At 40.0% G+C, this 114,047-nt stretch overlaps 1 protein-coding gene across 4 annotated transcripts; it reads right to left on the minus strand.

Annotated features, from left to right (window-relative positions):
• Positions 1-19,194: 19,194 nt before the first annotated feature.
• On the minus strand, positions 19,195-89,606 carry plppr2a (phospholipid phosphatase related 2a). 4 transcript variants are annotated; one of them, XM_087839567.1, is made up of 9 exons: positions 89,521-89,591; positions 89,154-89,346; positions 82,324-82,451; positions 54,340-54,528; positions 30,079-30,199; positions 28,312-28,562; positions 26,770-26,946; positions 22,170-22,297; positions 19,195-21,124 (listed from the first exon to the last, which is right to left on the minus strand). In XM_087839567.1, exons 3-9 carry the CDS (start codon positions 82,414-82,416, stop codon positions 21,016-21,018), a joined length of 1,068 nt encoding a protein of 355 aa, XP_087695693.1. In that variant the 5' UTR covers positions 82,417-82,451; positions 89,154-89,346; positions 89,521-89,591; the 3' UTR covers positions 19,195-21,015. The 4 variants fall into 4 exon arrangements, with proteins under 4 accessions (XP_087695693.1, XP_006805102.1, XP_006805104.1 ...); XM_006805039.2 differs by having other exon boundaries at positions 89,154-89,606; XM_006805041.3 differs by having other exon boundaries at positions 22,154-22,297; positions 89,154-89,606.
• Positions 89,607-114,047: the final 24,441 nt, after the last annotated feature.

The raw sequence follows: 114,047 nt of genomic DNA on the forward strand, positions 1-114,047 counted from the left end.
AGGCACATGCATTCCACGCTACTGTACATGTAAGGACACATGGGGAGCCCACGGAGCCGGGCTGGCGGAGAGGTGTGATAAACCCCGCTGCTTTCCCTTCGCTTCCACTGCCTGGTCTCATCTGGTCCTGCAGCAGGCTGTGGGTGACAGGCTGAAATGGCACCGTGCTACATCGAGAGATACAGTCACTCTGACCAGAGGCTCTGAACACAACACATCCCACATACCAACACAAAGCCTGCCTCAGCTAGACTCTTTTCTAGGTCCTTGCCCTTATTAGTTGCTGTTGCCTTGCGTGACGTGCTTTCCATTCTCGCACTGGCAATACAGTGACAAAGGTGGCAGATTTAATATCGAAACCATTAATAGCTTTCAGACAGAACCAGGGAAAAGCAGCTACTCATATCTTGCCAGTAACAGTCAGTTTTCCTGAATGAAATGAGAACTTTCCCTGGCAACTTATATTAGCTGTAGAGAGCTAGTAAACTGGCATTAGATTTTAAACTATAAGGCCTATACTATAAGGTTCATTAATACATATTGGATGGTAATCTATAGAATAGTCCCGCTAGTGAATAGCTCATTTACACATTGCACATAGGAATATCTCAGTAAATAATGCTGCAACACAACATCATTGTTGTGCTGCTGCATGACTGCTGTGCACTTCAGTGTTGTTGCATTATCAAACAGATTGTTCGACGTTTACTGTTAGAAGACAGAAGGCTTTCAGGATGAGGACTAATCACTGCATTTGGCAAATGTAACATCCGGGAAAACAAGTTAGAGCGGGGTTGCTTGAGGGTAAACTTCCCTAAATCCAATAAAATAAAAAAAGAAACACAGGACAGAGACACTGAGCTGACACTCTGAAAAGCATCAGGAAAATACACAAAGGATGAGCTAGTTGTGAGCAAAAACACCACTAAACCATTAAAAAAAAAAAGTAGTGTAAAATGCTTATTGGCATTGGAAGCCATGCTTTGTTAGTAGTTTAGACGATTGCATTTAAGGTCAGAGCTTCATGTTTACTTTTGTGTATATGTGAAATTTGGTTTAAGAGTAAAAGGGGAAGACAGAAACTTCTTTTCATCCATCACTTTCCGAGCACATTCACACATAAAGGGATGTCTTTCTGTGCAACCTTTAAAAGTCTTTTCACTTTTCATGTTTCAGCCCGCTGAGCACTGGGCTCACTTCAACATTATGACTGTGTTGTTGCTTTTGTACAGCTGTACGCTCTCTGGCTAGATAAAGATCACTTTTGAGTCTGAGCACTTTTAATTATTTATTGCACTGTAAATATGATCACACAAACAACTGCGAACGTGTAACAGGGCTAAAATAATTTGAAATGCATTGTGTGAAGGGTTAATATGATCCCATTTTATCCAAAGCACTATTCCATTCCCTATTTGTGTCACTAAAAGTATCTATTCAGTAGCAGGGACCACACCTCAAATGTGATTAGACAATGTTTATTGGAAGAGAGTGGAGGATGGAGTGAGTGAAGGTCTGGCCCTGAGACTGCGGTTTGGGGAAGGCCTCAGTGAGGATTGGTGACTACTCCAGACAGATGGAGGAGAAAGTATGGAGCCCAGAAATGGGAATGAATAAACTTGTAGGGCAGAAAGGCTTTTATTAATGCTTGTAAGAGCTGTGTCCCTTTTCTTGGAATTTAGATAAATTATCAAAAATAAACAATCAGGGTGTGCAATAAAAAAAAAAATCCTTTACTGATTTGAGTAAAAATACACTTCTTGTCCTCAGGCTAAGAAGACAGAGACAGTCCAGCTTACTGTAAGACTAATAAGATTAATATATGGCAAGTGGGGAAAAGGGCCATATTCAGTAAATGGCCCAGGGTGGGCTAAACATCAGGCCTCTGCTCAATCCAGTGAGTAATATTGGCACTCTGTGTTGATGTAGACTGATCAGGCATAACATTATGATCACCTGTCTAATACTGTGTTGGTCCCCCTTTTGCTGACAAAAGACCCGGACCCATCCAGCCATGGACTCCTCTAAACCCCTGAAAGTGTGATGTGGTATCTGCATCAAGATATTAGCAAAAGACTCTCTAAGTCCTGTAAGTTGCGAGGTGGGGCCTCCATGGATTGGACTTGTTAGTCCAGCACATTCCACGGATGCTGATTGTGCTCCTCAAACCATTCCTGAACCATTTTTGCTTTGTAGCAGGGTCCATTATCCTACTGAAAGAGGCCACAGCCATCAGTTAATACTGTTTCCATGAAAGGGTGTTCATGTTCTGTAACAATGCTCAGTTTGGTGGTGTTGACCCAAGGTTTTCCAGCAGAACATTAACCATCGCACTGCCTCCACCAGCTTGCCTTTTCCCCATAGTGCATCGTTGTACACATACACAACAAACTGTGAAGCACTGTGTATTCTGAGAAATTTCTATTAATTTTGTTAGCAATTTTAGCTTGTATGTTGGATCGGACCACACGGGCAAGCCTTCGTTACCCACTTGCATGCATGAGTCTTGGTTTTCCATGACTCTGTCACTGGTTCATGATTGTTCCTTACTTGGACCGTTTTTGATAGATACTAATGCACATGCAAACCAGCAACACCCCACAGGAGCTGCAGTGTTGGAGATGCTCTGACTCCGTCATCTAACCATCACAGTTTGGTCCATGTCAGACTCACTCAAACTCTTATGCTTCCCATTTTCCTGCTTCTAACACAACTTTAAGGATAGAATGTTCACATGCTTCCTAATATATCCCACCTACTAACAGGTGCCATGATGAAGAGATGATCAGTGTTATTAAGGGCATCTGCCAGTGGTCAGAATGTTTTGGCTGACTGGTGTGTTTCTAAATGCTAAAATGAAATTTGATAATTTCTGCAATCCAATCGTCAGATTGCAATTCAATTCAATTCAATTCAATTCAATTCAATTCAATTCAATTCAATTCAATTCAATTCAATTCAGTTCAATTCAATTCAATTCAATTCAAGGCACTTTATACTATAAGGTAAAGACCCTACAATAATACAAAGAAAAACCCAACAATCACATAACACCCCGTGAGCAATAATTTGGCAACAGTGGGAAGGAAAAACTCCCTTTTTACAGGAAGAAACCTCCAGCACAACCAGGCTATGGCCATTTGGGGGAGACACAACGCACTCCACTCCACTCCACTCCTCGTGTAAGGACTTCCATCCATTCCTATACTGTGTGTCACACGGTGAGCTTGCAGTACACCCTTTTAACAGTTTATCAGCAAACAGATTCAGGTAGCATCTTTAAGATGCATAACCGTGTATGTCCTACTGCTCCTCTTGAATGTCTGCATGTGTTTTTCTTCAAACTCATAACTGTTCAAATGAAAACTTTTGAATGATATTTCTTCAGGCAAAGCGTGGTCCAAAACAGATGTCCATCTTGGTCTGAATCCGGACCAAATCAGATGGACTAAACAATTTTTGATGACTCATTTTGGGCTAAATAAAGACGATGACTGACCAAACACACAGCCTCCACGGACGTCTGGTGTTTGGTGGGGAAGGATGAGAATGACTAGTCTCCCTTAACAGGACATATGTTTATACCACGGCTAAGACACCATGACAGACAAACATTCATGTTCACACTCGGGGTTTCCAAATCAACCAAATCAGCAGGGCAAAAGAGCCTCAAATGAGACGTAAACCGACACCTTGCCTGTCACATCACATCACTGCGAAGAAAAAAAAAAAAAACGCTCTGGCGCTGCTAAATCCCAGAAGGAAAGTTTCTTGATTCTTGTATCTGCCATAAAAAACTCAAATAGTATGATTTGCATATCCTTTAGGAGTTGTAAGAAAGATTCATTCGAGCTTGAATTTTGCCCAAATGCATTATGATCAAAGTGTGAGGTTTATGACCATGTGGTCGGTAAATATTTTGAATGCAAACAGTGACAGTTGGTGTCCAGTCTGCTCAGTCGGTTACTGACACAGCCAAACAATATCAACAAACATGACCAATGATTGCGTGATTCAAAAGGGGACTTATCCAATCAAATCCAAAAAGGAGGGAAAAAAAAAACAATCTTCACAGAACAGTTTCTGAATTGTCCATTACATCCAAGTGGCACCTCGACTCAGACAAGTGAAAATGTGGTTTGAAAAATAGGCCAGGCGCACACATGTAATGAATACATTTCCTGGTTGGCAGAAACATATTTGAATATAATTTCAAATGAGCTGTGGAACACTTTATATTTTGCTCACTGAAAATAGCTTTGAAAATGAATGAATTGCCGGTCAAATAAGATTTTTTTCCCCCTCCCCTTCTTCCTTGCTTGTTTCCACAAACACTTTATGACGATTTGTTTAAGGAATGGAAATAAATCACAAGCTATTTTTAAATTACTGTACTCTAACTTGGCTGTGATTACATGACGGTCGTATTAATGCCGAAGCATATTGCAAAGAGATAAGTTACGGCATCGTATTTCTTTGGAAAATTACATCGTAAAAGGTTATTAAAAATAAATATATTTTTTGTAATAGAGTGGGGACCAACGCATGAGGCTAAGCTTGGAGAGAAAAGAAGGAAGTCTCTCTCTCTCGCTCTCTGTAGATGTAGTTACAACATAGTTAAATACTACATCAAATAAAAACATATGAAAAGGAATAAATTCAAATGTGCTGTTTTTTAATGCAGGACATACTTTTGCAAAGGGATTTCTTTGCTATGAATGCACGGACACATGTAATATTTATGTGTGTGCATGGAGACAGTTTCCTCTGTTTTCTTACATGTGTTTTATTGTTTGTGCAGTTGACACTGCAGACCTGTGTTTTGGGGCTTTCTCCTATACGTGCATACATCCACGTGTATGCACGTATGTTTGTTTTGTCCGTAGACACCGTGTACACGTGTGTTGTTTCTCAGTGAGTATGTGCAGCTTTGTTAGGTGCACTAATGTATGAACTACATTGAGGATAAAATAAATAATAACTGCTATTTTAAGATTAGACTTAAAAGTTTCCTTTTTGATGGAGCTTATAGTTAGGGCTTGATCAGGTGATCCTGAAACCTGCCCTTAGTTTTGTTGCAATAGGACTAGGTTGCTGGGATGCACTGAGTGTTTTTTTCTTCACTCTCTATGTATTTATACACCACTTTGCATGTGCATTAGTTGTTATTAATCCCCCCACAGCGTGTCTTTTGTCCTGTCTCCCTCCCTTGATCCTCAACAGATGGCTGCTCCTCCCTGAGCCTGGTTATGTGGAAGGTGTCTTCCTGTTAAAAGGGAGTTTTTCCTTCCCACTGCCCCCAAGAGGTCATCTGATTGTTGGGGTTTTCTTTCTATTATTGTAGTGTCTTTGCCTTACAACCTAAAGTGCCTTGAGGTGACTGCTATGTAAATAAAATTGAGTTTTTTCCTCATATTTATAACATAGTTTTTGTATAAACAAATACAGACCTGTCTGTACCTTGTAATTATTTCAATAGATGTCAGATAGTCGGGTGTATTTTAGGTGAAATTGTGTGTCGGAGCTGAAGTGTTGCCCTCGTTCTCTTCCTGGCGTTCTTTCGATATAAGTGGCACCTCGCGTGTCCAAATTATTTTACACTGTCATTTGCTATGTCATTTAAAGCTGTGTCACTTTAAATATTTTTATAGGCGTCTGGGATGTCAGACTAGATTGTTCCAAGACTGAAGCTCTTATCCTTCAGATGGATGACAAGCCAAGCTTCCACACAACTTACAACGCCAGAGGCAACCTACAGTCCACACAAATGACCCGATCTTTGGAACATTTTACAGATGTTTCTACTTTGCTAGAAGAAAAAAAGCAGTTGCTGGCTATCTCTGCCTAGCCCTCTCTATTTCCTTGTCTATCCGTGTCAGTCTGTCTGTCCAAAAGCTGACATGCACTGCCAAGCCCCGCACCCATAAACTCTGACCGATTTTCCCATTTGCAGCTGTCTTACGGAGACTGGGAGGTGTTTTCAGTTTTATGGATATTGACTCCTCCTCTGCTCTTTGATCCTGGTTGTCCACCTTCAGAATGGAATCTATCAGCTGCTTGTAAAACCCAGTGACAGCTCCAGACAAGTAGGCCCGATGTAAAAATGCATGTACTTTTATTGTTCACGTCTAGTCTTACAATAACCAGGTCTGCCAATCAATCACTCTTCCAGTCAGTCAGGGCTCAAGATGAAAGGGTTTTTGCTACTGGACCGCACACAGTTGGGCTTATGATATGCTTCTTTTTCATTTACCCTGATTAATAGGGTGAAAAAGTGCACGCGTGACAGCTGCAGTCTCAGAGCGCTTTGTCTTGTCTGTGCTCACACTCGTCAGCCTCGCCTACTCTCAACAGCTCACTCAAGGGGAATGTCCTTATTGTCTATTAGCTTGCTGTGTGTCCATGTGTTTACGTGTGTGTGAAAAAGGTCCTGGGCCTGTCATCAGTCAGATTTACTACAGCAGTAGCAACAGAGGCAGAGGCAGTGTAGCGATGGCAGGCAGGGAGGGGCTATATGGGCTGGGATATAAGGAAGCTGAGCATGGCTCGGTCCCTCGGGCCTGCTCTATGTGTGAGGATGTGTGTAATGTGTGTGCGCTCAGGTCAGCACCTCGCCCACAGCCCGCTGATGATGTCCATGCCTGATGATGTCATGGTATCGATCAGCAAGGCGTCTGTTGTGGGATTTGGTGTCAGTATCTGGAGAGAAGAGAAGGGAAGGGAAGGGAAGGGAAGAGAAGAGAAGAGAAGAGAAGAGAAGAGAAGAGAAGAGAAGAGAAGAGAAGAGAAGAGAAGAGAAGAGAAGAGAAGAGAAGATACTGGTGAAGAAAGAGCAACAGATAAAAGCGGGGAAAGGGAAGCTTGTGGATAGATAGAATGGATAAAATATGATTTAAAGTAAAACTTTATCAGGCATTTTAAAGAAAATATTTGAAAATTGAAAGTGACTCAGCTAGCCTGAGGCAGTTCACTCCATGGCCTGAGGGCCACTGACTACACAGGCTCCATCCCTTCTTGTTTTACAGAGAAGGGCAGAACGAAGACTCCTGAGGATGTCTTTGTATTGTTGTATTGTACTGTTGAATATATAGTTAGAGATCCGAGATCTATCTATCTATCTATCTATCTATCTATCTATCTATCTATCTATCTATCTATCTATCTATCTATCTATCTATCTATCTATCTATCTATCTATCTATCTATCTATCTATCTATCTATCTATCTATCTATCTATCTATCTATCTATCTATCTATCTATCCCTGTCTGTAACAATGGGTTCACTGTAGTCAAATGGCCTCCGGATTCCAAAGAAATACAACAGAATGGCTGCTTGTCTGTGGTGTCTCAAGCTGTCCGTGTTTATTTCAGAAACTGAGTATAGCTTAGCATGAAACCTGGGCGATTTGATTGCTCTGTCTGAAGGTAGCCCACTTATGTGCTCTATTGTGTAACTTCCAACAGCAATTCAGAGGGCTACCCGTGTCTAGGAAATTTCAACTGTCTCTGGGAGCCACCCAAGATGTGTTTTGTCCTTGTTTGTAAGCATAGACTGTGCTATATACATTAGATGGTTTCCTAGGCAACTAGAACCTGCAATGTCTGCTACCAACAACCAACCCTTCAGCTAAAAAGTGATGTGCGACAAGCGAATCACCTCCTGTGCGGACATCCCTTGAGAAGCCAGAGACGTTATGCTCTCGTTTTAAAAACAACTTGTTAATCACAAAGTGGCGACGCCCTAAAGCATGCCCAGCAACATGATATACTTTACTCTAAATGGGATCATAATTTACAGCATGAACATCATACTGGATTGAAAAAAATTGACCCCCCTCCAAACCCCCCCCCAATTAATAGATATACATAATATATGTTTCCTTATGTGATAAATTACAAAAAAAATCTGACTGCATATTTGAAGCATGTCCACATAGGCTTAACCTTTGGGACCACGGGGCGACATCAGTCTTTTAAAACCCGCACTGACAGGTGCTACTGAAAAAGTCTTCTCTCTAATGTCGGAAGGATCAGTGTTGCTACTACTTGTTATTAAATTCTCTCCAGGGAGTCGGTGGTGTTGCATTCGGCTGTACACGTGTCACAATAGGTTGAGTCTGAAGTAAAGGACATCCAACATGAAAAGGTGAAAGGGGAGGTGGTGGCCAGAGTGCTGTCTGAACATACAAAACATCCTTTTAGCTCAGTTTTTGGTGTCCATTGAGTCCCGAGGGAACATTAGCAGGCAGATTTTCCACTGACATGTATGTATGGTGTGGTTATAAATGATTAAGATTCAGAAAGAATTGATAGATAGATAGATGATAGATAGATAGATAGATAGATAGATAGATAGATAAAGCATGAGCATGAAGTAATGAAGTAGGCTTCCATCTCTGACTTACAGTGGTGAAGTGTATCAAGCCCTTTAACCATCCAGTGGGCCCAGGGGACTTGTGTGTAGGAGGATTACAAACCTTACTGCCAGCTCCGGCCATCATTTAAACCTTCTTCAGCATCTCATGCACTTCTAATCGATGCGTTGCCAAGCATTAGCATCACATTAACAGTGTGAATATATAGACTTCTGCATTATTATAAACATTCGCTGCAGTCACCTCGTACCATCAGCCCGCGTAGCGCCGCCATCCTGCCAATAATGACTTTAATGAGCATCCTCCTGCGTGATAGTGGGCTTTTATGAAGTGGGCAGAAAGCATGAAATATACAGTAGCTTGTTTTATGGATTTGTGTCCTCTGGGTTTCCCTCCGATGCCTCGGCATAGCACGGCACCTCCATCACATTGACAGTCAGTCGGTGGGCTGAGCCGTGCTGCTGAAGCTGTATTGTGTAGGCTTGTACAGTACAGTTAAGCTACAAGCTGCTGCATTAGAGCTTGCAGACTCTGATGTGTGCTGCACAGAAAAAGAAGAAGAAGAAGAGGGGGAGGAAAAAAGAGTTTTTCCTTCATCTCCTCCTCCTCCTTTTCCTCCCCTATCTTTCACTATCCGCTTCCTGGAACCTGCCCATGCAATTGGATTTAGTGTCTGTCTGTGTGCCTGGCTTGTCTCAGCCCCCTCTCTCTCCACTGCTCCATAGCACTCCACTCTCCCACTTTACTGCCCCCCTTGGCTCGTCTCTGCATTCTAATAGGACGATAATGCAGCCAGTGTGGTCCACAACTACAACACTACATGACAGTGCAACAACAATAGAGCTCCTCCAACAGGCTCACTGCTGACTGTGTATTGAGCCGCTGCTGCTGCTGCTACTGGTGCTGCTGTGTGTGTGTGTGGATTATTCCACGTCTGTTTACATTCGTGCACGCGCAGTGTGATACCCAGGTCTGTCCGTACAGTGACTATTTGTATTTAGATAAGGGGGGCTGAAAGAGGGAGCAGAGACGAGGGACGGCGAGACAGTCCGCTGTTTACCCTCATCGATTGAACTCCAACCACCACGCCTCTCATTCACATTCCTAGCTGGTTTTTTGCCTCTACGGCATGTGTTCATTTTATGTGTTTCCCCATCCATCCATCCATCCATCCATCCATCCATCCATCCATCCATCCATCCGCTCTCAACAAAACCCTCCTGACCCTCTGCACACTTATCACTGCTCCCATTGCCCTGTGCTGCTCCCTCCGCATCTGCTCCACGTTCAGCTGGGGAGTGGGGAGCTGGCCGGGTAATGGCTGTAGAAACGGCCTAATAACATTACAAGCTGCCATAAGGGTGGGGAGGGGTCAGGAAGGGTGAAACGAGGGAGGGGTGGGTGGGTTAGCGGGTGTACTTATGAATTGCAAGGGGTTGGTGGGGTCTAGAGGGGTGGCTGGTTGTGAGTGAGGGATGCGGGTGTGTGTGTGGGGTGGGGGGGTGGAAGGGGGGAGGGGCAGGTGCATCACTAATGGCTTTTTAAAAAGGTTACAGCATGTCGCTCCCTCTTCATAATGGGGCCCTGGCTGTGCTGGAAATGCAATTTCCGGGAAAGATAATGCAAGGAGTGAAGGGGCTGCGTGTGTGTGTGTGTGTGTCGGGCAAGAGGTGGGTGGAGGGTTGAAGATGGGGTGAATGGGTCTGGGGGGAGGCTTAGTGTGTACCTTGCGCTTATATTCAAGTCAAAGAAACAGAAAGGGAGTGAATGAGACGGGGGGATGAGGGGGAGAGAGGAGGTGCAGGTGTGAAAAAGCACGGGGCTTATGGAGGTGTGTGCATGCATGTGTGGGTGTGCATGTGTGTGTGTGTTTTGGGGGATGTGTGTTGGGGGGGTGGTTACACATTTTCTCGGATGTTCAGATAAAGCAGGAGAGACGGCGGGAGACGGGCATGAGAGGAGGAGGCGTCGAGGTGGAGGAAATGCCGCATGTACGCTGGAGGAGATACGGGGTTTATCTGTGTGCTGTGTGCAGCAGCATCAATACTTAATGAAGACATTATCTGCGGACACTGTGCCCGTGTATCTAAACAAACATAATCCTTCAACCCCTTCCCCCTCCACCTCTCCAACATCCTGCATGGTTGGTTAAAGCCAAGTATACTAATTAACCCCACTCCACCGCTGGATATGAGTCTCAACTTTGCTTGATTGAATCTTCCTGCTTTTCACCGGGCATCTGTAATTGCTAGTCATGTTAGAGGGAGGATTTAAGTGTATACATTATGTTCCTGTCGGCGCTGCACACTTTGCTCGATGCTGTAGTAATACTTTCAATTTATTTCACACCCTCTGCACATAACACAAAATCAATACCTCACAGTTATGTGTAATTTCATTGTGTCAGCCTGTAGTTCTGCCTGAACAATTATAATTTAACTAAATTAATATTGAGCTGACATCTGGTATCAGTGTGTGTGTGTGTGTGTGTGTTCAGCACGAGTGTGCCCGCCTCTGTGCATTATTTTTCATACATAAATAAAAGAAAGGAGAGACTGAGGATTGAGAAGCAGGAACTTAATAAGTTTCTCTACACCTGCTCTGTGGCTTATTTTCTATAGAAATTCAATACAGCACCAAACACACACACACACATATACCCACACTCTCACTTTCTCTCCCCTCCCTCCCTTCCACGTCTCCCTCTGTTCCATCATGAGTCATCCAGCTTGTCTCTCCTCCTCTCCTCCACTTAACCACGATGATGACATGTGCAACTTCCTCAGTGGAGCAGCTCAGCTGACTGTGCCTCACCTCCAAACTGTCAAGGGGAAACTGATGCCCCGAACCTACAGCACCCGCTTTTAGAAACAGGTCCCATATCCCGGCAGATGGGAGACAACGTGGAGTGGGACGGAATTTGAGATTCGAGTGGGAATGCCCCCATCGTCTGCTTGTTATAGATTTTGTGTGGTGCCTCTCCTCTGCCTGCTCGCTTGCTCGCCCTGTTGTAATCAAAACTACAGGAGTGAGAATTCAAATGAGGTTCCACGGCAACACTTTAAACACACTCAAACACACAACGAAATAAAAAGCAAAAGACCGAAATAATTATTGTGAAGATATTATTTTATTTACTGAGTTGTAAAATTATTCTGTTTATAGTTTTGGAAATAAAATAAATAAATAAAATAAAACCTGCGTGAAATGCGTTTGCTGCATAAACCTGAATAATAGAAAGTTTATTCAAGAAAAAACAAACAAATATTGTTTAGTGCATGGAACATTTAAATTCTAAGTGGAAAGATGTCAAAAGAACTTGTGGTATCGTACAGAAGACACACAGCTTGATTTGAAGTCCCTCCCATAAAGAGTCATGCTGAAATGTTTGCAACAATGTAAAATTCATTCATAACGTAACTTTATTAAAATCAGAACCGGATTTCCTGGCTAGTAGCAACTCATTACATGAAGGCAGCCATTTTAGAAGGCTTGTTACTTCCTGTAGTGACAGATAATCCAGCAGTGAGCTGAAGATGCGGTTGGACTGTATACAACTCGTATATCATGATGTGAATGGCTGTGTAAGGTCCAGCACAGTATTGGAGAACAACCTCTCAACAGTAACATGTTGTCCAATACTCTGAGGTTTGTGCACTTTTTTCATTTAAATATTTAAGAAAATATAAAAGCAGATGGAATTTGTGAGTCTTCTGACTCACAGCGGTTGTATACATGTGTCTGTGGTCTTTAAACAATGTAGTAGTTTAGCAGTAGAAGCAGCCTGAACCAGTTTTTGGTGATAGTTTTTGTAGCCTCAGTTTTCTCTTCTTAGGTGGTGGGAGAAGTACCTGCTGTGGTCTTCTGCTGTTGTAGCCCACCTGCTTTGACTTCAGTGCATTGTGAGATCATCTTCTGCATACTTAGGTAGTAATGAGTGGTTATCGAGTTGAGGCCATTCTCCTCTGGCATCGGAGAACTGTTGCTCACTGGATATTTTCTCTATTTCAGACTGTTGTCTGTAAACCCAAGAGATGGTCGTGTGGAGAAGCAGATGTGCAGTTTCTGACATACTCAGACCAGCCCATCTAGCACCAAGTCCAAAGTCACTTAAATCACCTTTCTTATCCATTCTGATGCTCAGTTTGAACTTCAGGAGGCCAAGTTGACCATATCTTCATGCCTAAAAGTGCTGGGCTTCTTCATGTGATTGCTTTGTGTTAAGAAGCAATTGATCTATCAAAAATGACTGGTGCCTGTATTCTTGTCATTGAATGCGAGCTAATAAGTGGCTAAATGGGCAGCAAATATTTAAACAAATATTTATGTTTGCAAATATTTAACCCTGCAAGACCCAACCCATCAAAAAATAACCAGGAAATTCAGATTTTTTTGAACTGAGATGTTTATTAACCCTTATAACAAAATCCACATTTTTCTTTTGCTATATCATATTGTGAATTATATATTTTTATTATATATTTATTATATTTTTTGTATCGCATTTCGATACATTGGGTGTTTTGTGCAACTTTTTGTAACAACAATGTTAACTTTAGACAAAAAAAAGTTTTGTCCATAACATTTTGAAATTATGGCAAGTACTGATCATGTTGATGAGATAGAGGTCTCAGAAACTCATGTATCAAATATGATAAAAAGGGGATTATAGGGTTAAAGATCTACACTTTTTCCCATTATGTAGAAGATGTGATGCATAGTGGGGTTGTGTTTTTTTTGCTGTTTGTTGGTTTGAAAAGAGAAAAACTTGAAGATCTCTCAGCCTTGTGCACACTGCTCACACATGTGCATAAATCTGAAGACCGACAAGCTAAAAATAGAGATAATTTAAGGTTTAGTGATGGGTCACCTAAATTCGCTAAATTACTCAATAAATATTGATTAACCTTCACTTGATATCATCTCCTGAGCAAATGGTCCACATTTGCCCATATGGAACTTGACTGTCCAGTTTTACTGACTCGGGAAGGAGATAAAGACATCAGTTGTGTTTTCACCTTTGCCTCTCCACGGCATGCATATTTGCGAAGCATAAATCAGTTAGACGGCTTCAGCTTTGAATTTTTAATATATTTTCTCTCTGTTGAATTGAAAGATATTGATTGTATCTATCAGGATCATAAGCATAAATCACCAGACTCCTGGAAACAATAACAAGGACAGTCACTGCTCCAGTGTATTTCTTTTCCACTTATGCAAAAGAAGAAGAAGACAAAAATGACATGATTTCTCTCTAAGAAATCTCTTAGTGCACATTCTGCAGTCGTATTTTTTGCACACTCATCCCCAGCATGCAAAACCCACTCTGCTCTGAGTTGGTATTAAAGCGTTTGGTCACCCTGATCACGTTTTACCTTCAAACCCAAAAGAGCTTTCTGGTTGAAAATAAAATTACCAAAAATTACAAGAAAACCTTTGCGATAGGAATACAGAGGAGAAGACAGTGGAATTAAAATCCCCAGCAAACTAACAGAAGGAGTTGTGCTGCCCACACTAATGAGGCCTGTATGGGCAAGAAAAAAAAGAGACAGAAAGATGCTGCAGGTGGGATTTCACCAGGAAACTGCACTATCCTTTGAACCTCTCTTACTGGGATGTTTGGTAGTCATTTACATTCAGTCAGGCAGTTAAAAATATATTTATTTTTTTATTTTTTTTAGGAATTGCAGGTGCATCTCTCTAAAAGTCTGGAGAATTGAGCTGGTTGCAATTAGCGTCAGCTGTACTGTAAGGTTTCTTTGATCAGCTTTCCGTGGATAGTGTTCCATGTTTCATGGGCCCGAATTTCCCTCCAAAAAAAAAAAGAAAAAGAAAAAGAAAAAAAAATCTGTCAAAAAAGAGCCACTCGCTGTGCAAATCACACGTGCAGAGTGGCAGAGCGCGCAGGCGCTTATGTATAAGCAGTTCTTATCATTATCTGTGACATTAAGGAAATGGATGCCATTATAACTCATTAGCGTGCACAGGTGCAGATCTTCTCATTAGAAACTTTGATTGTTCCTTTCATTTCATGACACAGCTTGAGATGTCTCTTCACGTCTGGAGGATGAATGCTTTGTTGGAGCCGACTTTGTGCTCCCTCCCTTAATATTTACATGTCTGTGATGTACAACGCCATCGTGTGGATTTAACCCGCAAATGCATGCACGCCTTGAGAGTGGCCAGTCAAGTGTTGTTAAAAAGAAAATGAGAAAAAGCATACTTTTTAATTTTTTTGAATTTAAAGTTTCATATGGTTTTCTTTCATGTGATCATTCCCAGCACGCGTGACACCGTAGTTTAACTTCCTTTAATTCATATTTAATTTATTCATTTGAACATATTTTAAATAAAACTCTGAAAATAACTGGGCTAAAAGATTATAATTCCCCTTCACAATCATTGAGCTCCATCTCAGGTGTGTGTTGGAAAGGATTGCTTTACCCCACATGATGGCAGTACTGAGCCTGCCCTGTCATACAGCTTTAAACAGACTGGGAATTTATGCCGGATGAGACTATGTATGTATTTGTTTTCAGTTTCTTTTTTTTTCTTTTTTTCGAATATTTTAAAAGTTGTGCTGTAGGTTTAAAAGAACACTTTGCAGACTTAACAGTTCAGCAGTCATGCGGAGCAGCCTGTGAGAACAGTTGGAACAGCATGTCCCCTGATGATGTCATTATTAAGTGGAAGACTGTGAATAGTTTCTGGAGCTTGATGCGTAAAAACAAGTCTGAACATCACAGCTTCAGAATTACTCATATATGCCAGTGATTCTCTTAATATCTTTCTTAAATGCAATATATCTGATATCCTTGTGTTGGAGTTCCTGCATCATAATAATGTTGCAATTGGCCAGTCACATTGTTGTGATGTCATAGCCTTGCAAAGTGGGGATAGAAAGGAAAAAACAAAAGGATAAAAAAGGCTTTGTTAATCTAAAACTCCTTTCTGCAACAAATGATCAGCATTTCAAGTGTTTTATTTGTTTATTTATACAACATAATGATGTTATGTTAGTCAGTCACATTATTCGTGTTGGTTTGCTTGTGAAAGTTTTAACAGCATTATCTAATGTCTTGGCTCCTGCTAACCTAAAGCATTGATCAGTTGCATTGTTGATGATCCTGGATCAATGATGATGTAGGAACAACACCAACGTGGGGATATCTCATCAGATCGTGCCATATATATTCTGTTACGGTGCTGGTTCATAAGAAAGATGGCCAAGGGTTCAATGAGGTCAGTGTATGTGCGAGTAATCCCTATGAGCCGTACTTTAAGGCTTTTTCTCTACTTCTGGCTTTATAAATGTCAATGAAAGTGGATAGCCTAACCCTGTTGGGAGGGGTGGAAGAGAAGCTAAAACAGCATGTTTCAGACAGTGGATGAGGTGTGTGGCTGCATCAGCTCAAGATAAATAAGGGTTATTTTGAGCTGTGAAGTATGCAAAGCTACTCTAGTAGAGGCCACGAATAAAGCAGGATGAGTTCCCTATGAGTGATGGAACAGATGGAGGTGGAAATTAGCCAACTACCGCAGGTCTGCTTTGTGACACTTTAATGTTACTTTAACTTACAACTCAGCAGCTAGACATTTTAGAGAGACATAGGGCACCCTGTCTGCAACTGATTTCATACATTTATTCAAAAGTAACTTTAAGTAGTAAGATTTTATATTTAAAAAAATTAAAGTTGAGAAAAATTACCTTAAAACTTCTCTCATTTTGATTACATTTAAATAACTACTTCACTTTAAAACTTTAAAAGCATAAAAGAACATTTTTTTTCTGTTCTAATGTTTAAACTTCTGACACCCTCTCAGGCTTATCAAAAGAGAAAGGGCCTAGGTTATGTAGAGTTAACGATCCAGTAACATGATTTTTAATGATAATGAACATAGAGACATGCTGCTGGTAATACTGCTAAGTACTTTCTGTCAAGTAGGATGTTGGATGTGGGACTTTTTTCATTGCTGTACCGACACATTTGTAAAGAATTTGTCATCTGGAGATATACACCATGTGTATTTGGGAAAGGAATGGGAATAATAATGTAGTAAGTCGTGACTAATCATTTTAAATGAATCTGTACCTTTTGTTACTAGCTTTTTCTTTTAATCAGTGATACTTTGGCTCCATGTCAGGAGATCAGAAGATACTTTAGGAGTTGAGCTGCATTTATAAAATACAAAGAAGGGGACAGAAGGCTTTCTAAAAAGCCCTGACGTGATCACTTTTTCCAAGATTTTCCCAACAAAATGAAATGAAATGCAGTCTCAAACCATGACAGAGCCTCCACTGTGTTTTACATGGCTGCTCACTGTTCTAACTTTCTCCTGACCTCCTCTTTATATATTGATAACCTTTTTAACCAAAAATGTAAAATTTGGAGCTATCACTCCATAAGACCTGCTGATGCTGATTTTTTTGTCCAGTTTTTGTGTGACTTGGCAGCCTTTTCTCCCCGATTCCTTTCCTCAAGTCAACAAAAGCATCCTGTTCACATGCAAAACAAATGCAGCAGCTCTGACACACAAAATCACCGCCAATCACTCTGAGAACACAACAGCAAAACAAGCAGTGCAGACTGACACAGACAGCTTTTCTTATTTCAATATCCATTTATTGTTCTCATCACACAAATCTTTACAAAAACAGAAGGTTTGCTGCATCAGGATCAAAGGAAACACGGTCCTGCCTCTGAGTAGCAGATCTGAAGGAGACTGGTGCTTTTTATTCACATGTCAGTCAACTGCAGCGTGTTTGTTGTTTGATTTTTAAACATGTGTTACTGAAGACTTTACAGGAAAGTAAAGCTGCGGCGACGGCAGTCGAGCCGGTGGAGAATCCGAGTCTTCGTGGCGGGCGTGTTTACCTTTCATGTTTGTTTGTGTCTCATTTGTGCATTTGGGATCACAGAGGATTCACAGAGAATTTGGACAAATGACAAACTCGCACTTGCAAATGAAATTACAGCCAGTCACTGCTTAGAAAACACTTTCGTTACATTTCGTCATCAAGATTATCTTAAGGCATTTCTGCTTCACTGGGACATTGAAGACTGGAAAGAAATGAGGAAACACATGAAACAAAGGGCCATCATGCAGCAAAGGTCACATGTCTGACTCAGCTTCACAAAGTTGCAGGTACAGTATGTGGTATAAGTAGCCCTGGCTCTCTGAGCCATCAAAAATGTCACAGTTTTGATTATTTATTTATTTGTTTTTTCAGTGAAATCAAACCTCTCACAAGTACAAGATGCTGATGATAATGAAGCTTAGCATCCACCAGGGAACTATATAAGGGTAGTTTAGCACATATTCTCGATGGTCAAACACATGCTTTTGGTTAAGTAGAAGCTATAATGAAAAATAAAATCTACTGGGTGCTAGATTTGGATCTCTAAAAGAGGAGAGAAGTTATGTTCTTTTTGTTTTAATTTCGAAAATGATACCTATGACAGCCACATAGAGTGTGAGTGGAGCGTTCGTAAGGAATGTTAACAAAAAACTTAAAGATATGTAGGCTGATGGAGGATTTAGTTGTTGTCATGCAGTCTGATGACGTTTTATCACTAATGTTATAATGCTAATGATTAGCCAGAGAGGCACATATTTACAACACAGGCCTATCATCAGAAAATTGGGCCATCTTTAACTTACATCCACATGAATGGGGAATCAAAAGCGATACATGCCTGGAGAATTATCACCCAGCTCTGCTTCTCAGCGATATGAAGCCTTTTAAGCATGTTATAGGTTTTTATTCTGGTTTTGTGACCTGCAGCTTTACATTACTTCAAAACATTGCTATAGTCAGATAATAATAATGTATACTTTATTGATCCCTGTGGGGAAAATCCTCTCTGCATTTAACCCACTCACTCAGTGAAGCAGTGGGCAGCCATTGGGCACCCAGGGAGCAGTGTGTAGGGATGGTACCTTGCTCAGGGGTACCTCAGGGTTGCCATTCAGTGGATTTGAGCCCTCGACCTTCCGATCATGGTGAAACCACTCTACCTACTGAGCTATCCCTGCCCTTATGAAGATTCTCATTTCCATCTGCAACAATTATTCTTTTCAGGGACCTTGCTGCTTTATTACACAATAGACATGACATTGATGAAGTCAGATAGAGCATTCGAGAAGGGGTGGTGATCAAGGTGGGTTGCAAAGCAGCTTGCAGAAGTGCATTAACTGCAGACAGGCTACACCAACTCAAATAGCATAAGTCGGATCAGCTAATGTGGAATAGCATGAGGATCAGCTGATCTGCTGGTATCATGAATGAGCCTCACTTTATGCTAGATAATTAAGACTTAAAAGCAGGAAGCTCCCTTCAGTGGGAAAACCTCTGGTAACTGTAAAACTGGTCCAAGTAGACAGCAGACAGACAAAGTTAGCAGCTGGCTGGTGATCATAGTAGAGCATAGTAGAACAACTAAAATAGAAAATATGCCCATTCATCATTAACATTACACCATTCATCAAATTAAAGCTCTTAATCTGTTAAGTTGGATGTGAAAGATGTTAGATAAAGTATTAGTGCTAACTAGAATGCAATAATTTGTGTTCACAGCTTGACCTATTGCCTTGAAAAAGGAAAAATAGATCTCTATGCTTTAGATTTATGGCCCCACTATAAACTGTTGACCTGTCTGGGATGTAACCTCACTCTTGCCCCATCACAACTGAAAAGTAGAGGATGGATGGATGGATGATCAAAGCATCAAAGTATGGATGAAAAAAGAAAAGTGAAAATGGCCTCATAAAACTCAGAAAGTCAGGATCACATAGTGTCTGATGTCAGAGTAAAATGACTTTTCCAATCCAGCTTTATTCAGTCCAACAGGCAGACGCAGCACATTGAAACAAAAAGTGAGTCATCTGAGTACTTTCCAACTGATGGGTCAGAGTGGTTCAGCACGTCTGCACGAATTCTCCATCATTGTAACAAAAACAAGATTTTCCTTCAATCGCCACACAGAGTCTTGGTGATGCTCGTGTAAAAATCACACTCTCAATAGAAAAAAGAGCTTTGTACAATATCTTACAGGTTCCGTGTTAGAAAGTGGGGAAGAGGAGAAAGAAAGTACAGTAACAAGTAGGGGGTATAAGTGTGCTTGTGCATGTGCGTGCTTTCAAATATGTTAGAGTTTACGTCTGTAAAACGAGGTCTTCTGTGCTTTGTGTGTGTGTGTGTGTGTGTGTGTGTGTGTTTGTTTGTCCAGCAGAGGGAAACATTTCACAGCACAGTGATGGCATATTAGCCTAGATACAGACACCACAGAGAAGAGAGATAAATGGAGAATGTAAAAAACAAAATGTATTTGTAAAGAAAGGAAAAGCAAACAAAGGCAAATGAAGAGAACAAAAGACAAAAGTGGATCGTGAGGGAGTGTGCAAATCAAAATCAGCAAAACTGTCATGCCACACGGAGCGCTTATGGCAACCACGCCGTATATATACAAACGTCAGTAAATCAATATATCAATAAAATCTCAGAAATAAATCACAGTAATTACACGACGCAGCCAGTCCGCAGCAAAGACGATGCCACTTCAGGATGAGCGATGCTGTTCCACAATTAAATGAAAGAGACATTTTTTTAAAAAGTCAGTTGGCATCACAGAGAAGTGTCCTGTATGAAGGCTCCTTTTCACAAAAGAATACAAAAAAAAAACCAAGCAAAAAACAAATATTTGCTCCTGAATGTGATGCACTTAATTTGGCTCACTGTTGTGCCACCTGCATTCGGGAGCTTGGATTTGTCTCATCCAATGTGTGTTTCTGTTTCACATTAGGTTTTGGCAAAATTGCAACCATCTGAGAGCGAAGGAAAACACAAAGTTGATAGCCAAGTGAAGATGTCTGTACCTTCATCCTGTTTGCTTTTGTCTGGTGCTTCTGCTGAAGGATAAGAAACGGATCCATTGATCCTGGGAAACCTCATGCGAAGCTGACTAGGGAACTGCTACTCAACCCTGGTGGGTGCTTATGCATGTGTCTGTGTGCACATGCATGGGATGAAATAAGGAGAGCAAGTGTGTTTGTTTGTGTGTTCATATGGCTTGCTAAAAGGATGTTTTGTACGGGTAAATCTCAGCAGCACACATTTCCTCAGGTGGGTTTCTTTGGTCCAACACGGCGCACGTCAAAGCCGCGTCCTGAGAGCTCACCATCACCTTTCGGGTTCTTTCCTCAAACAGGTGTGCGCTCGTACGGTTGGAGAAAAAGAAGCAGCGGACATTCTCAGTGGTCACCTTATATTTAGTTTTCGTAACAGAGCAAACCACTGCTGATGAAAGTGAGCTTCATGTGATTGAGTTTATATACATATAAAAAAATTAGTTACATTTTTCAACATGAAAAAAAAAGGAAAGAAAAAAAAGATGTACCTGACTCTGTACTTATTGTTCAGAGCTTTACTTTACTGGTATTCCAACAAAGAGAAAGTCTTTGAAGAGTTTGCCTATCGGTTCCCCGGGGGTTGAGAGGGCAACGGGGGATGTGTGTACTGTGTATCATGTATTAGGAGGGGTGGGGGGTCTAGACCTGCGTGGAATAGGAGCGGTGCAATGTTGCGTACCGCCCAGCCGGATGGGCGGCGCATTGTGGTGAGTGCTGCTCCGACTGGTCTAGACTTCGCTGGAAATGGAGCGAGACGGTATGAGGACATCGGGGGTGGCGGGGAACCGATAGGGCTGATGGTCATGTGATCTCGGTGAACGGAGATCCCCGCGGAGTCTGCAGGGGAAAGAGAGGAGTGAGAAAGAGAGAGGAGGACGGGGCAGAGAGGAGGCGGAGGAAGAGAGAGAAAAGTGAAGAAAAGAATAATCAAGAGCAATGTACAGGGATGAGGGGAGGACAGAACAGATGTTCAACAGAGCAAAAAACAGAAATAAGGCAACAGATGGCGGAGATAGTGTTGGGGTGGGGGTGGGGGGGGTGACAACGTTGGGTAAAAAATATTCAAAGCTGGTTAAAATGGTTGGACGTAGGTGTTGTAAGGTGGGGAGGAGGAGGAGAGTGCAAGATGCTGAAGGAGAGTGAGGGACAAGGGAGCAGATTGAAAGGAGAGAGGCAAGGTGGGAGACAGAGGAAAAGAAGGCAGTCAGGTGAGGGTTAGTGACAGTGAGAGACCACAGAGGACGCACGATATTTTTCTAAATGCTTCACCCCTGAGAGAATCGCTTTAGAAAATGCAGCGCTTTCGGAGAGAAGATATAACTTGAGGGGATCGCTTCCACAGCTAAGACTATTTTCTTTTAGTCTCTGCTGACTTCACAGTTTCCCTTCAGCCAAGTGCTCTGCATTATATCCAAATGGTAAATAACACTTGGAGTGTGTCAGCCAAACTGCTGATTCACCTCAAAGACACAAGTGGCTCTCTCTGTAAACCAGATAACGTGAAAATTTGTAACACTGTGGGATTTTTAGGAGTAAGCAGCACCTCTTTCCAAAGCAAACATTCACACTAGAATTTGTTCCATCCTCTGACTGAAACATAACTGTGGCTCATTTCACACCACTAGAACAAATCTCACATGCGTTCTTATCAGGGTACAACAAGCCTCGCGTGTGCAGAGATTTAAAGGATTCACTTGGGTGTTTTGCTAGGACTGGGCGTGCAGGTGGGCTTGGAGCATGCGTGTTTGAATTTGTTCTTTTTTGAGGAACAAAAGGAAGGTCACGGATTCAGTTAAGAGACAAGGGGTGTGTATCTCAGCGCTTCTGTGAGCACAGTTGTGCCTCACACCCACCCCCGCCCCTTACCTGAGGGCCACTTAACTTTTCGAGTGGACTCTCCACAGAGGGCAGTGTCACCATCGGCATGCCCAGCATTGACTCGGGACGTTGGGGTCGCGGTGGAGGAAGACCGGGCTGCAGCTGTTGGAAGTTGTTAATCACACAAGTCACCTGATGATAGAAACCAACATAAAGAGTTAACTGGGACCAGAATGAGACACATGAGAGAAATTGACCATTTGCCAAATTCAATGCCTAATCAGACTGTTCAGTAACAGCTTAGTGGATTTTCCTGTGTGGCAAAATGGTTTACAAGGGCTTTGGGGGAAAAAAGGACCGAATTATCAAAGAGCATGAATGTTATAGTTATTTTGGGCTTTGGATAATTTCTTTGAACTGTTCTTTTTCCAGTGTACATCTTTAATGCACAAGTTTAAATATTGTTCTCCAATCCACACGGGGTAAAAAGTACTCAAACATACTTAGATATCGACATACATTCACTTAAATCTTCTAATATGTGGTACTAAAGGTTCTTGTCTTTTAACTCGACAAGGGTAAGGCATATTAACCTCTCATTAGTGATCATGATTGACTACAACTGGTTCTACAACTTTTCAACTCAACATAAAAAGAATTTGACAGTACTCTCTGGATTACTCGATACTCAGAATGGGAAAGTCCAAGTGAAAATCTAAGAATGAGAATTATAGATTTACACAAGTTGCGAAGGTCTCAACAACTGCACCATCAGTTCAAACATTTCTATGTAAATGCAAATTATTTGGATTTTTCCCCACCAGAAAACCCAACTGTCACCCTCAGCTGAGAAGAAATGTGTTAGGATATTCAGGAACAACCAAGGAACCACTAAGGTTCCAAGGCATGACCTGGAAACTGCTGGAACACCAGTGTCACTGTCCAAAGTGATGTGGGTTTTTACACAGCCATGGACTAAGACAGTGCTAACCAAGAAAGAAGCCCCTGCTCCAAAGGTGGCAAGGTCAAGCTCAACTGAGACTTGCTGCTGCCCACATGGCAAAACCTAACACTCCTGAAGAAAGGTTTTACGTTCAGATGAGACAAAGATTGATGTAGTTGACCACAGTGAGATTAAGTATGTTTGGAAGAGAATAAGTTCAGGTTTTCAAACCTAAGAACTAGGGCTATATGGCCTAAAATTCATATTGCGATATAATTTGAAGCATGTGCGGTAACGATATATATCACAATATATTCTTTTCTTCTGTACAACGTATATTCCGCACTATAAGGCGCACTTAAAATCCTTTAATTTTCTCAAAAATTGAGAGTGTGCCTTATGTATGAATTCTGGTTGTGCTTACTGACCTCGAACCGATTTTGGCGTGCAGAAATCTGTTAAAAAATGTTTTAATACAACTTTGGTAAGCCGCACTGCTTGATGGATTGTCAGAGCATTACGGCTGCCGTAGTGAGAAGCTTTGAGGAGTAATCTGGGTCCAAAACTCCGTCCTCTTCAGGTCCCAAAGTCAAACGAACACTAAGAGTTAAAAACGGTCTAAATTCTTTCATCTTTAATTAAATCATCAGCATTGCTGCTTTATTGGGTGTAACAATTAAGTTTAACATCCATGAAAACAGAATTTATTCAATTTAACGGAGTTAGAAGTTAACAGGAAGTTAGCTCGCTAGTTTACACCTAAACATTTCATACCATGTTCTGACTGAGAGATTTTTGAAACTAATTAAAACGTACAGCTCTGTTACCACTTCCAACATAAATGAAGACAGAAAACTAAACAGCAGTGGCGTTTGCAGGGTTACTTAAGTTGGACTACCTGGTACATAATGTTGTGCTACGTGATCGCTAGCGACACAGCTATGTTAGCATAACATTAGCACAGTGAAGCTGGAGGATGAATGGCAACTTTTTTCCACTTGATAAAAGTTAACGTGAGGGATTCTGTTGGTTTGGGACAAATGCAATCGGATAGCAGGATGCTATAAACGGGCCAAACTTCAGTCAGGAAAACAACTGAGATAATCCATACACGAGGTTAGTTATTAATATACTGCAACGACATGGGAATAGAACAGCTGCGAGAGAATTCAACATTAATGAATCAATGTTATGGAAGTGGAGGAAGCGCAATTTTGGGCTTTCCCCATGTTTCAAAAGTGCTTCATCTCTTTGCTATGACTGTCGCCCGCCATAATAGAGATTGAAAATGTGACGTCATTCAAGGGTAAAACCGCAAAGAATTCTGGGAACTCGTGGCAAGAGGTACTAGCGCACGCAGGCTTTCAATTGAAATCAGTTACACAGCGATAAAAAGAAACACAAAAAACTGTCAAGAAGCTGTTGTATTATTAACTGCAATAGCCGGTCGCATGACAGCCACGGGAAGCCGACGGGTAAAGAGATCGTTTTTTTATCAGATTACATCGTTGAAGAGAAATTATTCGAGCCATGTTTCTGAAGTAAAAAGAGGCGACAGATGGCCTGGATTGCAGCCATTCAAAGACCAAATATAACGTCCCAGAAAATCCAGCTCACAGGTTAGTCTGCTCCAAGCATTTCCACAAAAGTCAGTGTTTTGTAGTAGTTAATACGTCATTTTTCATAACATAATTGGTGATAAAGGTTACAAGCAAGTCTGGCGCTGAACAGAAATTGTGGCGCTATGCTATCACTAATTGCCCAGTACGATTACAGCATACAATATTATTGTCACAGCTACATTTCTGTAATGCGAACCAGAAATTATTTCCACTACTAATTAATTACCGTTGAGCTCAAAGGTCCTATTAATAAACAGTTAACGAATGTGTATTTATGAAGACGATTTGTGAGACTGGTAAACTTATGATACGTACGATGGTCTTTCGTTCTACACGGTGCATTTCATGGTCCTGTACCCATCCGTCGTTAAACTGTTCCTGGGCTTGTTGCAGTGACCTGAAGTTACTGAACTTCATGAGTGTATGCACTCACTCCAAGAACCGTATAATTATAAATATGAGCGTGGTGAAAGTTGGGCAGCACGCTAACGTATTTTGTCCACTCTGTGTGCTCGTAAGGGTCTAACCCTTTCACTCCTTTGATTTTTTCCTCGTATCTTTTCTTTGCCTCTTCATCAAGTCTGTCTTTGTACGGTCCGGCATTGTTCTCCTTCGTTTTGTACATAACTTTTTCGGGGGGCAAAGAAAAAGCAAGAAGGTATTGGAACCGGAGAATGAACGTTTTGCGGTGCTGCAAATGCTTGCATTTGATGCGGTACTTGGATTGTTTTGCCACGAGTTACCGGCATGCAATGCGCGAAAGTCACGTGGTCTGTCAATCTCTATTTGCAGATGATAATTGTTGTAGCAGCCACTGCGATGCTTTCGACCAAAACAGGCACAGCTTGATGACATCATCAACATGCGCTATCGCGATAGAGCGATATAGTCAAAATCTCTATTGTTGGCCAAATTTATCTAGTTTCTATCGTATATCGTTTATATCGCCCACCCCTACTAAGAACACTCCATCAAGCCTCAGGCATGGTGGAGGTAGCATCATAATCTGGGGTTGTTTTGCTGCTGGTTGTATTGCATTACATTAGATTAGAAAAAATCCAAAATAAAGTCAAACATTTGCACCCAATTCTTGCTTTTCTTGCAGTCATTAAAGAGTAACCTGGAAAAATAATATTTCAAAGAAATAATTAGGAGTCCAAAGTTACCATGGCATTCATGCTCATGATGAGTGGGTGTAAACTGCAAAACATTATCAGGCACTGCTAACTATTGTTAGGTCTGCAACTTTCAGTTACATGATTTTTCATAATTTGGAGTATCTATGCCACTATAATAGGTTTGAAATGAAACACTCCGTGTACAATTGAAATTGAGACTTTTAACTTTGATTCAATGAATTCAAAACATTTTATTACCTTGTTTAAATGTTACAGTTATTTGTCTAACAAAAATCGCAAACTTTAAGGAGTAACCTAGAAATTCACTTAAAGCAATTTCATAATCAGATTAAGGTTATTTTTCAGTATTTCTTTATCAGTTAAGCAAAGAAAAGGGTCTTGAGTTATTGAGAGAGTTGAGTTTTTATTATTGTGGCACTTGCATTGGGAAACTGTTATAGTGGACCAAAGCAACTGGTCAAAACAAAACCAGATACTATAGTGGGAAAGTTAGAACCAACCAAAGCATGACTCATGCCATGAAAATGTAAAGCTCGCCAGGTATAGTAACAGTAACAAAAAGGGGTGTGGTTTAAAAAATGGTTGCTTGACTTCTGCTACTGTGGTGCAGCATATTAAAATTGCATGTAAACCTATTTCCGAATGTCATTTAATCTGTTGCGATATTAATGTGGTCCTTAATCATCTGATTGATATGTAGCCCATTAATGACCGTTTTTGTGTTTTTTCATAATTAAAAGCACCTAACAGGAAATTTTTCTAAGACACATTGTTTTAGATTATGAAGAAAGATAATAAATCACCATATGAGACATTATACAACTGTTTTAACAGTGCTCTCTGGGGCAAGTAAGCTAGTCTTTACATGCAAAGATGGAGCGCTTAAAAAACGGAGAACATGTCTTTTTTTTTTAATCTATTTGTCTGCCTGTCTCCCTGCTCCTTCTATTCTCTCCTCACCAAAAATACAGCGATGGCTCCCCCAGTGAAGAATCCCGCCAGGACATCAGCCCAGTGGTTGCGGTACTCAGCCACTCTGACCACACCGACTAGCATGGCGAGACAAAGCAGCGTGAGGCTGATAGTGGGCTTGGTGAGCCGCGTGCCTTTGGTTTTGAACACCAGTGTCACGTACATCTGCAAAGAAGCATAAGGGAGGGAGCACACAGTAGGGTGCAACAAACACAGAAAGCCACAAAGAGCATGCAAGCGCATAAGATACATCACTATTTTAAACCAAGTAATAAGACGTACAAGAGATTTTCTTCCTGTAATTGGCTGGTTAAAGTGGACCTATGTAGCTTACTTTCTCTCATTATATATTCAGCTACATTAGTGGATGGTCATATTAAACACAGCATTTAACTAATCATAAGGGGAACTAATCATAAGAAAGTTAGCTTAAAAGGGAATGGAGCATAAAGCAGGTGAACTGAGGAACTGCACTAAGTGGCATAGCATAGGATAAGTTACAAGAATAAAAATACTGAGATAAAAGTGAGCATATTATGCCACCTTTAAAGTTAAAGTACCTGTTAACTGTCTCGACAAAGGGAGGAAATATATAATCTGAAATTTTGTTCAGGCTAAACACAAATCAAATTTTTGAGGTGGCAGAAATCAGCATAAGTATCCACTTGATTACATCAAATAACAGCCAGTGTTATTTCTTGTTCAGCATGGTAATGATTGTTTACAAATGACAGATACAGACTGGTAGAAACAAACTAATAAATGTTGAAATAATTGGTAGGTGGCGCCTTTTTAACTGAAGGCAGCATTTCTGCAAATGTGTTTGTTAGGGTCTGTTTACTTGCATACATCCTTGTTTTGCTTAAATGTGAGTGGTAAAAGGTAAAAGGGTTAAATTTATATTAGTGCTGTCAGCGTTAATCTCGTTAAAATGATGTTAACTCCATAACTGCATTAACGTGGCAAATCACCATTAGCGAGTTATCGCGGATAGCCTGGTGCGTGGGGCTGCAAGGCGTCAACGCGTTAGCGTGGTTAGCTCTTTAACGCGTTAGCGCCGTGCAGCCACGTGAGATAGATAGATAGATCGATCGATAGATCGATAGATCGATAGATAGATAGATGAACCCAACTGAAAACCTTTAGCGGGACTATAAGAGAGTGGTGCATAAATAAGTGCCCACAAACCTCAAAGAACTTAAGCAAAGTCCTAAAGAAGAAAAGAAGACACTTATTTCAAGTTATGGATACTAAAAGCAATTCAACAAGCCATTTTATTGCCGTTTTCCACAGGACACTATGTAACTTTCCTTTTCAAATGACTGCATTCTTTAATATGTCTTCTTTGATTTCATCCTAATCTGAGATCTAGTGGCAATGGTGTTCACTAAAAACAGAACGTTTGGCATGGGCCTGAAATAACACAGTAAAGTGAGCAGGTGGGCCTCAATTGCTAGAACACATCTGAAACTCCCGTTAAGTCTTAAATCTTTACAGTAGCAGTATCACCTTCAGTTTTGTCCAACCTACCACTGTGTACACTGCTGAGTAGATGCTAAGTGCTGCATCCTTAGATGGGAAGGATTTACGTGCAGACATGACAATCAGTGGGTTGCCTGTGCAGGCCCGTCGCTCTGTGATGTACTGCATCGTGGACTGGCAGCCTAATGCTGTGTAGTTTGGTCGGCAGGCAGACAGGAAGTGAGGCGTCTGATTTCCTGTCACTACCTGGCCGGCATTGGCAAAAATGGTCGTGGTGAATAGACCAAAGGCATAAACACCTGGACAGGACAACAGTGTAGAGAAGGGGAAATTGTGGAAAAGTTAATAAGCAAGCATATATTTTATTTTTATTAAAATAAAATATAGATTTTGATAGAGACACACGTCACCAGGTGATAAAAGTAGTAAATGCTTCTACTTCAAAGAGCCCCAACACATTATTATGTGTGAAATTGCAACAGAATCCTCCTCTTCAGCTGATTCAGCTCAAGATGCAGATTGGTAGGCTTCTTAATATTCACGAGAGCCTTCCTGCCAGGATCCTGAGCAATCTACCTCAAACATTATGCCACATTTGATCATCCAATTAACAGCTTCATGTGCCAGCTGTGGCTGACAAACAGCAGGTCAGGTTTTTCCAGTTCAGCAATTTCTTTCATAATGTTTAATGGTACTTTTTATTCTCTTTTATTTTTCATCATTCAATTACACACTTATGCAGCACTTATTTACAGACTGAGGATGCCTGTAAGTGAGAGCCCAAATGTTAAAAAAACAAATAAACAGATTAAAGCCTGCCATCGAGCAGTGCTGTGTCCAGTACATCCCAAAGTAATGTGTTACTGCACTAAATTCAGTAATTATATTACGGTTACATTTAAGTCATTACTTGTGTTACAAGTTATCTGCACACTGAGTGGATACCCTATATATGAACGAGCCCATAACATGAACAAGTAGATCTGTGGAAATCACTTTAAAGTCTCTTTAGGCTGTTTTTCAATGCTGAGTAATTAAGTAAGTAGATTAAAGTGCATCCAGAATGTTCTCACAATGCTTCACTTGTTCCACATTGTGTCATGTAACAGCCTTGTTCCAATATATTATACAGCAATTACAATCTCAAGTCTTTTGGAATATGATGCTACAAACATGGCATACCTATTTTATTCTTTGCAGAACTACTGCAAAAAATAGAAAAAATACACCCAGTGGCTGTGTGCTTAGGGTAGTTGTCCTGTTGGAAAATAAAACTTCACCCCAGTCCTGAAGTCAAGAGTGCTCTGGAGCTGTGTGTCATCATGGACGTCTCTGTACATTGCTGCACTCCATGTTCATCTTTCCCTCAACCCTCAAAGTTCCTGCTGCTGAAAAACATCCCCACAGCATGATCCTGCCACCACCATGCCCAGTGCTTGGTGCCTTTGTTTCTAATGGTCACACTCCGCAAAATGTGGACCAAGTGAAGTGCTGTGAATACTTTCCGGATGCACTTTTAAGAAAAGTAATACATTACTTTGTTGATAATGACTAAGCATTGCCCAGTAGCTCAAAGTCTATGTGATGTCTAAATAAGTCAGTGTCAGAATACAACAGCTAAAGAGAATTCATTACAAGTATTTGTTACAACTCCAGCTACCTGCACACTGCACCGAGCTTCCCTCATTTTGGAGGAATGGGTCATCATGACCTGACACTGTCCACAGTTTATATATGAAAATGGTTATAAAGATTTAGATGTGTCACTTCAAAAGCCTGAAAAGGGGGCTGTGGAAGACACTACAGCATGCTCACCCAAGAAGCGTATTATGCGTCTCAGTAAGGGGTTGAAGTAGCAGCAGTCTGCAGTCACAATGGTCTTCTCCTGGGTTCCCTCTGCCTTGGTGAAGAAGGCGCACAGCTCTCCAACAAGAATCTGGAAACACACAAAAAAGCATAGTAGCCATGGTTCCATCCATCCATCCATCCTCTACTTTTCATTGTGGTCCAGATCACAGGGGCGGCAGTCTAAGCAGAGATAACCACATGGGAGCCAAAAGCAACCTCCTCGGTTGCCTTTGTCACAGGAGGGATCCTAGACATAAAACCACCTCGCCTGGCTTCATTCAATATAGAGTAGCAGCTTTAGCCCCTTCAGAATAACTTGCATGCTACCTAGAAGGCTAAGCCCTTCAGAAGAAGTTAATTTCTGCTGCTTTTATACAGTGTTATTCTTTTAGGGGTAGTTCAGATATATACATATAAAGGAGAGGACTGGAACATAGATTGACCAGACCATCTACAGACACATCTTCACATTATGTTTTGGTAAATCTTCAAAAAATTTTTGTATAATATCACTGTAATTTTTAAAAAATACACTCCAAGTACCATTTCTAGGTGCACCAATAGTAATGGGGGTTATGTATGCATAGACCAAGTTTAAGCATGCCATTTGTGCATGACTCCATTGTGATCCCTGTAGTTAGTGAGTCCAAGTTACTACTTTGTTTTATTTTATTTTTTCTTTATTTTTTGTGTTCCTCTTGTTCTTCCGGTGTGGTTTTGTGGTATGATGTGCCATGTTGTCCTGATAGGGAATGCAGCCACCATTAGAAGGTGGTGACAGCAATGGTAAATAATATCCACAAGCATGCAAGGCACCAAGGTTTCAGAACATTACATTGCAACACAATGATCAATTAAGTTCGCTTAACCTCTCAGTGGTTTTAATGGCATGGCTTTATGGTTGTACGGCAGTGTCAGGAATAGAAGCGATCATATTATATGTTACAATTGAACAACTCATAAACTCCATAGACTGTTCACTGCAGAATGACAATGAGCTCAGGATTTGTTTATCTTCAGCTATAAACATGACATAGCTCTACAAATGATTTAGCCATGACAGTATTGCGGCTCCAAACATTACTTATGATCTCAGAACCCACTGTGCGAAAATAGCTAATTACACACTTTAGTTATCATCTCTTTAATTAAGTGTGAGCTCTCTGGCTGTAGTGCCATAGAGCTGTAACCTCAGTACAGTGCTGCACATTCTGTGAGCGAAAAATAGCAGCCATCGTTGCTGGGTGCTCACAGTTTTATTGCTGTTTTTGTGATGAGCATCAGGCTTGGAGCAGAGAGTCTGGTCAGATGACTTTGTTCAATTCGCTCGCAGCGAGTCTGAACAGCGGTGGCTCTCCAGACTGATGATCCCTTAATGGGCTGCAACTGTGAGGCTCATCTGTATGAGAGCCTACTCCACTCAAAGACTATAGCACACACTGCAACAGAGCCCTGAGTAACCACCTATGGCAGATATATCCTTCATCATCCTGACAATATGCATGCAGACTGTGACAGAAGTGGGACCGACATTGACACTGATTGTGTTCCACAGATTCATGAGCCTTACTCTTACTCTTTCCATGCTTAATATAATTCACCATTTACATTCACAGTGGCAAAATCTGAAGCACTACTGTAAGGGGAAACGGAGCAGGAGAAAATGAAAGAAAGAAAGATGAGAGATGCAGAAAACGATCGCGTTTCAGTCAGGTTTGATATATTTCCATGAGGGACCAGCCAAGCTGAAAGAGTTAAAAGTATGCAGGGAACCAGCCAGTGCAGCAGTGCTGTGAAGTGCATGCCCAGCCAAGTGATTTCTTTCATTAGAGGCACACGGCCCCACTGGGTTTCCCATGGCAACCATCTAAACACTAATATGAGCATGAAATCAAAGCTACGGGGGGATTAATCGAAAGCTTCAAATCAGAGATGTTATGGGTAGTATGAGACTCTGGACAAGCATTTAGGGGGCAATTAAAAGGCAGGATAGCGTCTATTTCCACAGGGACAGCTTGTCTGCAGAGCATTTAAGCCTGGGTACGCCACAAAATATGAGATAATAGCGCTTTTTAACACTTTACCTGGGGCATAGATGTGGAGGAGTGGGTGGCAGGCATTTTAGAAGCATTTAAAGCACTATAACCCCAAAAAGCCTTTCTTTTTAAGGCTTTACAAAACCCCAAATTTCACACTCAACATTCCCAACTCCTTACTGCTTCTAGCACTGTCCATCCTGCCCCTATTGTCCAGCTGACATAATCCTCCCAAGAGAACCTCTTAGTTGACAAAATTGATATGCTTGCAGAGATTTACCTCCTATCTGTCTCACAGTGTGCCTCGAGTAACAGGCTTTACAGACCGTGCCTAAATCAAGTAAAAATTTAAATTAGAAAATTAAAAGGTTTATAAAGTATGTCCACTTGGAAATAACATTAAATTAGTTAAATTATTACATTAGTTAAGCTTCAACCTAATTGATTTAAAGCAAGAAAAAAAGTGAGTTTACTTTTCCATGGGATTGTTCTGCAAATGTCTAAATAGATTCTGTGTTAAAGCATTAAAGCATCTGTAAGACTTACTTACTTTGTATGTTGTTATATTGCTTCAAATTGAGCCCATTATTGGAATAGCATGTGCCTTTTACAGTAAAGTTAAACAGTAAAGTGTAACACAAACAGTGCGTGTGAATTGCCTGGTGTTGCTCTGGAAAGTCACCCGTGACAGAGATTAACAGGACTTAACAGCTCTACATTTTTATAAAGTACAAAGTAGCACAACAATAACACCCACCTGTGCTGATCAAGATGATGGTCATTATCACAGAATAGGCATGATATGGTAATATTATTAATGTGCAATTACACATATGTATACTGTGAGGGATTCTCATGATTTTCTGTTCAGTTACTCTGACATGACTTACAGACTTACTTATTTATAAACCAACCAATCTGAATAAGACAGTGTTTACTGAGTGGGTGTAAGTGAAAATATTAGGTTTACATGAATACACCTTGTTAGTGAAAACACGCACCAGGCTGGGAGTTTTGAACAGATAAACCCTTAATAAGACAAAAATTTAAAATATAATAATGTTAATTTATGGATTTAACGTTACATTTAGATCCCCTGGTGTTTTGATGAGGTGTTTTAAGTTGCTTTTAGACTCAAAAATTACCTGTAAATGTCTTTGTCTAGTATTAATAAAGCGGGAAACAGCCATCAGCAGTGGGGAAAAAAAGTACCCAACTACACCAATAAACTGTGACTAACTACCACGTTAAAACTCATCTGTACCTTTCAACATTTATACCCTAAATGTTGATAAAATCTTATAACGCTGACTTTAAGTAATCTGATTAGACGCAAATTTTCAGTCTAATTTTGTTACATAAGTACACTGTAAAACTTTAACCGACTCTGGCCAAATGAAATTTACTTGACTAGTATACATTCGGTTTATACAAAATATGTTTTGCTTAATGATTAATGATTTTTATATTTTCGGCTGCCTTTTAATCAAAATTGTTGTCTCATGTTATATAAAAGCCAAGAATAATTTTTTGTGTGTACAGTGTGTGAAATGTTTTATGCTGCCTTACTTTGCAAAACAAATCCCTGTTCTCAGAAGCAGCAGGAGCAAAAGAGAAGATGAGTTTAGGAGTCAAGAAAGAAGAGGGGGCGCTGTGCCGAAGGTAGAAAGTTAATGGGGTTAGGGTTAGTAATGCAGGAATACATTATTCATGCATTGATGGCATCCGTGTGAATCATGAAGTGCATTATTTCAACCAACATTTTTAAATCATCTCTCTCGGCTGCGACAGAATGCACTCTGGCTCCCTGCCTCTGTCCCGACTGCTCCTTCAAGGACTCACGGTTAAATGTGATGAGGCTGTCACTGCAGTTTAGAGACAACAGGATAATAATTCCTTGAAATTAAGCTGCTCATCAAGCATGCACGATGACAAAGCGGAGGTAGTGTGAAGCATTCAGAAACCAAGGACGTGCGACTTTGTTGCTTCAGCGAACTGCAAAATCAGTACGTAAAGGTGAGTGACAGGAAGTTGTATTGGTCACATGATGCAAAACTAGAGATGAGTCGAGGAATGAAACATTAATACAGACGTGAGATGTGATTAACAATTGGCATCATGACTACACAGCCCATTTTTGTCCTCACAAGGAGGCTGGAGGATTCGGCTGTGTGTGTGTGTGTGTGTGTGTGTGTGTGTAAGTAATCAAATCTCAATTTGTGGGTATTAGTAAAATGCGAGTGTGTATTCAGACTGGCCCTTTTTATGAATGTGTGTCTATTATAAGGCAATAAGCGGGGACGTTTTACTCTGAGCCACGAGATGAATGAAGAGGATTGTGGAGATGACAGAGAAGCGGTGGGAGTTGGAGAATAAAGAGAGCAACAAGAAAGCAGGGAGGATTAGAGCAACATTATTAAAGAGGAGGAGAACGGAAAGAAATAACATTTTAGATAAATACATTTCACACCCATGTGTGTTATTTTATATCTAGCTTTGTAATTAGCAATTTCACACTGAACATGTTCATTCAGAAGAAGGAGGAAAAGAAGTCAGGATACACAATCCAGCAGTTTCCTTCAAAGCCGTGTTAAACAAAACCAGCTTCATCTTTTTTTTCCCTTTTAGTGTATGAAAGAGTGAATTTCAGAGAGCATATATGAGAACAACAGCCAGACATTTTAGCATCATCTAGAATAATGACATGAAGCTGTGAGGGCCAAATCAGGCATCTAGGAAACAGCCAGGACCTGCTGCTTAGCAGCAAGATACAGATTCCTTCCATTAGGATTCCTCTCTGCAGACAGCTGACTTTGGTGTGTTAGTGATCAAATAAGGTGGCAAAAACAGAAAACTCAAACCACAGGGACAGATGAAAATAAGACTCATGTTAGGCTCTGAGTATTCACATAAAATGTATCAGTATTTATTAAGTCTTCATAGCTAGAATCTGTTTAATAGTAAAATGATCAAAGACACATTTCTAGTCTACATTGTTAACCCTTTAAACCCTGAACTGTTAAATAAGTGCCAGAAAAGTCACATTTCTTGAAAATGGAGTGTTTATAAAATCTTATGACAAATAAAAAAATATTACTCCGCATATATGTGTTTAAATTTGTATTATATTGGCTAAATCTGCCAATTATTGTAGTTTTATATTTATTTATTGGCAGCTTATTGCTTAAAAATGTATTGTGCAATTTATTTAGGTGTTTTGGGGGCAAAAAAAAATAAAATCAAATTGATAGTGTAGAGGCACTCATTTATCAAATATGATTGACTAGGTGTTAAGGGCTTAGGTTAATTTCACCTGCTGGTGAACACATTTGACCCATTGTAGTGTTTTCCATTTGTCTGAACAACATGATACACTTGGTCTTAAGTCCAGTAAGGTCATTCTTTTGTGATGTGATGCAATATGAAAGAAGTTCGCACTGCATGGGTGTTTTGCACTTTGTTAGTAAGTGATTAATTTTCACTTGGTGTTTTTTTGTGTTTGCTTTTTTTCTTCACTTACTGGTTTAGTTTAGTCACCAAAGGTACTTGGTTAGGTTCAGGTACTTAAAACTACTCGATGAGTTCAGGAAAAGGTTGGCGTGTGGGCTAAAATATTCTCCTTCACAACAATAACTCTGCAGAGTGAAAAATGACTCTATCCAGTATGTTGAAATGTGACACCAAGGGGTTCTTGTGACAAGCTGGAAGTGACAGACCCATCTCACTACAGCCATAACCCACTGTGTCACACGCTAATGTCAAAGGACCTCTTGCATAAATGTGACACACCAAAGCCTTTGAAATAGCGGTATTTGAAGCCGCAGGAATGCGCTGCTGATTTGTCCCATGTTTCTACAGCCTGTGAAACAAGGCGACAAGAGCACACACAGATGCTGTGTCCCAATTCGGGGTATGCACGCTTGAAGTACGCACACTACGCGTACTACGTACGGTGCGTACTATAAGTACGAGAAGTGCGGAAGTGAGAGGCTTGTGAAATGGGACGGTATATGCTTCGTCGCGCTGTTCAGGTTGCCTAGCAACCATGATACTAACCGCGAGACACGTTACATACAGCTTTGTTTGACAGAAATGAAGGAGAAAATTGTTTTGTTGGTCAATCATTTTTGTCATGACATCACTTTGATTAGTTGAGTATCTGAGGCTGAAACCACAGGACTGTAAAACATGATTCAAGGGCTTCATTTCTGTACTGAACAGTCATTTAAGATTAGCTAGTAAATAATAATTAGTTAATGTTGTTCATGAGACTAAAGTCATCTCACTATGGTAATGTAAATATAATATGGCCAATATTATAGTATTGTCAGATTATTATGATATATATATATATATATATATATATATATATCACTGACTGTCAGCTTGTTGTGTTTGTGGATATATGACTGACTTTAATTATCCATAAAATCATCAGATTCTCTGTAAGATTAAGGTCGACTATATGTATATTTAGAAGTAGAGGCTTTAAAACCAAGTTAATGCTGAAAGTACAAACATCACTAGTGTCACATAACTTTGCCGACATGTGGCCAACAGCAATGTTTTAATGTTCTTCGTTATTAAACATTCGCACATGAATAAGTGACGTCATATTCAGTACTTACTTTTGACAGTTCACTTTTCGGCCGCTCCCTTCTGCCGTATTTTGCGGCAAAATTATCCACACCCACCGCCGCGCTATGAATTGTGGGATATATGGGACCACGAAGCGTGCACCGGACCACGCTTGATATTTGGGGAAATCGACGGCGCATTTGGAGTATGCATTTCAAGTACACTTCGAATTGGGACAGCCGTCGTCGCGTGGCGGTGACGTAACCGCACTTAAAATGCGTACTTCAAGCATGCATACCCCGAATTGGGACACAGCAAGAGACATATGTAAGGCTCACTTTTTGTAGTCCACATTCATTAAACTGAAGTTTCACTGCAGTAGATCTACAACAGCATTTGCTATCAGGTTATTAAATACTGCAGTGCAAGTGTAGCTGGATACTCTGAGCTCTGTGTTTGTCTTTTCCTAAGTAACTGTGTTCACTCTGTGAACTTTTCTACTGAATTTGAGAAGCAGTGATTAGAAAAAGACATGATACACGAATGTAGTCCAGAATTAATCCACCCTTGCAGGACTATCATTAAGTGCAATATTAACCAACACTGTTTTTGATCCATATGAAAAGCTGGATTAAGGCCAAGCTCCTTTGTTTTTAACATTTTCTTTCTTTTGCTTTTCTTTTTTGTTTCTGTATGAGAGGGATGGGTGGGGTGGGGGTGTTCTGGGTATTTCTTAAAATTGACCATGGTGCAATATAGCTGGAGGGTATTGTGCAATATTTGAGTGTATTTGAGCTAAAGCTTAGTCATTTGGGAGTAAAATCCATGTACAGATTTTAGTGACCCCCTTTGGTTAAAGCATAATTCTGGGTGTAGAGCTATTAGTTATTCCCCATGAACAACTGATTACAGTTTGCATTTCTGCCACTTTCTGGTGCGTGGAAATCTTAAAATACACTAGCTGCCTTTAATTTCTTCTTCAGGATTTTGCTATTCTCAAATGATTGAGTCAGCAATTAGCTTTAGGCACCCTCTCAGGATCACGACCGTGTAGCAGCAGGATGTTATATATAGTTTTTATTTGCCCTGGCTTATTTTTACCTAGTGGAAAATACTGTAAATGAATGTAAATTTTAAGAAAGTTTCTGATTTCTTTTTTGCTGGACATCCATATGTGTTTTTTATTGAAAATAAGTACTGTATAGCTTTCAACAATATAAAGATGAGAGAGAAGTTAGGATAAAGCCCCCAGAAAGTTCAACTTAGAAAAGCAAGAAAAATATCTTCTGTCAATGTAATTGTATGTAATGTGTATGTATAATTTTGTTGCTTTATTTAAACTTTAAGTCCAGAACAAACAAAGCATAAAGGTGTAAAACTCTGAAAAGCAAACATCCAAAATACACAGACTAGAAGCATGAGGAAAAAGAACACACGGGAGGAAAAAGTGAGGCACAAAATTCAAAGAGAAAGGCAGGGCTATTTATACACACCAACTAGTTGGGGATAGGAAACAGGAGCCAATCAGACACAGAGGAAGTGAAACTGTCAATAGAAAATTGTACTTAGTAGTCAGTATAATCTTTTAATAATATAAGTTTACATATGGTAGTGATAGGATGTGCGATCTTTAATAGTCTGCAAAAGCTTTGCGTGCATTCCAGAGTACTCTGGCATTCACACCCACATCCTGGGAGCATGGGAAAGGTCGTACCTTGTCTTATTGTTTTACGGTAGGATTAACGTAGCTATGTCGGTTTTAGTCTAAATGCCCTTTTTTACATATAGATGAACTGTTGGATTTTCCAGACCAGCAGGTTAAGGGAAGTCGTTTATGGGTTCACACTCTGACACACACACGCTGTAACAGTCACAATGGTGTGGTGTCTCTTTAAGACAACCCAAGTCGAGGGTTAATGTTGTCATCAGTATGCGCCACTGACTCTCTCTGTAATTGTGTGGACATGTGCTTGCACGCTAGTGCATGAGGAGGGACGGATTTTATGTTTTACCTCTCCACACACCCTTTTTTTTGCAACTTATGGGTTGTACGAACACTGTGCGCTGTTTGTTAAGCTGCAGCCGTTCAACCGGGCTTATATGGTTGACGAAGAGAACGTGTATTAAAGAATACGCTGTGGAATTCCCAAAGCCAGTGTGAGGGTGTATTCTTTCGACTATCCTGCTAAGTGTTTTGCCGCCTCCTCTCAACCACTAAACACAACCCGACATTACAACGCACGCACACATACATATACACCTCCACATTCCAATGTAAGGAACAAACGCACACTGAAGTATAAATAAAGACCAGGGCAATCTCTCAGTGCGAGTCTCTGAGCCTCACTCTTGTGCGAGCGTTCTGGTGACTGTCCTTGCTAGCAAGAAAACTGTGTGTTTCTCCTCTCTGATTCTCAGCTGAAGAAGTGTTTTAGAATACGTCTCTTGACAGAAACCCTAAACAAGACCAAGCAAAACAGGAAACAACCCCAAAGTGCACTCACTGGTCATTAGTTACACCTGATTAGTTTTAGGTTGGACCCCCTTTTGCCTTCAGAACTGTCTTAATTCTTCAAAGCAAAGATTCAACATATCGACACAGACACGGTGCATACTGACATGACAGTATCATTCGACTACACATCCATAATAAGAATCTCCAGTTCCAGCACATCCCAAAAATGCCTATTGGACTGAGATCTGGTGACTGAGGACAGTGAAGTGATCGTCATGTTCAAGTAGGGCTGTGCGATATGACCAAAATCTCATATCAGGATATTAAGACATCTGATAACAATATAAATCACAAAAATGTAACATTTTCTGTAAATTCTGTGAATCTCGGGCAGCTCGACTTGCATAAAGTGTTTCCAGCTGGGCGTCGCATACTTGGAGTCGAGTGTTTTAACCGATGCATGAAACTATACATTTTTAGACATAGGTTGTAATGGCCGGCGTTTTCTGTGTGAGTATTTATTACACAGCGTGCTGCGGGGAAAAGCCTGTTCTAATGTTTGAGTCTAAGATTTATTTTTTAGCACCTGACGGCTCTTTTTTGCTTCTCATCTGTAAATACTCTGCATCTTTCATGTGATTCAGTTTATTTTGAAAAGTCTCAACAGGATCTTGAGCTTTATTGTGAAAGGTTTATGTGGAAAATAAACAAGCAGACACGCGGTGGTTTTATCGTTGTTGTTGCTAACCACAACGCATAAAAACAAGCGCTTGTCTGTCAGTAGTGTGGTTATATTAAATATAAGAGAAAGAGAGAACTTTAAGAAATTAATATAGCCACTACATTGACCATCAAAACGATGAAAAAAATATTGCCGTAAACAGTTAGTAAACGAATAGATGTTTTTATATCGTCATCCGATATGTATCGTTATATCGAACAGCCCTATGTTCAAGTTATCTAAAAATTCAAAACACAACACAACCCCGTGGCCTTAACAGTTATCCTTAATGTACCAGTAGTTCTGTGTATCTCTATGTCTCAAGACACAATCACTCACATATTGTGTAGCTGAAAACCTTTGTTGGGAGATATTCAGTTCATGTCAGTGGCTTAAGTTAATGAAGGCATGCTGCAATTCTTGCATTGCATGGACCAACTGCAGACCCACATTGATGAAACGCAGCTCTGCAGCCATGAGACTTAATGCTTCTGACAAGATTGGGAAAGTCATTCATGTGTAAAGTAATGCGATGCAGTGTATAGATGAGATCTGGGCTAATGGATGTTAAAGACACGGCACCTGTCTGAGCAGATCAAGATCATTACCATTCCTTACATGTGGATCTCACCAGGACTTTGACTGTGAGGGGTGGGTGCTAACACGAGACTCCTGGTCTCTGTAAATACAGACTGGACGAGTCTATAGATCAGAGACTTCATAAACACTGATAAGATATGATGAAGAATAACAACTGAGAAAAGAACATGATCTCATTTATGGATGAATAGACATACTGAATGCAATTGTGCAAACACAATTGCATTCACAAGGCCAAGGGGCACTTTACACAAATGTTAAGGCTTCTACAAAAATGGAGCCTATCAAGCATACACGTCAACACACATCATACAACCTAATAAACAGAGCGATGCCCTTCTTCTACTAGGAAAAATGCAACATCACAGCCACTGTTATCCTGCTTGGTATCTGTCCAGAAAGTCAAACCCTGCCTGCTTGCATTATCAAAGCGATCCTTCTTCCTTCTTACATAAGCACAATCGCTTCATCATTGCGTAGCAGCATCACTAATCCCCTTCTTTCCCTTTAATCTCTTCTTTCCTCTTCCTTTAACTTAGTTTTTTTTAAAACTGAAAGAAAAAAGTAGGTTATACATTTCTAACTTTTCCTTTCTCTATTTTTATCTTGTTCAATTTCACACCCCACTTTTCTCTGCTCGGTAACATCCCTTAAAATATGCATCAGTGGGACCTATGGCTGCTTTATATCTCATTGTTATCTATCATTCTGTTTCTTTCACACTTCACGTCTTTGCTGGGACATTGTTTATTTACAATGAGCCACCTGGATGCACATCCGATGACAGAACTTGGATTTGAGTAACAGAAATTTCATGGAAAATATTCCCCAGCAAAATGTAGCAAAATGGGAACAGATGTCAGCCTGTATATGTGTAGACCTACTACACATGTGAGCAGTGTTGGGCAAGTTACTTTAAAAAAGTAATTAATTATAGTTACTAATTACTTCTTCAAAAAAAGTAACTGAGTTACTAACTGAGTTACAATATTCTAAAAATGTCTGTGAAGGTTCTAAATATAATTTAGAACCCAATATTCTAAAAATAATTAATTACTTGAAAAGTAACTATTGCGTTACTTTAAAAGAATGTTTAACCCTCTGGGGCCCAGGGTATAATTGGCCAATTTTGACTACTTTTGATGTTTCCTCTATATTTCACCTTTAAAAACTATTTACTTTGCCTTGTTTGGTATCATTCTTTTCAGCACAACCTCATGTATCTAGATTTACTGTTATGTTTTCATTTTGACATACTGTATTAACACAACTGATCTAAAATCAGACAAAAAACATAAAATCAGAGTAGAAAAAGTTATATTTTTACTGTAACAACAACAAACATGTTTATTGAATCATATTTCATAACTTTAGATGCAAATATAAATTGTCAATTTTAAAATCCTATGCAAAAGTTTTGCAAACAACAAAGTTATTTGCAGCCATTTACCTTTTACCCTTTTTTTTTTTTTTAAATAACCATTTCAAACTATTTACAGAACAATCAGCTGTTCTGAATTAAATAAACAAATTATTTGTGCCACTCCCAAAAATAATTTCTGTCCACTATAAAGGAGAACATCACAGCCTGATACCTGCAGGTCTGACAGCAGGTCTCACTCATCCTATTTTTTACCTGGAGATGCCTCATTGTTCTGACACACAACACAAAACTATCCACGACACCACACACTAACTACACAAGACAACACATTAACTACACACTCCAAACACGCTAAACATCTCAAAACTCGCTCTCCCTCTTTTTCTGCAGTTTTTCTTTCTCTCTCTCTCTCTCTCACTCACTCCTAAAACTTCCCCCTCTTCCTAAACAACCAAATGTCATGTTGCCATATCATTTTTGATTGGTTGACATGGTGCATTTTTCCACCAACACAAACGGGCTGTTTTTTGTTTTGTTTTTTTATTTTTTGCTCATAAGCAGAGAGTGCTCGCTGCGCTGTCCTTAGACAGTAAACGTGATGAAACTATTGAGGAAAAAACACACGTATATATTGTTTATCATGACTCTGGTTTTACGTGGCCTACAGCACAATTTAAAAACTGGTATAAATCACCTTGTTGCTTTGTCATCTTGAAGTGGTCATGTGATTGGCTTACCACGACTACTTTATTCTTCCTCAGTCAAACAGCAGCGCTCATGCGATTGTTTTGCCTTAGCTCCAGGTGTTGTGCCAAAAAGTGCTTGTCTACCAGAAAGTGATTGCCGTCCGCGGGAGTACGCGCAGCTGCTTAAACCTGTAGTGCCCAGATTACTTACAGCTACTGATATAAGATGCAGTAAGCTGAAGAGAGCTTCAGCCGTCTGTTTGTTGAAAAATAGTAATGGACTGCATTTTCTTGTTAGTAACGGTAACGGCGTTGTAACGATAGAAAAAGTAATTAGTTAGATTACTCATTACTGAAAAAAGTAATGCCGTTATGTAACGCTGTTATTCCCATCACTGCACGTGAGCATGGGCACTTATATATATATGGGTCAAAGATGCCTTTCCCACATTATATTTAAATAAATAATCATTAAAATCATTATTAAAGTGAATAAAATCATATAACCTGAGCCTGTTTCTTCCTGTTAAAAAGGATTTTTTCCTTCCCACTTTTGCCTGCTCATAGGGAGTCATATGATCGTTGGGGTTTCTTTTTAATATTTTAGACTCTTTACCTTCCAATATAAAATACCTTGAGGTGACTATTGATGTAATTTGCTAGATAAATAAAACTGAATTGAATCAAATTGAATATATTACTCACAGTAATGCTTTTATACTGTAAACAAATAAGCTAATAAGCTTTGCAGGTGGATTCTATTATCTTTAGATACAGCTGTTTTTTGATGCTAGCTTAAGCTAACTGGTGGTTTCAGCTTCATATGAGCGGTACAGAATAACACTGGTATCAGTGTGAGAAAGTGTTTGGGGCTGGTCGTGCAACCAGATACACAAGCTTCCTTTTCCAAATCAGTATGCAGTAGTACTGAACAGAAGCATGCAGCTCAGAAATCATCATGTCATGTAAAATCAGCATGCAACAAATTTCCGTTTGCTGCGATGGCACGCTGTATTTAAAATTTTAGCGTGAAAAAACATTTATTGGAAACTAATATTTTCTTTAAAAGTAATTATTTAATAGTAATATAATTTGAGAACCTTCAAACCTTTTTCTCCATTTTTAGATAAGACAGTGACAATGGAAAACAGGACAACTTTGAGACACATTTCCTTATAGAACGTATGCATCTGCTTGCTGTCTTTAGCCAGACGTCCGGTGTGGCAGACGTGTGGGGTTGAAGATTGGACCCAAAATGCGGCAGCTCTGGTGCAGGTGAGTATTTATTAAACAAAAGAAAATACAAACAGCAATGGCGCGGGAACATGAAACTGGAACCAAAACTGGGCAGAGCTAACAAAACAAACCAGAAACATAGATGCAGGGAGGACGGATGGAGAGACGCAGGGAGACTGAGGTAAACAACACAGACGAACCAGCAACGACTAAGACAGAAGACACGACTTAAAAACACTCAGAGATTACACACAGGTGGGGGACACAGCTGGGAGTGATTAACGTGACGAGACTATGGGAGGCGAGCTGAAAACACTCACATAAGATGCAGACCTTCACAATAAAACAGGAACTTACACATGCAAGGACACAGACTAAGAAACGCGGACTTGATACAGGAACACACGGGCCGAACAGAGTAAACACTAAACAGAGGAAGAACAGAACCAACAATCACACTAATAGAAAACACAAAACGCTGGGTCAAAAGGACCCAGGACCATGACACGATCATTTTTCACAGAGAACTTGTGTGAGTATAAATCCATACTACTGCATTTTTGCTTAGAAACAAATAAGTATTACAAGCATCACTAAAACAGTTTATAACCTCTTAAATGGAGACATTTGGAAATACTGTCAACCCAGTTTCAGGTTTTAGACTTTTGGAAATGAATGATAATCTATGCTTGTTTCATTAGTCAAGCAATTTATGTCATAATATTACAATTCATAGAGTTAACTATTGGTAGGAATACAAACTTAAAACAAATACCAAGAAAAATCTTCAAGGCTATTTTTGATATAAAAATATGTAAAAAAAATTACATGCAAAGATTATAACAACACAGACAATAATATAGAGAGTTATTTTTAATTTGTCTGATGTAGTGCTGCACTACTGATGATACCAATGACCATTACTTCATTAAAGACAGAGATGGAGATGGTAAGGTCGGCTACCACGGTTTCAATGTAGTTGCCAACTAGTAGACTTTACTCAGCTTCCGTCTGGGACTTTCAGAGAAACATTTATTTACAAATAATTATTTCACACTGTTAAATGAACACTATCATTATTTCAAATGGGCAGGACTGAAAATGTTAGCTACCAAGCTCCTACATTGACATTATTGTTTTATTATTACCCATAGCTGCTACCTTAACAGTAGCTTAGCAGATGGCTAATGTGGCTATTGGATAAACATATTTTCATCTGCTCCATTATTTCCCGAGGTGTCGCCACATCATTTGGATCTACTGATGTCTGATTTGGCACAGTTTTTTACGCTGGATGCTCTTCCTGATGAGCCCATTTATCCAGGGTTGGGAAGGGCACTAGAACCAGTACAGTAGCTTGAGGCTGGATTTATATGTGTCAAATAATGGCTAATAGATAATATGTGCACTTGCCAGGTTAACATTTATGGTAACTGTTTAGTACTAAAGTGTTGTTGAAACTGGAGTTTTACTGAAATTCCTGATAAAATATTTTTTAATGTTTTCAATCTCAATTACCGTTAATGTGTTCAGCTGCTAGTGAGTGGAGGGGTCAACCCTAACCCTATGTCCTGACTAAAGTTTAGTGTCAACCACAGGAGGTTAAAATAGCACTGTTAATATCGATACTGTTGCTAATTAGCATCTAATTGGTTTTTTTTGTTTTTTACAACGCTATACCGTTTGTAATTTCTTCCTTCTTTCACTGCCCTGAGTGTTGGATAGAGGACCTACACTTCAGGCTGAATATTAAACAAAAGGTGAGGCTTTATTGTGGTTGATCAAAGTTCCACTTTAAATACAAAAAAGTCCAACTAAAACCATATAAAAAAATATGAAGGCACAGACAGGAGCAAACCAGACTGAAAAAAGGAAAGACTCAAGTTCCTTGTATTCGTTATTTTCTGCAAACAAATAGATCTCTGCTCTCTGTCTACACCGCCATAGTCACTGCGCACATGACAGAAAATATTTCTTAAACCGTCCAAAAGTGTACATCTGGAGAGTTTTTTTAAAATGCTGTTTTAAAAAGAAGCATTATTACTGTGATTGGGTGTGAGTGTGAGTTAGATGCTAAAAAGAAAACCTAAGCCTTGGACCAATGTACCCATGTAGAGATGTAAGAATAGACAGTAGCGAACCAGTATGCACCCCTGTTGTGAATGCAGATTGGGCACCAGCATTTGTCAGAGACCTCTGAGGTGTTGACTGAAGCATGGCAGTCCACCAGCCAAGCAGGACCCCTGAGGTGTCTCTGCTTTCGCCTGAGTAAAAATGGATCAAAGCTAAGAAGCAGAAATGACAACCACTGTTCAGTCTAATCTCATTTCACAGGAATGGGTGACTTTAGCTGAAAGCACTAGGAAGGCATGAACTTTATCTTTCTCGCCCTGTTCACTGCATAGGCAATCAGGTTGATGCAATAACCGCCCAGGGCCATAAATGAAAACGGTAAAGTACAAACTGCAGACTTATGAAGACACAGAGAAACTGGTGGAGAAAAGAGAAGGTGACAGACAGAACGAGGAGATGTGAGTTGATGATTAAAATGGTATGTTGATGCAATCCCCTCCTATCTTAGGTAGGGTGATAATCACCATGAGGAGTCAGATGAGAGCTGTGACTGCATGCCAGGCAGAATGGGAACTGTGCAGACTGTGGTAAATTAGCCTTCTGTATGGATCCCAGCATCACAGATAGATAGAAAAGATAGAGAGTCTTTAATGTGTACGGAAAAAAACAGCACAAACGGCTTCTTTCCATGAATAGAATCCTTATCAGTTTCTTTTTCTTAAAGTTGCTTTTTTTTAACGTGTATTTTCCCTTCTGGTATCAGCCTCAATATCAGATGTCTCTCCCTGCATTAACATCACCTCTTCTATTATTATTTGAACATTTTATCTCCTTGCTCTCGTCATCACAAGCTAAGGAACAGAAGTCGAGGGGGCAGAAACCTTCGCCCGTGTGACATATGCTCTCATGGCAGCCAGTGTCACAGAAATCGATGCCACTCCTCTGCCGCATGGAGCACACCCTGCCATCTGTCTCATTAACCTGGCTTAGCAGCATACAAAACCAGACCGTGTGCTCGTGGGCCTGTGTATGAAAACATAAAGGAGAGATGCTAAAGAAGAAAAACAGCAGGGAAGACCAAAAAGCAAAAGCTTAAGGTAGAGAGAAAGTCTGGAAAATGGGCACTCATCCTGTGGGCACAATTTAAAATGAAGGTGAACTGTTTTGTGGGGTCGTAGTTTGTGTCAGTGATGCACAGTGAGGTTTAATGGAGGAGGAGGAAGCAGGCAAGACATCTCTGAGAGAGGTTAGGTAAATCATTCAGCTTCACCTGTTCGGACCTCAAAGCTCCATCCCTGTTAGTACTGCTTCATACCTGTGAAATACCTAGCACTTTTGGGGAGGCTGTGGCTCAGCAGGTAGGTAGGGGCATCGTCTCCCAGAAAGTTGCTGGTTCGCTTTTCAGCTCTTGCAGTCTGGATGTTAAAGTATCCTTGGGCAAGATACTGAACTCCAAGACGTATCCACTGAACTGTGTGTTAGACAGAGTGCTTAGGTATGGAAAAAAAGTATGTGTGTGTAATTAGGTAGGCTTGTAATAAAAGTGCTTTGAGTGCTCATTTAAGAGTAGAAAAGTGCTATACAATCAATATATTTATAGAGTACTTTAACTAAATTGAAAACATCGGTTTATTATCGATGCACCAAGGTTAAGTTAATGTTACCGTCAGCACTTTACCTTTAACATAGCTAAGATTACCACTGTCTTCAGCATAATTTTCTAGGATTGTTTGCCACTGGGAGAAGTTGGGTATTTGGGCATTCTGACAGGAAGACTTCAGGAAGTTAGGGAGGAAGCATAAAGTTAAACTAAACCAGGAGGAAGCTGTTATGGCTGAAAAGCTAAAACGGGACTTTCAGTCAGTAGATAGTGGTTTGAATCCAAGTAGAGAGCCCATGTTAATAAATTATTTTTAGCATAAGTTGATTTTTTTCTTTCTTTCAATTTTCAGCTGGACCTTGGGACAGGCCAGCCTCCACCTTTTGACTTTGCAGTGAAAGACATCTCTATAATGCTTGTATTATTATTAGAAACCTATTTTTTAAATAGTAATTTTCCAGTGGAAGAGGTGAGTGAGTGGAGATGAAACTTGGTTTTATTTGAATAAACTGAGCTCAACTACATATGGATTTAACAAGGCCTTGAATGTTCTGTAGACCTCTCCTTGATTCTGTCAGAACACAGCGTAGCTGAAAGGTGATGTTTTTTCAGATTTATTAAGCAAAGCATTCATCTCTGTGTGCCTTTTATCTCAGTGTGACTGCAGTCACATAAAAGACTTATTCTCCTCTTCATTAGAGGTAAAGAGTGGGAAGTGGGACAGATGAGCACAATTTTGATCATTTTCTGTAAGATCTCTATGCTTATCAGTCTAGCCACAGATTTTAATGCCAGTGAGGTGAGAAATCCCATCAGGTGTGAAAATGTGTTAATTGGCAGGTGAGACAAACACAGAACAGAAGAGCGGTCAGGAAGGGTAAAGGGTAAAGATTTAAAAATGGAAGGAAGGGTGTTGATGAGTGGAAGCAATGTCACAGTACCCAGGATGGTGAAAGGTGGGGAAAAAATATTTAGTACTATTATGCTGTTCTAGTTACAAACAGGATATTTCTGAATAAATAAAGAGAAAAAACACAGAAAATCCTAAATAGCATAGGAAAGAGATAAATGGTAATAAATAGAACACGAAGGCAAAAAGGTCAATGTGGATGGGATGTAGTGAAGTGAGAAATGTGGACGGTCGTGGAAAACGGCCATGCAACAGAGAGAGAAAAAGACAAAAATGAAGCTGATCAAAGGGTGGATTTACAGAGAATGAACACACATTTGTGCGCACACTGTCAGACTAAATCTTTGCAGGATAAGTTTATTTATCCTAAGATTAACTGGCTTACAAGCTCCATTAGGCAAACTTTCAAGATGTCCTTAAAATGAACCAAACTAAAGTGTGTGTTTATACAGAGAATTCTTACTGTTATTCCAGATACAGCAGTGGTCTTTTGATAAATGCTGACAGCATTTATGTGCAACTAATGTATCAATAAAAAGGCATATGGATTATCACAATATGTGTTTTCCTTAAGTAAAACATGATCATTTTGATTACAAATAAGTGATTGACTTGCTGCAGTGATTTAGGTGCTTTTTGCATTGTTATGATTGCAAGAATTATTCCTAAAATTGATTGTGGAAGCACAAGTTTCGCATTAAAAGCATATTTTCTTTAAATAATCAAATCGATGCCTACAAATTCCAACACCTGTGATTAAAAATCACATAATAATTACCAAACATTTATGTCTTACTGTCTTATTCCATCCCCCTCTTCTGAAAATATCCACACAAGGCATAAAAGTTCAAAAGTCAGCTTGTGCAATTGCCAAAATTTTTTTTATATAAGTCCATGAAGAAAAGACCAGCAATTTTTTACTATTAGGATTAAACCTAAAGTAGTTTTCTGTGTAATTTCATCAATTTTGATGACATCTCCAGCACCACTGAGTTAAACGGAGCCCCAAACCATGACAGAGCCTCCACCGTTTTTTTAATGATGGCTGTAGTCACTCATGTTGTACTTCACTCCTCATCTTCCCTGTTCACTGACAGTTTAAACATAACATTTCAAATTTGCATTCATCACTCTATCAGATGTGTTCCCACTGATTTTTGAGTACAGTTCTTGAGTAATTTGGCATACCTCAGCCTTTGCCACCCTTCAACATTTCTGAACCGGCTTGAGTGAACAGTAGATGGATCAACTGAACATCCAGATGCATCTCTCAGGTTTTATGTCAGGTTTTGCTGGATTTTCCCTGTTTCTTAAGGACATGACTTCCAGACTGTTCATGTGCTATAGTCCTGCCTCTCTCCCCCCCCCCCCCCCCCCCCCCCACCACTTGTCCAGGACACGCTGCACACCAACCTGAAATATGCCAATTTTTCAGCTAATAGGATAACCTTTATTAGTCCTACATAATAGCTCTTTGCTAAGTTGTCTGTTATGTGTAGCCGTAACACTGGTCCTTGAGTTCCTTGAGATGACCATTTATGCTTGAATGAGTCATAGGGTGGTGTTAAGTGACTCAACAAACAAACAAAAAACAAGTACAACAACATTCCTCTGAAATATAAAGAAATCAAGTGTGACTCAAAACTTTGCTTAGCAATAAAGATGAGCCATGGCCATTGTTTGAAAAAATTACAGCGCATTTGGTTTGCTCATGCATACCAACAGAAGCTAACAGTAAATTGGCAGTGCTTACCGGGTGGGAGGTTAGTGGGGGATAATTACATTGTCACTGGTGACTGGTGTTCCATGTGGAGATGCAAAGATAGTTTGAAGAAATAATTGACCAGTTACTCAGTGCTCCCTGAAAGTGGCTGCGATATCACCCAACTAAAGTATGCTTGAGAAAGAAGGCAAGTTTGCTCCCATGGAAAGATGAATGTGGCCTGGACACACAATAATTTTAAAATCTTTACAGATTATAAAAGATCTTACCTAAATTACCCTAAATGTCCGCTCATATTGTTGGGTTATTTTAACAGGCAGATTAACAATTCCAAGAAATTGGACTAATAGGAACTGGTTTTCTAAAAGAACCGGTTCTCAAATCCCATCCCTAATTGTAGGCCTGTTGTGGACTGTATTAGATTTCATAAACTTATAGGTGTAACAAATTTTGACTTTTTTATACGTACTGAAAAGATGGATCTCACCCATGCTCAGTGCTTTTGGAAATAATCTAAAGAAACTATAGGGAAAAAAAACCCTTCTTTATTAGTTCTTCCCACCTTTAGTGTAATCTACAAAGTTATAAAAAAGTTGACCTTAATGTTACTGAGGTGGAAACCTGCCTTGAACCTCCTCTTATGTTTTGGTCTCCACACAGTGGATTGGGTCTTTGTGCTAAAACCTTCAAAAAGTGATTGATGATTTTAATTAAATGTTGGGAGCCACACTGGGAGCCGACTGAGTGCTAGACTGCCCTCTGTTGGGCTTGGAGGACTGGCGCTGACCCAAATACACTGGATGCCTATTACCTTCAATGGCTCAGCCAGACAAGGTCTCATTTACATGGTCAGTACAAGTAATTAAGTCCACATTCTAAAGTGTAATTAGTTCCTGCAGTAGCAGTATTATGGTACGATGCTCTCATACTCTATATCTCTACTACATTCAGTAGAGATTCATTCGACATTCAAATCAAAGAATATGCACAATAACTGAATATAATAACAAAATGGCATTGCACGTTTACACCAGACTGCCACTATCTCAGGGAGTTACTGCTGTGATTTGCTTTGGTGCTTGTTACACATACCAAGGCCTCTGTCAGCACAGGTTAGGGCAGACTAGCTGGTGTAAGTAATGCGCTCTGACCCAGTTCAACATCCCCAGTAATTTACCCTGAGTTAGGGCAGATTTAAAGGTCTCTGTGGATAATCCAACTCAAGAGAAATTAAATTATCCACAAAATAATATGTCCTGCTGTGTAGGTATTAGTGAGTTACTTAGCACTAAATAACACATACAATTTTCTGCTATGTCCTATCCTGAGCCAGCCCTATTTCTTTATGAGACAGACTTTCTTGTCATTTTTAAGTGGTCTTTCTGAAAAATTTCAAAAATTTTATTTGGACATTGGCTGCTTTTCCCACTCATCTTCAGTCCAGTCCAGTTTCTTAAGCCACCATTCAAGCATAAAAAAGCTCCTAACTCAGTGGATGAATCAGTGTTGTGTCTGCACTGAACAGACTTAGGCCCATTATTACAAGCAGCAGTGGCGGTCCTAGCCTGTTTGGCGCCCTGGGCGAACACTCCCTCCCTCTAATTTTGCACTCCAGTCGAACACCCATCCCCCAACCCGAGGATCACCACAACATAACCCAATAGACCTACACCTTAATTCACAGATTCACTTTGTCTAGGGTTTATTTCTGGGATTTTGCACAACCCAGGATTCAAATCATGAATACATAATGCGCTTGGATTTACAACATTAGGAATGAAATGTGCTCTATTTGGAAGCAGTTGGGCCCCCTCCCCTTTCGACAGGTTGTGTGTGAAACTTTAAATCATCAAAATGTAAATTTTAAATTTTAAATTGTTATTGATCCGTTTGCCCCTAGTCCTAGAGTGTATATTTATTTTCTTACTCTTCTTATATTTATTGTTTGTTTACTTGCACTGCTGTAACTGGAGCTTCGTCGTCTCGTCTCTCTATATACTGTACTGTATGTAGCGGAGATGACAAAGTTTATTTTGACTTCAGCACAGCAGCGAGCAGGCGCACCGAGGGCTCTCGCGCTCACTTTTCGCGTATAGAATTTAGAAAAAACATCGGTGCAAATTATAAGTCTGTATCATGCTGTCTGGTGTTTTCGTGTTTGTTGGTTTGTTTTTATTTTGTTTTATTTTGCGAGTTGGTTATTAGATGCAGCTCCAGCCAGCCAGAGAACCCCCCGCCGCCCCGCCCTCTCCTCTCTGCGCCGCAAGCAGCAGGCACACCTGGCAAACGGAGGGCGCCCTTACTCCCAGCAAATGGGCGATAGAAAACCGATCGGTGCCTATGTCATTCCCAATATGCGCTGGTTGATGTCGGGGCAGCATGAGTACAAGCAATTTATTTATTTTTTGCCCGTGAAGCCGCCCCCCACCACGATGCCGCCCCGGGCAACCGCCCGTGTCGCCCGTATCAAAAACCGCTACTGACAAGCAGCCTGTCACAGAAACACATAATTTGTTCTGATTTCTTTAGTTGAATCTTTAAAAATGCAAACAATAACACAGTTTAAAATAAAGAAATCGTACTTTTGCACCAACAAGGTGATTCACAGAGAGTCACCATATTAGCTGAAAACAGCATGGAGTGCAGCATGTCCTTAAAATATTGAAAAAGTGAGGAAACTGTACAAATGGAAGACAAAAGAAGAACCCAACAAACATGCCCTATGCACACACAGCCCTACAATCCAATCCCCATTTATATATTTTTTTATAAATGCTGTTTATAAATGAAACAGCATTTATAAAAAATAAATGCTGTTTCATCCAAATGTGAGAAAACAAACACTTTCATAAAAGAAGACGTACAAACTTGTACATTTGTACATTTTCTTCTCTCTTTTATTATATTCCTACCAAATATATCAACTTTATCACTTAGTTGTGAATATAAATACTTTCTGCATCCATTAAATTACTTACGCGTATTATTTTGTCTGCTGTGGTTGCTAACAGCTCGCAATTAGAAAAAAAATCACTGTGTATTGTGGCTGCGAGACAAACTGTACACAGCGGTACCACATTATAACAGCCCACAGTCTTTCTTCTGGCAATGAACTGCTGCACAGAAAACCTCATCATCTGCGATTGTTTGGTGCTCCAGTTGTGGGGTATTCTTGTCTTTGCACTGAGTGCAGGCTGTGGTTTTTGTCTGTGCATGTAATCTGCTCAGGTTATTTGTGTGCTTTGTATTGTGGATGCTGGTTGGTTTCTGTATGTGCTGTTTATTTTCTTTCTTTCTTTCTTTCTTTCTTTCTTTCTTTCTTTCTTTCTTTCTTTCTTTCTTTTTCGTGGCGTGCTGGGGATTTAAGCTGTTCGGGTTTGTGTCTGCACTCAGGGTCAGGTGTTACACATTTCAGGCTCACTGCCTCCTATCTCACTTGAGGCTCAACAGCCAACCTCACACGCACACACATGCACAAGCATTCATGCATGTGCAAACATACATGAATACAGTACAAAAATAATAGCACACACCCCCTCTTAAAAAATTACCCTCCGTTGTGCTCATGTGTCTTTTTCTCACCTATTACTTCAGGGTTTTTTTTGTTTTGTTTTTTAAGAACAGCATCTGTTGCCTGCCATCACTGCTCTGTCTCAACTCCAACTTTTACCTCACTTCGTTTTTATTGCTTTCTGTGTTGTTTGTCTCTCTTCCTCTGATGCTCTCTTTCTCTCTCTCTAATGACCTGTCTGCCTCTTCTTATCACATCTCTGTGTGGTCCGAGCTGATGCTTGCCTCAGTTTTTTTTGTACTCTTCACACACATACAAACACACACTTGCATCCACTTGTCAAGGACAGAGGGCGGAGGGGGTTACCTCTATGCAGCTTACCAATCTGCACACTATCGACAGTGGTGCAACACACAAACACACACACACACGCACAACAGATGATTCATCATGAGAACTACCAAACACCAGAAGTAGGAGATTCTTATGCACTTTCACAGCATCTAAAGACAGAGCAAATCTAATACACAATCTCAACTTTGATAACTTCCATCTTTCTAACGCATCATTTTTCCCCACTCTGCTTTTTCAGAGCACGGGAGATGCAAACCCACTTGCATGATTATCTCTTGAATTTCTTAACTACCCACCCCCTTCTATATCTGCCAATCTTTACTTCCATACTTAGAAATGAATAAATAATTAGAACTCTTACCGTGAGGGTAGGGATGGCTGTGACGAGCGAGTAGATGAGCACCGGAGGGATCTTGCTGGTATCATCCGGACCAGGGTAGGGCTTAGAGAAGGTCTTGTCGTAACAGAAGAAGCCCTGGATGTGCACGGGGAAGGTGTCCGTGTACTCAAAGTAGTAAGCCAGCAGCACCGTCCCAGCCATGATCACCAGCTGGAAATAGAACATTATCCCTCCGTTAGGAAGCGAGAGGACGAGAGGTGAAGCAGAGGAGGTAGAGGTGGAGGAGCCGGAGTGGGAGCGGGAGAGAAAGAGGGGAGAGACGAGTCCCTGTACCCCTCAGCAGCGGGGAGATGCATAGGAAATGCCGGATCCAGAGAGAGGCAGAGTGAGAGGTTCAGTGTTTGGAACCAGGAGACATGGCGAGAGAGAGAGAGAGAAAGATGAGAAGACAAGAAATAAAAGAGCCAAATCTGCAGGAGACTTCTCTCATCAAGAGATGGAAACAAAGATTCAAAGAAGGGGAAAAAAACAAAACAGGATAAAAGAGGATTCCCAACACTGCAAGCAGCAAAGAAACAAAGAATTGCATAGAGAGTGAGCAAGAGAAGAAGAGAGTGAGAGAGCAATGGAGAGAGAAAGAGTGATAGAGAGAGGGAGGGAGAGAGGAAGTGAAATGTGAGGGAGAGGAAGGGGGAGGCAGCCTTCATGCTGCTGGCACTCATGAAATCTACTACAGTTGAGCTGTGGGTGTATTTGTAGATGTTGCGTGCACATGTGTGTGTCAGTGTGGAATACATGAGTGTGTGTGGCATGATCACGTGCACAGAGACTGAAGTTTCTGCAGACACATGGCTCTAACCATCAGCTGCTATCCCCGCTAAAAAGTTTAGTTGATATCATGCAAAATTTAATCAATTTCATTTCATTTTCTGATGTAACTTGATGGCTTTTTAAGTTTTCAAAAGAGGCATTTTCCCTCTGCGTGTCCATTTTAGAATTCATTTGTGCACTGCTTTCTACTTTGTTTTCTCTGATCACTTTGATTTCAAAGTGATCAGAGAATGCTTCCCTGTGCCATTTCAAGCTGACACATGCAAGCAGTGCGCCAACTTGAAATGAAATTCCAACCTAGTGAGCAGCGTTACGAACCCTGATTGGTACTCACAGCTTGTTTTTGCAGTTTCCAGAAGGAAACAAGGAGGAAGTTTCTCTAACACAAGTCCCAAATGAGAGTGCACTCCTGAGATCTGCAGATTCACAAATGCAGCAGATCAAAGGCAGCAAAACTGATCACGATTTGTAGTAATTAAAGCCTCACCAATTTACCAATATTGTGGACCAGTATTGTCGACTGATATTAGCTACTGGCCAATCCATCTGTATCAGCATTAATAACAGCTAATAACTGACAATGTAAAAAATAAAGATCGTAGAAACACCCTTGACACGTGTTATGAATTTTGATGTTACGTTAGTTGTCCACCAGAGGGCAATCTGCATTTTCCTTGTTGGCATCATCAAAAACACAACAACAAGCTGGCTTAAATGTGAAGTCAATAAATAACTACACACAAGAAACGTAAGGGATATTTATGATGAGTATTAAGAACACATTCGGGGGGAAAAAAAGAGTCATTTTGCGATTAAACTTGAAATAGTTTTTTGAGATTAAAGTTGAAATGTGCTGATTACAGCTGTCATTTTAAACTAAACCGCCACAACTCCTATAACCTCTACGAAATGTGTAGATCAGTTAGTGAAACAAACTGATCAGCTGTGTTATGGTGTCTTACATCCAACAGTGTAACCATCAATATCCTTGCATCATTTTGTACAAATCCGGCCAACTCTTCCAAATTTTTCCTTCTGACCAGATGCAACTTTCTGCACCATTTTTTCACTGTCCTTGTTTGTATAAGGATGGCTGTAGCTCAGGAGGTAGAGCAGGTCATGTGCTGATTGGAAGGTTGGTGGTTTGATCCCTGGCTCCTCCAGTCTGCATGCCAAATATCCTTGCGCAAATACTAACCCAAGTTGCTCTGTGATGCATTCATCACAGTGTGAATGTGTATGATTGGTAGATAGAAAGCATAGAGCATTCCAATCCATGTGACTGGAGTAGAAAATAAGAATCAGTCCATTTAGCAATCACCACACTGTGTTTATGTGCTTAAATAATTTCTTTGTAACTGTGTCAGGCAAGTTATTGTTAATGTCTGGCTCTCTTCCACAGTGTCTTTGTCCTGTCTTCCTCCACTCACCCCGGTGGCGGCAGGTGGCTTCGCCCTCTCTTAGCCTGGTTCTGCCAAAGCTTTCTTCTTGTTAAAAAGGAGTTTTTCCTTCCCACTGTTGCCAAAGTGCTTGCTCATCAGGGGTTATCTGACTGTTGGAGTTTTCTCTGTTTGCTGTGTATTGCTGTAGGGTCCTTACCTTACAATGTAAAGTGCCTTGAGGCAACTGTTGTTATGATTTGGTGCTATAGAAATAAAACTGAATTGAACTAAATTATTTATTTCACCTTTGCTGAAGAAAATTCCTATTGCCTGGAAAATCATCAACTGAGATCCTAACATGGATCACAGACAATGGGAAATGGTGGGAAAGCTTATTAACTTCATTTGATGGCAGCTGGGACTGTATGTTTTTAACTAGGCTAAGACAGGAAAGATCATGGGCTGTATTCACCCTTGTTTTGTTGGCTATTAAACCTTGATTATACTCTAATTTAGTCAGACATGGACAGCTAGAAATACTGCAGCTGCAGGTGTTCCATCTATAGGCACATGTGTAGTTGGTGTATTTTTGTGTGGTCACAAAAAGCTTGGCAGGCACGTTGACATTAACAGAGACCTGCATGCTCACGTCTGATGACAACATTTCATTCGAACCCACGATGATTGTCTGTCTGTACTGAGAGGTGTGTGCAGTCTGCTTTACTGAAACGAAAGCTATGCACACTTGATGTTTCAGTCTTCTGTCACATCATCAATAAGCACAGGTTACTCAGTGCCACTGGAAGCCATGCTTGCCCATACATCACAATGTTTCACACAGGTTTTACAGATGATGTTGTGAGCGTTGAATCATGATCCATTCCAAACCTTCTCCATATATTTTTTCCCTATAATTCTGTTACATTTGTAGAGTCATTGATCCAATGAATGCTGTTTCGGAACTTTTCTTGCTTTTTACATTTTCTTTCTTTCTTTCTTTCTTTCTTTCTTTCTTTCTTTCTTTCTTTTTGTCTTTCTGTGATGGACTTGTAATGATACATCTACCTCCTGAAAATGGTTCTTGTGAAGGGCTTTTTCTTTTCAGTCAAAAGCATCAGGCAATCATCTACCACTGGTCTCTTCCACAGATATCCAGGCCTTTTTATATAGATATTCAGCCTGTAGTGCTGACCAGCTCACTATATTTTCAGAATGAACTAGAACCGAATGAACTCTCATGTTTCCACTTTCTCTGTGATGGATTTGTTTTATTTTTGAAGTATGGGCAGAATTGCCCATTTCACACACATTGAGAGTTCCACTGAAACTGTTTCCGAAATCCAAATGCTACTGCATCAACTGCAGACCTTTTTACCTCCAAGTACGGGAAACAGCTTTTGCTAGAATTGTCCGATTACATTTGAGCCTCTGAAAAAACACCGTCCCTTAAAATGGATGGAATTCCTAGAAGAAAAGTCAACACTTAAGGCCTATATCTATCTTAGAACTGTAACCTGGGTAAGTATATAAAAAAAGTTGTTTTAGAGCCTGAAAATATATGAATGTTATGGTAAGATGAAGCACAGATCCTTATTCACCATTCATCATTGGCAAATTTTACCTCACATACATGTACACATGTTTACACATGTCAATGTATATCAACATCTACACATATATGTCTGGCATGCACTATACATATGTCCTGAATGTATATATAGAAGGGTGCATGTATTTATATTATGTGCAAATATACATAAATGTTTATGTTTGTATTTTATGTGTTTGTGTATCTAGCACACACGCTTGATGGGAGCTGTTTGTTGGGTTTGCTTTGGGTGAGAGGAGGTGTTCTAAATGTGTGACTCATAAAGCCTTCCCTTGTTTTCCTGTTTGATGGTGTAGCGCTCCTCCCCTGCATTTCCCCAACGTATTGTGACTGACTGTGACTCACGCTTCTAGGAAGAAACACTTTTAAGTCACAACGCCACGTTAAAATCATGATCATACTTATGCATAGTTGAGCACAGAGCACAGCATACCATGTCTCCTTCATTTCCACTTCTATGCGCTGGAAAAATATTAGAGAATGTGCGTCTGCTGAAGATTTTGCCTCAAGCTCCCATATGTCGGAGTTCATAGTTGTTGACCAGCAAATCTGCATCTCCAGCCAATAGATGAAGAGCTTATTTTTAGAGTCATCTTTAGATATGAGCTCTTTCTAAATCAAACCAGGAACCAAAAAAACACTACAAAGGAGTATTACAGCCACATGAATCAAGAACAGAGAATATTCTATTTACTTTACAGAATAAATAGAACATTATGCTATTAATATTCATTAAAATGGAACATCAATAATTTGGTAGCGCATTGGGCTCACAGTTAATAACACCTAACAGATTATTGTTCGTAAAATTATCAATATAACCTTGACCATGACTTTTAGCTTTATTGTCTATAAACCTTATATACTTTATTCTTAGCATTCCAACCTCAACATTTTAACTCAGGGTTCTCAAGTTTTCAAACTTAATTTATAGCACTTTTTAACTTTAAAGATATAGTGTGTAGAATTTCATCACTAGACGTTAATAGATTGTAGATTGCAGTCAACTAAATTCTGTTTTTTATACATTCTAATTCAAGTGCATTATGTTATCTATGGCAGCTGTTATAGGACAAATATTTTTTTACTCAGCAATAGAGATCAGAAACATTAAATTAAATTAAGAATGTACCGCATAATGACACTGCTGTTGTTTCTGTTGTTAGCCACTGTTAGCTGCTGCCAGCTAGCATTAGCTGCTATTAGCCGATGTCAGTCAAGTTTTCTTTTAAGTGGATCTAACATTGCTGGACTCAGGCACGTAGCGAATAAACTCTCATCAATTTAAAAATATAATCAAACTGTTTATCAGTTTGAAAGTGTAATTTTTAGGACACTCGAGCCAAACATTAGCTGGCATAATGTTAGCTTATAACCAGCTATTGTTGTGCTTTAGTTTGTGGTGTTGTTGTCAGGTGCCTAGAAGAGAGGACCATCAAATTTGTCCAATTTGCTGAGAATAGGTAATTGCAACAATTTCAGGAATAAATAGGCATGTTTATGCAGTTTTTTGTGTTTAAAAACATTGATTTCAGTTTAGGAGATTATGTTTAGCGTGAGGAGGAAGAGGATGATTTTTAATCCAGATGGCTGTTAAGTTGTGTCTTTCCTTCATATTTTCACTTCTTTGGTGAGAAGGGGATCCCTTCTCATCACAGGTATGAGCAATCTTAAGTCTGAAGGTGCAGATATGAATAAAAATTTGTCTCCACAGCACACGTATGCTGCTGCATTCTCTTATGTATGTGGCCGGTCTATAGCCATAAAATGTGATTAGATGGAATGGTGCTTTCCATCTTCGCCACTGTATTCAAGAAGGTGGGGCCACATGGCAGCTTCAAAAAAACGGTGTATTTTTATGCAAGATGCAATTGCACACTAATCATGTATTTTTATGAGTTCAATATTCTTTTTTCTATTAAACAAAGTTAAAAAAACAAAAACAAAAAAACCCACTGACTGTTCCTTTAATTTAACTTGTGATTTTTTTATTCTCAGAATGCAAAATAACTAATAAGTGAATAGATGTGTGGCGATACCACTCCTTCAGAAAAGACAGCATGGAATCAAGTACACCATAAAACTTATTTTTTGCAGCTAGTAAAGGGGGGGGGGATAGTCTTGAGTCACTTTCATCGTACCTAACATAACAACTTTTTTTATATTTGCCAGTGCAGATTAAGCCGCTACTCTCATGATGGTTTACTGTTACCTGCAATGTGACTTGTGGCAGTTTATTCACACCCTGGCAACTCTCTGTCCTACCCTCCTCTTGGCACTCCTTCACATTCTTCTCTCAACTCTGCTGTGCACCTGTCTTTATTTTTTTCTTTATTGACCTCGTCCAAAAGAGAGCAGCTATTAACAGAAAAAAGGGACAGGCAGAGTTAGAAACCTGCCCTGCTCTGACCTATTTTTGTCTGGAGATGGAAGGGCAGATCAGCAACACAAAAGATCCGTGGCTTGTCAAGATGAAAGGTCACATTAAGACAGTTCAAGTCTGGAGCTGTCAAAAGGCAATGTGTGGCTGCCTGTTACAGTCGCAAAAAGAGGGTGAAGACTGACGAGTGTCTTCTTCTATTCCCAAGCTTCTAAAGATGTCATCATCTCCCTCTGAGCCTCAGCATTTTCGAAATACGCTTTTTGGCTGTCATATTATGAAGGCGTTAGGAGACTACATCTCATTAAGACATAAAACTCACTTCATTATTTTAGGTATCAGGATATTTTTAACAAGCTTCATTTCCTGATTTTAAAAAAACATGCAGGAAATAAGTTTTGAATCATTGATTTCTGTGAGGCAGTATGAAAAGTGCTTGTCAGTGATAAGAAGAGGGCTTATCTGCCCTGCATGTCTGATCTGTTAAGAATAAAAAGGCAATGAACAATAATTTAATTCATATATCTAAAACCTCGGGTACCCTTACTTTGGTATCATTACATATAGAATAATTACACCTTTAGTCCGCTACAATTGCAGCAACATACACTTTAAATAAAGTTGTGTGTGTTAAATTTACATAAAAATATTTCTGAAGCAAGTTTACATAATGTATGTCTTTATTCACTGCTCCAAATTAGAGCTGCCTATTTTTCATCTTTAAGTACGGAAATAACTCAAGCTCAACAGAGTTCTTTGTCATCAGAGCTAGCAGGTGTCTTTTTCAGATGATATCTTCCAGTAAAAACTGAGTTTCTGATGTTCAGCTGGCTTCTGGTATAAAGGAGAATATTACTGATGTCAGGTTGCAAAGCTGAAAGTTCACAATTTTAGCAACAGAAAATGTTCTTCTTAAGGTTGAAAGAATGTCACCAAATATAACAGGAGCTGATGAAGGAGTCGCTGTCTAAACCAAAACCAAATGCAAAATGCCTGCAAAACCAAAAGTGTCAGTGTAATGGTGCCACTGGTGGAAAAGTTTTGGGAAGAACAAAGTCACTATTTTGGGAAAGACTAATATCAAATGCAAAATTTAATGCAAATCTAAATTGTAGATACTGAGATACTTTAGTGGCATAAAAAGTCAAAACTTCACAACTGTCAGATTAATTCAATGACCAACATGAATGTCTTAATTCACATCAGTCACCAGTGGTCTAAAGTTTGCTTTAAAAGCATCCATCAATCCTTCCATCCATTCATTTTTTTCCATTCAGGGGTGGGTCACAGGGGTTTAGCCTAAACTGGGAAACCCAGACCTCCCTCTCCCCAGCCACCCTCACCAGCTTAACCGGAGGAACACCAGCACATCCTGTGTCTACCCTAGGGCCTCCTCCTGGTAGGACATGCCTGGAACACCTCACCCTTGAGGCAAGCATCCTTATTAGCATCCTTATCAGATGCATGAACCAAGTCAACTGACTCCTTTGCAAAGGCAGTTTGCTTAAAAAGATCTGGAATGGTTTTCCCAAAGACCCAACCTCAAGGCTTGTGGACTATACTTAACAGCTGGTTCCGTGCTTTTAAGGTAAACTCTAACAATTCTGCCAAATATATATATATATATATATATATATATATATATATATATATATATATATATATATATATTCAATTCAATTCAATTCAATTTTATTTATATAGCGCCAAATCACAACAAATGTCGCCTCAAGGCGACATTTGATGCTTATGTGTAAAATTCAATAAAGAAGAACTGTGTTCACTCATCTCCCTGTTTTCCCAGGTTTTTGGCTGCTAGTCTATCCTTTATCCTTCCCTGTAAAACAGAATTGCTTTAGTCCAATCATTTTTCTGTCCACTTTGTCCAAGCCAATCAACCTGCTGCATATTGCGTACTTTAAATTGCACTGATCATCTTTCATCCAGCATGCAAACCACCTCCTCATCTCTGCATCACCCAAGTACTCAGTCTGTATCCTATCTTCACCACCACTACCATCTAGACTGCAGGGGGTCCTGATCTAATTCCTATCACTGCTGGGATTCTGTCTGCTGTGATGGCCCATCAGAGTCTGATTGCCAAATAGCATAACTGAATTCTGTATTGCAAAAAATCCTATTTATTTTATTGTAATGAGCACTCCTTATTGATATATATTACTATTTATATATTCAGATTATTAAAAACCTCACAAACAAATGTGTAAAGCTTTATATATCTTTTTCCATTAGTTATAGTTGGCAGTCTAGAGCAAAATAGCAGATTGGGTAACACACTGGCTGCATGACTGATAAGGAAAAGACAACTTTAAGTATTACAGTCTCTCCCTTGGCAAGACTTAAAAGCCTTAAGACCTAACAGCACACAAATCAAGGCAGGAAAATATTTCTCATCTTGCACATCATCATTCGCTAAAAGGGCACAGTATTCAGTATGTGCTCCCTCTGTGAGCATTGTCACATTCCCGATGGCACTACAGGATGAGCTCTTGCCCTTTTCTCAGATGAATATCCTGTTCTACCTGATATCAGTGTGTCTGACAATGGAAACGTCGCAGTGTGTTTCTCTTTAAACTGCTCCATGCTCCCTGCTGCCTTTAAAGGATAAAACATGGCTCAGATACCCAGACACTCCTTTTCCTGTCCCTGACAGAGATTAAACATTTTACCTGTCAAAAATGCACCCCAACCCACCTTGGTATCAGTTCTTCCACTTCTCCACCAACATACACAGCTTTTTGATGAATATTTCATATCAGCTGATGAACTGACAGACTGTGCCCACTTCTAGTGGCTGCGATGCCACAAGGCAAGAAGGGTTTACATCAGCAGTGACATCAAGATGTCTGAAAACACGGCACAAATAACTGGAAAGCATTTCAGGAACAAGTCCAGGGAACAGCAACAGCCAACGGCATGTGAAGGACCCACCACAGCGAGCTTAGATCCAAAAATATGACCACTTTCCCCTCCTTCATTTAACTGGTGTGAAATACACAGCAACCTCCCACATATCCAGTTTATTTCTATAAACAGGAAGAGACAACACTGCTCAGAGTTGATGAACTTGATCTTAAATAGAAAGTTGTCTTTATATTTTTACAGTTGAGATTTGAGTTTGGATGTTCTCAGCTTTTTTTGAGCAGATTATGTATAGACATCATAGATATCACAACACTTTGCCACTTTTATTATTAATAAACATAAAGTAGTGAAATGTGCAGTAACACCTCAATTCTCTTATTTCCACAGCTTTTATTGTTTTCTGAGGCTGCCATGGACACGCCACAGCGCTCCTGTATTTATTAGCAGTTCATTTTAAAAAGCCACAGGGGTGCGCCTTTATACTCTACCTGCTAGGTAGAGCAGGCTGAGCAAATCCAACATAGCCGTCTAGCTCATTAAAAATAGTAAAAAGGAATTCTAACATGGCACCTTATCTGCAAATCTACCCTCATGTTGTTAAGTGGAAAATGTTTTTTAGGTTCTCTTTTTCCAAAAACAAAACTAAAGACTTTCTTAGGTTGGAGCTCAGACTAATGTAAACATCTACTACTGCAACCATGTTTTTTATCTATCCAATGGATCAAATTCAGATGACATATGGAGTCATTATGAGCTGTGCCTTTAACAAGCAAATATTAACTCACAGGCCAGGGATGCTGTGAGACTTTTGTTAGCAGCTCAAAACTTACCATCTTATCATGTATGGAAGCTTACACTGAAAAAAACGAATTAACTGCGTTTTGCCATTCATAGGTCAAAGAATTTAGGCTCTCAAAAACTTTACTTGCTACTTAAACCACTGATTTATTTGAAATTTTTAGATAATAAGCGGAAATATTGACTGATCTTTTGTGTTTTATTTGTTTTATTTTTAACCAGCAGCGAGCTACTATAGAAAAACTGAGGCAAAATTTTAAAAAATGTATTACTAGTTAGCTGTTTTAATGTCAGTGAACCAACTAATATTGATGTTAATTCTTTTGCACTGTCTTGTAATGTTTCACTATAGTTCATTCAGAAAATGTGATTAATATCATAATAATATTGTTGACTGTGCTATTTGTAGTTCCACTTAAGCACTAAAAGTCGACATGAGCACATGTTTGCAGTCAATCCTTAATGAATTATAACATGAAAATGTACAAGAACCCACAGTTGTATAAAGCAGTGGTTATCACTGTTGCCTAAGAACAAGGAGGTTCCTGGTTAAGACCATCTGGTCAGATAGAGGCTTTCTGCTTGCAGTTTCTGTGCTCTCCCTCTGCCTGCATGGGTTCTCTCAGTGTGATCTGGGTTTCACTCACGGTCCAAAGAAATGTATTTCAAATGGTAATTTAAGCTGGTCATAGGTGTAGATGGAAGGTGGATAAAATGGTCACCTTCATAGAATAAAGTGCTGTATTAAAAGGTGTCAGAAAAAGGGTAAATTTGGCTTCAATTGTGGCCAAGAGAGGCCAATAAGACCAATAAATTGTATTTTATATTTTTAATAATGTCCATCTCTTCAAAACCCATTATGCCAGTTTCTCAAACTTTGAGAAAATAAGTGTTTTTATTTGCTTGTTTCTTTTTTCTACATTGATTTGGTGAGTTTGGTGGTTTTATATCAGGATAGTTCACTGATTTATGGATGGCTATGCATGAAAATGTTACTAAAGGCACGTGAATACGTTTGTTTTTTTGTTTTTTAGGTTTTTTTTACGTTTTTGAGTCATTCTTGTTCTGGAAATTCATCACACTGAGGCACTGATAGAAATCTATCATATAGACTCTATGAGATAGACTAAAAGAGGCAAAAATACACATCTTATATTATATGTTTAGTAATACATCATATCATCATGATATTGTAATAATAAATATAAATTTAGCACTAAAAAACTGTTTCAACCATACATTGTGGCCTGGGATTTTCCTGACTTGAAATCATCCTTAAACATACATTTAAAAAATTGATTTTTCAAAGGTACGCAAAGGTAGGCAAGCTATCTTGTAATTTCTTTAAGTAGTCTTTTGAAGTAGTTCTCAAATCTTCTCTGGGGAGTCCAGTTTGTTCCAGTGTATGTCGTTCCATTGATGCTTTGACTTTGAATGACTTGGCAGCATGTTAGAGATCATTGTCATGCTGAAACATGAAGCCTGATAGTATTGCATGGCGGATCAAAATGTGACAGTATTTTTCTGCATTGATAATTTCATCATTTTCAACTCGTTCTGAAACACCACTGGCTGTAGCCTCAAACCATGACACAGCCTCCACTGTGATTTCACAGATGGGTGTAGTTACTCATTGTTGTATCTCTTTCCTACTTCTTTGTTCAACAACGGTTTGAACAAAACATTTAAAATTTGGATTCATCACTCCATCAGACCTGCTGCCACTGATTTTTGAGTATAGTTCTTGTGTAAGTTGGCATACTTCAGCCTTTTCTTTCTGTTTTCCTACCTTAGTAATAACTTTTTGACTGCCACCCTTCAACATTTCTGAACCAGCTTCAGTGACACTTCACTGATACACACTTTTATTTCACACTTCTGACTTGCTCCATAAATACAGAGATGATTGACAATGGTTTGAAACAAACCTGCACTCGTCCAGCTTACTTTAAATTTTTGCAAGAATATCGGGTTCCTTGGAAGCAAAATATAATGAAATGAGGGGAGACTCAAGACTTCTGCACAGTACTGTACATTAATACTTGTATTGTTGGAAATACTTCAGAATTAATGTAGAAATATGACATAAATGGCAGGTTTACATTAGTGATAGTATGAATTTAAAGAGTACACTTTCAGCTCCTTGCATCCACATCAGTGAGTGCTTCGTTTCCGTCATCGCATCGCAACAATGACTTTTTTGCTGGAAGCATGCTGCCCTCTTTCTGTTAAGGTTGTAAATCAATCAGATAGATTTAACAAAAAGTGTAAACCAGAGAATGCCACGGATTTGATTACCAATAAAATGTTTAGTTGTTCAGACTGATAAGATTGATAAATGTTAAGATTTGCACTTCCACGTCTCCACAGTGTAAGTAAAAGCTACAGCGCTCTAACGAGGGTCACGATCGCTGCTTGTCTTTCCTGTGTTGTTCTCCTTCCCTCTCTTTCTCTGGAGGTCCACGTGTCTCCCTGAATGCTGTTAAAGCTGTGTTACCTAAAAGAGCAGTTTTGTGTTTTACAGATGGAGGATTTAGAGCAGAAGCACAGGAGAGGCACAGGAGTCCACCATCAGACACATGCTATCCATTAAGAGGCCTGCCATCAACACACGCTACACTGCACCTGGCCAGCATGTCAGGAGTCCTGGAGGAAGAGGTGGAAGCCCAGAAGAGTAGCGGAGGTAGCAGGGGATTGAAAAACAATGGAACAGGAAAGAGGGTTGAAAGAGGAGTTTGGACGATGACGGTGAAAGAACACAGACTGGGTGCTGGGGAACAGGTGCAAAGTGGGGTGCAGCAAAATTACCTTGCTGCCTCCACCTCTGCTCTATTTTCTTTTTCACTGTTTGTCTTTTAAAAATATCATTTCTACTCAGGTGTTTTTTGTTTTTTTTTGTGGAATCCATCTCATAGTCTCAAATCCCCAGTGCTGTCAGCATAAAAAGCAGCCACCTTGTTGAAAATATGAAACATACATGAAACACGACAACAAAGTCTCACTGGGGTGTACATGTGTAAGCTCTATGTGCTTTTGTCAGACCTGCAGCAGCGCTTCGGCTTTGCTGCTCTGCCGCGAATGCCACAAAAACACATCTACGGTGCTCAATGGTAACGCTCTTCGGTGTTGAAGCAGAGGAGCTTCACACCATGACAAACTGCACAGAACAAAAAATGTGATAAATTATTGAGTAACTGGTGTATCTGGTTTCCTCTGCTGCACATTCCAGAAAAAAACAAAAACAAAACAAAAACCCCCACAAAGACTGTAAACTTGTATTCTTTTACTGGGATTTGGAGCTTGTATCACCACCTAGGTTTGAAGCCAAACACCACCTACTAGCCAATACGTTGCCAGTGCAACCACCAACACCACCCACACGCCGCCCTCCCACTTCCATTTCTTTGGTTCTCCTCTCAGCCTTTGATTAAATAAAAGAAAGGCCATGACCCTAGCTCTACGCACGGGATGATTTCCATCATGTCATCCTAATATGTGTTATTTTATGTGAACTGGAAGCTAACAGGCGGCCGTCGGTAGCTTCATGGCTCAGCGGTCTGTGCTGATTCTAATCTGTCATTCTAAATACAATAGAGACTTTCTGCTGAGAGTGGCATTAAGAGAACTAGAAGGGGGAGAAAACAATAAAAACCCAGTTTATTTGGTGCAGTATACCCTGTTATATATCAACACTGTTAAAAAGCCTTGTGGCTAGAAGTGTTCACGAATGAAGGGCTCAGGTTTGTAAGTTTGCCTGCACGGAGACAAAAGGATGAAATTGACTTCTCTTCTTTCAAACTGTATGTTACTGCCCTAAAGTGTTGAAGAGGTTCGAAACAGATTTTACGATCTGACTCTGCAGTTCTTCTAAGGCTAACCGCTCCACAACTTTACTTTTGTTTGAGTACACCAGTATAGTCTTATATAGTTTATAGTTATAGTTTTAGAACAATAGTCTGGGCTCGCACCTGGTCCATTACACACTGTTAGAGTCAGAGTGAGAGGAATCCTATTCACACTAAATGCAGGACAGAACAGCTAACCATCCACAATCAACTCCATTTAGCTGGGCATACAGCATGGTGCACAATGATTTGTGAAGCATAAACAATTTGTTACATTAATATTTGTACCATCCATTCTCTTCCACTTATCCAATTCAGGGGGGCTGGAGCTGTGCCCAGCTACCATAGGATGAGAGGCAGGGTACACCCTGGGCAGGTCACCAGTCTGCCGCAGGGCCAGCACATAGAGACAGACAACCATTTGCACTCAATTTAGATTCTTCATTTAACCTAGCCTAGCTAACTGCATTTCTTTGGACTATGGGAGGAAGCCAAAGAGAACCCACACTAACAGGGTGGTGGAATTGAATTTAGGACTTTCTTGTGGTAAGGCAACAGTGGTAACCACTGCGCCACCATGCTGCCCGAACAGCTCTATATTTAAAGAATTAAAACAGCTTATTGGATAATGCTATTCAATTCAATTCAATTTTATTTATATAGCGCCAAATCACAACAAAAGTTGCCTCAAGGCGCTTCATAGATACAGAGAAAAACCCAACAATCATATGACCCCCTATGAGCAAGCACTTTGGCGACAGTGGGAAGGAAAAACTCCCTTTTAACAGGAAGAAACCTCCGGCAGAACCAGGCTCAGGGAGGGGCGGCCATCTGCTGCAACCGGTTGGGGTGAGAGAAGGAAGACAGGATAAAAGACATGCTGTGGAAGAGAGACAGAGGTTAATAACAGATATGATTCAACACAGAGAGGTCTGTTAATACATAGAGAGCGAGAAAGGTGACTGGAAAGGAAAAACTCAATGCATCATGGGAATCCCCCGGCAGCCTACATCTATTGCAGCATAACTAAGGGAGGATTCAGGGTCACCTGGTCCAGCCCTAACTATATGCTTTAGCAAAAAGGAAAGTTTTAAGCCTAATCTTAAAAGTAGAGATAGTGTCTGTCTCCCGAATCCAAACTGGAAGCTGGTTCCACAGAAGAGGGGCCTGAAAACTGAAGGCTCTCCCTCCCATTCTACTTTTAAATACTCTAGGAACAACAAGTAGGCCTGCAGAGCGGGAGCGAAGTGCTCTAATAGGGTGATATGGTACTACAAGGTCATTAAGATAAGATGGGGCCTGATTATTTAAGACCTTGTATGTGAGGAGCAGGATTTTGAATTCAATTCTGGATTTAACAGGAAGCCAATGAAGAGAAACTAATATGCTACTCATTTTGAAAAGTAACAGCTGGGCAAAGAAAGCAAGGCATCCCTGTTTGAAGACAGCAGGAAGATTAATTTCTTTACTTAAAAACTCTGATAAACTTGAATGCACTTCTTGCCAGAAGTAATATCAATAACGGGAAAAAAATCCATCAACACCCAGAACTGCTGGTGTATCCGCTGAAGTAAGGCTGATGGCTGAGGAGAAGTAGCAGGTCTAAATATTAATCAACGTTCATTAATGTCTGAGTAACACAGACATTTCTACTGATACCACCTTCATCTGATCAGCAGCTTCATTATGTCTTAAAATATGTGCTTGTTTGCCTTCACACACATATGAACTTGAGTGACATCCCATTTTTAATCCATGGGGTCTATTATGATGTCGTCTATCCTTTGCAGCCGTGACAGCTTCATCTCTCAGTGGAAGACTTTACACAAGGTTTAGGAGTCTGTTTATGGGAATTTCTGACCATTCTTCCAGAAGCATTAAGAGTTCCTTTCACCACAACTAAAGGGATCAGTTCCTGAAAAAACAATCATGTTTGTCTGCAAATACTTGCCAGCCACTAGTGGTGGTAAAATTTGAATAAGGTACAAGTTCCTAAGTGTTGCAGCCAATGTGTGTTTAAATAAAAGCAAAATGTTTACTTTGAAAGCAGTGTCCATTTCTGCTGTCTGCTGCACTTTTCATGATTTCACAACAGCTCGGAGAGTAGCTGGTCAGTGTTTGCACACAAGTTCGTCACTACCACAGCAATATGCTAGCAACCAAAGCAATCACAAACAGTTGGGGAATACAAGCTTTTCCCTAGCCACAGGTGGATGCATGACTGGGGCCTTATTCACTTGAACTTACACTGTCACCGTGATTGTCAGCCACCGAAACGGAGGACAAGTTGACCTCAAGAAGTCAGTGTCTGCATATCTGCAAAACCTCAAAAGGTTACCAGAGTTTTTAGGTCCTCCCCAGGGACTGGTGACAACACCAGCACACCAACATTATTATATTTAATCATAGTGCTTCTTGGAGTGACTTTACTTTGATTTAAGGTTCACTGTAGGTAACAATAAGAACTTTGTCTCCTATTTCAAAATTCATGTCAAGAACTTAAAATTGAAACTCATCTGCAGCTTCATTTAGAGCCTATGTCAAAACGGTGTCTCAGTCTTGTGTAATTGTGTTGTATCTGTGAAAGCAACAGTTGAAGCGAGTCACTAAACCTCACCACTAACAACTAATGATTCAGCAGCTTCTGCCAAACTGTCTCTTATCGATTCTGTCTGAACATGGTCTGCCCAGCATTGCTCCATAAAGTTTTCTGAGACTATATCTAAGTTTGGTGCAGATTGATCCAGTGTGTCATCTGATTTGGTTGTAATATTATCTTTCATACAGATACCTGGATAGACAGACAGGAAAATACATTTGCTGTCTCCTCCTCCCTTACTCTGTACCATGCACCAGTACTCTCTTGATATTTTGCTCAAATGATGACAAACAGCTATATTAAAGCAATAATAGTTCGAGCTGCCTTGAGCACCTAATCTATACAAATATTCCATTGTGACAAATAGGCATTGTAAGCAGAGTAAATGGCCCTGCTTTGTCAGGTTTTTGCAGCTGAATGAGAACGAGAGTACAAATTTGAAAAGTTTAGGCAGAGTGCTCAAGAGTGAAAAATGTGGAGCAGGACAAAGAAAAAAGAAAGAACTAACGGTGCATTTAGCAAGTCCCAGAAGACGAAAGGAAAAATAGAGGAAGGAGAAAAACAGGTGTTCAGAGAACGAGAGAGGGTGGGAAGATGATGGGAGCAGACTGAAATAGTGCGTGTGAATGTAAGAGCAGGACGAAGAGGTGAGCTGATGATGGAGAGGGCCGCCCAGAGAGTTTCAGTCCATCTCCGAGTGAGTATGTGTGTGCGTTTGTTTATGGGCAGGTAGGGTCGGGACCGATGTGAAGAGAATGCAAGAGTGGGAGCTTTTGTACATTCTGCTGTAAAAAAAAAAAAAAAAAAAAGTCTGAAGGAAAAGGAGTCCAATGGGATCAGTAAAAAAGAGATGAGAGGAGCAAGCACTGCTTTAATCATCCTCCAATCCAGCCCTCTTTTTCACACTTTAAAAAGAAAACACCTCTCCTAGTGCTCTTATTTCACTGCATACCAGTCACCATGTAAACTGCCTTGTAGGAGTCTTTTAATAGATAACACTGTGCATGTACAACCATGCATGCTGCTGGGGATCCACCTCTTTGCATGCCGTTGATGCAGCAAGAAATCCACCTCTGCAGTGCACGTATCTCCACGGGGAAACCTTGTGTATACAAAATATAGAGATTACACTGCAGCAAAACAGCTATTACCAGCCCACAATCTGCTGCATGCTCCTAACTCCTTGTCTGCCAAGTTATACAGTGTGCAGTCTATGTATTACTCACTCTGACTACAGTAGCTGGTTTACCTTCTTTTTTGATGAATCATCAGAATATTTTTTATTGCTAAATTTACCATGCATTATTTCAACCAGAGCACAAACTGTAAATAAAAGGTGGATGTAGCTACCATATTGCCAGCCACTGGTTTATGCACTAGTATAACATTTTGGTTCCTGCTGTGATGATTCTTGGAGACTGAAATATCTATAAATAAATATGTATAAATTTCACTTACTTTTTGAGTTCATTTAATAGGAAAAAATGTGAATAGGCATCGCCATTCCCCTTAACTGTATTGTAAGTATGTGACTGAGACCAAGTTAAATGTGGAGGTGAATGTAACTCTTAGGAGGGAAATTTTAATTTGAGTTAATTTGGCCTCAAAATATGACACTGGGGCTCTGACACTGGAAAAAATGCATAACACAATTACAATCACTTATTGCCAAAAGATTAGAGAAGCGACCCTCCCGTCTCCAGACAGCTGACAATGAGCTTACTAAACAAGAAAAGCTGGTAAATTATAAGTGATTGTTATGTCAGCTAATGTTAGCCTAACGTGAGCTAAAAATTTAATTTTCCCCAGTGGTAAACAGTATGAATCAAACTGTACTGTGTCTCATATTGTATCAAATGTATGTTTATTTTCTAAGAGTCCAAGTCCTACAATCTTAGATCAACTTTAAACAAACTTTCACTAATGCCAGCTAACGACAACTGACAGCAACTAACAGCTGCTAACAGCTAGTTGACAGCAGCTAGCGTCAGCAAAACAGCAGCGCTTTACTGAGAGAAATGTTCAGACTATCCTCAACAATCAGGCAGCTTTCACAAAGTTTTACAGCCTCCAACAGAGTAAATCAATGTGGACACATATTGACAGCTCAGGTCAACACTGGACTGTTAGCCTGCACTCAGAGTTGTTTGTCCTACAGTAGCCAACTTTATCTAGGACTATGCACTTCAATTGGGAGGAGTAGAAAAACAGAATTCAGTTGACTGCAACCTTCACAGGGTGAAGCTAATATTGTTAGCTTAGTTAGCAGTCTGCAATCATAAACTGTATGAGTACAATGGACAGACACACTAGTAATATTAGTAACAGACTGAAATACTAGAGTTTCACTTCCCAAACTGAGACATAAAGTTCTAGTAGTCAGCAGTATGATCAGTCCCAGTATATATCTTTTGAGCTACAACTCTATTATAAAAATGCTTCAAAAGACGTGGCTGCTCACCTATTTCCCAAGGGGTTAGCAATGCAGATGAATCCAGATGTTTGGTTTGGCATTCTATTCCCACCTTAACCCTCACATTTATTTCGTGTCATCTCAGGACAAACACTAGGAGTACACTAGCTTGTCACCCTCTGAGACTGGGTTTATGTCTCCTCTCGGTCTCAAACATTTAATCTTTCACAGTGAAATAGGTTAACAACCACACCATAAAGCATTTTTAATGCTGTCGAGTTTTGGCTTGCTTTTGGATCAGCCACAAGTGATCACTCAACAAAATGCATCTTTTGAGATTTTTCTTCATTGTCAACAAATGTCATGAAAAAAGAAAAACTATCACCTACTGCTTGTGCTCTAAAAAACTGTAGCTGCATCCTGACACTGTTTGTCTTATTAATCTGTCACTGAGCCGATTCCCATAAACACATAGATTTTATGCCTGTAAGCCTGTACTGTCTATCATTATCTTCTTTGAATACAGATACAACATACAACACCAGATCTGTCCTTTAAGGGAAAATCCTGGTTGTTATTGTGACATTTTGAAGAGATTTTTGATTTAATATATACAGGTTAGGTAACCTCACAGCACAGAGCTTTAAACAGACACGGTGACACAAAAATCAAGCAGCTCTAAATTGCTCTGCCAACAAACCATAACCTTCTGCTGGTCTTTTCATATCATCTTTATTACATTCACTGTCAAAATAGCATTGTCTAACCTGGTGAATCTGTCAGTCATACAAGGCAATAACACATTCAGTTTTACTAGCTAAGGTCTCAGAACAATCTATATGTCATATAAGACACTCATTCAACTACAGCTAAGCCACAGAACTTGCACAAAAAAGAAAAAAAAATTAAAGCTAGAGCACAGCATTGTACTGTGAGTTCTACTTATAGAGTTAACCAGATGGACTGTAAAAGAAGTCATCTAGTATAATTCGCTTGATCACACCCCAGATACAGCATTACAGCATCTGTTTTGTGGGTCAGGGTTTGCCTTTGTTTGAGCGGATTTAACAGTTAGCTCAGTATTTCTGGCTATTGACTGTCTATCTCATTCTCCATACATTTGACCTTGTGTGCATGCAAAGGTTTGATTGCGTGGGGAGGAGATGTGGTTGGCTACACCGGGAGACTTCGTGAGACTTGGTAAGCTATCAGCTATCCACCATTAAACACTCTGGCCTATTTATAGCAGCTGAGGAGGCAGCTCAAGACACTGATGTGATGCTGAAGTGTTCTCTGTCTAATCTCTGCATGTCACTCTGGTGTTAATGAGGCTTCTGAGACCGATGTGTGTGTGTGCGTGTGACACATTCGAGAGTTTTTTTGTTTTTATGTGCTGTGTGTCAAAGTGAATTAAGAGAGAAAACCGAGTAATCAAACTATGTGAAAGATCAAAGTTCAAAACAAGTTACACAGTTAATGCTGCATTTTGCAGGAAAGCTTTAGCTGTGTTACAGCAGTGCCCTCTGGTGGAGACATTTTTGCCTGTAAATCATCAGACTGAGAGGCAACACCAAAGGAACGGATGTATATATACCACAGAAATGAAGGTTTACTTTCAAAAATGTGAAAATTTGTTCATGGATCTACAAAAACAATGAGATTGATGTGCAAGATGTAACCCATCGCCTCTCATTTAATTTTTTTTAAGCAAAGGAGCTCAGGGATGATCGAGATGTGAGTTAGTCATATTTGGTTCAGTTTAATTGTGGCACCCACACTATCAAAACTGGAAGCGTATAAAAGCTGATGTGTGAAACATTATGGCTAACATCCTAATTTTAACCTTAACAAGGGCATGAAAATTACTTCTTTACAGTATTGCCTCAGTCCATTGAGGCATTAATTTATGCACAGCTGTACTCCAGCATTTCAGTGGAGTTAAAGTCTGCATTTTTGTTTGGGGCATTGTGGAGCCATGATTCTTTCTTTCTTTCATCCACTCTGTTGCAGATTTGCTGCTGTCATTGGGATCATTGTCCTATAGCATGAGCAGTTTGGGCCAAGCTTTAGCTGTCACATTTGACTCTACAGAGGAGTTCATGGTTGACTCAGAGAGTGTAAGGTGCCAGGTCCTATGGCCTGAAAAACAAGCTCAAATCTTCACACAGTCGGCTTGAGGTGTTTGTGCTGATATGCCATGTTTTGGTTTTCACCAAATGTGTTGCTGTGTGTTATGATCAAACATCGTCACATTAGGCTTGTCTGGCCAGCAGACATCATTCCCTAAGGCTTGTGGTTAGTTGAGATGCAGCTTGGCAAACTTCACAGTGCTGCCATTTTATTCTTAAAGAGAAGAGAATTTCTCCTACCAATCCTTTCAAACAAGTCATACTTGTCATACATTTTTAACTAAATTGTCATGGATTTTAACACTTAACATGCTAACATATCTGACACACAGCTCTTGGGTTTTTCACAATTTCTTTGCACAGTATGAACTTGGGGTGAATTTGGGGCATCCATTCCCAGGTAGGTTGTTCTCACAAACACCTGAGTGCTCCAGACCAGCAAACTGCCAATATGTCTGCTTTTATTGAGGAGCTCCCACTTGCTGATAATGAGTTAATCAAGTGCATTTAATTAGCAGTGTCTGGCTGCTACTTATCCTCTTGGTTTTTATGTAAGCAGTAGTTACACAGCTTATTTTATTGGCATGATATGGGTTAGAGTATTTGGACATCTTATATTTGTTTTTATTAGTCTCAAGGAAATGCACAACCATAGTTTTAAGGCTCAAAACTACTTTGGCCTTTGCACACTTCTGTTTTTTGACTCCTACACCCCAAAAGGACAAATTATACAATTAGCTGTCCTAAATAATAGCAGCATGAAAAGGCAAAAGGTACGTTTTTAACACAGCAACCACATTTTAATGACAGAAGTCAGACTGAACAGTTTAGTTCAACTTGTGAGGAGACCTGTAAAAAGTATTTAAACTGACAGAATGGTGACTTTATATCTGGTGCTCCACTGGTTTAGATAAGAGTAATCAGCGGTTCTTCACAATTGAAAACACCTCTACACTGAACCACACAGTAGATTAGCATTGAACAAAAGTTTCGTTTAAACAGCAAATTTGCTGGTGTCTCTCCAAATGGTAAAGGATATTTTTTGAGGTGCAGAGGTAGAGAGAGTATCACCTATCAGATAACAAATAGAAAAAATGTCTACAGAATATATTTTTAAATATGCTATTTAGGTAACAAAGGTTAAAACAGTTCTTGTCTCAGCCTTTACAGAATGGGATTAGATTAGGAGCAGAGACGATAACATAGAATTGAACACGGTAAAACAGGATTCATTTGAAATTAATGAAAGGTGATGTTGATATCTGTGCTGCTGTGAAGGGCTGGGAGAAATCCTGCCAGAACCAGAGACCAAAGATAAGTGCTAGCTGGGAGGGAATCACACTGAAAAATGGGAAATGACAGAGCAAAATGGAGGGGATAGAGTAGACACACAGAACAAGATGGCTGAGTGGGTAGCACTGATAGAAAAGGTTGTGACTTGTGATTAGGGCACAGAGGATGAAAGGAGTCAGAAGAAAAAGAGCACAGACGGAGAATGAGTCTGGCTGATTGGTTTCCATGGTAACTGCTGATGAGGTGTGTAGGGCTCAATAAAAGAGCAGGTCCTTCTGGCTTGGTATGGATCACTGTCACACACACACACACACACACTAAAGATGTGGAGGGACATGTTTGATAGGTATTGTCAAACCTGTTCCTACTGCAGGACAGTGAGAAATTATTAACATTCTTCATGCAATTTAAAAATATACATCACTTAGCAACAACATTACAACTACTGCCAGCAGAAATAAATAACACTGATTGGCACATTACAGGGCAGTGCTCTGCCAGGAATCCTCAGGTGCTGGCATCAATGTGGATGTTACCCAATCTAAACATGCTTCACACTAATAACACGCCCCCATGGCTTCCTCACTATACTGGTTTGCCCCACTGTAACGCATAAGGTGCTTAATAATTGCTCAGGGTTGCACGCCCCATCCTGTAACCCTGAGATTTGAAAACTCTGCTGCTTGTTCCTGATGATACAACAGGGCAACCTTAGAGGCCCCATGTCTGTGCGATGACAGGTTAGAGCTATACAATACTAAACTGATGGTTTCAATGTAATAGTTGATCTGCGCATCCAACTCCCATATTATGACATCCAGAAGAACTCTGTTAAACCACAGTCTTTTGTTTGTTTGACAATATAAAAGCTGGACAGTCTGAAAAGTGAAAACAATGGGGAAGTGCCTTAAACATGAATTCTTCTTTGTTGCCATTAGGAAGCAGTAGTTGTAAAAGCACAAAATATTTCTGGTATTAAAGAACTTTTACTTTGCCCATAACAAGCCCTTTCTCAATGGTGTGTTAGTTAGCTAAATCCAATCTGAAAATGCTTTTTAAAGCTACAAGTTTCTGTTCATTTATCAAAGGCCTCAGTATTTCTGTTTATCCATTTTTCTATGACTGGTTAGTGAGTAACTACTACTTCCCAACTAACCAGCCAAACAACTCCTTGCGGGAAACCTATTTGTGAAATATTAACTGTAGTTTGCTCACACTGCTTCCTATGGGTCAGTAAGCAGATTAGGCACTGTAGCAATAATTGTGGTTACTCACCATGGCTGGTAATCATTATCATTCATTATTTTTGAAGTAATTAATTAAGAAATTATTCGTTGTCTTTTCTTTCTTTCTTTTTTCCTTCAGTTTCAGACAGGACTTAAATTCACCATGAACTGGAATATACTGGGATACAGGATGGCAGTAGTATCCTATGAAGGTAAGCATGGCGAGCAGCAGTTGCCAGGTGACAACTAAGAATAAGCATGAATTAAAACCTACCAAAGTAAGAGTGAGGTCTGTCCTTGCATTTCAAATTACATTCTGTCATCAAGAATTCTTCCTGTTTGAATTTATCCTTTCAGTCACAGTTGGCTGTTGTCTCTGGAAGCATGCTCGTACCTGTTGCTTGGCTAAGAGCCATTGAAATCTGTAGTGTCTGTTGATTTCATTTGCATGTCCATGTCACATTACTAAATGCTATAGGCAGCTTGTAGTATCCAGAGAAGCAGCAACACAAACCCTTGACAATCACAGAATATGCAGTCATCTCCAAGAATCATCCCTCAATCACTGTTGCTTCACATTTGCAACATAAACTGCTAAAGCACCTCACAATCAATAATGTAATGTTATTTAAGGCAGTGTAGTGGCTCAATAGTTAACACTGTCAATTTACAGTGAGAAGCTCCAGGGTTGGGAACTTGAATGCATGGAAAACATCCAGGTAAAATTATGAATGTAACTTGGACTCTTTGAACTAACAATGGGTTTGTTATTGTAGCCGTGTCTTTGAATTTAAACCACACAGGCAGCTGTCATATTATATGGAAGTTTGGGCAAGAAAACTCTGTTAAGTTTTTTTTTCCTTGCCTGCTTAGAAGGCACCTTCTAATGCCATATTTTAGACATAAGAGTTAGAAAACCACTGTTCTGCAAAAAAAAAAACAACTTTGATGCCTCAAAAGAAATTCGACCCTTAAAAAGCAGTGGGAGAGAGAAAAAAGCTCTGTGATGTTTTCTGTCTGCTTAGCAACAGTATCAGTAATGAGACAACCCAGTTTATACAGTGACTCAGTGCTGTGATTTCCAACTTGCATCAATATAAGTCTGTTGTAAGGGTATGTCTAACTGTAGAATGACTTGTAAACACTATTTATCTCTAGAGGCTGTGTACCTGCCCACAGCAAAGTATTTCTGCATCTAGTATTACCATTTATCAGGGATGAATGTTTTAGTAGATCATCCACTGCCATGTCATTCCCATTGCCATTTTACAGAAAGATCATCATCAAACAAAACACATCAATTTAGTCAAAAGAAGAAAAAAAATCCCCAAACTTCTTTTTCAAATAACAAAAGTCTGTTTGTAGCTTGACAACCACAAATACATACATGCAGTTATTTTCTGTTTACTTTTTCAATATGCTTTCGACATAATGAAACTCAGTGAATCCAGGGGAAAAATTCTAAAACATTAAACAGACGGAAAATTAACAAAACAAGGAGGGTTTTTAGAAAACACATTCTCCTCCAAGGCCTGTGCCCTGTTTTGCAATTATAGACAAAGAAATTCATATCCATCCCAAAACTTAATTGGATCTTTCTTTACCCATGTTCAGTCATGGAGAAGACAAACAAACAGCTCTCATTCTGGCAGAAAAATAAATCTGGGCAAATTCAACTGGCTACAAGTAAAGTAAGAAAACTGTGAAGACAAATAGAGAATCAACAATCGAAAGACTAAAATAAAGAGAATTAAAAGAAAAAGCAGGCGCCATGTATTAGTAGCCTAAAATAGTATGTTTAACAGAGGTGGGAGGTAACGAACTGTACTTAGCTAGAATTTTCAGGTATCTGTACTTTACTTGAGTATTTATTTTTCTGACAACTTTTTACTTTTACTTCCTACATTTTTAAACAAATATCTCTGCTTTCATTTTTAAAACAGGCTCATTACTTTCGGTTTGACACATTTGAGGGGAGGGGGGATCCCTCGAATAGAAGTTAACTCAGTACTTCAGCTTTTACTGGAGTATGTTTTAACACTAGTATCTGTACTTCTACTTAAGCACAGAATGTCTGAGTGAAGTAACTAGGAGTATAGAAAAGTACCAATTCAAAATTGCTTCCCCAAGACTGCTAGCTATGCTATGCTTCCTACATCAGTGACCAATCATTACTAACATGGTGAAAAGACCACATGATTAAATTGTCTTCATTAGTTTATTATATTTCAAGGTATGTTAAATGGTGCACATCAACAATATAGTATTTCACATGTGTGTCAAAGTGAGTCCTGTTTAATATTACAGTGTTAGCTTAATTAGCTAGCTTGCGGCAGTGGATTAATTCTGCTACCAATAGTTGCCATAAATGGGGAGCCAGTTATTCTTAAATACAGAATTAACAGTTCAAGAATTTAGATGGAGGCAGGACTGAGCAAACCATCAGTTTGCTGTCCCTCATTAGTGCTCCACCAGTATTGTAATTTTCAATGCAGTAATGAATTTGGCTAATAGCTCATAACTTTGCAACTGTGCCATACAAGATTTAAATCATTCTCTTGTTTAAACATTGCTTAATTTGATATATAGAAATATAAAATAATAGCTTTAGAAGCTTTAAGCGCTACCTGCACCTTTCTCTGCCATGCCAAAGAAACCCTTTTTTCACTACTCTGCCTCTACAGGTAACAGCTGCTTGCCTCCTTTCTTTCAACTCGATTACTTGCCAGGCTTCTTTATCACAGTGCAATCATACACATACAGACACACATAGATGAAGAGTTAGCAAGGGAATTGACTGAGACCTGAAGGCTGAGCACCAGTGTGTGGGAGGCATATGGCGGAGTGACCTAATGGAGAGCTTTTAGAGTGTATTATAACCAAAGACACCAGTGTTTCATTGGTAGCCTGATGAAGGGTTTGGCTAGTGTAACGACATTATTCAGGTCCCCCCTTGGAAACAGTTTGGTACAGTAGGTGCACAGCGCAAATTTGCTGAGCTGTTCAGATAAAGGGCAGCAAAAGGACACCAGGATACCCCTTTATTTCTTACTCTTGCATCCACATATAAAACAATGAATGCACTAACAGCTGAAGAAAGGAAAACAACAGATCTCTAACACACCCATTGAGTGTATGGATGAACAAGCTTTTCAAAAGTTGGACATTTCTGCATTGCAAATCCTTTTTTGGTTGATTTTATGAGATATTGAAATATTCTAACATGAGTTCACTTATTTCACACATAAAGTGATATTTCACTTTACATGCAGTGCATGTATAGAATGTGATAAAGTTTATTTTTTGAATTCAATTATAAGGAGCAAACCCTTTTGTGCTATTCTGATTTTCTGAGATGTACTAGTACTGTATTACACTGTCACATTGAAGTGAAAATGTGCATCATCAGGCTGTGTTTAGATCTGACTGAGTTATGTCTGCAGGAAAGGATGAATTTTGACAGAAATCAGCAGGCAAAACAAGACATAACTTGTTTTTGGAAAAACAGCATCTGTCAGTCTTTTTCACCCCACATACTGTGTTTTGTCTCATGTCTGTTTTTGTGTTCTCTTCACTCTTCAACTCTCCCGTGTCCTCTAGAGAGGTGCATTTCATTTCAAAAACTTCACCTAGTTCAAAGTTTCCTTTAATGAGACCCATCTGTAGATAAAGTGCAAATTATATCCAGCACATACACTGTGCACTGCACATGTATTGTCAACACTAAACAGAATCCTAATGTTTAAATCCAAAAGGATGCTGTGGTTGCACCTGGAAAGCAATGGTGCAAACAGCTTCTCTTATCTCTAACAGAACAATGCTTTAACTGCAAAGACTGCTCCCTAAAAAGCTGATGGTTGGCTTAGCTGAAGCCAATGAGCTTCTGGACCGCTAGCTTTGTCTAATTAGATTGCAGATCGTCTGATTACCTCACCAGTTTGTGCTTTTCACCACCTCAGTTTCAAATGGATGAAAGCTCTGGGACTTCCACAGCCCTCTGAGTCATCTGTCTGACTGCTCTCACAAACAATGTAGAGCACCCTTTCCACAAGGGATGTAGCGGTGTGTGTGTCCATGCATGTTAGCATGTTTTTCTGAGAATTTTCAGCATGCCACATCCACAACTACCTCGATGAATCATGGAGTTCACAAATGTGCTGGAAAAAACCTCAGCATGCCACAGAACAACTGTAGCCACTTTACCAAGCCACCACTTCCCCTGGTGCTGGAACAGAGCAGAGCGCGTGACACAAAGTGAGAATGTCAGCAATTTGCTGAGCTGTCCCAAACTCCACTGTTGAGAGCCTGAAAAAATGTTACCGCTGAGGCTGAGACTGTAGGGATGTAAAGAGATGAAAGCGCTTAAAGCTGGGTGTTAAATAGTGAGTCACTTCTCAGGTCTCTCCTCGCTAACACGACGGGCAATCTCAGAGATAAAACTGGAGTCAGCATGAAACAGGAGATTTGGTCGAGCTTTTTGCATGATCTGCAAAGTGAGGTGAGGAGTTTTCTGGTGATTTCATCAGTTCTATTGAAAACCGTTTTCCTTCCTAGTGTAACACAGGATTAGTGCAGAAACTGCAAGCCATACATCAGCATGTCCATACTGCTTACCTCCACAAACAGAAAGCAGGGAACGATGGAGCTGCTGCTCTTCACGCCTGGCTTCTCCTCCACGGCCATCCCTCTCTTTGTTTCTTTGAACATCCCCCTGAACAGGCCCAACTTTCTGCCTCCTTATCCTGAAAGACAGAGAGAGAGTAAGTCAGATGAGTGTGCTTGCCAGCCCTGAGGTCATGCCCAGAGTGCAAGATTAAGTAAAATCCATTCAGGACAAACGAGCTTTGGATAGATCTGAAGCTTTCTTTGATGTCTTTTTTTTGCTGTTATTTCATATGCTTCTATTGTTATTTTGTTGCAAACTCTAAGAGCAGATTGTACCCAAAGCCCTAACATTAGTACACCTACTCTAATGAGCTCACCAGTCATGCTGTGAGCCATCATTTACATTAGATTTTTTAAATAAATGTATTCATTTGTCTTCCTTTTACTGACGTTCTGCCACTGCCTGTGAGTAAATATTATTTTGCATTATTGCAGTCTGAATTTAAAAAGGGAAAAGTGTGCCTGTCATACCTAAAGATTTAATATATATAAGAGTGAGAAACACACAAAGATCTTCTCAGAATAGGTCATTTTTGATGATTTTGCTCATTTGTCTAAGAAGTGCAGAGATCATATTTCTCCCATGTTAAATTATCTTCATTGGCTCCCTGTTAAATTTAGGATTGAATGTAAAATCTTTACTCATAATAAGTCCTGAATAATCATATCTTAAAGACCTTGTAGTACCGTATTATTCTAATAGAGCACTTGGCTCTCACACTTCAGGCTTAGTTGTGGTTCCTAGAGTTTCCAGAAGAGTTCCTTATCTCTCTGTCCTCGCGTTTTTCCCCTTATCTCTTTCCCCTCATGGGAGAGGACTGCCCGTCCCTTAGCCTGGTTCTGCTGTCTGTGTCTGTTTAAAGGGATTTCTTCCTTCCCTTTGTCATCAAACACTTGTTGGGGTTTTCTATCTAATATTGTTGAGTGTCTTCTATTTATATCACCTGCAGATTTTTGCTGTTATAAACTGGAACTATATAAATAAAATTTAATTGAACCAACTGCACAACAGAGTGGTCTACACATGTCCCAGGAATTTTATGTAATAAAATCCCAGAAATACTGTTTCAAATGCATAGCTGGTACAATATTGGCATAAAGCCACAACAGCCCACCAAAGCTAGTTGTAGAGACAGACAACATTACCCAGACAATACAGTTTATTCAAGAGCTCCATGCATAGCATCAGCTCGCAATTTAATGAGTGTAAACAATTTAATTTCTGGGAAGAACATATAGTGTATTTGGATGTGTTTCTTTTGTTTGTAGAGACTGCAGAAATCACAGAGCTGTGAATAGTGTGAATAGTAGGTTTTGCCAGTTATTTCTGCTGCTGTAAGGAGGTTTTACACAATTGTTGAACTATTCCTTTTTTGGTTGTTGTTTTTTTTTCCATTCAGCAATCAATTGCAAGCAGTTGAGCAACCACTTTGGATTGCAAGTGGACAGAATCACAATCATAGCCAGCTTAGACTGACTGCAATTTGGGAACATTTGCAAATAACTGCCTTCTAATTTCTAACCACAGACAGATTGCCAACACTATGCAATTCTTCGGAGTCAACCTGTGCAATGAGGGAACTAGTATGTGATCTGTCTCTTTGCATCAGGAAACTTGACTACACTAGCTGCAAATTGGTTGTATTTTTGTTATATTCCTATATAAACGCAAGGCTGCAGAGCACCTATGTCGTCTTGCAGTTAAATTGTTGTCCTGCAGCAACTACTTCACTCTTTGCAGAGGAATTTCTGAATTTCCGTTTCAGATCTTTGAGCTTCTGGCTGGACTATATTTTCATTTCTGTTTAATGAGAATTAAACAGACTGACTCTGTCTTGTTGCAGTTTTAGCACCTTCTCCTGACTGTGAATGAGCAGACCACGTCCTAACACCCATTCAAATGCAACAACATTGCAAGTTCACTGCAAACATTCACACTAATTTTAGTCATGCCATTGTCTAAAACCAGTTTTCCCCAGTGTCACTGTAACATATCCCACAATCTACAATCTGTCTGTGTCTTTATTAGGGATAATACAGTGACACACATTTCAAGAAAAATGAGGACAGAAGGGAAAAATCTTTGTGTAAAAAACACAAAAAGACAAGGATTGTGAGATTGTACGTGCCAGCAGCATGTACAGTCTGATTTCTGTTGTCACATCCAAAGTGAGTAGGAGTGCTCAGCTACAGTTAGTGTTGTCTTTCTGGTTTTATGACATTATCGTTTCTAAAAATTTCACAGGCTTGATATAGACCCTGAAATTTCCTGTTGTCAAGTTCACTTTAAACACACATAGAATACACAGACAGTAGATGAGAGAAGACAAGCAGTAAGAAATAAAAGATTTTCTTCTTTGTTTTGTTTTTTTGCCCAGAAGTTATCAGATTGACCTCTATCCTGTTGGTGAGTAGTGTGTTAGGTGCCGGACAGCTTTCCTCCTCCTAAATTCTTCTGCACTGGTGGAAAGAATAGGCCTGAGGGATGAATAAGGCATGAAGCTAAGCTCTTAGCAGCCCCCAGAACAACGCAATGTGCCAACCAAGACTGCTTTTAGAGGTTGTTTGGTTGTGTGTGTCTGTACAGCTGTGGGTATGTGATACTTGTCCAAAAAAAAGTAACTGCCAGGGTGAACAAGCAGAAGCCCCAGGTAATGGAAACCAGCAGTGAGGAGGAGAAGAGACAGAAACAGAGATAGAGGGAAGAATCGTTCCTGTTACTTCTCCTCTGGAGGCTGATGGGAAGTGTTACTTTGTGTTTCATTTCCGTGGTGGGAGGCAGCACAATGAGACTCTCTCCTACAGTTTGGCCACCGGGTGGAAAAGTGAGTTGGCGGTAGCAGATTTCCTGTAGATGTAGTCCTGGGAGAAACTACTCAGGTGGCCAATGATGAGCGGAGAAGCTTTTAATGATTAATATCTAATAAGTGGGACATCAAGAACGGGAATAATAAAACCTGTCACGTTCCTTTGGGGTATAAGCAAACTTCTGAGCCATCCCATTTGATATCGCTATTATATTTTTTCTCAGAAGTGTTCTCCAAGTGCTGATTTGGGTGGCAGGTTTGCAGCCTAATTAGTATGGGAAAATCTGTCCGCTGCTCAGCATGCAGCACAAAAACAGAGCCAGAGGCTGACATGGATCTTTTTAGTCTTACTGTCCTTGCATCAGGTCAAGAGTGTTAATCAGTGCTGTGCAGGTTATTTGAAGAATCTGCAGCCTTTTTGCACAAATCTCACAGCTTTAGATATTCTGACAGAAAAATTAGAATGTATGAATGTATGTAAAATGTATCAGATCATCCCAAGCCATGCAAAGCTAATGACTTACTATATTCACATTATCCATCCATCCGTTTTCTCAACCGTTTATTCAATTCAGTATCCAGTCAGGCTGAAGCTTATCCCAGCTGTCACAGGGTAAAAGAGGGGGAGGCCCTGGATAGATCTGTATTTACATCATTAATTGCAGATTATGTATTTGAATTTCAGGAGCGGGACCACGCCTCCAAACACGCTCCTTCCGGTTGCCATCTATATAGGTTCCCCCCAGTTCTGCAAACTGTTCATTCTCGTTTACGTGCCCCTCCCTCCCTCCCTCCTTGTTCTCAATTCTTTAACTTCTTCACTTCTATTTAGTACATGGGAATCTGCCAGGCCCGGGATCCGTCGCCAGTCCCCTTTGAGGCCTTCCCCAAACCGCAGCTCAATTCATGTCCAAGCATTCACCTTTACCTACTAAAACGCTGTCAATCCTAAAATGAGGATGTGGGCCCAGCTAGTGAAATAGAGTTTTTTAAAGAACATTAATGCTGACTAATCAGAGCCTATCTCTGAAACTCCCCCTAGCAAGTGAAAGCTATAGCTGGGAAGGTCAATCCAAATATTGATAGTATAGACACCAATGCTGGTATCGGTGCCAAATCAATACTAGCTCAATAGGATCGATACTTAGCTTCTATCTTCTAAGTTCAGTATTTGAACCACTGAATAGTGTTAAATACATATATTTAAATTGGTACCTCAAACATGCAGTATTGTCTAATGTCGCAGTCTTTTTCGTGTTGACTGTCATGTCTATTTTATTTAGTCTATAGCATATTTAAACAACAGGAACAAGAGCTTTAAAAGCAGCACCAGACTGAATTCTTTCCTGCTAACTCATGCTACATTACCAGATATACACTGCCCATGTCTTCTTTTGCACATTAACTGCCTCAGCTTACAGAGCTCTGGCTTCAGGCTTTATTGGAACTGATACCAATAGCTTGATTTGACAAGGCTCGGGACCACTCGGATCCGCACTACACCAGTGTCTGCTTCAGGGGACTGTGAAGGGGAGCACTCCACCACCTTGAAAGAGCTCTGTGTGCATTAAGATTATGCAGTCTCTTGATCGGTCAGGCTAAGAGGTGGATATTTCCCTTTGGGAGACCAAAAGATTTTGAAGTTACTTTTGATGATTGCAAGCAGAAGCCTGATCCTAACAGTCCATGAAGTGTGTTAACTGAAAGCAGGAAAGTGATATAAACTTGAGTGTATCCTTTGATGAAATGGGGAAAAGGGGGGAAAAAGTTGAGTCACAACATGTATTTAAGAATTTTTAGAATCAGTGGGCCAAAGGCTGATTCTGGATTAATAAATGTAATGTGCATTTGACAGACTAACAGAGATGCTCCAATAATTGGCCAGCTAGTGGCCTCAGACTGGCCTCAGATACAAATGATTCTGTGATGATTTCATGCAATTATGTAGCAACTGGAGATGCCTTGTGGTCAGAACTTGGTCAGCACTACTTGAAATAAAAAAGCTGGAGACAGCAGCATAGTAACATTACCACCACTGGCATTTTGAAGGTATAATTACAAAGAAATGCAGGCATGTTGTAGTATACTCAGACTACACAATATTTTTGTCATGATAATCACCAAGTCAGATTAGGGCATTATAGAGACATAAAATCGTCTTTTGCTCCCCAAGCAATCATGCTTGACCCCTTAAAAGATGCCAGTGGGTAGGACTTGGCAATTTATGATGCAGGCTGTCTACTCCATTTTACAGTTCTTGAACTGATGTCCTGTGTGACTTGAATCGACCAAAATTGGGCTGGTATTGTGCCGTCTGAACCTGGCAACAGATAAACAGGATATACTGCAATTTATATCCTTTTTCTCCAGCAAAGTGGAGCCCTTTATATTGAGATTTGTTTGGAGAGAGAGGAAAAGAAGATCTTTACCCTGATGCAGTTTTGGAGAAAAAAAAAGTGTCAATGACTTCTTAGTTCTTAGATAACTGCAATCAGCAGGTCATACATAACTGATCCACCTCGAACTGCAATTACTTACGTTCTTGAAAAAGTGAGCCCGTGGCAGTCATTTAGAAATGCTGGTTAAAATCTGTGTCTGTATAGCAGAGTGAGTGCATGAAAGTGAGAAGCGGTCCAGCTGGTTGTTTAAAAGGTCCATGTGAAAAGGGGCCTAATCGAATAGTCCATCTATCAATTAGAGAAAATGAAATCAACCTGTCAGCAAACACAATGATGGCGAGAAACTCCCAAAACAGACCAGAGACAAAGAGACTTTGTTGCATAGCCACACACACCAGCAATACACCCATCGGAATATAAAACATGAGAGAACTGAAATCAAAATGGTGGAGATGAGAGAAGCAAAGGGAGCAGCAGAGGGGAAAGTTGAATTAACACTAGCAAGTACACACACACACGCCTGCACTTCAGGGGGAGCAGGACATTTGAATCGTCTGCTGCTCTGAGGACTCCCGTCAAAGAGAAGAGACCCAGGCAGCCATATGTCCTCTCTTTTGCCTCTGCAGTCCAGCACCCTGCCCCAGGACATCCCTGTGCATGTAAGCACACACTTAGACACAACCTCTCTCTCTATTACACACACACACAAAAGCTAATTGGGCAAAACAATCTGGATCATGCTCACTCCTGCTTTACCAAAGCATGCTCTTGCATGTCTTTTTATGCAAAAATCCACATTTGTGCAGCGGTAACATGAGAGGATGTGCAGCAGCAATGCAGTGTTAAAATACCAACTGTCAGTCACCCGTTCCTCTATTTCATGTCTGCACCACAGCCAAAGACATACACGAGCTGCAAACTAAATATCCAAGACTTTGTCAGCAGAGTATTACTCGGTATTTTGGACACTGTTTTGGACCATTTGCATGGAGTCAGGTGCCAGAACATGCAATCAGAGCAAACTGTCGAATACCTCAGCTCGCTTGTGTGTGTGTGTGTGTGTGTTCAGTGTGTTGAGATTTATTTATTTTTTGTCCTGCAATTGTCAAACCACTCACTTGCAAGTCAGATTGCATGCACTGTCCTACTCAGCACGCTTCTTCCACACATAGAGGCTATGTGTGAACAATGCACCTATCCTGACACCTGAGTTGAGTCACAAACAAACAGCAAACATCCCACTCCTTTGACTAAGGGGCAATCCCTTCCTACTATTAAAAGAACAAAGTAAAAGGGTGAGAGTAAAACCATAATAGGATTTACCCAGTGCTCAATAATTAGGGCTTCTGTTTGGGGAATACCACAGAGAGACACTCCCCCCACATTCACACGACTCTTAGAAGAAGCACGTAACAGCGGGTCTTTGACCGGTTAGGGTGCAGAAAATCCAACAGCGGCTGCTCCGTTACAGCATCCCGGGCAGGCATGCTGTTCAAATCATCCCGGCATGGGAGCGAGGAGAGGAAAGCCTCCCCGTCTGCCTCTTCATTCACCACTCCCCCTCCCTCCTTACCTTGGATCTGACGGTTGCCACGGCACCAGATTCCTAAGCGGTGGCCATGTCAGAAGAGATGATGAGGGGAAGTGGTGTGAAAATGTCCTTCCACCCAGGTGTCTGCCCCTTCTCTCTTTCTCCTCCTTCTCTTCCTCTTCTTCCTCTTCTCTCTCCTCTCCTCTCGCCTGCTCCACAGCAAAGCGTGAGAGAGCTGATGAAGGGGACGGCAGCAACAGCAGCAGAAGAAGCAGCAGCAGCGTCAGTCTCTAAATCTTACACACAAATACACACGCACACACACACACAAACACACACGCTCGCGCTCCTTTTAATTAGCTTGTTCCAACAACCAGCGATGACTAATAAATCAAGTGGCTGAAATCACCTCCTGTGCGCCGCTGATCCGATGAGGAGACACAGAGGAGAGGGAGAGAGTGCAAGCACATGTGTTCGAGGAAGTAAGAGTGTGTGTGAGAGAGAGACAGTGATCTAGAGCATGAGAGAGGGGGAGAGAGAGAGAGGGAAGGAGAGAGAGGAAGGGAGGGCATGCATTATGTGTGTCAGCTCATTTGTATTCAAAGCTTGTTTTGCCTCTCCATCCCTCCCCTTCTCTCTCTCCCTCCATCCATCCATCTCTTCCTTTATCTAACTCCCTCCATCCATTCTTGGTTTCTCTTCTTTTCCCCTTTTACTGTTCTGTCCTTTGTGCGTTCACGTAAAGGACACAAACTTGACCGGAACATCAGAGGAAAGAGGGGTCAAGGAATTCCACAGATTTAAAAAATGGGATGGAAGTGGAAAGGAAGGCTTCTCGTGTGTGTGTGTGTGTGTGTGTGTGTGTGTGTGTGTGTGTGTGTGTGTGTGTGTGTGTGTAGGTTTGTTTGTTTGTTTATAAGGGTTCACAGCTGCATGCCTCCAGCGAAGCACACTCTGGATGTGGGTTAATGATACATGGCTGGCTATTGATCTAGGTCAGAGCTGGTAGCAGAGAGCCAGGCTGGACACTAGTGCACGTTTACCCCAGAGGTGAATGAAAGTTTGCTGTTACGCAGAGAAAAAAATACAGAAATGCAATACAAGCTTGGCAAAATGTTTTTAGCAATCAGTATTTCATGTAGATCTCAAAGAAACAGACATTAAAACAGCAAAACAAGCCTCTGACGGCACCTTATTCTTAAAGTCCACCAGTTCTGAAGCAATGCTTCTCTGTAAAGGGTCAGGACAATGCCATACTGACAGCTGAAGACAGGAGCAGCAGTGACAATGTAATGAAGAGAGTTGCAGAGAACTCTCATCACTTTTGGATGAGACAGAAATATCTTAAAATTTCCCAAAATAAAAAACATATTGTTGTTATTAGCAGCAAATGAATGCCAAGAAAAAGAATTTCCAGAGCCATTTCTTTGGCATTCGCTACTCAAATGCAACAAATATAATAAGTGTCATAGGCACCATAACAAAAAAAATACAAGCTTTCTTGTTGGTAGTGTCCAAAACAGCTGTTTCTGTATAATATGAATGAGAGAGCTGGTGGGTCTTCAAGAATAAAAATATGTTTTGGGGAATAAGCATAGCTGGTCCCCTTTAAGTCACTGGATGAGCATTAAAAATCTCAGATCTGATTACCTTTTGCTAGAAGCTTCAAAAGTCATGTTTTTTCACTCTTTTGTCCACTTACTATAGACATTAATAGGATGTTGGTGTCTGCAGCTTAGAGACCCAGAGGTGCAAAAGGAATCAAGGTTGAGGTCTTAGGTCTGTTTGTGTGGTAGGCTCCTAGTGGCTTCCACTATGCCCAGTCTTCATTAATATAGCATTACCTTTGGGGCATTAACAGCCCGCAGGCTTATTTTATGCACACAGCTCCTGACCTATTTTAGGAGTGACAATCCATCAAAAAAAGAGGCAAAGAACACCAGTAACCCAATGGCGATTTAGTTTCTCGTGCTGGTGAAACCATTAGCATTGTAAGAAGTAAGAATAAAGGCCACAAATGGGCATGGACTAATCAAATAACCTTCCTGTTGTGCAATTATTTACCTACAAGTAGATGTGGAAATCAAATCTAACAGTTTGTGAAATTCATCACTATTCTCTGTCATTCTTTTCAAATTACCTCATCACTGGGTTTCACTTCCCCTCCTCCAGTGCTGAGTGCACTGTCCTGACTTGTAGGGGTCTCAGTGGGATTGTCATAGTGGTAGATGAGATATGGGCTGAGCATCTTAGAAATGAGAAATCTGCCTGTTATGGGGCCATTATGGTTTACAGCAGGTTGGATGCCTGTCCCAAGGGTCTACTCTCCTCCCGCTCATATACCCTGCTCCGTTTCTCTTTGTCCAACCCCCTCTCTGACTGCTTTCACCCACGCCAAGCTTATAGTGGAAACCCCTCAAACTATGTCCATGACTGATGGAGAGAGAAGTCTGAGAAGGTGAAGGATAGAGAAGGGCAAAAGAAAGAAGAGGAAAGGCCAAAAACGAAAGAAGTCCAGACCTCAAGGAGAATTGACTGAGCTGTTTCTGTGTATGAATTGGGTGTTTCCATGGAAACCATTGCAATCAGAACCATACACAGGAAAACGCAAATTTAGTCATTGGAATCAGGTTTGATGTAGGATACTGTATGCACATTTACTTATTCGTGCGCGCTGCACAGTTAATCCAGTAAAGCATCTGTAGTTTATATGTGTGCTACTTGCCTGCATTCATATTACTGCTGCAACCAATTAGCTATGTAAGCATTGTAGTAATTAAAAGTATCAAAGTCTGGTGGTAAAAATTAAGTCAATGCAGAAATAAAAAAACAAACAAATAAACAAAACTGCAGTTCCACAAATAGCCACTTGAGGCTAACTCAAAAATAGAATTAATTCCCACTAACTCCCATGTTTAAATGTCCATTGTTATAGCAGAATTAAAAATGTTTACAGCTTGATTTTGGTCCCTTGCCAGAATTTTATTGCTGTGTTGTGGTCAATATTATATTATTATTTTGTCTTAAAGTTATACATGACTAAAGATGGCTGTGACTGCTTTGTTAGGCTGCTAGCTGTAGGCCTTACCTCAGCTAATCTGAATGACTGAACTAGACCTCTTGATTGTGGTTGTTGTGTTGGGCTGAATTTTAGATTCTTTTCAACACAATTATCAAAGAAGTGTTACAGCCTGGTTTGAAGTTTGTGTTTCAGTTTTGGTAACTGGATTTCTGGTATTTCATTAGCAGTTACTTAGCTGTAATTAGCAGATTAGCAGCAGGGTTGCTAGCTTTAGCTGATAACTAACCTTTCTATTTTCTTGTTGAATTGCAACATTTCAGAATTCAATAAACCAAGATGGAAAGAATAAAATGCCAAACACAAGGCTTAAAATGTATTTTCAGTAGGTGAAGTGACAGTAGCTACATCCATCTTCTTAGTAATGGATAAACACCATCTGTTTTTGCATCTATCCAACCAGTCAATCTATTACTTGTAGCTAGCTGTTGCAGTCATTTATCCTTTATCATTTTTTTTATACAAATGACTCACTTACTAAATACCATGGTGGCTCTGCGGTGTTTCAATAAGAAATTATATAATAATGCTGGAGACTTTGATGAGTTTGTGTAGTAAAAATAAAGCTACTGTAATTTCACTAATAAGGTAATAAGAAGTTGGGCTTAATACATTTAAAACAACAGAGGTGTGAAACTTGCATTCTGACAAGATTGTTCTTAATGTTTTGTTTTATACTTATAAAGATAATATAATATATTTATATTTTCTCTGCACATATGACAGTGGTATGAATGTCTACAAGAAAATCATTCAAAGGACACAAATGGCTTTTTTCATACAAGACAACCATGCTTAAAATATCCAGCCACATACTGGGGAAAAAGTGGGGCACATCAGTAGGCTACATAACATTAATAACTCATTTTACGCCCATCATTTAAACATAAATGAATAGAGACAAACATGATCCCTCTATTACCACAAACATCATCCTGCACAGCTCCCCAAACATCAACTCACCAGCACAGAAGCCCCCAAATACCTCCTTGTATCATTATGCCAAGAGCTCCAGCTGTGGTCCAGAAGGGAAATTCATTAATCAGCCTTAGAACAAAGGACCACATTCCTCCGCTATCCCCCCTTTGTCTGTTCATCCCACTTGATCCTGTGCTAATTCTTCCAGTTAAACTGAGAAAAAAGCTCTAATTTTGTTTCTCAGTCTTGAACCAGACCAGTTAGATCACATCTGTATATTAATTATTTTGAATATGGCAACTTTGACAGTCTGTAAATCTAAACACATGAGTAAATAGTAGATATCATTCTGGTGCATAGTTTGATTTGTGCTTGGTAATGTACATTTATCTTAAACACAGCTGGACAAACATAAGGAAGTACAGTATTTAGCAGCTGTTCCAATATTTGTAAAAAAGTATCCAGAAGAATTAAACTGAATTAACCACTCATCATGCAGTAGATTTGTGGCATGTTTAGCAGCTCAAGTGTTGACACACAGATACTGAGTGGCTTCTTCAAGAGTCTTCTTTAAATTATATGAAGGATTTCCCTTAAAGAAATCATTTCATACCATAGCCTCTTATCAGAGGTTTTACCATGGAACTGTGTGGCTTCTTGTTAGTCATAAGAAATGTCCCATTGCCTGAAAAAAAACCCCGCCATTAGTGACAAACCATCAACACTACAGCATGCTTCTGCAAATATCAAGGTGGGGCCTACAGCAGGTGTTCCTTCCTTTTCACAGTGATTGGAAAATAAATTCCATCTCATGCGACTTGATTTCTTGAGCTGCGGTCGGCTATTATCACCCCCACCTCTTTACACAGGATCAACTGAAGTGGTCCCTTGTTCATGTCGGAATGCTATAAACCCCTCGGGCACAGAGGGAAATGATGCATGTTATTGTGAACACACCAGATGGGGTCCCGAAGCAGAGAACGTGACGGTAGAGCAGCAATCTTTCTATAATGAGATGTAAATGGAGGCAACTCCAAGCTAGGGATAGTGACAGGCTCATTTTAATGGATAACAGTGCAAAGTAATGTAAGTGACAGGTAGCAAACCTGCATGAAAATAAATCACATTTGTTAAATTATGCTCAGCACACAGCTCCTCTTAGAATCTAACCTATTATTAGTCCCACCAGTCAACATTAAAGTCTCTAAAATCAATATTTTTAACAATAACATTGTTTCAGAAGACTGTATGTGATGTGAAATGAGTCACGAACCCCATAATTATCATCTACCTTTGTTGTTTTCCTTAGTGCCACAGATCTATAACACTGCTTGAAAAATACTTGAAAAATCTATTGTAAATCCCTTTCCTATACCAAAAACTACAAAAGGCTAAGATCCTAATTTACATCAATTTACTTAATGTAATCTTAATCTTAAATACTGTAGATTCAGCATCATTTACACATTCTATGGCTTTATTCTTCTTTTATTTTGTGTACATTTTAGATTGAAATCTGTCAGTTTTGCTCTGTATCAATTACCAGTTAATGTTAAAATTCAATTTCCATTCATTTCAATATATATATATATATATAGTGTCAGTCTTGATACAAATAAAGTCGTACAAGCCAGTGTAAGTTGAATGTGATACATGAAGGAGCAAGTAGCGCCTCATTTGCAGGGGGATGATGAAATTAACATAATATCTATGCAAATCAAAATAATTAGGATTATATAATAGATAATAATTTAGTAAGTATAAATAAGTATAAATGTTAATAATCACTGCATGTTTGATGAGTTTTGTTTAGATCGGCCCACCTGTTAAGGAGGAGCTAGGGTACGTACAGACATATGCATATATATGCTACGATCATTATAGTAACGCTATATGTTATAGTAATATATCCAAACTAATATTTGCTTGGAAGAAAAAAGAATAGCTAATGTACTAGTGATGTATTTATGCAAAGGATGTGGAATATAAATTATTATATAAACATTTCAGCATATCCTATAAATAAAATGAAAATAAAACAACAGTCTGCATCTAAAGTAGCTGTTTTCTATGCAATTCAAAACATGTAGTAAACAAGAAGTCATTCATGCATGATTTGCAATGAATCCTCAGCGGACACCTCACTAACAACAAAGAGCTCAGTCCATGGCAGGAAACAGGAATGATATGACCCAAGCGTTAAAGAGACAAATAGCTATAGTCAGGTTGCTTTTATTAAAAGTGGTGGCTGAAGTCCAGGCACTCGACCACCCATCATCATCACTGTCATCATCCTTATCCCTGCTGCCACCAGTTCCTCTCTGACTTCCTCACTGCCACTTTTCCAAATGCTTCCTCGCTCGATGTCAAAGTCAATAATCCATCAGTTGTGAAATAGGATGCTAAAATACTCAAAATATCAAACATTACAGTCACACAAGAGACTGAAGACATCAATTAGATGAGTGACGAAATGTTTTACCTACTGAAAACTTTACATCCAGATGAACAGATTCAACTTTTAGGGTTTTGCTTAACTTCTATTTACAGCTTAGATACAGTTGGATCCAGAAACAAAACTGGAAAAAATGTAATTGTTTGTCTGTTTTTTTTTTAAATTTAAAGAAATCCCATGAAAAAAAGACATATATATATATATATATATATATATATATATATATATATATATATATATATATATATATATATATATATAATGTGTGATCGGGTGCATTTAGTTTTATGTGTTTATATGCGTTTCAGATTTTGAAAGCAGAGAGAGACGCAGAGTGAAGCGCTGAGGGTCTGATGGTGTTAACAAATCCAGATTGGAGCCCAAGGCTGGTGAGACTTGCGATAAGACACCCACATGCTGAAGCAGAGCGCCTCATTAGGTAGGACATGCAACGGTGGGGGCGGAGGACCAAGAGAGGATGGGTGGGAGGACGCGAGAGATGAAGGGAATAGTTGTTCACACTCCATCTGGGTAGAATCTTTAAAAATGCTCCTGCGGTGTCGGGACTTTGCACTGGCAGTTCAAAGTGTTGGTGACATCGTAGATGGGTGGAGGGTTACATAAAACCATAAAATTCTCCGAATGTCAGTCCTACTGTGAGTGAAAAGATCTGCACTATCAGACTTGAACAGCCCACAGCTTTTTAATTTGTAATGATGACTGGCTACAGCTGGCCAGGCAAGTGCACATAGGGGTTATGAGGCCAAGATGTCAAGCAGCGGTAGTAGCAGACTTCATGGGGCGGGAGTAGTAGTAGAAGTGAGGTTATACTGTATATAGCAAGTCTGAGTTTCTTGTCCTTAAAATTTGCATGCAACCCTTTGTGCTTGATAGTTTTGAATATCTGGGAATAGTTCAGCTGGACAGCTTTGTGAAGCTATTTTATTGTCTAGAATGTGTAAAAAGAAGAGTATGTGTGAGTACGTGAGAAAGAAAAAAGCAGGCAAACCTCCAGAACTCTTTTTTTGGCTTCTTGGCAAGATTCTACTACTCTGCTGAATCAGAGACATAAGCTCAGGGCTGTCTCTTTTGCTATTCTGTCCAAACTTAACTACATCATGTCAACACAGAAACACAGAGAAAATGCCATCAAGCACAACAGTCAGTGTCGTCAAATATCAGTTAAAATGTACTAGTAAATACGGCCACTGTCGATATAATATTAGTGTAGCAGATTTCAGACAACTGAAAGTTTGCCAAAAACATCAAATTAATTGGAGTAATTTTGCTTTGGGATCTAGGAGGCTTTCAGGGGTCAACAGTTTTCTTTGACAAAATGCACTCTGAATGTTAAAAGGTCATATTTGGCACAGACAAGAGACTCCCTAAAGTACAGAGTCCATCCAGGAAAACCTTTAACATCTAACAAGTAAAGAATTTTGAATGAAGGAGTAGTCCAAATTTCTGCCACTCAGTCCCGGAGATTTGTGGCTAACTATGTAAAATACCATTCAAAAATTCATTTTCTTAAAAGCTTATCCAGCCAGGATTAAGAGGGGCACTTGGCGCCAGGCAGGAGAACGGATACACGCTGGACAAGTCATGATTCCACACAGCCAGATATATACAGAGACTCCTTTATGCATTAATGAGTGTTGTTCAACAATAAATAAACATGTCGTAGTGGGTTTCTGTCCATCATGGTGACATTCTGCCATCCACTCCATCATCACCTCTTCTTCACCTCGCTTGGCTCTAATGTGTGATTTTCTGGGATGAGAAAGCTGACTGTTTCTCACACAGTGACATCGATGAATCACTCAGCTTTGCAGCCAGCTCTAACCTTAGAGGCCCTCCCTCACCTGTTTCAGTTCTGCCCTAGCTTAAACTCTGTCTGTCCATCATGACAATTAAAGTGGTTTATGGAGATCCATGCTGACAAGCTGGGGGAAAAAACGAGTCCTGTATTGCTGGAGCCTGGAAGGTAGAACTCAGAACACTGAGTTTCTTACTTTTAGTTAGCTTTGTGAACATGATGGATGGACACAGACGGGTAACTCTTCAGTTAACTCCTTTCTGACTTACCATAGACCACTATGAAATATATGTCCCTTCCACTTAACACCCCCCCCCCTCCCCCATCACCACCACCTTTCAAGCTGCTTTTCAAAACCACCATCTATAGTAACAACAGTCTTGTCTCATCTCTCCCTTTGCATAATTTATTAGGGGCTCTGTCCCTCAGACCCATTACTGTCTTATCAGGTGACCCAGTTATGGGGGGAAAGCCTGCATCACAGATATGATCAGTCTGGAGACCATAAATCTTCACGTTGGAATGCTGCCCGGTCGGTAGGATGCTGAATGTGCAACCAGAGCCCAGAAAAGCTGGTGCAATAGTGGATAGCATTTAAGAAACAATAAATCTACCAGATAAAGTTCATTTTTGTAACTGTAGAAATTAACTGATTGTAGAATAACACATTGCTGTATAACCAGTGTGGCATGATCCAGGTAAAGACAACATATCAAGTGTTTTTGAACCACTACTGGTTTTGGTCCTTATAAATTTTAAGGTGGTTTATACTGCAGTCGCACTAGAGTAAACAAAAAAAAATTAACATTAATTTCTTATATTCAGGGTCCAGCCAGAAGCTCATAGAGTTAAAAGCTTTTTGGGGGAAATTCCTCCACAAATAGTCACTAATACTGCAGACGGACATAGGTGCTCAGCAGTGTTGCTTTTATATAAGAATATAACCAGAATACAAACCTTTGATTTAAGTCACCTTGAAGAGCTACGCTTATTCACAGGCAACTGTGGCAATCTACTACAGCTGTCAATCTGTTTATGTTCATCGTTTTAATTTTATAATTTTACATTTATAAATTATTATAACCACAATTTCAAAAAGTTGGGACCCTGTGTAAAATGCAAAACTTATAAACCCATATTTCATTCAAAGTACAACATAGAAAAGACACCAATGTTTAAGCTCATATTGAATTTGTTTGAAAGACGGTTTGAATAATTGTATACATTGTGAGATTTTAAGTAGATAAAATAGGATTTTGTTTTTAGCTCTGCGTGTCATTTTGGGTTAAAGGTCTCCATCCTAAAAAGGACCAAATAGCGTGTGCTTCCTCCCTGCATTTTGTTCAACTTGATCAGCTCTGCAACCTTGTAGAATCTTTTCTTTTCTAAAGCAAGAGTCTAAAAGAAAAAAAAATGGGTCAGACTCAGAAGGATGTAGCCATTTGTATATTTTATTGATCTCAGGGCCAAGTAGTGGGATCATTTAATCTTCACGATTAAAAAAGGAACAAAGGCAGAAATGTAAATGAAGCAGAAATAGAAAATGATTTGAGGTTCACAAAAGCAGACGGCTATTTAGAGAAAGTGCCTCAGCAGAGGCCAGAAATAGCTTTGTTCCAGCCAAAAATAGTCCTCCTCTCTCCTATTTCAAACTCGTATTGCCTGTTAATGCAAAATAGATTAAGGATTGGCTTTTCTAGAGATTTTTTTTAGTAAGCAGCCGATTTATCATGTGTGGGCCTTAGAACCACAAAACTGTTGCAAGATTTTATATTATATAAAGAACGTTTTAGTGTTGTGGGACTAGCGAAGAAGCCTGGGCAAAAACCTACATTTAAATCCAATTTTGTCCTCAGGCTGCACTGCCCTTGTCTGTCACAGCAGTCAAAATATTGGATTAAAACTTGTGTTTAGTCAGACATTTTATTATTCCAGGCAGACAGCATGCTCCTGCAGGATGACAATACCTGACTGAAACACAGAGTAATGTATGGGGTTAAGATGCAACCTCGATATCAAAATGACTAAAATGACTTTGATCACCACATGATGTTTGTCATCACAAATCATTTTGAGCTTTCTTAAATTATGTCACATTACATCACATTACATGTGTTTCCACCAGTTGCTAAGGAAAAATATGTTTCGTACTGTGAGTTGCACCGTATATGAGCTTGAATGCTAATCCTTTTTCATGTATTGTGACCCCGTATATCTGCTATCGCTGATCCTTTACTCCCTTCTTTTCATACACTCTCCAGGGACTCTCTGTGAAAGTCAGAAGGACAGAAGGATGGCATCCTTGATAATAGGCAGGAAGTAAATAAGAAAAGTGTTTTAACCTTAAATATGTTGTCGCTTTGGTCATCCTGCTGTAGCTATGTGGACATATATCAGAGACAGTCAGAAGGGACTGTTATGGGCTACAGTAGAAAAAAATCTGCGTGTGTGCCCCCAGCGCTTCATGTCCCATGATGGCTAAACAAGAAATATGCAATGCTGCCAGACAGCATAAGACAGAGCTGCAGTCCGGGAGGGAGGACAGAGAGGCAATGTTGCATAATTGCTTCTTATCTGTGTCATGCATATAAACTTCTATGCATGCTGCAAGGTCTTGCTCTGAGCTGGTTAAAGTGTCAGCATGCAATGTCCTTCTGGCTATTTTGTGGGCAGATGAATGTGTGCAAACTAGCTGAAATCATACATTTCTTTCTGAGGATGTGGGTGCTGCTGTGCATCCGCTCTTAATGTGTAGGTTGCAGCAGTTCTTTGATTTGTTTCAGCAGGGGGGAAAGATCCCATGGAGAGTAACTGTAAGCTTACAACGTCTTAGCTCAAAAGATTAGCTTTATTCGGTAGCGAGAAAATGGAAGATGCCTGATTAAAGAAGACATGCCTTTGAATGCTCCAGTTCAACCCAACAGATGACGCTTGGCATACGATAATACAGAGATGTCGTTTCCGTGTGTTCTTTGCAGGGGTGGATATAGCAATTCAGTAATTCCTGGGCAAAACTAGACACGACACCTTACACATCTGTCTACTTCAGAATTTAGCTTTTCCATTGCCATCAGATTTTCTTTTAAAAATGGAAAAATGTTTGTTTCATTTATATTAAAATTAAACAAACAGCTGTTTTTCTCTGTTATACTTACTCTTCGATAGAGGAAGCATGATGTGTTCGGTTGTTATTACTGAACTATGCAGCTGAGGTCTATTCCAAGTCTTGTTCTACAGGGTGGGCCATTTATATGGATACACCGTAATAAAATGGGAATGGTTGGTGATATGAAAGTCCTGTTTGTGGCACATTAGTATATGTGAGGGGGCAAACTCCTCAAGATGGGTGGTGACCATGGTGGCCATTTAGAAGTCGGCCATCTTGGATACAACTTTTTTTTTTCAATAGGAAGAGGGCCGTGTGACACATCAAACTTATTGATAATGTCACAAGAAAAACAATGGTGTGCTTGGTTTCAACGTAACTTTATTCTTTCATGAGTTATTTACAAGTTTCTGACCACTTATAAAATGTGTTCAATGTGCTGCCCATTGTGTTGGATTGTCAATGAAACCCTCTTCTCCCACTCTTCACACACTGATAGCAACACCGCAGGAGAAATGCCAGCACAGGCATCCAGTATCCGTAATTTCAGGTGCTGCACATCTCGTATCTTCACACCATAGACAATTGCCTTTCTCTGGGCGAGATCACCCACTTCAGGGTAGAAATGGAAACACAGGATGTGAACTTAGCTGTACTTGGACACAGTGGTAAAGGTACACAGACACACAAAAATGCTGTAGTTAAGCATATGATAAACAATTTGTATGCTGTTTTTTTTATCATTTGCTTGAGGGAATTCAATTCTCTACCTCAGATTAGCCAACATATCAGGCATATTAGGCACATTTAAGGCAAACACGATGTCTACCTGAGAGAGAGGCTCTTGTTTTTAAAGATTGGGCCTCAAAAGGTACAGAATGTGTTGCAGAGTGTAGCACTGGGAAAAGAATTGAGAGAATCATCCACTAAACATTTGGGTTGGCATTACTTTTCATTTTTTTACTAATTGTATGCTTTGATGTTTTTGTGTCTTGTGTGAGGTGTGGGCCACACCCATAGGGGGGGGGAAATTCTACTCTAGTCCAGCTGACAGCTATTTGGAGTTCAGTACAGGGAGCAGTTGATTGGGAAGGATTTGAGCCCTTCTCTTTAAAGGGGAGAGGGAATAGAAAGGGGGAGGGGTATTGTTGTTTTTGTAGGACACTGTTGCAACAGGGAAGCCAGTTGACCTTGGAGACTCCAGGATGAAAAGTGCACATTTTAAAGGAAATGATTTTTAACCTGGCCTGGTTTTGCTTTTAAGGTAATCTGATGATGCTGGAGGGAGGACTCGTTTTAAGTAGGATTCATGTGGATCTGCTGGAATAAAAGAGACTGGATTGGAGACCCTCTGTGCCCAAGGAAAGGAAATTGGTCAAGATTTGGAGAAGTTTGATCTTGAGAGTGGAAGCCCCGGGATCTGATGTGGAGACCCACCCTCTAACAACGCCAGGCCTGATAAGGCTAACAACCCTGACCTCTTGGATTCCAGGCCGGAGTTGTGTCTTCAGCCAGTATTCTGACTTGGAGGGAAAAAACGCTCACACTGCTCACATCACAATGTGAGCGTGGTGGTTTCCTGTTGGTCAACATTAGAGCTTACTACGTTCTTGTATGGAGGCCATTTTGGGCCATACATAACACATGTATTAAGGAACTTTATCAGGCTGATTTGGACATGATGGAGAAGAATGAACATAATGCTGTAATGTCAAGTATATCATATTTGATTTATATTTTCCCCCCAATAAATTGCACAAATCCCAGTTGTGGAAAGACTGATAACAATTAAAACATATATATATATGGAAAGTTATAACTCAATTTTTGTTTGAAAGTTTTCCAAAAGGTCCAATAAACGCTTCAGTTAAAAAAAGTGTATTTCCTGTCAATTATTTCAAGGTTCAGGCTTTACAGGTATAATAATAAACACTTTTATAAGTATCTTTAATTCAGAAGTTTTATATATTAACAAAAAAGAGAGCCAAGTTAAGGTAACCTCCACAAAAGCAAATTATTGGGGGGGAAAAGTGTAGCTGTGTACACCAAAGACACATTTGTGCATATTTATGGATTCTGTAACCATTTTAGGATGCAGTAAATAGAAGTGTTTTGAGGGTGTCTGGCTTTAAAATTTTAACTGGCTGTGAGAACAGAAAAAACACTTTTCATTTGTAGTGTAATCGTTGGTTTGATTTTGCCCGTGGTAAATACTCCAGTTCTTTTTATCTTGGATTTGAAACATTCATTAAAAAAAAGAGGGTCAGATTGCAGAGCAGAAGTCAGCAAAAGGCCAAAGAGCTAGAAGGAGGTCTCCACAGTGTGACTGCGCATATGTTACAAACATGTTCACACAAACAAGCAGCAGATGTCTTATTAAATCTGCTTTAATCAGACTTTGTTGTCTTTGTATGTTTTAATTGAAAGTAATTTGTCAGAGTAGATTACAGCCTGGGAAACAGCTGTGAGCAAGATGAGAGGGTCCTGTGGAAAGTGAGAAAGGGCTGTTGAGCTAACTAGGTGCACAATTTTTCCTCTGAACACTGAGTCACATAGGCAAGGCAGCTTTTTAAAGTGCAGTTAAAAAAACAACAAAAACGTAACTTTTATCTTTAACACTTGCTTTTAACTACCTGTACTTTCATAAACGCACTTTACATTAAATGGAAGTTAATTGGAGCCAATCACTATGCTCACTACTGATTGGCTTATCAATATTGCTCCATTGCATAGCTTATTTTTTTCTAAGTCGATTTTAAGAAAGTTAAAAGTGTATCTAGCAGTTAGTAATATGACAGTAAAGTCTCCGAGCTGCAGTTCATAGGAGGTTTTTAGCCAAATCCAGCAAAAGCAGGAGCAGTGTGGGGAAAAAGGATTAGGAGGATTGTGAGCGAAGGACTAGTATATGAGATTTGTGCAGTGCTGCTGAGGTCAGCTTCTCATGACCAAAGCAAAACTGTGGTTATTTTAGGAAACGTGGAGGCAGAAAAAATATGTTCCCACAAATCAAACTGATGTCATTTTTTTTTCACCAAAGATGCAAATTGATTTACCAGAAAGTTTACTTCATTTTCCCCAAAGAAAGTACAAGTTTGTCTAACAGAGGAAGTGCTTTTCCAAACAGGACATTTTCTATTCATCCCTATGTAGGTCTCATAATCTTGTAGTTTTATTTTCTATAAATACAGGGCAACTCTTAGCAGACTTACTTTTATAAAAAAAAAATTGGGTTCATGAGCTTCATGAGATCATCGCAACGCACTTAATCCAAGTCTTTATACTTTATACATATGCGTCTTATCTTCAGGGCGTTTCACAAATGGGACTAAGCTGAAGTTGCTGTGGCGTGTCACATCAGTTGAGGTGCAAGTGAAAAATGCAACAATGGCAACATTTAAATAATGGCCTGCCTGAGGTAATCCATGGAGAATAAACGCTGCGATTTCTGCATACGTTTTGACACCACCACTTTGACTTACTGCCAGAGCATGTTAAGTGTGAGAACTCTCAGACCACACACACAAAACGGGCTGCACAGTAGCTGAAGCTGAAACATCAACTCATTTCAAATCAAAGATTTCTGTAGACACATTTACTCGAGCCATGTAATTTCAGGCCCTTGAAGTTCTCCAAGAAGACATGCACCCACAGCTGTGGCTGGTCACAGCACTGATATTGTACACAATCGTCATCACAAGCTCAGCATTTTGGGAAATAAGCCTTTTTGCTTTCTTGCTAAGAGTTTAATGGGAAGAGGGAAGCATTTGTGCTGTAAACACAAATTTAAACAGTTCACTTAAACTTGCACAAAGGATGGTTTCTGTGCTCAGTTAATATATAAAGGGGTTATGAAATTCATCTACAGTGCTTTAACTATCATGTTTACGTGTTTAAACTGTGCAACAACTATTAAAAATTGGCATACTGCAACACTTTTAGATAAATCAACCTTTTTTCTTTCTCATGTTTCCTAAGCTAAGGTAAGCTTAGAATGTGGCATTGAAACATTAAAATGACTCGGGTAGCTCAATTAGCACCAGATCGTGTAAGTGTAAGCCTCCATGGACCTGACTGTTTTTTGCAGCCCATCCCACAGATACTTAATCAGAATGAGTTTCATGTTTTTAAAGTGTTAGGATAGGCTAGAGGGAGAACCCCCAAAAGTGTTTTAATTTTCAAGATAACTTCACTAGAGGTTATCTTGAAGAACAAAACATTCAAAACCTGCAAAATCTCCATCCATCCATCCATTCGCTTCTGCTTATCCTTTTCAGGGTCGCGGGGGGCGCTGGAGCCTATCCCAGCTGTCACAGGGCGAGAGGCGGGGTACGCCCTGGACAGGTCGCCAGTCTGTCGCAGGGCCAACACACAGAGACAGACAACCGTTCACACTCACATTCACTCGCACATTCACACCTAGTGACAATTTGGATTATCCAATTAACCTATCCCCACAAGCTGCATGTCTTTGGACGGTGGGAGGAAGCCGGAGTACCCGGAGGGAACCCACGCAAACACGGGGAGAACATGCAAACTCCACACAGAAAGACCCCGGCCTGATGGTGGAATTGAACTCAGGACCTTCTTGCTGTGCGGCAACAGTGCTAACCACCGTGCCACCGTGCTGCCACCTGCAAAATCTACTTGAAGTAATGTTGTCACATAGTCCTTAACAAACTAGATAAAGTCACTATAAAGGCTATAGTAGATATAGATATATAGTAATTTGATTAATATTAAGCCATTAAAAGTGTTCAAGTTGTAATTTCCCCCATCCACATTCCCCAGTGGACACATGAACACATGTTGCCAGCTATGTAAATTTTGGGGGATTGGCACAGACTACAGTGCCATCAGAGAGTACCATTAATATGGAAATCTGCAACAATCTCTAGATAGGAGCTAAGTTGTCAAAGCTTTCCAAGAACATCAGCCAGAGCATCAAACTGTCTCCACAAGCTTGTTCTCTACCTGCTGTTATCTCCTCCTCAGTGACACATGATGTAAAAAGAAAACCAGGCCACCCATCCACTGTCCAGTTCTGTTGCTGGTGTACCCATTGTAGGTGCTTTTGGTAGTTGGTGGACAGGTGTCTCCATGGGAACGCTGTACAGAAACAAAGCTGCAAGGCACTGCATTTTCAGCAGTTTTAGTTAGGATAGATCTTGGGTGGAACTAAATCTCACACGACAGCCTTTGGTCACTCAAGACCCTTCATTGATTGTCCCAAAAAAAACAAAAGAAAACCAGGCTTGTTTGTTTAGGGATTACGTTGGGTCAGTAGATTGTAAAGTTTTTCACAGAGTGTGTGTAACGTGGGTAACTTGACATCTACAAGATTCAGACGACGATGCAAAGAATAAAGTTACCAATGGCACCGTTTGTGTACGTAACCGTCTTTGTCATATGTCAGTTAAAAGTATTTTTCATTCCCAGTGGTTATCGCCGTAACCATTTGGCTCAAAGTTAACATCAGTTTAACTCAGCGACTGCTCGCTTAAAATCGTTAATGGCTAAGTAACTAACTCTTTGTTTGCCATGCTGATACTAGTGTGTTCATGTTTGTTCGGATATCTTTCATTCTTTACTAGTCTCACAGATGCTCCCCAGCTCAGCACAGGCTATAGTAGGAACTGAGACAACTCTAGACAGTACATCATTTTCCTTTCTAGCCAAACAGAGAGTGCATCCGAGCATGGCAGCATGTGCACTGAGGAGTACTTTGAGAAAGTCTGAGTGCGCACAGGGGATCAAATGAAAACACACAGAGAGAAATGTGCTCAGCACATAGTGTGCAACAGTGAGCAACATCATCTTTTACTGATCTGTTATTTGGAGAGATGGAAGGGGTTAATCATTGAAAGCTGTTGAGGGCAGCATTCAGCCTGCTGGGAAGCACGGGTTTCCCTTCTTCCTAATTAACAAGTACTTGACAGAGCCACTCAAACAAACAAGGCAACGGAGCACACAGCCGCCATCTGCAACAGCCTCGTGTTTGATGGGGCTTTGATGCTGATTTGAGCCAATGATGAAGTAAGTCACGCTGACATCAGGCTGCATGCAGGCCTTTGAAGGGAGCCGCGCACGATGGCTAACAATCTGTGCTGCAAGATGACGACTCCACAGAAATAAAAAACCCATCTGACGCTGCAGAAGAGACTCGAAGGCTGAGATAAAAACAGAGCGATCACTTGAAAAGCTGTGTGACCGCAAATACCTGAATGTACCGCGATGTGTCATACATGAGTCTGCCTCAGGCAAGTTTGTAACATAGAGCATATTGATCTGAATCAGGCCCCTCACCCCAAGGGTCTCTGGTGTCAGCTGGCAGGAGGCTTCCAGTTATGCAGTCTCCCCCTGTGTCTGACAAATTTCATCCACTGTGGACACGATGATCTGCCATTACTTGTAAACACTCAATCATTACTTTCTCTACAAAAAAACAGTTGTGTTGATTTTTGTGCCAAACATAACAATCTGTGTCATACAGGAAGAGATCTGTTGCTCTCTTGTTACTTTTCAAAGTTAATCTTTGCGCTCTGACAGATCCACTATGATGTCTTCTTTTTGGTGTCATAACACAAGCCACAAGCATGGTTTAATTTGCAAAGCACACAGAGGAATGTGCAAACATCTTGAGCCTATCCTCTTATGCTTTGTTAGAAAATAGGAAATAGGTCCAGCAATTTATTGAAACAAGTGCAAACATACATGGAAATCCAGTGTATGAGGTAAAAACTGTGTTTGTACAATAACAAGCTTCACTGTCAGTATTTGGTATGATCACCTTTATTCTTCAGCACAGCCTGACCTCTCTTAAGCAGCTTTCTTATCATTTCTTTAAGTAGTCTTCAGGAATAGCTCTCCAGACTTCTTGAAGGACGTTTTTCTCTTCTTTAGATGTTGGCTGCCTTTTCGTCTGTTCTCTGTCAAATGATCCCATACTGCTTTAGTAATACTGAGGCCTGAGCTCTGGGGAGGTCATTGCATGTTTTCCAATCTAGGTATGCTTTCACTGCATTGACAGTGTGTTTGGGATCATTGCCATGCTGAAAAATGAAGCTGCTGCCAATCAGATACTTTCCAGATGGAGGTGCATGGTAGCTCAAACTCGGAGGATATTTTTCTGTGTTCATAGTTTCATCAGTTTTAATAATATCTCAATCACTGGCTGAAATGCAGCTCTAAACCATTATGGAACCCTATTTCCACCACTAAAAAAAAAAAAAAGTAATCTACGTGGGATGCGCACTCAAAACCGGATTGCAACAAACTGGCGCTTTTGAGAGTATGTTTGCTGATAGTGACGCTTTATGTTTTATAGATACTCACTGTAATACTTCTTTGCTGACCGTATTAAAAACAGAACCAAATTTGGATCCATCTATAAGACATGTTGCCACTGAATTTTCAGGCCTCTTCTTGTTTAAATTTGGTATACCTTAGCCCTTTTTTCCTGTTTCACTTCCTTAAGAACTGCTTCTTCACAGCCATCCTTCCACTGAGACCATTTCTGATGAGGCTTCAGTGAACAGTAAATGCATCAACTGAAGAGCGAGATGCATCTCTAAAGTTTTGTGTCAGATCCTTGCTAGTGTTTAAGGGCATTTATTACTTTCAGATATTATTCACCTGCTTTAGATGGGTTTTTTTTAGACCTGGCACTTCTTCTTTTGTCCTCCACTTGTCCAAACACGTGAAATTTTTAAGGACACACTGCACATCATACTGAGATATGCCACGATTTTACTGGTGTAAAAAATCATTTTATCCTTGTCTAAATGTGTTATGTTTGACATTTTAAATAGTTTCAACTGAAGAAATGGGAACAAATTACATGTTTGAGACAGGCTTCTAGTATAAAGTGCCTAAATATATGATTTAAAATAGATTTTTTTGATTCATAGTTCAGTGTTAAGTGGTACAAACAAACAAAATAATACATTCCTCTAAAAATAGCCAGCTATGACGAAACATTTCCATTTCCATGTTGTCTTGTCGAGATGTCTCAACTCCCTCTCCTGTGTGTAATTCCATGTTTCAACAGACCATCATGTCTCTATCTCCTCCACTCTCTCATTTGTCTTTCTTCCTGTGTCCAGCTCATGTGTCAGTCTACATCTCAGTGCTTCCTGCTTTATTTTGATAGTTTTGTGTTTCATGTTCAGTGTGTTTAGTTTTGCGTCATGTTCATTTGTATCAGCTGTGTTTCCCATGTGTTTCCACTTCCCTCATTGCCTTTAAGTGAAATTGAGTCCTCTGTCTTCCTTTGTTCATTGTCAGGTCGTCTGTTTGTGTACCCGTGTCTGCTCACCTGTCCTCATTCCTGGTCTGTAGTTTTCCCATGCTCCCTCTCTTTGTTGAGTTTTTTCCCAGGATTTTAGTTTGTTTATCTCCGTGTTATTTTGCTTTTGTTTCTCATGTTTTTTCGGACTTCAATAAACGGCTTGTTTTTTGTTAAATCTGATTCCTGCCACAAGCGTCTGTGTTTGGGTCCTTTCAAATAAACACAGGGTCTTAACTTTGGATTAAAACATCAGTTTGTTCCCAACTACACCCCCATAAGGTTTTGTAACTGTGTTGTTCAGTTAAGATGACACTCAAGAAATCTGTGTTTCCCACAAACTGAGAATAAAATAGACACAGTAAAAAACAACACCAGTCTTGCTGTCACAGATGGTAATTAAAGTCACAATAAGATGGGGGCGTTGCCCCTGATCTCCTAACTGACCTGGCTCAGCTGGGCGAACAAATTTGTTCTCACTTTGTCAAGAAGGAGTACAAAAGGTAGACTGAAAAAAAGTGTGTGATATGAGTGATCCTGCTGAAACACGAGATTTATTTCTGCCTCCTAAACTCTCTGTGTGTGTGTGTGTGTGTGTGTGTGTGTGTGTGTGTGTGTGTGCCTCTAATGATCATGATAAAAATCAGAAAGCAGTTTTGCTATTTTGTTACTTTGAAAATCAGGAGCATACTGTGTCTCATCTCTTGTGTACCACTGATGTGCAAAGTCTTCACACCCACTCCTTCCCACCACTTGCACAACTGTGCTGTCACTTCACGCCAGACCTCAACTGTGAGAAAAGAAAGTGACAGCAGTAAAAGGCCATTTTGAGCCCCCGAGGAGAAGATAAGGCAGAAAAACATAAAATGCCAACCCTCCTGTAAGCGATACAGATGTGAAATTATTGTGCCCGCCTTTCTTTCCTTCTTTTCATTCCCCTGCTAAAAAAATGGCTTTCATATGCAACAGAAAGTCCGATGCGTTATGGGTGGACAGTAGAATATCTAGCGAGGGATTTTAAATTCTACAACAACAAAAAAATCCATTATTTATTTTCCTTCCCTTGCAATTCACATTAACTTCTAAAAGAAGTTATAGAGAAACTCAAATCAGCAACGCGAATAATAGAATTTTTTATTTTACTTTTTAATTTTACCATTAAAAATTCTTCATTTAAAGATGAAGATTGAATTCATACTTATCTGTGTGCAACAGTATTCACGTTTGCTATTACAGCTTATAATGTTGTAATATTGGGTTATCAGGTTGAACAAGTATCATGTTATTACCATTTCATTGGTTCCCACTTAATTATCAAAGTAAATTTTCCTGATAACCACAGTCTTGTCTCAACAGTGGAAGCTGAGTAATATTAAACTGAAATTCATATAACTGGGTACTAAGGGACCAGAAACTAGGAATAATAAGTTGGAAACAAAAAGGGAAACAAATAAAAGCACAAGACAGACAATATACTAACAGAATAAAATAGAAACACACATTTCACAGCTTCCCGTCGCGTCGTTGTAGTGTTGTGCTGTGTGTTGTGCTTTCATGTATGCTCTCTTGTGTTTCCTCTCTCGTCTGCCTTTCCTCCTGTGTCAATTTCATGTACAAGTTCACGTCTCACGGTGTTTCCTGTTTTATTTTGACTGTCTCATGTCCACGTTCTGTGTTAGTTTTTCCCAGTGTAGCTCTAGTTAAGTTTTGCCTTTGCATCTCACTGCTTGTTATTTACTCCAGCCTAATAAACAGCTCGATTTTTGTTTAAGCCCTGCCCTGTCTTGTGTGTCTGCATGTGGGTCTGTTAAAAGAAATATAAGGTCTGCCACTGCATCCCCTTTGACACAGTCTTATACACCACTGCCTGCATAGATGTTAAAAGTAAAATGATTCAGGGACTTAATGACTTAATAACAGTGTGGTCTGTCATTAAGTCTGTCAGTATAGTAACACAGTACTAACACTGGCAGCTGGAGCCCCCCAAAAAAAGTTATGTCCTTGGGAGAATATTATTGCAGAGAGGAGTAGGAGGTCTTGTCACTGTGGACAAAATATATTCAAGTTGGTAATGCATGCTCAACAAACACATAAGATATATACTGACAATAGTCAGCATTGTTTTATTTTATTTTTTTAAAACCACACAGTTCCTCAATGAAATACTGTAATTAATCTAGTCTTTTTCTTATAATACTCAAGTGATATTATTGCATAGAAATATTGTGTTAGCCCACCGAGTGGCTGCAGCTCTAAATATGAGTCATGTGCATGATTCAAAGAGACTTTCTGTTCTGTTCCTTTCACTGTACGGATTTCTCCTGGGTCATAAACCTCCATGGAATTCAATCCACATCTGTTCGCCCCTTCTTCATTTTTATGCTTGAAACCTCTTCATCCTTGTACTTTAGTACCTGATCTTTATGTCTTTGGGATGTTTAACTGTTACATGTTACTGCATCGTCTCACCGTTTCTCTGTGCCCACAGGAAGTAGCATGTGTGCTCTCAAATGTTTAACAACCATCACGTAAGCCTGCTTCCTGCTTGTGAAATATTAGCTAGACTGCCAACAAAAAGTCATCCACCCTTTGTCAACCATTTCTCATCTCATTAACCTTCAAGCATAACACATAAGGTATCATATTCATACTCCCTCACTCCAACGCAGTGTGTTTGTGTGTTGTGTTTGTGCATGCATAGCACTGCAGCTGCCGTCATGAGGAGATAGCAGTTCCCCCAGGGGTTGTCAGTGACCTTGTGCCTCTCAGTGAGCTTCTTTGTCATATTGAAACAGAGCAATATCTCCCAGCGGTGCCATCTCATTCACGAACGGGCACAACTCTTCATTACTCGTGCTTCACATGTCACAAAGACAGCACTCTTCCACCGGTGGCCTAGACGAATATTGTTCTGTGTCACAGATCTAATTTGTCTTGATCTTAGCAATTGCTGTGATCTCTGCTGTGCTTTGTTCTTTGTATCAAATCGTTTGACTCAGAGTGACAAAGTTCTGATAGCGAGTCTGTAAAGTAACACACATGTACTGTCAGGGTTTGCCAGGGTAAACCGTGGGGATGTGGGAAGGAGGACCCAAGATGTAGGACTCTGCAATTCAAACAGTGCGTTTATTTACAGTGTGGTTAACAATAGATGCACAATTTATCCCCGTTGCTCCCCAAGACTCCCGTGTGTGTTTCCCACTGAGATGTCCGTGTTCGTGTTCCCCGCTGTTGTGTTTCTGCACACCCTGTGCGTGCTGTCCTTCCTCTCCACGTTTCTCCTGCAGGAAAACAATAGAAGCAGCCATTAAACACTGACCCCCGCGGGCACACACGATCTGCGGCCAGTCCCCTAGCCACCAGGCCTGAAGGCGCCTGTAAACAGGTGTTCGCAGAAACACCTGCATCCATACACACACACCCACACACACACATATCTGCAAATAGGGAGAAGAGGGACAGCACTACCAAAAAATACATAAAATAAAAGATAAGTCCATAACTGCTCAGGGACCCTGGGTCGCTCAGACCCAGGGTCCCTGACATGTACAACAGTAACTACTACAGAAAAACTCTCATATAGATATTTATTCCATTAGCTTGAAAACTCTGCAATATGACACAGACAAACATTGAGACAACACAGTACTGTGACTTAATCTATATCCTAGTGGACTGTGTTGCATCATGAACCCCTGTTGAACAAGACTTCTACACCTGATTCGTGGCCTTTTCCACTGAACATCTCAGTGTAAAGGACCGGCAAAACCTGCTGCTTTAACAGGGACCTTTAATTGCCAAATTCTGAATAGTTCATCCTTGAATAATTTCCAGATTTCAAGAAATTTCCCTGAGGACCTCAGGACATATCGCACTGTAATGGCGATCTGAAGTCATTCCTCTTCAGATAAGTGGTTCGTTGACTCATGAGGCAGCTCTCTGGGCACAATCTCTCAGTTCAACAAGCAGTGAGTACAGTGACGGTAAATTATGTTACGTTTCCAAGGATTTTTAAGCACACTGACTTCAAAGGTCCTTTTCAGTGCAAAGGTTTGATCTAACCTGACAGCACTAAATCTGAAGTCTGTCATTGAATTACAAACCAAGAAGCACCAATTTTTTATACAGCTTCACAACGCATGTGGACCTGCTCCCACTTCACCTGTCTTAGCTGAGCCTGGTCCTGGCAAGGGCTTAAATGTTTGATTTATGAGTCAGGGTGCGAGCTAATCAATATCTATGTAGTACAGCACAGTCTCTTTATCACTTCCCTTCCCCTTAGTTTCTTTCAGAGCAAGTCTGCTCTTTAGCAATCAATAATTCTTTGAATCTGCCTTCTCATTAACATGGAATGCAAAGTTTGTGCTTGCTGTTTGTTTTCCTTCCACTGAGGTCTAATAGGTGTCATCATTGAATCAGCAGAGTGTGTTTAGCACCCTTTCCATTTAGAGTGACCCAATAACTGTGCATAGCTTCCATTAAAAAAACATCTGATTTCAAAAGGCTATATATTTTAAAGCAATAGACATTGAAATTTGAGGTTTATTTTAAAATACATTGTTAAATATAAAGCTTTGCAAACAAAACTTACAATATTAACAAGATATGATAGTCAGTGGATGGATGTCACTGTACCCACTGCTGTTGTTATGCTACCTTCTGGAAAGATGTAAAAAATCACAAATTTCTAACAGTACGTGTTTTGATTGTTAACGGTGAACAGCTGTGGAATTAAAGCATGCTGAAAACTGGACTATTCTTTTTGATACACCCTGTATACTGATGCTTGTTTACATGTGTGGTTAAAGTTTGTCCACTTGTGATCTGGTTGCCTTACACATGTTAGAACAAGATATGTGTTGCGCTAGCATTTTTTGCATGTTACATGTACTATGTGCACCAGCTCGCGCCCATTCTTTGTTTTTATTGGCCGCACAAATGTATGGCACAGTCCGCTTCCCACACACCCTGCTTCTTCAACATATTGGCAAACTGTTTGTGCACAGCTCAAGCCATTGAAAATAATGGGTTTCAGATCCCAGCTGTGCCGCTGCCACTCAGGAGTCTGTGAGAGTTTTATTCCAGGCTATCACTGATCGTAAGACCATTACAGCAGTCGGCTTTGTATCTCTCTTTCACAACGGTAATTTTTCATGTGGGACAGCCTGCACTTCCACAGCGTACCGTACATGCAGCTTTAATAAGGTCCAAGTCATTCAAGAATCATAAAATCAAATCTTAATATAATAATAAAATAAATAGTTGAGTACATCCTGCA

The sequence above is a fragment of the Neolamprologus brichardi genome, chromosome 4 (genome assembly GCF_056152115.1).
Source record: "Neolamprologus brichardi isolate AB-2024 chromosome 4, ASM5615211v1, whole genome shotgun sequence".
NCBI classification, from domain to species: Eukaryota; Metazoa; Chordata; class Actinopteri; order Cichliformes; family Cichlidae; genus Neolamprologus; species Neolamprologus brichardi.

What these genes read in the sequence shown, in the direction of transcription:
- plppr2a (XM_006805039.2), bottom strand. Translation starts at nt 82,416, where the DNA reads ATGTTCAAAGAAACAAAGAGAGGGATGGCCGTGGAGGAGAAGCCAGGC. An exon ending in CAGCCATCCCTACCCTCACG is followed by an intron (nt 30,200 to 54,339) that starts GTAAGAGTTCTA and finishes GTGTGTTTCCAG; the next exon opens with ATTCTTGTTGGAGAGCTGTG. An exon ending in GTGGAGAGTCCACTCGAAAA is followed by an intron (nt 21,125 to 22,169) that starts GTTAAGTGGCCC and finishes TTTCCCCTGCAG; the next exon opens with ACTCCGCGGGGATCTCCGTT.